A 142,868-nucleotide genomic window follows, 5' to 3' on the forward strand; every position below is an offset into this window, starting at 1 on the left:
TCAAGAGTTGTGCATTCATCGCCATGGTCAATTTTAGAACTATTTTTTTTCATTCTGTGTCCATTATTACTAGCTCTTCATTTCCCCCAACTGCCCCCTGCCATAACCCTAAAGAATGATTAATCTAGTTACTGTCTCTACAGATTAACCTAGCTTAGATTTTACATAAAGAGAAAAATCATTCAAAAATTATCCCAACAGCAAACTACAGAAAAACCTCAATCCCAAAGAAAGCAGAAATAGTGAAAACTAGATAGTTAAAAATGAGTCAAAGTGGCAAACAAGCGGTGGATGTTAAATTCTAACCTATCTGATTACTACAGATTACGATCTATACTAATCCACTTTCCAGTGCAGTCTGTCTGAGTATAAGACTGTTCACATCTTCGGTCAATGGACTGATGGAATTCAGTGGAGCTTCATCTACGTGGGGCCCTGTCAATGGATTTTGGGCTTTCACTGTTATCCACAGCCTTCTGCAAACTGAATGCTTAGATTTTTTTTTTTTTTTTTTTAGTTCAGGGATTGTTTGCTAGCCCTTAGGAGCGTTTTCCAGTCCAGTCTGTTGGGGCACCACGCCCTGGCCCCAAAGTCCACTTTCAGCATTCCCTGGGGACCTTGCCACTCCATTCCCTTGCTGTTCCGCTGCACTCCCCCAGTGCTTTGCCTCGGTGTGGTGGGATCAGGTCAGGTGCAATTCCCACACAGTGTCTCCGGTGCAGTCCCCTGTATTGCCCTTAGTCACTGAGGGGCATCATTTCTTATAGTGGGGCCAGCCATGTTGTTCTCTCTGTGGACTGGCTGCTCTACTCAGGAACATCATCCTCATGGCCTGGTGGGCCAGGCTGTGCTCCACTCTCTCCTCCTCCCCCTTCATCTGCTCCCGTGTGCTCTGATCAGATATGTCCATCTCCCGGAGCTGCAGAGTCAATGTCGTCCTTTGGAACAAATTCTTTTTTGGGGAGGGGCAGGCATCCACTTAATTTATGGTGCTGGGGCCAGCCTCCCAGACCTCTCCACTGGTTCCCTACTCCACGCCGGGATATTGGAATGCTTAGATTTTTTTAAGCTCTAAAACAACTGCTTTTGATCATGGATTTTATTATTAATTATCCTTTGATCACAGTGATCTAGTGTGCTAAGCTGACGCTGCATTTATTTATTTATTTTATTGTTGGTTAGTATTTTTTTTTCTATTTTCACTTTATTTTTTAATCAATTTATTGGGGGCTCGTACACTTCTTATCACAATCCATATAATCATCCATTGTGTCAAGAACATATGTACATTTGTTGCCATCATCATTCTCAAAACATTTGCCTTCTACTTGAGCCCTTAATATCTGCTGCTCATTTTCCCCCTCCCTACTCTCCCCTACCTCATCAACCCTTCATCATTCATATATTATTATTATTTTGTCATATATTAGACTGTCTGACATCTCCCCCTGCCCTCTTCTCTGCTGTCCCTCCCCCAGGGAGGAGGCTATATGTAGATTCCTGTAATCAGTTCCCCCTTTCTACCCCACATTCCCTCCACCCTCCAAGCATCACCACTCTCACCACTGGTCCTGAAGGAGTCATCTGCCCTGGATTCCCTGTGTTTCTAGTTGCTATCTGTACCAATGTACATCCTCTGGTCTAGCCAGATTTGCAAGGTAGAATTGGGATCATGATAGTGGTGGGGAGGAAGTATTTAAGAACTAAAGGAAAGTTATACGTTTCATCATTGCTACCCTGCACCCTGCCTAGCTGACGCTGCATTTAGATGGCTGCTTGCTTTAAGACAAGCCTTTACGACCCTAGGCACTACTCTTTCTGATAACTGGGCACCATGTGATTTCTTCAGCACACATTGTTATAGCACCCAGATCTTCCATGAGCCCTTTGTGAGAAGAAGTACTGAGCCAGGCCCAGCTTGGAGCCCAGTTCTATTTTGCACACAAGGGGCCACCATGAGGCAATTCCATGGTAACTGGTTTTGTTTTTCGGAACTATAGGACTATTGGATATTGGGTTGCTGACTGTGATGTTGGAGGGTCAAACCTACCAGTTGCTTTAAGAGAAAGATGAGGCTGTCTGCTCCTCTGAAGATTTGGTGTCTTGGAAACTCTATGCAGGGTCACTATGCATCAGAATCAACCACATGGCAGTGGGGCTGGTTTTGATTTGGGGCATATGACTGTGGCTAAACCTTCTACTTTTGCCCACTTTCCAGGGCTGTATATGATCATTGTACATGTACATAGTCACCAATAGAGACTCAAGCATTCATACACACATACCCCAAAAGATACCGGCTTGCACTGGCCAAATAATCGACCATCGGTAAAGACGGCGTGGTGTGTTGAGGACCTGGTGGGCGGGGGTTAACAAGGTGGAAGAACAGCCAGAACCGTCTGCTCCACAGCCCAACTCTGTGCTTGTTGGAGATGTAGGAAAACGATGCAAATCCATTTGCTGGCCTGCTGCAGCCAACGTGAGAACTGCTGTGTCAGTCTGTGGACTTTAGGGAAGCAAATCCACAGAAACCCATGTATAAGGGAGAGTTTTATATGAAGGTTAAGTGCACATCTAGAAAACATCCCAATCCAGTGCTACCCAAGCCCACAAGTCCAACATTAACTCATATATGTCCAACACCAATCCACAAAGTCCTCCTCCATCTCACAAGACACACACAATGATGCCGACTGGTGGAAGAAGCCGAGTCAGTGAATGTGTAAGCATCTCAATGCTGGCAGGGGTCTCCACATGGTTGCTCCAGCACCCAGGGCTGCATCAAGGTAGGTCCATGTGGCTTCTCAGGAATGTCTTGCAGGAAGTGAGCCTTGCCAGCTGAAGCAGGGAACAGGCTAAGGCAGCTGCACCCTGGTGCGACCATCAGAGAGCAAGAGACCTGAGAACTAGAAAGGCGAGGCTCACCTAGCCATTTATCCCTCCGCCCTTCAATTGACCCCACATGTGTTTATCGGCCAGGTTGGCACAATAAGCTAACTACCTCAGCTGCCCAGATCTCTGCTAGTGGCCCATGAGTCAGTTTGCCCCAACACTCTGTAAACAGGATTCAGGGTGCCCAGACCATCTGCAGCATTTTATTTCATTTTTCCTCTTCTCTTACCAAACTAGAGACCAGACCCTAGAGGTGGACACCAAGCTTGGTAGAGGGGCAGTATGAAAGAGGAAGGCCCATGACAAGATGGATGGACACAGTGGCTGCAACGATGGGCTAAAGCATAGGAACAATTGTGAGGACGACATGGAACTGGGCAGTGTCTCGTTCTGTTGTGCATAGGGTAGCTACGGGTCAGAACCAGCACCTAGCAACAACAACTTATCGAACTTGGCTTTGCCTTTTACCTTTGAATCCTCCCATGTGAGCCCAGTGTGTAAAGTGACCAGCTGCCTCCCTCGAGTGGCCCTTGGACAGTGTGTCCATTTGCAAATACACACACACAGTGCCCACGATTGACGTGTCACTCACGTGATCCGTAACATCCAGTGCACTCAGACATACGCGTACATTGCCCTGAACCACACACACACACACACACACACACACACACACACACGTGCCCACACTGTTTAAAAGTGGAACCATCAGACACAACTGCACCCTTGTGAAAACACACCAGCGGCTGGGGTGGCGGCATCAGGCTCTCCATGAGCGATGGGACCCACACCACGGTCGGGCCATGGGAGCCAAACCAGTGTCCACTGTGATGCTTGCTAAGAGCCCTTCAGCAGACCGTGGGCCCTGGCTGCCTTCTCCTTAAATGAAAAGAAAGGAAAGAGATCTCTTCCAATGTCTTTATTATTATAATAATCATAATCTTCAATTTTCAAAAATATAAATAGGTGCACGGAACCCTGATGCCTGCACGGTTCTGGGGGAGGTGGGCAGGAGGCGGGCAGGTGGTGATCCCACTGGGGAGGGGCTGTCCCCCACCCAGCCCTGCTGAGATAGACAGACACCTGCTGGGGTGGCAGACTCGTAGGAGAGGGCCGAGAGTGAACCCGGCTCCCACACTGTGAAAGACCCCTCTGGGGTCAGTCCACCCTGGCCGGAACTCCACTCCCCTGCTCCCTGCCTGGCTCCGTCTTGTCCAATACATTCCCATTCCGAGAGGCTCTCAGCCCCTCCTTGGGCCTCCGCCAGCTCCTGCCAGCCCTCCTCCCTCCTCCTTCGCTCTCCCTGGAGACGAAACCCCATGGATTGCACTGCTCAAGTGGGTCAAGTCAGGATATGAAAAATAATCTTCTTTATTTAACTTAGGCCTCCCCTGCTCCCCTGCTCCCTGCTCTGGTCCCTGGAAAGGCACAGGAGATTGAAGAAATGTCTCTAAACTCAGTCCTGGGGTTGCAGGAGTTTACTTTGGCTTTGGTATTTGGGGGGCTGGGAATAGATGCATTTCTGGAGATTTTTTTTGGGGGGTGTGCACACTCAATGTGGGATTTCATTTTTCCTTCTTTAATGGAATTCCTTAAATGACAAAAAGCGACAAGAAGAAGACACCATCTGTGGACGGCACTCTCAGTTGGGCAGGGCTGCTAGGCTCAGTGTCCTGGGCATGCTCCCAGAAGCGGCTCTCAGTGGGCGGAGCTGGGTGGGCTTCTCAGTCGATGCTTTGTGGTGGAGGCTTAGGGGAGAGAAAGGAGGATGGAGATGTATTTGTAACTGTTCTGCGCAGAACCCAGGGCCGACCCTAGTCCCCACCGCTCTCCTCCTCACAGGCTGCTTCCCTTTCTGCATAAGCCGGGGACACAGGCTCACGAAGGCCGCCTGGAGCTTTCTGGACTGTCCCTGCTCCAGGGGTTCAGGCTGGTGTGGGCAGGGAAGCAGATTCCTCATTTCCTAGCCTCTTCCAGCAGATGAAGGGGAGCCCTTCCCTGGCCCAGGCACCCATGCTTCCTTGAGACAGGACTTAGGACCCCCACTGCCCCCTGAGCTCACCGCCCCTGCTCAACTCAGCAGCTGGTGCAGATGCCGACCACCAGGTGCTCTGGGGAGGGCAGGCACCGCCACACATTGGGGCAGAGAGAATGCCATTTGGGTGGGACCCAACCCTGAGCCCAACCCTGAGCCCAGTGAGGAATAGGAGGGGCGGTTCTCACGGTCTGTGCAAGTGATCCGAGGCACCTCCCAGTGCCCGCTGGGCTGGCACCGAATGGTGGGCACATGGCGCTGCACAAAGCCCTTGCTGCATTGGTACCGCACCAGCGAGTTGATTTCATGTCGGCCCTTCTTCTGCCCCAAGGTTCTGGCATGTTCCACCACAGGGGGCTCTCCGCAGGCCACTAGGGGGCAAACACCTTTTAGAAAGGGCTCTTACCAAACGCCCTAGGGGATGAGTCACTGGGCCTGCCATACATCCTGGATGAGTAATTACCAGGGGTCATGGCCTGGGGAGCTAACAACAATGAGCGAGAGAAAGAAGGGAAAGTTCTGAAAAGGACAGTGGTGACTGACCGCTCAACTCTTCTTGATACGACTGAACGATCACACTGCATGATGTGTGAATCATTTGCCGACCATGCTATGAAAACGTTGGCGTAGCATAGACCACCAAGACAGTGTTCTACATCTTTCTTTGGTAAGTGGCCATTCGGGTCTCATACACCTCTAAGGTGTAAATGCCCCAAGGGATGGAGAGTGAAGAAAATAGAAGACACATGGAAACAATCAGCCTAATGGACCAACACATCATGAGAACATCAGTCTCTGCCCCAACCGGAGACCAGAAGAACTAGATGGTGCCCAGCTACCACCACCAACTGCTCTGTAAAAGGTCACCTTAGAAGGTCCTGGATGGAGGGGGACAAAAATGTGGAAACAGAACTCACAGTCTTAAAAGACACAAAGCTTGCTGGTCAGCTAGAGACAGGTGGACCCCAAGACTACAGCGCTTAGTGACCCTTCAGGTTTGGAACGGAACTCACCTGCAGGGCTCAATTTCAGCCAAAAAATGAGAAGAAAAGTAGAGGAGCTCCATGGTGGCCCACTCTGGGGATGAGCTGGTGCTGCCACCTCTGGCTTCCCCCACCCCCCAAAACCATTTAATTGGGAGTTAATACAGATATATCATCCCATCGTTCAATCACATCACTGAGTATTATACAATGGCCACCACAATCCGTTTCAAAACATAATTTTCCTTCCTGAACTCCTTGACATCAGCTCCCTTTTACATGCCCCCCAACAACTGTATCCCCAGAAACCCTTAGTCTACTTGCCGTCCCTATGGGTTCATCAATCCTGGGTTTTATATACTGAAAAAACAGAAAAACATGTACAACAAATTCACGAGGGTGACCCCCAATGATTTAACACATCTGAGACAAACCCCAATATGAACAACCAGAAAAACCACAGAAAATGTTGAAAACCAGATCAGGCCCAGTGTGTATCGCAGGGGGAATCAACGGACAAGGTTTTAACTGTTCAACTCTGGTTTATCATTTTGATCCCCACCCCCGTTGTAACAAAAGACATTTTATGTATTTTAATATTGATTACCTTCTTCTTAATTTTGATCTTTTATCGTCATCTCTCCAATACACTCTATTTGGTAACCACATTCCTCCCATCTCTCTATTCTGGATACAGGGAACACCCCTGGCTTTGAGGTGACAGCAGAGCAGGATTCCGGAGCTAGGAGCAGTCATTTTAAGGCTGGGGCACTGTAGGAGTGGCCCTGGACTCCCACACTCTGTGGGAAACCCTGCCTCCTGGCTGTCATCTTCCTGTAGCACCAGGAAGCGGGAGACCATTGGCTATAACCTCGGGTCCCTCTGAGCACCAGGAAGGGAATAACAAGGGGGTTCTTAACAAGTTGAAGAACCTGTTGGCTTGCATGTCGGGCAGCTGTTTCTCAGGAGGAAAATGAGGATTTCCACTCCCAAAAAGAGTCACAAAGGAGCCCTGGTAGCTTAGTGGTTATACATTGGGCTGCTAACCACAGGGTACCTCAGTTCAAAACCACCAGCACCTTCAAGGGGGAAAGATGAAGCTGTTTAGGGGCGGTTTTAATCTGTCCTGTAGAGTCTATGCGAGTCAGAATCGACTTGCTGGCAGTGAGTGAAATGCACCAAGTATGAATGCCTTGGGTGATACGCATGGTTAACATCCTCAGCTGCTGACTGAAGGTTAGAAGTTTGAGTCCACTTGGAGGTGCCTCAGAAGAACAGCCTGGTGATCTTCTGGAAAATCAGGCACGGAAAACCCTCTGGAGCACAGAGCTGCTCCGACACACCGGGGGCGCGCCCCGAGTCCGAGCCAGCTCCACCCGACTGGTGCTGGCAATATATTGTATGCATCTTCAGCACAAACCCAAACCCCAAACCCGTCCCATCGATGGCCAGGCAATTTCAACTCATGGCGACAGTGCCAGAGGGTTTTCAGTGGGATTGGTGATCTCACAGCAGTTTGCCAGGCCTTTCTACCAGGTACTGCTATCTTTGCCAGGTACTGCTGAGTGGATTCGTGCCAACCAGCTGCACTCTCTTGGGACCAGGGTACATTCATACAGTGGAGACTTGTTCAGGGAAGAAAAGGAACGAGTGAGCTATCGGCCACCAACTGATGGGGTAGGGGAGAGAGCAACCTTGAATGCCTTCAGCTAAGTGCAGAGACGCAGTCTCCAAAGGCTCTACACTGACCGTGTGGCTCTGACTGTTTGCGATTCTGCAAAAGGCAACAGTGGAAACGTCAGTGGGTTGCAGGGGTTGCAGTGGGGCTGAGGGTGGGGCCGGGGATGGGGAGGGGCGGACTGGTGAACCCATTTTGTGTGATTCTGTACTAGTGGACCCGCGACATCATGGATTTGCCAAAAGCCACAGGGCTTCCCCACACAGAGTGAACTCTCACGGGAAGGATAGACACGTCCCTTAGCAACGTGCCCATAACTGTCAATCCAGGGGAACAGATGAAATGCAGGAACGGCAGATGTTAATACCAGGGGAACGGTAAGAAGCAAGAAAGTGAATGGGGACTATACGCCCTGCAGTTTTCCTGTCAGTGGCTCTAGAGAAGAGTCTGTTAAAATTAAGTGGGAGAAAAGCGGGCTGTCCACTCCCATCCACAGTTACAATCTTGGAAAGCAGGGACATGGTTCTGCGTTGCCGTGAGTTGGCATCAACTTGATGGCAGTGAGTTGGGTATGGTTGATTACAATGAAAAGAGGGGCTCTTAAGGGGATGAAGGAGCCCTCGTGGTACAGTGGTTATACTCTGGGTTGTGATTCGCGTGGTTGGCAGTTTGAAACCACCAGCAGCTCCGAGGGAGAAGGACTGGCTTTCTATTCCCATAAACAGTTACAGTCTCGGAAATCCACAACCTTGGCTCGATAGCAGTGAGGGTGGTTTTGGGAAGGGGATGAAGTCGGTGAAAGGCAGGGGAGGAGGGTGAGGCTGGGCAGATGGTCTATAACCTCTCATGAGAACCCCCAGTGCCCTGCTTACCGGCGCCCTTTTTACACGTGAAGGGCAGGTAGTAATTACAGGGCACGTCATTCCACTCGCCCTTCTCATGCCAGATCATCACCACGCAGTCCTCCCCGCTGGCAAAGAAGTTGTCCGGCTGGTTGGGGCGCCAGTTCTCAAAGTGCTGTGGGCAGGGTTGGGAGAGAAGAGAGGGGCAAAATAGCCTGCTCACTTCCTGCCCCACGTTCTCCTGATAGCCCTTCGGCAGCGCAAAGGCTGCTGGGAGCCTGGTCAGGGCTGTCATGGGCGACGGAGAACCCAGGGCCGAGATGGAGCCGGACAGACAACCTGGCCCTGGGCCCTTCCAGGAGATCAGCCCCTCAAGCTTGCACAATCTTGTTACAGAGCTAATTGCTATGTCAGCCCCTGCACAAAGGGACGTGACGGTACCTGGTCCTGCACCATCCCTATGACTGGTTGAAGATCAAACTGCTGTGATCTATAATGGGTTCATTGCTTAAGTCTACGAAATAGGTGGCCAGGCCTTTCTTCCTGATCTCTTTTAGTCTGAAACCTGTATCGTGGCAACATATGCGCTTCCGCTGAATGACAACAATCTCACAGTGGCATACAAAGGCTCACCCAGAGGCTGTCCTGCTTAGGTTGGACAGAAGGGGAGAATCCTGGCGGCTTACACTACAGGCTCTGCCCCAGGCTTCTCCCTCCAGCCTTGTTTTGGGCAAAGACGGTCTCCTGAATCATTGAACTAATCAGTCGCACACACCTCTTCCAGGGCACTTCCCCTGAGCTCCTGTAGCATTTACCGGCTCCATAATGTTAGGAGGCCTGAGGGCACAGTGGCTACGTGTGCGGCTGCTGACCACAGGGTCGGCAGTTCAAGCCCCCCAGCAGCTCCACAGGGGAAAGGTGTGTGGGTCTGTTTCCGTACAGTCACAGCCTTGTAACCCCACAGGGGCAGTTCTCCCCTGTCCTCCAGGGCCGCCATGAGTCACGAGGGACTCGACAGCAATGGGTTTGCTTGGGGCCCGGCTGTCAACGGAAAGGTTGGCTGTTTGAAGCCACCCAGCGGCTCCTCGGGAGAAAGATGGGACTTTCTTCCTTCACAAAGAGTTACAGCCTCGGAACCCCACAGGGGCTGTTCTACCTGGTCCTACAGGGCCACTGAGAGTCGGCACCGACTCACTGGCCGTGAAGCTTTGGTTTCCAGGGTGGCATGCTTGCCTGCCTCCTTTCCTTCCTGGCTCTGGTTCCCTCAACTCCTCTGGTCCTGTGCTGGGCTCTGTAGACACAGCCCCGCACTCCAGGGCTCAGCGCCCAGCAACTGCCCCGTGAGTGTTGAGGCTCGGTTAGAGTGCTTCAATCTCTGGTGGTCTTCCACCCCAGCCCCTCGTGTCTGGGCTGCCAGCGCTGCCTAGTGCCCCTGACTCACCAAGGGGTGTCCATCTGCCCAGTGGAAGTCCCCTTCGACAGTCCTGTCATTCAGGCCGATCCACTGGTAGTCTTGAGCGTTGTCTGCAGAGGACATGAGTGGGGTGAGCAAGGGGCTGGGCTCTGATGGGGCCTGAGAGTCCAGTGCGCTGGGAGGAATGGGCCCTGCCTGTTTTCAGAAGGCTCACACACACACACATGCGTGCACGCGCGCGTCCCAACCACCTCCCTTAGTGGGGATGAGCAGGTTATGACCTTGATGGCTAGGTCTGGGACTGACAGTCCTGAGGGCAGCCAGAGCCCCTGGTCCCCAAGTCACCTGTGTCCTCTTCTGAGAGCTTGATACCCTGCCCCCCTTTCCCGCCGCCGCCACTCACTGTTGACGAAGGCCTGCTCTTCGGGCGTGAGGATGCTGGCCAGGTGCGCCTGGTGCTGCTGACAGTGGACCTCGGCCTGCGTCCAGACCTTGCGGTCGGGGAAGTGGCGGTAACAGTGGCCCTGGAACTTGGCCCAGCCTTTCTCGCACAGCTCCTGATCTGCAACACAGGTCGGGGCCATGAGGGGGCTCCAAGGTCAGCGGGGGCAGCACCGGCTGCCGGTCCGATGCCACGAACCCCTCTGTTCACACCCCGTAAATGTCGGGGCGCCAAGCTGGAGACGCCCAGCTTCAGTGGCAAGCCATGAAGCCTGGTCATGACCTCGGGTCGAGGGTCCTTGTTCTCTCTGATGTTGCCCTCTCCCTCCTGAGCGTAGGTGCTGCCTGGCAAGCCCCGTAAGGAGGCAGGAGTGGGGGGTGGGGGCAGTGGGCCGTGAAGGCAAACGAGGTGCAGAAGCTCTGAGAGAAAAGCTGCTGAGGGCACCCAGGTGAGGCAGCTGAATCTGGGGGTAGCAGGGGCTTGAGGGGCAGAAACGCTTCCACTGTGGGCCCACGGAAGCGCCCGAGCAAGGTGGCATCCACCGACCAGCGCCGGCTTCAGCTGAGCACTTGACTGGACTCAGGGAGGGGACACACCGGCCGGGGCTCATGGCAGGGGACCCTGTTTTTGTGGCACGTATGGGCTGGAGGGGAAGAGGGCAGAAGCCCGGCTCCTCCCGAGCCTGACTTCCCAATCAGTCCTCAGGTCTGGAGAGGGGGTCTGGTTTGGACAACTCGTGGGTGGAGTGGGGACACAGGCAGGGCATCCCTCCCAAACTCTGCCCTCTGTGACCTTGGGATAGGTGCTTTAGCCGGCTCTGGTGGGCACAGTTACACCTCAGAGGTTGGCAGAGGCTGTACCCCAGGGCTCCCCTCCCTCTGCCAGAGCCAGTTATTGCATCTTCAGCACCCACCCTGGGCAGAAGGCGCCCCAAGACACTTTCTTCCTTTGTGTCCAGAGGTCTCCCAGGTGAAGGGCTGCCTCAGGTCCCCGAGCCCTCAAGCTCTATGGGGGCGCTCTGAGTGGGGCCATTAACAGTCACCCATCCCAAGAGGGGAAGAGGTATTAGGTTGAAGGGGTGGATGCTTTGGGACAATGAAGAGGTGAGCCTCAGAGGGCAGCAGCCTGGGAAGAAAGCAGCAGGGGGCCAGGCAGGATACCCCCATCTCCCTTGCTTCCAAGGGATAGGGCGGAGGGCTGGGGAGAAGCCACCGCAGCAGCAGCTCAGCACAGTGAGGTCAGAACCATCGTCCCAGCCGGGTTTGGGCCACATTGGCATCTAGGTTTGAAGTGGGACAGGCAAAGCTGGGGTGCAGCTTCTCTGGGAGAGGTCAGCGCCATGCGGGACAGGCCCTGAGAAATCAAGCAGTGTTAGGGGTGGAAAAAGCAGGGGCCAGCGCGAAGGCAGGGGCCACTGTGGGAGGGGCAGGCACAGGGACGCAGCGCCCAGGAATGGACCCGGGGGTGCGGTCAGCTGGGTGGCTCCTGGCCCCGTCAGCACCCAGAGTCTGGTGAATGTGAACACCCCTCACCCCTTCCGGAAACTAAAGAGCGTCTACATCATGTCCCTGACGGACTCTGTTCCCCTGTAGCAAGCTGGGGGACAGTCCTTGTAGCTTCCCGCTTCTGCCCTCACCAAGACCTCATGCACTGGTTTCTCACGGCCTTGGGTGTGAGGAGGCAGGGTGAATGGCTGCAGGGGAAGAGGGAGTCCAGGTCTTACCCGCCCACCTGCCTCCATAGGCCTAACTTCCTCCACCAGTCTGTAACCTTGGCAGTGGCTCTGGGAGAGACCAGTGCGCAACCAATGCTCTCCTGCTCGGCTACCACCTGGAAGCTTCTGGAGGTCCAACTGGAGGATTCCTTCAGGATGCTTTATCAGCTCAGTGGTCCTCAACCTTCCTGATGCCGCGACCCTGTCATGCAGGTCCTCATGTCGTGGTGACCACCCAACCATAAACTTGTTTTCATTGCTACATCATGACTGTCATTTTGCTACTGTTATGGATCGGGCGACCCCTGGGAAAGGGTCGTTTGACCCCCAAACGGGTCGCAACCCCCAGGTTGCGAACCTCTGCTCTAGTGCCTTTGTACCCGTGCTGCATGGGCCATTGCTGCCAGCCCTGCAGCCCATTCTCCCTCTCTGCGCGGTGGAGGCCCTGGAAGCCCGGAGGGGGTGGGGAGACTGGGACACACCCTGGGTGAGAGAGCTGGGGGTGCAGGCTGGCCCCGCATGGGCTCATGGAGCCCAGCGTCCCTTGGTGGAGGGGCAGCTAGTCCGGGGGAAGAAGTGGCGGTTTGGGCAAGACCCGAGAGAGGAAACAGACCCCTTGAGTGAGGGAGGGAGAGGGGAAGCTTGGGCCCGAGTGACCCAAGGGAGGAGGGGGAGGTGACATGCGGTGGTCCCTGCTCATGCACAAATTGAGCATGCTCGTGACATGCAGGCTCTCAGGTAGACAAGGAAGGCGGGTGCATCATGGTGACACGATAGGTCTGAAGGCCACCAAGGCCCTATGGGGAAGTGAGGAGGCAGGCCCATGCCCACGACCGTACTGGAAAGATCTGTGGTTGCCATCCAGAGAGAGAAAGGATTCGTCCCATCCTACATCTTCCTTTTGGGCCAATGCATCGCATCAGCTTTTGCTCTTGGTCTGACTTACACACAGGCCTCTGCGGTTGAGCGGCAGGTCTGGGGCCCCGGAGAAGGTTAGGCTCGAAAGGCTCCCCAGAGCCCCGCCGGCCTCCCCTGCTCTCCCTTGGTCAGCCCTGGAGGAGGGCGCTCCAGGGGAACAGCGAGGAGTGGGTGTCTGGATGGGCCTGAGGGACCCAGTCCGGGCCCCGAGCCTGTGGTTAGCAGGGCAGGGTGAGGGGGGCGAGGGGCTAGCAGTTAGCCACGTTAGCTGAAGCCGAGACGGCCGTACCGAGCTCACACAGGTCCCCTCCGTAGCTGGGAAGGCATAAGCATGTGAAAGAGTCCAGGGCGTCCACGCAGGTGGCTCCGTTCAGACAAGGGCTTGGGAGACACTCATCAATGTCTGCAAGAAACCAAGGGCCGCCATTAGGACGCCTGCGGCAGGAAGCTGCAGCTCTGCAGAGCCCTGTGGCCTCCTGCCGGGTGGCCGGCCCTGCTGCTCTCCAGGTCCCGGGGAGGGGACCCACTGGGTTTCCCCAAAACTGATGCTGCTGCTGCCACCGCCGCGCCGTTGCCGCTGCCATCCTGGCACGCTGACTTAAAGATCCAAACATGGGTTTTCTTGGATACACGTTACTCTTGGTTGGCAACCTTGGGGTATCGGAGTCAGGTTTCCCCCTGGGGTTGAAGAAAGCCCACCTTCACAACGCCTTTCCTGCAAATGCTCCAAGAAGGCACTGGGTGTGAACCGGCTCGGAGCAGTGTGATGCAGGGCGCGGCTGGACTCCAGCTCTTGAAGCTTGGTGGATTTCCCCTTTCCCTCGGGGCTGTCTCTGTCCTTCGGACCCAGGCGAGAGAGTGAACAGGTGGGAGGTGCCCCGCCCAGTGTTACCCAGTGAGACAATGGCTGTGTGAGGTTTCCACACGGGGCTCATTACATCTCTCTGGTTGTCTCCAGTACCGAGTCAAGATGAAGCTGGCAGCTCTTTTTTGGTAACGGGATAAAAACTTGTCCAACATTTTCCCAAGTAACCTCCAGCAAACTTAAGGTCCCAGAAATGTGACAGATTGGAGTTCCATCCTGGGCAGACAAAGGCAGGTCTTTGACACCGGTTACGCCCTTAGTAGACAGATGCCCACCAGCACCAGCTTGAGACGATTTCCATTCGCCTCTTCGCCTCTGGCAGGTCGCTTCTCATCTTCTGATCCCAGGCTGTTCTTTCTGATCAGATGCGCTTAGGAGACATGAGGTGGTAGGTCAACCCTTGCCTCCACCTTGCACCGAGCAGCCGAGGTCAGGATGGAGTCACTGAACCTGGTCTTTTGGAGAAACTGGAAAACCTGGAAAGCTCGCGTTTGCCACCTCGGGAGCTTCTGATGGTTCTTTCTGGGGTTCCTCCCTCAGGACCACAGTAGAAGACACTGGAGGGCCTTTCTTTCCAGGGTGGCAACCGAGTGGTGTATCCGTGGCACCTTGGTACGTGGCTTGAAGATGTGATGCCTTGGTAGGTGTGGTTGCACCCACACAGCCTCTAGGGTCCGACGAGGGAGGTGTCCACAGTGCCTTCTGTGGGAGCAGCTCAGGCCTGGGCTGGGACTAGGATCCCTGAGTCCTAAATATGTCCCAGGACTTTGCTCTTGCCTCTCATGGTAAGATCTGAGGGCATTAAAGTCAATCCTCTGACGAGCTGGTCAAAGCACTTTCCTCCATATCAGCATAATAGCAGTACCTCGTAGACATCTTTGAAGCCAGAGCTGGGTTTGTCCAGTTCACAGTCTTTGCATCCTTCCCAGGACGCTCTTCAGCTCAGCCAGCGTGTATCGGATGCCACCGTTCCATGTCTACAAGGGTTACCAGCAAACCCCAAATGCATGGCAGAATGCACTGAGATTCCAGTATGCACTTGGATTCCCAGCATGCACCGGGATTCTCAGACGCAGCAGCAGCAGCAGCAGTAGCAGCAGCAGCAGCAGCAGCAGCAGCAGCAGCAGCAGCAGCAATAGGCCAGGCCAGTCACGGGGGTGGAAGCTGGCAGTGGCTGTCCTGTTTCAGGAAAGCGACCATTTTCTCTTGCTCATTAGCATCATGATTGGCAGCACTGGGCAAGGGCGGGCATATTAAGCAAATGTAGGCGCTAAAGCAGTTGTGGAGAGCAGGGGAAAGGAGTGCCCTCTGGGAAGTAGAGTCAGAGGCCAGCCCTGGAGTCTCTGGCCAGCCCGTGCCATGGGGCTGGAAAGGTGGAAGCTAGTTTCATTCGTCCACCCCTAGGCTTCTGGCCAGGCCTGTTTACGTCCATCTTTGGCCGGAGTACAGGATCCGAGAACGCTCCAAGGGACTTGGGACCCAGGGAACCGATGCCTGGGCGCAGCAGCTGAATTCCTTTGGTTTGAAGGTCTCTGAGGAAGATGAATCTGTGGGCTCTTTAACAACTGGCAGTTCATATTTCGGACACCCACAGAGAACTCAAACTACCTGCAGTCCACAGTCTGGAGCCACACTGAACGGGAGTGGCTTGGGACCCCAGGGCCACAGTCCCGGGGCGGGGTGGGGGGGTTTCTAGCAGGTTGTGTGAGGGCTGACTCACTCTTTCTCCCCGCAGAACTGGGGAAGGAGAACACCTTTTTTTCAGTAAAAGCCCCTGCCGTGTGACGATGACCTCAATCCAGTCGTAGCTCTCAGCCCCCCCGCCCTCCCCAACCGGGGAGTTTAAAAACCTCCAATACCTGCAGGGATGGGACCCCAGGCACTAGGAAGGCTTAAAGCCTAGAACCACTTCCTTTCATATGGACGCACAGAGGAGGAAAACGAGGCTTGGCTGGGGAGGGGCTGAGGTGGACCCTAAGCCCCTCTGCGTGCTGGTTCCCTTGGAAGCCCAACTTCCAGAGGGGTCCTTCCTTCAGCTAAGTGTGTGGCCCCCAGGAAGGACCACCTCCACTCTGCGGGTGTCACTTCTCTCTGTGCTGCACCTTCAAGTGGGGATGTCACCAAGCTGCTCAGAGCTGTTCAGGGACACGACGGGCGGGGGGGGTGGGGGGAGCAAGGAGACTTGTCCTCACAGCAAGGTGGTTAAGCGCCCCTTGCAGCCCACTTGCATGAATTTCAGGGCCAAAGAGGACACCAGCCCCGCAGTGGCTCCTTCGGCACTTTGGCCTCAAGTATCAGGCTGGGAGAAGGTTGCGAAGAACAGAGAAAGGTGTCAGGAGACGCTAGAGGTGGCCGTGGGACTCTGGTCCTGGCCCCTGGCTGAGCTGACCCCTAGCCCTGAGCCTCAGAACATTTCTGCCAAACCTCCCTCCCTTCTGCGGACCCACGGCAGCAGAATTCGCACATCCACGATGCCCACCAGGAGGCGCATCTCGCAGGACCACACCCCCTGCCCACGAGACTTCTCCGCCAAGGCTTGTTGGAAGAAAGCACTATATTAGGGGCTCCCCAGGTCCCTGAGTGTCGGGAAGGCTTTACCCACAATCACTGGCTTGCAGGCTGGGGGTTCCTGCCCACCAGCAGTGCGGTGGAAGAAAAGCCTGGTTATCTGCTTCTGGAAAGATCTAGAGTCGAGAAAACTCCATGATGCAGTTCTCCGGTGACACATGGGTCATTACCGGTTGGCCCTGCCTCAAGAGTAAGGGTCTCCCCTGGCTCTCTCCAGAGGCAGCCCCACCAGGGCTGGCCGATGGGCCCCCAGAGTGCAGCTGTAGCCCCTGGGCCCACTAGGGCCCACTGAGAATGTTTCCTCCTTGTCAACAAGGCCAGGGCCTTCCTACACCACTGTCTCTGGCCACGGGCAAAGGTGTGCTCAGGGCACATCCCCGCCTGTGCATGTAGTTGATCCCCGCCCCCGGGGGAACGAGGGGATAGATGCACAGGCGCCTCTGTTTATATACACACATATATATTTACTGTATAGCGCACACATACAGTATATTTATATTATATAAGCATATAATATAGAATAGTGTGTTAATTAATTTGAATATATATTCATATATATATAAACACGGACACGCCCTTCTTTTGTACAGAAAGCCGACAGGGCAGAGTTTCCTGGCACGGTTATGGGATAGTGGTGGATCTCCCCCTAGGACCCATTTCTCCCTTTTTGTAAGAGTTCCTTTTGGGATAGACCCTGATGCTTAGAGGATTGGGATAAGGGGCCAAGGCAGGGAGAAAGGTAACCCAAGGACCTGAGCTCAGAGGCCACAGAGAACATCTTCCCTCCAAGGTGGGGACATTAAGGACATGAAATGTCATCATGACCAGAGGCCTGGGATGTGTCCACAGACTGGCATGTGGCTTCTAACCGGCTCATGGTGGGGTCCCCTCCACTCCCCTTCCTTGAGCCCTCCGGGTTGACCTTCAAAATCCAACCACAGTTTGGACCCCACTCACAAACTCACCTGTGGCCCAACAGAAACAAATTACTTACTAGTTCCTTTGCTTTACGTTTCTCGTCCCAAACCATCATGTAACAGACACCAGGGCCACGGTGCTGAGTTCCTCCCTCGGCCCCACCCTGGCACCCCACTGTGCCTCTCTCCTGGCCACACCCAACATGCCCCACTCTCAGTCCCTTCTGGGGCAGAAGAGTCCACCCAGCCCCCTTCCTCATGCCCACCCAGCTGAGGAGGATCTTGTCAGTATCACAGTGCCTGCACTGTAGCCAAGGGGCACAGACACATGGCTCATTTCCTGCCTCCTGGCAGGGCTCCTGGGCACAGGGTCGGGGTACCTCAGCCCTGGGGAGAGCTGAGCGTCCAGACGCAGCCGCCCAGGCACCCGTGCAACCACGGAGCTCACAGTGGTGCGCATGGTCCCCGTGGTCCACGAGGCCAACTGGGGTTCAAATATGTACTCTGTCCCACCTGGGTACCTGTCTCAGGGCATCCGGGGGCCTCACTCTGTCTATAAAAGCCTTCTTAGCTCAGAGCGGGGCTGCAAGGTCACCCAAGAAAGACAGCTGCCACGCCTGGTGCCCGGGATTAGAGAGACCCGGTCCTTTCATTGATGCTGAGGTGAAGTCTTCATGGTAATAACATCCTACAGAGGGGTCACCCAAGACCAGGGATGGGCGGGGACCGCACCCAAACCAAACTCCTTGCCATCGAGTCGATTCCACCTCGTAGCCTCCCAGCAGGGCAAGGCAGAACCACTCTGTGGGGTTTTGAGATGGCAAAACCTTACAGGGACAGCCAACCTCATCCTATTCCACAGCCTGCTGGGTTCGAACTGCTGACCTTGTGGTTAGCAGCCCACACTTATCCGGCTGGACCACCAGGGCTGTTTCTGCCCTTCACACACCCCGGATGTATCTGGGCATCAGCATCATCGGCAGGTTCGCTCTCCCCTCTCACACTGCCTCGGGGGCAGGAGAGTTGAGCAGAATTTCCAGCATGCTCCCTGGTGGCACAGCAGGTTAAGCACTGGGCTGCTAATCAAAAGGCCGATGGTTGGAACCCACCAAATGCTCCATGAAAGAAACACGAGGCTGCTGGCTCCCGTAGAGACGGACAGTCTACTCTGCCCTATAGGGTCTAGAGATCGGATTTGATCGCACGCGAGTAGGTTAATGGGGAATCACTCACTCCCTGATATCCAATTGATTCAGATTCCCAATGACCCTCTGCAGAGAGTAGAACTGCCCCGTGGTTTTCTGAGAACTGTAACTCTTTCTGGGAGTAGAAAGCTTCGTCTCTTGGTTTTGAACTGCTGACCTCATGCATGGTAGTCCAGTGCACAACCCACGGTGCTTCCAGGGCTGTGACTGTAACTAGTCACCCGTCTCTCTCTGGGCACTGAGTGTTCCTGTGATGGGGGGCCACCATAACACTGCCAGTCACTCACCTGTGAGTAGGCACTGTGGGCAAAGCAGGGTCAAGTGCCTGTTTCACAGGGACGTAAGAACTACGGTCGACCAGGTTCCGCCTCCTGGTCATCACACATGTTTCAGAATAGAATCACACTCCACGATGGCTTCAAGGCTGCGACCTTGTGCAAAGGGACCACCAGGCCTTTCTTCCAAGGTATTTCCGGGCGGGTTTATGCTGCCAGTTTTTTTGGTTAAGTAGCTAAGTGATTAGTTGGCTGTGCCACCCAAAGAATAGCTATGATCCTTTCATGAATATTTACGATTCACTTAATCTTCTCTATGCCAGTAACCTGTGGTGCTACTAGGCGTGGACTGCTAACTGCAAGGTCAGCAGTTTGCAATTCCCAGCGGCCTCTGAGGGAGAAGACGAGGCTTTCTGCTCCGGTAAAGAGTCCGTCTCAGGAACCCTCAGGGCCAGTTTTACCCTGTGCTGTAGAGTTACTCTAAGTCAGAATTGCCTGAATGACAGAGAGAGAGAGAGAGAGAGAGAGAGAGAGAGAGAGAGAGAGAGAGAGAGAGAGAGAGAGAGAGAGAATAGATAGATAGATGATAGATAAAGAGAGAGCATCTTCTCTGGTCCATTCCCATTTTTAGATGAGGGTCAGAGAGATTAAGAAAAAAGCCTGAGATTGCACAGACAACAATGATGGAGCTGGTAGCCAGCCTGGGGGGGTGGGGGGCGCTGTGGTACGCACCACTTGCCTCTGTGCTGTGCTGCCCACAGCCAGAGCTACCCAAGCACGTTTTAAAAGTACCCCCACTTCACCTGTCTCTTCTGGGGCAGTTGGGACGCCAGCGTCTGTTGGGTAAGTGGATGTTTCAGCATCTGGGGGCTCTTCTCCTGAGTGCAGGGGACTTGAAGACTTGGTGTCTAGATGTACCTCTGAAGGGTGCTGGGTGTCCTGGGTCCACACAGCCTCTGGGGTGCTGGTGCTAATGATGACATCCAGCCCCGAGGTGTGGCCGGACATGGCTCCATCAGTTTCACTTCTGTCGCCCGAAGTTGGGAGAGTGGCCCAAGACAAGCTGGATGTGTCTGTACCCACCCCATAGGGGGCAGCTGGTTCTCCACTCCCTTCTGGGGTGGCCCACCTCTCCGTAGGGACTTCCTGGGAGGCAGAGGGACTGCCGCTGCCACTCCCACCCAGGCCTGAGGTTGTCTCAGGATCGGCTTCGTGGAAGGCCAACGTGGCTCCAGCTACGTCAGGGGATGGGGAGGCTTCTCCACTGCCCTGGGGGACAGCAGACGTCCCCACATCAGTCTCAGAGACCTCGCTGCTGGTTTCTGGGATGGATGACACTTGGCCCTCCAACTTGAAGGGTGTTGGGGCAGCTCTGCTGATGTCCCCAGAGGCAGAGGCTTCCCCACTGGACTCAAAGAATCGGGAATGTGTCACAGGAGGTCTTTGGCCGAGCTCTTGGGAGGGAGTCGGCCCAGTGACCCCCTCCACAAAATCTGATGTGATTAAGGTCACTTCTGGAAGTCCTGAGGCCTCTCCACTCGTGCTGGTGGCTGTAGAGGATTCCTCAGGGGTGCCGGAAGAGTCCCCACTAAAGTATGGGGTGCTTGGAGCCTCCCCACTTTGCGTGACTAGCCCCGATTGCATCCCGTCGAGGTCTGAAAATCCGGAGAGGTCTCCCGACGTGTCCGGGGCTCCAGCATGGGTGCCACTGAGTTCCAAAATGCTTGAGGTCCCTTCTGCCTCCTGGGCCGTTGGAGCCTGGGTTACAGATTCTACCAAAGCCCTGTCTATCAGAGAGACGGTGGGGAAACCAGAGGGAAGTCCGCTGCCTTCGTAGGCCCCCGAGGGCAGGCTGCTCCCAACCTCAACTCCAGAGGATTCGCCACTGACCTCCGGTATTCCACTTGGCAGGCCACTGAATTCTGGAGTCTGGGATGGAGACCCACTGGAATCGACTGCTCCGGAAGACTGTCCACCAACATCCACCAGGCCGGACGTGCCCGACAGATCTGCCTCTCCGGATGGAAGGCCACTGAGTTCCACCGACCCCAAGCCTTCTTCTTCTCTAAACGTGGTAGGTGTCACTTCCACAAGACTGGTGTCCACAAACGTAATGCCAGACGCTTCGCCACTGCCGCTGACAGCACCCGAAACCAGGTCCGGGATTCCAGATGTAGCCCCGCCGGACCCTGGCCACCCCGATGGCTGCCCACTGAGATCAGGGACCCCAGATGGTTCTCCACTTAGGTCGGTGATGCCAAATGGTGGGCCACTGCCGAAACCCACTCCGGACGCTTCTCCACTGGCATCGGGCTGCCCAGAGGACAGCCCGCTGAGATCAGTCACCCCAGATGTTTCCCCACTGCTGCCAGGAAACCCTGACGGCTGTTCGGTCACCTCAAAAAGCCCAGATGTTTCCCCACTGCTGAAAGGATAGCCTGATGGCCGCCCACCAACACCAAAGAGTCCAGATGTGTCCCCGCTGACGTCGGGAGACCCGGATGCCTGACCACTGAGATCGGCTCCTGAAGGTAGCCCACTAGTTCCACTGACGTCCAACTCATCCACAGACAGCCCTGACAGGTCTCCAGCACCACTGACCTCGACACTTCCTTTCCCTTCCAGCCCCCCTGTGGTGATGGCTGTGACCACTTCCACCAATGTGGTATTCACTAGGGAGACCGTCGGGAACCCAGAGGGAAGCCCACTGAAGTCAGGTAGGCCAGAGGATGGGCCACTCCCAAGCTCCACTCCGGAATAGTCAACGCTAAGGCCAGAGGGCAGCCCACTTGCTTCTGGAGCCTGCCCACTCCCTAGAGTCTCAGAAGGCAGTCCGCCAAAGTCCAAGTGTCCAGAAGCAGATCCCACCAAGTCCTCTCCAGAAGGCAAACCACTGAGTTCCTCAGCTCCAGAGGCAGAGGCCCCTATGCTTTCGACTCCAGAAGGAAGTCCACTGAGGTCCCCTGCCCCAGAAGCAGAGGCTTCTGGAACCTCTACTCCAGAAGGCAGTCCACTCAGGTCTCCTACTCCAGAGGCAGAGGCTTCTGGAACCTCTACTCCAGAAGGCAGGCCACTCAGGTCTCCTACTCCAGAGGCTGAGGCTTCTGGAACCTCTACTCCAGAAGGAAGTCCACTCAGGTCTCCTACTCCAGAGGCTGAGGCTTCTGGAACCTCTACTCCAGAAGGAAGTCCACTCAGGTCTCCTACTCCAGAGGCTGAGGCTTCTGGAACCTCTACTCCAGAAGTCAGTCCACTCAGGTCTCCTACTCCAGAGGCTGAGGCTTCTGGAACCTCTACGCCAGAAGGAAGTCCATTCAGGTCTCCTACTCCAGAAGCAGAGGCTTCTGGAACCTCTACGCCAGAAGGAAGTCCACTCAGGTCTCCTACTCCAGAAGCAGAGGCTTCTGGAACCTCTACTTCAGAAGGCAGTCCACTCAGGTCTCCTACTCCAGAGGCTGAGGCTTCTGGAACCTCTACTCCAGAAGGCAGTCCACTCAGGTCTCCTACTCCAGAGGCTGAGGCTTCTGGAACCTCTACTCCAGAAGGAAGTCCACTCAGGTCTCCTACTCCAGAGGCTGAGGCTTCTGGAACCTCTACTCCAGAAGGCAGGCCACTCAGGTCTCCTACTCCAGAGGCTGAGGCTTCTGGAACCTCTACTCCAGAAGGCAGTCCACTCAGGTCCCCTGCTCCAGAGGCAGAGGCTTCTGGAACCTCTATTCCAGAAGGCAGTCCACTCAGGTCTCCTACTCCAGAGGGAGAGGCCTCTGGACCTTCTACTCCAGAAGGAAATCCACTGAGGTCCCCTGTTCCAGAGGCAGAGGCTTCTGGAACCTCTACTCCAGAAGGCAGTCCACTGAGGTCTCCTACTCCAGAGGCTGAGGCTTCTGGAACCTCTACTCCAGGCGGCCGTCCACTCAGGTCTCCTACTCCAGAAGCAGAGGCTTCTGGAACCTCTACTCCAGAAGGCAGTCCACTCAGGTCCCCTGCTCCAGAGGCAGAGGCTTCTGGAACCTCTACTCCAGAAGGCAGTCCACTGAGGTCTTCCACTCCAGAGGCAGAGGTTTCTATGCCCTTGCCTCCAGTGGGTAGTTTGTCTACTTCAGGAGTGCTGGACCACTCAATTCTGTCTTCCTCCCCTGAGGCCAGTCCACTTCCTGTAGGCAGACCTGAGCCCACTTCGAGAGTCTGGCCAGTGGAACCAAGGTCTCCAGAGGGTAGTCCGCTGGCACTTTCTCCTGAGGGCTGCCCACTAAAGTCAAAACCTCCGGCAGCATCGCCACTGCCTGCGACATCACCACTGACTTCGGGAGCTCCTGATGCTTCCCCAGAGCCAGACAGCTCAGTCCTGCTAGGCACTGCATAGGACGGGGTAGAGGGCTCCTCTGGGGGGGATGGCTCTTCTGAGGGGGACGGCTCTTCTGAGGGGGATGGCTCCTCTGAGGGGGATGGTTCTTCTGAGGGGGATGGTCTCTCTGAGGGGGATGGTCTCTCTGAGGGGGATGGATCTTCTGAGGGGGATGGTCTCTCTGAGGGGGATGGCTCTTCTGAGGGGGATGGTCTCTCTGAGGGGGATGGTTCTTCTGAGGGAGATGGCTCTTCTGAGGGGGACGGCTCTTCTGAAGGGGATGGTTCTTCTGAGGGGGACGGTCTCTCTGAGGGGGAAGGTCCCTCCGAGGCAGAGGGTACTCCAGTTGCACCGGGGCCTCCTGTGCTCCCCTCTATGTCAGAGTCCGTGGGGGCCCATGTAGGAGGGATCCCTGGAGGAAAGGGGGGGGAGATCAAGAAGAGGGAAAGAATTATTAATGCATGTCCATTTTAAGTCTACGCACAGAAGCTAACCCTTTCTCCCGAGCTCAGAGATCTGGCCAGTCATTCTCTAGGGACCTTCCACATGTCCCAGGAGGGACAGGAGAGGGAGGAGGGCGGGCCGGCGGCCGGGCAGGGGAGGGGCACCCATTGCCCTCGCAGCAGGACACTCAGTGGCCGGGGCAGGAGCAGCACGGGCTCAGAGAGCAGCTGGACAGCCCACAGATGACCTCAGGCCACACGCACCTGGCAGGGAGGAAGCGAAGGCTGGGGAGTAGGCGGGTTCCCATTCCGTCTGGTTTTCTGGCTCCACCGTGAGGCTTGGGACCGTGGTCGCCTCTTCCCCTAAGGGGACCACAGCCACGCCGGGCACCCGCTGACTCGCGACCCAGTCCTCCAGGCCGGAGGGTGCTGTGGGTGTGCTGCCCTCCTCCTGTCCTTCAGCGGGCACCATGGGGGCACCTATGGGAGACACGAGGGTGAGTTGCCGCTGCCCACCGACCTCGGAGGCCAGCCCCTTCTGGAAAGAAACTCCGCACAGACCTGGCAGCCCTCACTGTGCCCGGCACAGTGCGAGGGCCTCTGACCTTTGCCAAGAACGTGATTTGTGGCAACTGGACAGAGCACACACATGCACACTCACACTCATGCACACACAGTCACGCAGGCGCGCACACCCCTCCAGCAGCTCTCTTCTGGGGATCTGAGGTCGGTCTGAGGTCTCTTAAAGAGGTCAAGGGCTCTGTGTATAGTAAATCGTTTCATTTCACAACAACAGAGGAGTATGTACTATGATCCCACTGGACAGGGGAAGCTGAGGCACCCAGCAGCTCGGGGACCGGGAATCCTCGGGGGCTGGTGGCGGAGGGCCCATCTGTCTTTCATTTGGGTTTTACAGGATGACCCTGGGAACCTGGGAGACATGTGGGTTTTGTTTCATGGTTTGTAACATGTTATTTTCCAAGTCATTATAGAATCATAGCATGTTGCACACAGCAGGTGGCCCAGAAGCCCCTGCCTGCTCTGGGAGTATAGTCCCAGCTGTGCCCAGTGTCTCGACTGCCCTGCCCTTTTCCCTGCCCCTTCCTTTTCCTCTCTCCACTCTCCCCACTAGGTCCCCCTCCGCCGTTCTGCCTCCACCTCCTGTGTGCCCCCAGCTCCTGGGCAGAGAACTCAGCCTGGTATGACTCTCGGATGGAGGGGGTACTGGTCAGGGCCAGGAGTGGGGAGCCTAGGGGCATTGCCTCTGGGGTCCAGGGGACCCAGAGAAGAGGTAGGGGAGCCCTAATGGCGTAGTGGTTACATGTTGGGCTGCTGACTGCAAAGTCGGCAGTTTGAAACCACCACCCGCTCCTCGGGAGAAAGAGGGGCTTTCTACTCCTGTGCGGAGTTCCCTTCTGGGAACCCCCAGGAGCCATCCTCCCCCGTCAGATCCACTTGCTGGTCCTGAGTCTGGTCCTTTTGGCGGAGTGCAGAGGCTCGTACCTCGGAAGCAGAAAGCGTGGTGGCGGGACAGCGGGTCCGGAAGGCCGGTCTGGTTGCCGTGGAGGTAGACGGTCCTCACGCCGGGCTTACTGCCCCCGCAGGCGGGCCTTGGGGTGATGATTGGGTAGCGGAGGCTGCCATCGGCTAGCCAGCCGGCATAGCACTTGTCCAAGCCGAGGCTCCAGGCGGCGTAGAGCTGGCCCGTGGAGGCCAGGGTGGCGTTGTGGGATTCACAGAACTCCAGGGCTTCCTGGAAGGTGAACTGCTCCAGCCGTGTGGCAAAGAATACCTCCCCTGGGGGAAGACACAAGTGGCCAGGTGGGACCTTTGGGACCCTTAGCCACAGCAACCCTGCTCACCCAGACCCCACCTGTGGGGCCCCACCACTCCCTTCACTCTCCCGGGATCCTGGGATTAGGTCCTGGTTTGTATGGGTTTCTTCGGTTCTAGAGCTTTTGCAGATAAAAATACGGGGAGTCTCAGTCAAATGGGGACCTGTTGGTCACTCCACGGAGAATCACCCAATCAGTCCTCTCCTTTGTAGACTCTCTAGTGACCCACAGGGAACGGTGACCTCGCCCTCCCCTGACACCCTGGTGCCACCGCACTGACTAGACGGCCCAGCCCCGCTCCCTCACTGCCTGCAGGGGCCTTTCCAACACCCCTCATTTACAACTCAGAAGCCGCTGAGGTGGGTGCAGGTCAGCCCCACTTTACAGAGTGGGGAACTGAACCCTGGGCAGATTAAGTGTCCTGCCCAAGGTGCTCGCTTGGGGAGCTGGTAGCAGTGGAAATGGCCCACCACAGCAGCACCCCCAAACTGGATTCTGTGACCTCTTCATTTGGAGGAGTTTGAATGGAGATGAAGGAAGCACACTAAAAGAGAAGGTCAAGAGTGTGGGGGACGCTGGGTTAGAGGCGTGTGTGTGCGTGTGTGTGTGTGTGTGTGTGTTACTTTTGTACTGAAAGACTCCTCAGAGTATGATTTACTCACGGGCATTAGAACTGGGCAGTGGCAGGTGTGTGTGTGTGTGTGTGTGTGTGTGTGTGTATGCAGTGTTCATTGAGCATTCACAAGGGGAGCGATTTGCTCACAGTGCTGGGGAGATTGGTAGGCTAGAGAGAAGGGGCTTGAATTGACCAGTGGGGAGGGGGTGGACTCAATTGTCTAAATGGGCCCTGGAAATCTGGGGTGGGGGAGGACACGTTTCTCCCCTTTGGGGTCACCCTTTAGCTCCCAGCCGGTACCCTCAAGCCTGTCCACGTAGCAGTAGACGTCGTAGGTTTCTGATGACGGCCGGACACCGTAGTTCCTGACGCCTGGCCGGCTGTCTGTGCCGCCCCCACATGCGGCCCGTGGACTCACAATGGGGTATCTGAAAAGGAGGGTGCGTGAGGAGGATGGGGACCTCCTCTTGGGGCCCAGGGAGAGGTTGGCAGGGCCCTGGAGAACTTGGCAGGGGGTGACTTGGACTGTCTGATGCCACTCAAACGGGGAAGTGGCCCTCATGTAATTCATGCAAGGTCCTTGTGCCCCTTGTGGAAGGGCCTGGTGGCCCCTGGGAGGGCCCCGGGCACTGGGGGCTGTGGGAGGGGGCTCCACAGCCGGCGTTCCTCCTCTGTACCTCTTGGGGAGAAATTCCCAAGGACTTAGCCTAACCCAAAGAATCCTAGTGGCACCACAGGGCAAGCAATAGGCCACCAACAGCAAGGTTGGAGGGTCAAACCCAGCAGCCACTTGAGAGAAAGATGCAGCTTTCTACTCCCATGGAGAGTTACAGTCTCAGTCTGGGCGGCTTGCTCTGTGTCCCGGACCCCGGGGTGTCGGCACTGACTCAGTGGTGGGGGCTCCCCGCCTGGCCTTCTTGGACCGGGACTAATGTGGAGAGAGATTAAGCACGTGGCCAGAGAGGCACTAGTGCGCTGCTTAACCCACCTTCTACCGGGCCTGATTTCTGTGCTGGGCACTGCATGGCCACCTCCCTGGGGCTGGGCCAGGGAGGCTCAGGTCCCCCCTTCACCTGACAGTCTGGTCTTGCAGCCAGCCAGCGTCACACTGCTCGTAGCCGGCCTCGTAGGCTGCCTGGAGCTGCTCCGGGGAGGCCATGACCGCGCCGGTTCGCAGGCAGGCCTGCTGCGCCTCCTCATAGGTCAGCGTGTAGCGAGTGGAGCCTGGACGGTAGTGGAACACGACCCCTGCAGGGGGCACAAGGAGAGAGAGGTCTGTGCAGGCACAGAGTGGCACCCTCGGGATGGCTGCTTGTGGCGTCCAGTCCTCATGGCCCCTTGGGAGAGGAGGCGCTGGTGCTTTGAGGAATGCCCTTCCCTCCTCCTGACTTTACTGCCACCTCAGCTGTTTCTCTCTGCTCCTGACATTGAGGGAGGCCCCTGAGGCCCTGGGGTCCGGTTCTCCCTTTCTGGGTTCAGCACACTGGACGCTCATTGCCCACTTATTCGCTAAAAGAAAAAGGGGCCTGACCTCCTGGTGAAATGGATAAATGGTCTCTACCGACCAGCTGGAAAACACGGAGGACAAGAGAGAAATCCAAGGATCACTGGTAATTCTTCCACCAGGCCCCCAGTCCAGGGAGACAGGAGTGGGTGGCCCTCCCCAGTGTGGCTGCCAATGTTTGGGTGGGTGGGCAGTGGGAGGGGGCCCCTCTATCAAAGGGATGACCGCCAACAGATGGGCGCTCTTGTCCAAGAGCCTTCTCGTTTGTACACACGGTTGTTCTTGGCCCCTCCCTGGGAGGCAGCTCAGTGCTACTGATCCCCACCAAACCCATTCTGCCCTGTGCACTTGTCCCCTGAACCAAATCTGATGTGCGTCTGTCCATCCTCATACGGTAGCCAGGGGGGCTCGCTGCAGCCTCGGGCCCCTAATGGCGTTGCCCCAAACTTCTCAAGAACCCCCCCTCCCCAACCTCGGGTTGGATCCAGGCAGTTCACTTGGTAGCATCGTGGGGGTGAGGGTGGGGGCCATGCTCAGCTTCCCCTCCCCCGGGAAGGGACGTCACCAACGCCTTCATCAATGGCCACCCCACAAAGTTCTCCCTTTGAGGTCTTGAGTTTGGGGAGTAGCTGAGCTTTATAGGGCACATTAATTTCTCCAGACCTGGTCCACCATCTCCCTCAAACAGGGGTGGGTGAGCCTTTTCTGGAAAGGGCCAGATTGTAAAGCTGTCTGGTGCTGTGACTTCCCTCCCTGGCTGTGTGAGAAGGCCCCCGCCCTGGCACCGTAGCACCTGGCACCTGGCACCGTAGCACTCAGCCAGTGGTAGAGAATGTGCAGCCCACGGGGGTGGCTGTGTGCCTGGGACACCTTAGTATGGACACTGAAATGTGAGTCGCACAAAACATTTAGGTGTCATGGGAATGTTGTCTCCTTTGGAATGGTCTTCAACTAATTAAAAAATGGGAAAAAACATTCTTTGCCTGGGGGCGGGGATGGGGGGCTGTAGGAAGACAGGTGCTGGGCGGGATTTGGTCTATGGGCCATACCAGGTTGCCCAGGCCTGCTGTGAAAGGCCAGAGATGGGAGAGGTGTCAGATATCACCCTACGCAGTGCTTTCCATGTGCTTCTCTTCTCTGGAGAGAGGGTGGGTGTGTGGTGGGGGGTGGGGGGTGGGGGGGTGGAGTGGGGGGGTGGTGGTGACATAGAACAAAGCTAAAGTTCTTTAAAAAGTCAATCCTAACTGAACCAGCTGAAACCAGAGGACTTTGGGAAACCATAGCTCTAAGCCAGCTCTTGGAACTTTGAGCTGAAGCTAACAGCAGAGAGACACACGGAGCACCGGCCATTACCAGAAGGACGGTGCTCTCCGGAGAAACCATCTCTGAGTGAGGACCGGCCGTGCCAGGGAGCAGGGAAGCTGGAGCCCCGGAAGCAGAGCCAGCAGAAGCCAAGGAGCGAGAACGTTGTGTCACCGAGCAATTTGAACAGGAGACATTGCCAAATGGGACACTAAATTACAATGTCCACTTTCACCAAACACACTATAAAAGATTGATTAAAAAAAAAAAGAAAGAGTTTTGGACATGCCTGGTCTGGTCTCCCCCAACCCATTTAACAGATGAGGAGAGCCAAGGTTGAGAGGACAAGGCTGGGCCAACCCCCAGGAGAAGTGGAAGGGACAGCCAGGCCATCTTCCTGACACTCTGTGAGCCCCACCTGCAGGTGGGCACTTACCCCCTGGCAGGAGTTGTTGTCCGGGGCTCTTGGGTGCACCTGGATCGATGGTCACCTGTGCGGCCAGATCCTTGCTGGCCTCGGTGAAGGGCTCCCCGGGCGGCGGGAAAGTGGGCGCGCCATCGAAGATGGGCCTCGCTGTGAGGATCACGTTGCCCCGGGCTTCCCCCTCAGTGACGTTCTGGGGCAAGGGCAGCTCCATATCAGGCCAGGTCACCGTCTGGATGGTGATATCCTCCTCGCCCACCTCCCCGAAGAAGTTGTCTGGGATGTCCATAAAGTCTTCACCTGGGGGCAGGGACAAAACATTCCAGGTCTCAGCCTCGGCCTGGCTCAGGGGCCTCGGTTCCTCCTTCTTTCCCACAGGGAACTAAAGCACCTACTACGTACCAGGCCCCTAACTCTGCTCACTGCAGGCTCCTCACTATTCAAAGTGTTCCTAACCATCACCCCTATATAAACTTGCCATAGCCAATCAGCTGGCTACTTAAAAAAATAATCATTTCTCCCACCAACATCTCTTCCTGCTTAATTAGCCCCCCCTCATCCCCCCCCCCCGACTCACCGTCTGCAATGGTAACTACCCAACAGGGCAACACAAACCAGACAGAAGGCAACAGAAAAATCACACCGAAGATGCTGGAGCTCGTGCAACTGAGGAAGGTGATGGCGGCATACGGCCTGTATCACTATCATGGACAGGTGGGGCCGCGACAGGTCAGCCCGCCAGTGCAAAGGGGAGAGCCCACGGGCCTGAGGCTGCTTCCCACAGAGTGACGGTGGGCGGGCACGCGTGTGTGATGGCTTCACCAACTTGTCTGAGTGACACATGCTGCGTCAGCAAATGTTGGGTCAGCTAGACTTCGCTCAACAACCAAAAGCAACCACCGCAAAATACAATCATTCCAGAGTCATGCCACCCACCAAGGGTTTGCAAACACTGGTCACCCCCAAATCAACCCCAGTGCCGCTGAGTCGGTGCTGACCCAGGATCCTGCAGGACGCACAGAGCTTCAAGACTACAGATCTTTATGGGGGCAGCCAGCTTCTTCCTGTTCCTGAGGAACAGCTGGTGGTTCAAATCCCCGACACTCAACCACTGTGCCATTGAGGCTCCTTACTTATCAATCAGGAGACAGAAAACTCACGCTAGACAGTAGTCAAACCCACTTTCTCCATGAGAACCTACCTTTACACCTGTTTAATGCGCCCCATCACCAGGCCCTGGCTTCCTTCCCACACCTTGCTCGACTCTTTTCCCTTATCCCACAGTACTTTTTCAATTCTGTCACACTGTGTAATCGATAGGGGCCCTGGTGGTGCAGTGGTTCTGTGCTCGGCTGTGCTCTGTGTGGTGGGCAGTTTGAAACCCCCAGCAGCTACGCGGGAGAAAGATGCAGCTTTCACTCCCATAGACAGTTCCCGTCTTGGAAACCCACAGCAAGCCCCTGAGTCAGCCAGCTGTGGCTTGACAGCAGCGAGCGATGTAATTTATGAACTGATTGTGTTTGTTATTTCTTGTCTCACCCTACGAAGGAGTGCTGGTGGGCCTGAGGGTTAGCTGTCGGGCTTATAACCACAAGATCGGCGGTTCAGATCCACCAAGTGCTCTGAGAGATTTGCAGCCTCAGAAAGCCTGGAGAGGGGCACTATGCATCGGAACCCGTCCCACGACGATGCGGCTTTTGTTTTGTTTTGTTTTAGGCTCTTAATCTACTAGAATGAACGCTCCTTGTGGGCAGGGGTCTTCAATTTCTGAAGCATCACATGGGTCTGGCGCATAATAAGCCGTCAGTAAGTATTTGTGGAGCGAAGAAAGGTAAGAACATCACGAAGTTAAGGAAGGCTCAGAAGGAAATCTGTAAAACCCTTGTTCTTTTTGCAACGGGGCGCTGATGGCACAGTGGTCGCCTATTGGGCTTCGATCGACAAGGGCAACCGTTTGAAGTTGCCGGCCGCTCCTCAGGAGGAAGAGGCGGCTCTCTGCGCCCTGAAGGGATCAGTCTCAGAAACCCCAGGGGCAGTTCCACCCTGTCCTGTGGGGTCGCCGTGAGTCGGCATGGACCCGATGGCAGTGCCCTAAGCGTCTCTCACTCCAGCCTGTGGACGTGGAAGGAAGTATGCCATGGGGCACCACCAATCCTGCAAACATGCGGGCAACCTCACGCCCAGGGTGTTTTGTGGTTGGTTAGTTTAAATGTTAAGTCCCAATCAAGACTTTTCTCTCTCTTTTCAGAACACGGTTAGCCTTTCTTTTCCACGGATACATTTTAAAGGGCTAAAGAGTGTCTTCCCATGGGAGCGTGGTCCCATGCCGTCTTCCCGTTAGCCAGGAGGAGAGCCCTGGGCTGCCCAGGGTCACGGAGCAGCCACGACAGAGCCGGGGTTCAAACTGCAGGCGATGCATGCACTAAAGTTTGTGCTTCTAACTCGGCTCTCAAGAGAGGAGACAGGGCCAGGGTCCCTGCAGTGTGCAGCCTCTCTGCCCTGTCCCCTGCTAGGGCCCAGTGAAAATGAGAGGAGGGGACTATACGAAGCATGAGGTCCCCAGGGGGTGCATGTGGTGACCGGGCTCAACGGAAAGGGGCAGGGTTGAGCCCACCCAGAGGGGTCTTGGAAGAAAGGTCTGGCAGTCTGCATCGTGAACCCACCCCCCTGCCTGAAGCCCCAGGGGATCCGCTTCTGACACGTGGGTTGACTTAGAGGCACCTGGTAACTACTATGAAGCAGACCGCTCAGGCACCCAGTGGTGCCTGGGAGGAATGAGAACCACCCCTCCCCTTTCCAAGTTCTTCTCTTCCTCGGGGACCCCTCCCTCCTCCAGCCCCAGCCACACCTGTGTAGCAGATGGCATCGTAGCGAGATGAGGGGTCCGGGTAGCCCGTCTGATTGGCGTGGAGGTAGACAGTCCTCACGCCCAGCAGGTTGCCCCCGCAGTTGGGCCGGGCCGTAGAGATGGGATAGCGCACGCTACGGTCGGCCAGCCAGCCGGCACTGCACATGTCCATGCCGCCCTGCCAGGCCAGATAGAGCTGGCCTGTGGTGGCCAGCCGGGCACCCAGCCGCCGGCACTCATTGGCTGCTTCCTGGAAGGTGAACTTCTCGGGGGATGTGGCGTAGAACACCTCTCCTGTGAGGGACACAGCAGCAGAGTGAGGGCCCCACCCGCCACTCCGCCCTGCTTCCCAGGGAGATCCAGGCGCCTGCCACCCGCTCTTGCGAGGCAATGAACATGCCAGTCTGCTAGCCAGATGGTCAGGGGTTCAAGGTTTCTTTGGGGCCCCTCAGAAGAGAGGCCTGGCAAGTACTTCGGGGAAAATCTGTTCCTGAGACTCGCACGGAGGAACACAGTTCTACTCTGACACAGGCATCCAAACTGACACCACCCCAACTTTCTCTCTTTCAAAAAATGTCCTCGAGCACCCCCCCCCCCCATCGCCCAGGAGCCACCACGTCTGCTAAGGGTGACAGTGATGTCTGGAGACCACAGTGGCAATGGTTGTGGGAAACGAACACATGTACAATTGGCAGTGGTTTGTTCTCTCTCTCTCTCTCTCTCTCTCTCTCTCTCTCTCTCTCTCTCTCTCTCTCTCTCTCTCCTCTCTCCCACAGTAGGGCCAAGGGTGGAGTCAGTCTGAGGGGCACGGAAATCCCCCTGTTCCAAGGTTTGCTGGGAAATGTTCGGCTGCTAGTGGCTCTTTCCCATGAGCTCAGTGTGGCCCGTGGGAGCAGGTCTGCTTAAAACATACAAAAACTCTGACAGAAAGGCAGGCATCAGGCTCTGACCCCCCAGAACATGGTTTCTGACCCAGAGGGCAGGGGGCAGCTCCAGGTCCGGAGAGTCCACAAGGCCACTGGGCAAGGCCTGTAAGCTTCCTCTCCGGACGAGGTCCTGCCAGGGAAGGGTCTGAGGTGGAGGGTGGACAATGTGGAAAGGGAGATGGGGGGAGGGGAGTCATTTCTGAGCTCGGGTACCCCGGGCAGCTCAGACTGTGACCCAAATTAATAGCTTCACTGGAAAAAAAAATGCCTTCGGAACTGGGGAGGGCTGGGACGGGAGGGGCAGACTCTACCCAGGGGTGGCCTGCAAGGTGATGAGGCACAGTGGTCACAGGACATGGAGGGGGTCCTGGCTGGGAGGGGCTGTTCAAGGGAGAGACCCACGACCCTGCCTTGGGGTCCCAGGTGTGACATCTAGGCGGTGGTTTACAGGTCCTGGGCAGGCAGAGCGGGCAAGAACCCCTCAGTCCCCACCCTTCCCCTGGGCACAGCAGAGAGGGCGGCTGTCGGCGGGTGCCCAGTGCCCTCACCCTCCATCTCCTCCGCAAAGCAGTACACGTCGTAGGTCTCATTGGTGTCCCGGATGCCGTAGGTCCTCACCCCAGGGAACTCATCCTTGTCTCCGTAGCAGCCTTCCCGGGGCAGGTGGATGGGGTACCTGCACAGGGCGGGAGTGACACACAGGGAGGGGGGGGCGCCATGGGGCCTGGACCTTATGCCCCTGCTCACAGGAAGGCACAGTGACCGAGTCACGGGGCCAACCCTGCCTGTCCTGCATCTGTGGGAGCCCTGGTGGGGGTGACATGTTCAAAGGTCAGTAGTTCAAAACCACGAGCTGCTCCTCGGGAGAAAGACGGGCTTTCTACTCCTGAAAACAGTTACTGTCTCAGAAACCCCACAGGGGCAGCTCTACCCTGTCCTACAGGGTTGCTATGAGTCACGTGGACTCGATGGCAGTGGGTTTGTGATTGTTTTGGGGTCTTGGCTATGTAGACCGTCTGTTTCCACATTTATTAATAAACATGGCCTCCTTCTCCTAATAGCTCTCACTACGACAGCCTCTGCCCTATCAGAAGTCAGCAGTGTAGTGTCTTTCTGATAAAGGCCAGAGAGTAAATGTTTCAGGCTGTCTAGGCCTGCAGTCTCCGATGCTACTTTCAATTCTGCCATTGGCATGTGGCAGCGGTGTGACAGCAACCCTGGACCATTTATATGTAAAAGACCAGCATGGCTACATTGCATGGAAGCCTCATTTACAGAAAGAGGGCTGGGTTGCGTTTGGCCTTGGACTGAAGTTAGCTCCATCCTGTGAGTCTCCCAAATGAAGGAAGTGGGGCCCAGAGAAGTCTGATACTCCATCTGAGGTCACACAGCTTCCAAGGATTGGGATCCAGCACTGTGCCAACCTATCATGTCATCTTGCTCTACGTGATGAGCTAAAAAAAAAAAAAACAACTGTTCTATTGGCACGTCGTTTACATAGCACACCGTCGAATCATTCGATCCTATTTTTTGCACACTCATCAGCCCAGTCCGTTTCGGAGAATTTTCTTCTCACATTCCTTGTGGTTAATTCCCCATCCCCCTACCCCCACTCCGAGCCCTTCCCCTCCAGGCTCCAGGCAATGGCTATTCCAGTTAATCTACCTAGCCTGGATTTTCACATATAGAAAATCCCACAAAACACAAACGGGAAGCAAACAAACCCTAAACCCAACAACAGTGACTGGACAAGACAACGGAGTCCTCCATCCAAAAGAAAGCAGAGAAGACTAAAAACAAACAACTTTCAAATGGGTCAAAAGGGAGATGAAAGGATTTTAACCGAATGGCACTTTCCTCTAACCACCTCTGCCGTAATCAACTCGACAAGGCTCTCTGTCTGATAGGAAGGCTCCTCACGGCCCTGGCCCACGTCAGACGCAAGTCACTGGAGACTTCATCCATGTGCGGAGCCTTCCACCGTCACCCACTGCCGACTGCAAACCATGTGCTTGAACAACCGAAGCGCTCAATTGGTTCCCTTGTGACGAACGGTTTTTATGTCCAAAGACTTATTTGCAAAGCTGTTTCCCTTCATTTTCTTGTAGAGGCTCTGTGGCTCTAACTCATTGAGAGCTATGATCCACCTTCAATTCATCATCTCGTCCTTTCTCACCGCTTATTCATAACAGATTGAGATGCTTCGAGGGCGGGCTCGCTCTCTGCTTTGCAAGCCCGGCTCTCGGCAGTTTGCACGGGGGGAATGTGCAAAGGGGCTGGATTTAGGTATGTAGTCAGCATCCATTCGGTGGCAGTGTGTTTGGGTTTTGGTTCAGTTGCCTTTTTCTTTAAAACAGAGAAGGCATAAAGGAATATGAGGTGGTTTATAAAGGATACATTTTAAAAAGCACTTTGGTTTTTGTTTTGTTGTTTTTAAAGACAAAACAAGGAACCGGTGCGAGAGGACATGGTGGCAAAGGGGGACGATGGGTAAGAATGTAGCTGCAAGGAGAAAATGTTCTAATGCTAATCAAGAGGTTGTCAGTTCAGATCCACCCAGAGGCACTTTGAGGAAAGGCCCGGTGATCTCTTCTGAGAAATTAGTCATTGAGAACCCCACGGAACACAGGTGTGCTCTGACACACATGGGGTCACTACGAGTCAGAGTTGCTGAGTTGGTGACAACTGTTTTTTTTTCTTCCTAAGGTGGCATTGTTGGCAAGATAGAATGCCAAGCGTTTGAGAGGGATCAGTGGGTCCTGACCTTGAGTTTGTTGGCCAAGACTGGATTCAGTGTCACCCAGGTACTACCCCTCTCCATCCCACACCAATCCAAGGTAGCCTCTGCACCCCAGTGGCCTGGCCCGCATGCCCACTCAGCTGGTTGGCGGGGGGTGGTGCGGGGGCTCACCTCACAGTCTGGTCGGCCAGCCAGCCAGCGTCGCACTGGTGGAAGCCATCCTCATAGGCAGCCTGCAGCTGCTCAGGGGTGGCTATGATAGCGCTGTTCTGCAGGCAGGCCCGCTGCGCGCGGTCAAAGTCCAGGGTGTATCGCGAGGAGATGGCTCTGTAGTGGAATACGATGCCTGCGAGACAGGTGGGGGCAAGAGAGCCGGTCAAGCAGCTTCCGGTCATCGCGGCCCTCCCAGGACGAGAGCAACTACCCCGAGTGACCGTGAGCATCGGGCCTGGCTGGTGGCTGCCACGTGTCTTCCTTCTGTACCTTGGTGGGATTTCTCGGCCATTGCTAGAGCACCCTCAGAGACCTATGGGCCAGCTCTGGGCGTCAAGCACGGGCCACCCATTCTCCTTGGGGCAGAGAGACAGTGGTCTCCAGCCCTCTCTTGGCTTCTGGGAACGAAGGGGCAGAGGTGGAGGAGGGAAAGACACCACATGCAGGGTCAGAAACCTTTCTGACTCACTTCTTGGGTGACTTCAGGGAAGTCACTTACTCTCGGCGGGCCCGTCTGTGAGGTGGGCATGGCCATAGGATCCACTCAATCCCAGGAAGGGGTGACACGCCATCTGTCACTGGCCATGTGTCTGTGGCCAGGAAGTAGTTAGTTCTCTTTCGTGTCCAGAATACATGTCAGGGAGTCATCTCACCGGCTCCAGTTGATAGAGGAAGTGACTGAGGTTAAATCAACTGTCAGAGGTCCACACCGGGGGGGGGGGGGGGGGGAGGGGGAGAGGTGGAGGAGCCGGGACTCGACGGGCACACCCATCAGAGGACACCTCTCTGGTTCTCCCTGCAGGTGGCACCCTGGCATCCCAGGGGAAGCTCTCACCTTTTACCACCAGCTCCAAGGTGGCCTGACTGTCGGCGATGCCGTGAATCACCTCGCAGCGGTAGACACCAGAGTCATTGGTGTGCAGGTTCTGGATCTCCAGGGTGGCATCGCTGGGGATGGCCGGGTAGTTGGGCAGCGAGACCTTGTCCCGGTAGGCACTGTTGACCTGCACGTGGCCCTCAGTGGCCACCAGGAGGACCACCTCCTTCTCCTTGGAAACGCGGCTCCACTTGATTCTCGGGGCGAGGGGGGCGGTGGAGGGCGCGGTGGTCACGGGGTGCGTGGGGTCGATGAAGTAACAGGGGATGGTCAGCGAGCTCCCGAGGAGGACTCGCAGAGGGGACGGTTCGGGGATGCTCACACTCAGCGAGGTGTCATGGTCTGTGGGGGAGACAGGACTGTTAGTGTCGCCCGAACTACAGACGTCTGAAGGCAGTGTGAGCTAAGCTAAGCACCAGGGGTGCTCCTGGGGAAGTGGTGAAACGTGTGTTTCCACAGCCACCTCCCAAAGACCCCCGGTCTCTGCACCTCAAGCCAGAAAAGGGTCCTAGAGAAGGGCAAGGGGGGCATCAGCATTGAGACCACCTTGTTTCTCAGACCCTCTGAGATGCTGAGTCGCAGAGTAAAGAGGACCTGTCTTCCTGGAGGGCCACTTTGGCGCAATGACCGGAGGGGAGGGGGATGGGGTTAGCCAGTCTCTGAGGGGTACAAATGGTCAATGTGCTCAACCAAAGGGTGCAGTTCACGCAGAGGCACCTCAGAAGAAAGACCTGGTGATCAGATCCCCCCAAAATCTGTCCCTGAAAACCAACACTGTGGGACTCAGTTCTCCCCTGGTGCCCCCGGGGTTGCCACGATTGGCCTCAACACAAGGGCAATGGGTAACCGTGATAAAAAGGTAACTACATGATACACACACGCACACACACACTTTGAAAGCGTAGACAACTGTGTCCTCCTGGGATCTGGCTTTGGGCTCTCTGCTGGCCCCTCAGGGGATAAGCTGTCCTCTTCTGCTGTTGGGGAGGCACGGGTTTATCTAGGGAACCATTGGAGAGGAGTGGACACGCTAATCTGCAGGGTCAGACAGAGGAGGAGGGGGGAGACTTCAAAAAGCCACCATGGGAATTCACAGGGAGGCTTAGTCACACACGCTCACCAAGTCCCGTAAGAAATCAAAGTCCTAGCAGAATGGAGCAGGGGAACAGGGCACCTTTCATGGCGGGCCGTCACCCTGTGACGGTCTCCTGTCCAGGAGCAGCTATGGTTGAAGGGAACAATGTTTCAGATGCTTGTGGGTGGCAGGCACACAACAGGGCAAGGGCGGGTGGGGAGTCTGAGCCGGGGACGTGGGGAGCCCAGGAATGATCTTAAAGTTTTGATCATTTTATTGACATCTAATGCACAGACCGCACTGTCCAATGGTTGAAACATATTAAAAAGAGTTGTGTGCAATCATCTCCATAATCAATTTCAGACCATTTTCTTCTTTCGTGTACTTCTGACTAACAGCTTCCCATTCCACCCCAACCTCTGCTGCCATAACGCTAGGAAACTATTAATCCAGCTGCTGTCGCTGTCGATTCACTTACCTGGATCTCACATACGGAAACACACAAAAATGCGACACAGCAACAAAACCATAAAAACGAGAACAAATTCAGAATGGGTCAACAGGGAGAATCCGTGAGAGGTGTTACCTTTTAACCTAACTATACCCGCGTCCGTCCGTCCACGTTGCAGTGCACTCTTCCTGATAGCGAGCACAGGCACATCCCTGGTCAATGGTCAGAGGGCAGTCCCGGGAGGCATAAGCCACATGGGAACCCTGCAAGCGGAATTTGGACTTTGCCTGCCACCTCCAGCCTTTTGTACACCGTGGCGCTCAGTGTGTAAGCTCTAATACGGTTCCCTCCTCTGGTCTTGGATTTCATTACGGACAGTCCTTGGATCACACAGGTTGGTGTCCATCTTCTACGTGGACTGAGCTGCCACCTCATTTAGGTAGACATCTAAATGCGTGCTTAAGCCTTTAAGACCGGAGGCACTATGTTTCCGGATAGCTGGGCACCATGTGATTTCGTCACCATACCTCCCCATAGTGTCCATATCTTCAGTGAGCTCTTTCTGAGGCTAAGTATCAAGGAGACCACATCATAAGAACTAGTTAGCTACCCTGAAACGTGTGACGACTGAGACAGTCATGATGGGCCCTTCCCCAAACGTCTCCCCTAAATACTCAGCCGTGGCACCTTCTCACACCCATGACTTGGTGGTAGTGATGGGTCCCTGGAGGGAGCTGCAGGTGACAGCCATGCCCCACTCTGCAGCCACGAAAGCTCTCAACCAGCAGCCCTCCCGTGTGTGCCTGTGAGGGTAAACCACCCCAGGGTCGAGCCAGAGTGCCATCCCAAGGGCATACATGGAGACTGCATGCTCTATGGCTAGAGAGTCGGAAGTTAGAGACCACGTCCACGTAGCAGAAAAGAAAAAGATACCCCATCTTCCTACTGGACAATTCCACCTTTCAGAGCGATGTGGGCAATCAAGTTCAGATGTAGAATTCTTTTTTAAAAACTGTGATTTGGGTGACAGTTGACAGAGCAAATGGTTTTCCATTCAGCAATGCAAACTGATTTTGTTCTGTGACCCTGACTGCAAACCCCACGGTGACCGTGCCCTTCCCACGTCCTCCCTGTGTGTCCCCTCCCCTTTCATCCGCTCTGCTGGGCTCCCTGGGCAAAAGCAACTCTTCTGGCCTCACAGGGTGAGCCTTCTAAGGAACGTGTACCTCTGTGGGGCTGCTACTTCCCCTATAGGAATGCCTGTCATTTGGCTGAAAGCTGAGCCACAGGGTTGAGTTCTGCACTGGAATGTAGGAACATGGACGGACGGGAGTGACAAGCTGAGATGCTTGTATGCCCTCTGATCCTGTCCGAACTTTGAGGGCTTTCACGCACACGCTTCTGAAGTCCCAACCTCATGTCTAAGCTCTGGCACCACCCATGCAAGCACCCCTTGCTGAGCCTCTCTGGAGAGCGAGGGTGGCCCGCATAGGGTGATGGGACCCGAAGATGGGCCATGCAGGCCTGGATGGGGCGGGCCCTCAGGACAGGGGATTCTGGGGATGCTGGGAATTCAAACCCAAACCCAAACCACGCCTACCGCCATGAGTGACTTCTTAGGCAGGGTTCTCAACCTTCCTAATGCCATGACCCTTTAATACAGTTCCTCAAGTTGTGGTGAACCCCCCCAATCATAGAATTATTTTCATTGCTACTTCATAACTGTCATTTTGCTACTGTTATGAATCGGGCGACCCCTGTGAAAGGGTCATTCGACCCTCAAAGGGGTCGGGACCCACAGGTTGAGAACCGCAGCTCTACGGGGCTCTGAGACTATACATTTTAATGGGAGTGGACAGTGGCGTCTCTCTAGCTCAGTTCCAAAGGGGGGAAGCACAGTTGTGGGTGGGCAATCTGCTAGGCCCTGCAGACCCCTCATCTCTCCAGGAGGGTGGGGCTGGAGGAGAGTCAGAAGGGGCATCTACCATTCTCGGTCCAGAGTGGAGGCTCTCTACCTGCATCCGAGGGGGGTGCTTGTTAACACCATCCCACTTTGGAGTCGAGGCCACCCTGGAGTGAGTGGAGGGCTCATTCCTTTGGTTCAGTCCTCCATGTGCCTGGATGCTCCAGCTGGTTCACCCAGAAGGACCAGCTTCTCTTTCCCTGTCTGCCTCACCCATGAGCTCAAGGTGACAGCCACGTGGAGGATCCTGGGAGGTGGGCACCTCAGCTGTCCATCTCAGGGGCAGCCAGAGTAATACCATCTGAGGAAGGGATCCCGGTGGTATTGGCATGTGCAAGAGTGCACCGGTGCATGTGCAGACATGTGCACATGCAGGTAGCATGTGTTCACATGTGTGCATGCACCGTGTTTAAGTGCACACATTTTTGTGTGCGCACGTGTGTACATATAATGTGCACACGTATGTATACATGAGTGGCCTTCCTTTTCAGTTGTACCTGCATTTGAAAGGCAAGAGGTAGGGCTGAGAAAGAGGAAATGATGACCTTGGACCTAGCAGCCCACAGGTGAGCTCCTGGCACCGGAGCTGCCTGCCGACCGAAGGCAGCCTCGGTCCAAATGTCCTCACCTGAAAATGCTGCTGAGACCGCTGCAATGATGACCCCCAGAGTCACGAACACCAGCAATGAAGTGGTCATAGTTCACCTGGAAGAGAAAAGGCAGAGGTGTGATGTGCACCGGGGAGGCATAAACATAGGGGAGGGACCCCATATCCAGGATCTGAAATCACGGCATGGTCAGGCGACGGCATGTGGCTTGTGAGCTGTCACCCCATGGCAGAGCCTTCCCCTCTCAAAGCCTTCATAGATTACGGGTGAGTCGGAGCGAGAAGTCGACCACGGAGACATGAGTCTGGTAACGCCTGTGGGAGTAGAGCCTTTGCTGGTAGAGCCTGAGCCAAGGTAGTGAGGAACAGCTGCAAACTATCTCTAAGGCCAGCGAGCTCCTTAGAGGTAAGGACGGCAAGTCTTCATCTCGCATACTTTGGATGTGGTGCCAGGAGAGGGCAGTCCCTGGAGAAGGGCATCGGGTGTGGTAAAGTGGAGGGGCTGTGCAAAAGAGGAAGAAGGCCCCTGAGAAGATGGACTGGCACAGTGGTGGCTCCAGTGGGCTCAGGCATAGAAACACTTGTGAGGATGGCGCCCGGACTGGGCAGTGTTTCGTGCTGTCCTGCAGAGTGTCGCTGTGGGTCGGAGCGGACCCCATGACACCCAACCACAACAGGTGGGCAGAAGGAACCTTGCTGACTTAGTGCGTCCCTTGTTGGGCTGTTAACTGCAAGTTCAGCACTTTGAATCCACCTGCCACCCCACGAGCGAAAGATAAGGCTCCCTGCCATAAAGATTAAAGCCTCAGGCAGTTCTAGTCCGTCCTATTGGGCCACAGGGAATTTGAGTGTCTGCGGTGGGAGAAACTCTCCCAGGGAGCCTCTCCCTTCCAGGCAGTGAAACTACAGCCTAAGGAATCTCCCAGGCTCAGAGAGGGGAGACAAAATTGCCCAGGCGCCTTGGCGACATCTGGGCCTGTCCCTCAGTTCACGTTCAATAATAAGTGCGATATGCCCCAAGCTTTCCGGAAAATGGTGGCCCAGAGAGCTCTTGAGGGGGTTTGGGAACACACACACACAGATCATAGACAAATCATCCTGCTAAGTACACAACACAGCGACAACCACGGTAGGGAGCAGACCCCTTGGGGACCAGCAGAGGTAGACCCCAAGAAGTTCGAGCTCCATCTGAGCCTGTGCTGACTCATGGTGACCCTGTGTCGGAGCAGACCTGGTGGCCAACTGGCCGGTGGTGTCAGAGGCTGAGTAACACGCAGTTGTGAAGTGCGCCACGCCTGGCTTCCCGACCTTAGCTCTGGAGGAGCCTGCTGGCCCAGCTGGAATTGCTCTCAGTTTGCTCCATCGCCTTGGGATGGGGCAGAGGGAAAGTTCTGGAGGCACTGGTGTCCCTGGAAGGACTGGCGTAGTGGCAGGGTAGGGTCCCAGACTTTGGGTCCCTCTTTCTGCCTGTCCTTTTGAATGGGACATCGTTGCACCCCCTCCCCATCACTCACTCCATTTTCCTCGGGGACTTTCTACTCAGACACTGCTGTTACGGGCCATCTATGGGGCTCCAGGTCCGGACATTGGTGGGGCCAGTGAGCTGTGGGTCTCCTCTTCAAACCAGTTGGGAAGTAGTTGCCAGCAGGGTGAAAGGGTGAGGCGCCTGCTCCCCTCTGGGGAGGGCTCTAGACTTGTGGGCTCCTGTCTTCCCAAGGCCTCCGGGATCCGGGTTGGACACAGACCCACCTGTTCTCCCTCTTCTCCCACTGCAGGGGCGGTTGTGTGTATGTTTTCAGCGTTGTGTTTATTCCTTGCTCCCTGAACAAGTCGGGCATTGTCTGGGGATGCAGTGGCTCTCTGTGGGCTCGGGGTGGCTGTGTCCCTCCCCGGCCTAGACCAGGAAATGGGGAGGAATGAAAAGGGGGGTGAGGAGCAGCTTTGAGGGGAGGCGATGGTGGGAGGGGAGTGGGCAGAAAGACTAATTTTATTGCTTCTTTTTTAAAAAGGCAAACTTTGTAGAAATATCGCAATAAATATGCTCTTGTGTTGGTGTGTGTTTTCTCTGCTGGAAAGAAAATAGGGAGAAATTCCATTCTGTCTGAGTTCCAAGCGCCCAAGGACTCACTGAGCCTTTTATGCGAGGAGGCGGACGGCACTGCCAGCTGCATCCCACCAGGGTCCTGGGAGCGGGGAGGCTGTTCTCCACCGAAAACAAACTTTGGGGGTGGCGAGGCGATCAGGTAGCTGGGTCAGGGCAAGGGGCACAGGGGAATGACGGGAGGAGTGGGGAGTGGGCCGAGGAAGGCCTGGCTCGTTCTCAAGGGGCTGACGTTCCCTGACCAGCATCATTGGGAGGTCTGCTGGGGGACGGGGTCTGAGGGGGTGCGGAGCATTCCCATGCTGGGCTGCTCAGTGAAAGGGTCGAGGTTGGCGTGTCTCCCTTGGGGGACTTTGGAAGAATGGCTTGAGAGCAGCTTTCCCAAACTAGCCGGTGAAACCAGCCCTCCACTCGGATGCGCACGGGCCTTCATGAGCTGGATCCCTGGGCCCTAAGGGACAAGGCCAGACAGGGTGGGGCCCTGTAGGGCCGGGGTTCCGCACTGGGCTGCCATCCACATGGCCGGCCCCCAGCTGCTCCCTGGGAGAAGTCTGGGCTTTCTGCTCCCGCCATCAGCTGTATCTGTTGTTACAGTCTGGGAAACCCACAGGGGGTCGCTGTGAGTGGGCACTGACTTGGTAGCAGTGAGGCTGGTTTGGTGGTGGATGGCGGTGCAAACGACAGCGGTCCCCGTGAGTTCAAGGTGACTTGTTATCCTGGTAACTGAGAGGAAAGGCTGCATGCTAGTGGTTCATGGTGTGTGTGTGTGTGTGTGTGTGTGTGTGTGTATACAAACCCCTTCACATCCTAGTCAGCAAGGCTCTGCCTCAAGACTGCCACCCCATGATTCCGTCAGTTAATGAGAGTCACCCAGCGACATATACAGTAGAGACACTTAGACCAGGCCCGGGTTCTGGCTGGGTCATATACAGTGGAGACCCTTAGACCAGGCCCTGGTCCTGGCTGGGTCACCTGCTGCTTCATTAGCAAGGCGCCTCTGCCACTGTGCTGAGAGAATGTGTCAGGCAGCAACCTCTCAGTGGGGAAGGCAGGGCCTCTGCCACCTTCTTCCTCACATCCAGGCAGGCGCCTGTGTGAGCTTCTGAGACTCTGGGTGTTGGAAGGGAGTTTCACGTTAAGAGACAGGATTCTTGTCTTGGGATGAGGGTTGGACTAAGTGACATTCCTTAAAGAATGAAAACGGTTTTCCTTACAAAATGACCTCACCATATGTCCCAAACATGTAGAAGCTAGAGGGAAAAATGTGGGAAAATCATCACAACCTACAATCCTAATCCAAACATCCTTAGTATTTCGGTAGTTCTCCGTCGAGTTAGTTTTTCCCTTAGGAAATCGACTTTTATGTTACTGTCGTCTGTCTGAAACCTACGTAAGTAGGCTTCTTCCGAATCATATATCGGACCAAAATGTCTTGTGGTTGCTTTCCTTCAGGAGCAAAGACTGTGGCTGCGCCTTTCCCTGCTTCCCCCCCTCCCCAGCTACTGCTGCACATTGGGGAGGGGGTGTACTCCCCCACAGGGGGCTCAGGCCATTGCTGGCCCTGTGTCCCAGATCTCTCAAGGTGGTGCCAACATGACGCCCGCCCTCCTTGGGGGCGGATGCTCCCCCCTCTGCTGTTCTCGCCTCAGAAGGAGACAGCCTTCCACTGGCCCCCAATCAGCATGGAACCCCACTGAGGAACATCTGTCTATAGGCTTGTTTTCTGGTTGCTTGTTGGACGACGAAGCAGAGGCTGGGAGTAGTGGGCAGAGGTGCGGACCAGTTCAGTGTGTTAATGACCCAGCGACTCTGTGGTGCAGACTTCAGCCCTAGAGGAGGGTCTCCCAAGCACGGACCCCCATTCCTTGCTCTTCCTCATGTCCTTTCTCTGCAGGGTGGCTGCCCACCAGAGTGACTGGTCCACCCTGATATGAGGTTGGGATTTCAAATCCAGCACAGGTAAAGGGTTAGGGGCCCCAACCAGGAACCCCTTTAAACAGTGACCCCAGCGGCTAACCTCCCACATACTCCAAAGCACTCAGGCCGGATGGAGTGGAAAGGGGAGTCAGGACATTGATCCCAGACCCAGCTCTGACCCGACTCACTAGGGAAGGCACCTGTGGGCTGGGGGCAGACCTGAAGGTGATTTACCTGAGTGCAGGAGGGCCTGGGAAAGCTAACAAAGCCAAGCAGCATTGGCATGAACCCTTTCTATACCACCTCCCCTTTCTTCTCTCTCCAGGGGTTGGTTGGTTGGTTGGTTCCTCTTCTCTCTCTCTCTCTCTCTCTCTCTCTCTCTCTCTCTCTCTCTCTCTCTCTCTCTCTCTCTCTCTCTCTCTCTCTCTGTGTGTCTTGCTCGCTTGCTCACTCTGGTGGTGTATCGGTTGCTGTTGGGCTGCTGACTGCAAGGTTAGCAGTTTGAAACCACCAGCCGCTCTGCGGGACAACGAGGAGCTTTCTACTCCCGTAGAGTTACGGTCTCAGGAACCCCCACGGGCAGTCCTCTGTCTTCTCACATCGCCGTGAGGCAGTGGGTTTGGTTTGGGGTGTTTGCTGGCTCAGTGGTTAATAGCTCCGCTGCTAACCAGAAGGTGGGTGGTTTTCAGGCACTCAGAGGCTGCGAGGGAGACAAGGGCACAGCCCCCAGAAAGATTCGAGCTCAGAGACCCCTGGGCATCTCTGCTACCACTGCCACCCAACCACCTCTCCCTGCCTGCTGATCGCATCGACCATCTCTCTGCCTGTCTCTCACCGTGTTTGATTTCCTTAATTCAAGTATGCTCCATCTGTACTCACTCTGTGATCCATCCCCAAAGCATTTTAAATCACATTTTGCTATTATTTCCCCAGCTTTCTGGACATGTCAGTGGGCCCATTGACAAAGGCTGATGGCGGGCTAGTGGCTGGAGGGGGTGGCACCGCAGACAAACCCTTCGAGCACCCAGTGTGGGTGACTATCAGTGTGTTAAAATACCCAACAAGCTGCTGTGGAGTAGATTCCGACTGCAAAACATCCACTGGAGCTGACAGCCTCAGATGTATCCCGAGGAGGGGGCTGATGGGTTTGAACTGCCCATCTTTCCGTTATCAGCGCAACCATAAGCCACCATGCCACCACAACTCCTGGCACTAAAATGCAGAGTCAATGAGGGGAAGGAGGCTTATCCTCTGGGTACCGGAAAGCCTAGTGGGTGGAGAGAACCCCCACTGGGAGGTGGCAGATAGGGATCAACAGACTCCAACTGGATTCTAACCTTGACCCTCAGGTTTCCCATCTCTGCAAAGGGGGTAACTAAGAAACTTAGAGGCCTTTTTTTGAGGTGCTAAACACCAGGCCGTGCTGTGCAGAAAAGAATTAACCCCCGTTAGCCTCTAAGGACAGAATGAGTTGCAGCTCAGCCCTTCCAGCCTCCCTCACCGCTAAGCAAACCTACAGAGCTGATTCCAACTCATAGTGAGTGACCGAACAGGACAGAGTAGACCTGCTGCACAGGGTTTCTGAGACTGCCAGCCTTTACAGGAGCACGTAGCCTCATCTTTACACTGTAGAGCGGCCCATGGGCTTGAACCGCCAAGGTTTGGGTGAGCAGTCCAACACTTATTCCACAGTGGTGCCAGGAACCCTCCCAGAGTTATCTCTTGTTCATTCTGCCCCAAGGCCCAGCTCTGTGGTCAGTGGTTCTCAGCTCCCCTCCTGAGGAGTACATCCTTTGGGAATGTGCAAGCCCACTTGGAAAGAGGCCCCCTGCGCCCTATGAAGAGTGAGGGGCTGGGGGGTGTGGAGGGGCCACAGAGAAAGGAGATGTGAGGCTGTGGACGGGGCTCAAGCGTGAAAGGAGTAGGGGGAGGCTGTGAGGGGGAGGAAGCAAGGATCCGGAGTTGAAAGTGGGAGAGGAAAAGGCACCAGAGCCAGCGAGAGGGTGGATGGGGAGCAAGTTCATCATCTTCCAGCAGTGTTTCGGGTTCTACCTCGGGTCTGGTCTACACTTGCCCATTTCTTCTGCTCAGGTGGTCTGGTAATTTGAGAACATTCTCTTGTCAACTCTATAGCTGACCTGATCATACCTTTTATGAGGCCCACAGGATAACCACACCTCCTAAAAACTTTCCCAAGGTACCATGAAATGACCTCCTGTGTCTGCCATTGCCCTTGTCATTTCTTGTGGTCATTACCAATTGAGGTAGTTAGTTTATTGTGCCAACCTGGCTGATAGGCACATGTGGGATCAATTGAAAGGCAGAGGGATAAATGGCTTGGTAAGCCTCACCTTTCTAGTTCTCAGGTCTCTTGCTTTCTGATGGTCGGATCAGGGTGCAGCTGCCTTAGCCACTTCCCTGCTTCAGCTGGCAAGGCTCACTTCCTGCAAGGCATGCCCAAGGAGAAGCCGCATGGACCTACCCTGATGCAGCTCTGGGTGCTGGAGCAGCCGTGTGGAGACCCCTGCCAGCGCTCAGAAGCTTACACATTCACTGACTCGGCTTTCCTCCTGCAGTCGGCATCATTGCATCTGTTTTGTGAGGTGGAGGGGGACTTTGTGGATTGGTGTCGGACATATGGGTTCATGTTGGACTTGTGGGCTTGGGCAGCACTGGGTTGGGATGTTTTCTTGATGTGCACTTACCCTTTATATAAAACTCTCTTATACATGAGTTTCTGTGGATTTGTTTCTCTAAAGTACCTAGACTAACACCCAATTTATTAGTTAACCTGGTTGAGCCTGTAACTTCTTTCCCATTGCTGTTTTAAACAACTGTTGGGGTAGGGGTTGGGGTGGATGCAAGAAGAGTGGGTTTAGAGTCAGATCTCACAGTCTTCCCTACTCTTCTCGGACCCAAGGCCCCCTTATCAAGTGTCTCCAAACCCCAAATCCACTGCCCTAGAGTCAATTCTGCTATAGGGATTCCCAGGATGTACATCTGTGGGAGCGGACAACCTCGTCTTTCTCCCTTGGGGTGGCTGGTGAGTTTGAACCGGTGACCTTGCAGGGAGTAGTGCAGTGGATCCTTACCTCCCTCTAAAAAGGAGCTCAAACAAAATTTCTCTGTTAACATGGCTGTGGGGATTGACTGAGAGACACTGCAGGGCCTTCAGTGAACGCCGTCACCTGTGGAAGAGAGAGCCCCTACCTGGCATGTTGCCATCACAGCATCTAGCCAAGTGTTGAGGAGTCGGTGGGTGGGTGTGCACACGGTCACCCCGATGGTTGGACGTTTGATTCTTCCCAGAAATACAGTGGAAGAAAGGCTCAGCAGTCTACTCCCAACAAGCCAGCCACTGCGAACCCTTTGGAGCACATTCTGACTTACAAGGACTCCCACATTCTGACACCAGCTAGTGTGGTGTCTGTGGGCACATCGGGTGGCATCTCCGAATGTGGGAGTCCCTGAACCAACACTTGCTGATAAAAAGTTACATTTGATAAGAAGTTACGCCCCAACATGATTTATGCCTTTGTCTAATCAAACAGTGCCCCAAAAGAAATGGTCATTTATCTGCAATGAGAGCCAACAGCGAGAACTTTGCCACATTTACCCAAGGCTGGTACAGAATGTGGGTCTGGGAAGTAGGCTAACATCGTGGACCAGACAAGGAAACCCTAATGCTGCAGCTGTCGCCTGTCCCCCCCCCCCACCATGACACAGGCTTGCCAGGGTTCCTCAGAGCTCTCCTATACCCCCAAGTAAGGGCAGGGCCACCCCTCTGCCCTGCGGCACCAGAGCACCTGACTGCTGGAAGGAATTTACACAGTGGTTTTGTGGACATACTAGGGGGTGCCTTAGGGAGGGTCCACTCTGTGCCAGGATCCATACTTGGAACTCTACACAGCCACTTTCCATCCCTCCACTAGACAAACTGAGACAGCTGCTCAGACAGGTGAAGTGACTTTCCCAAAGTCAAAGTTATCAGGTGACAATGTTCACCTGGGACCAGGCTTTCTGGGTACAGATCCCCTGGGTTCCTCCACCCCCCAACATTCTGGCTCCTCTATGCTCCTAAGTCACATGGATCTATTCCTTTATTCTGTCTGCATTTTTCCATCAGGGCAATATGGACTTCCAGACCCAGGGAGTTGTAGGGTGGATAGAAGGTACAGTGCATCATCCCTAATTAGTTCACAGACTTCCTAGGTAGTGTAAAGTCAGTATCTAGTCAGTGTTGGGGAGTTCGTGGGTAGTGGGTGTGCATGATTACTATGCTTGGCTGCTAATTGAAAGGGTGGAGGGTCAAGTCCACCTAGAAGCACCTCAGAAGATAGGTCTGGCAATCCACTTTGGAAAACCAGCCCTTGAAATCCTACAGCTACATTAACCTGGACTTGCCCAATCTTGTCTGAACCCCCTGTGGAGTGCTGTTCTACTCTAAGCCCCATGGGGTCATCATGGGTCAGAACTGGCTGGATAACTGCTGGCTAATTAGTTCATACCCCTCGTGGCTCTGATGGAGTCCACAGAGTGCCTGGATGTGGACAGAGTGGGGGGTGGGGTGGGCAATGATTACTGCAGGATCTGATCTGCAGGAGGTGGGCTCCCAAGAGAGAGTCCTACTCTACTCTTGGATCTTTCATTGGCAGGCAGGGGCTTTCAGGGGTTCCAAGCCCTGGCTTTCTCTGTGCTACCCACATGGCTGTCCCGCCTCAGATTCCTTCAGGCAAACTTGCCTAGGATTCGATGGAGGTGGCCACACAGCAGGGCTGCAGAGAGTCCCTGTCAACCATTGATCTGTGGTGTGTGGGGTCGTTGTGCATGGCAACCACTCGAGGCCCTTAACAACCCTCCACAGGTACTAGGGGTTGGGTCTGATTTGGTGGCAGTGGACTTTTGGGTAATCAAGCCGAGGAGTCCTGGCGGTACAGTGGGTTAGGTTTTGGGCTGCTAACTGAAAGGTTGGTGGTTCAAATCCACCAGCCAGCCTGCAGGAAGAAGATGAGGGAGCTAACGCCTGTGAAGACGTAGGGATCCTTTGGAGTTGTTCTACTCTGGTCTATACAGGAGCCTATGAGCTGAGGTCAACGTGACAGCAGGGGGTTAGTCAGGCCATGTTGGATTGAAGGGGCCATGTCTCAAAGGCAGGAGCACACTGGCTCCAGAATCTCTGGGTTCCTGTCAGGGAAATCAGGAGGGAACTGTCTTGAGCTGGGTCTCAGGGCCACTTCTGCACGTGAGGCCCCTCACTCACCCTTGGGGGCTGGCAGAGCCAGCCAGTCACTTGCTGCAGACTGTGCTGCTGGTCTCAGAGGGGCAGGGAGCAGGGAGCCAGGACAAGGAAGCCTTTTCTGAACTTTAGCTCCACAGCTCATCCCAAGACCACACTGTCACTCACTCCCCGTCTGCGATTAGCCGCAGTGTTCTGATCAGGACCATTACCCTTGGTCTGCAGGAGGCCTGCCTGGGCTTGTAAGGCAAGCCTCTCCTATGGCTGGAGGTTGGCACCAACCTTCTAAGCAGATCTAGGATAAGGACATGTGGCACAGAAAATGCTTTTAAGGCATGGTATCCACGTCTCCGTCTGCCTGGACTCTGTGCCTCCGCCCCCTGCTGGTAATGCCACGTTTGACTTGGATCTGTTGTCACAAGAACTGTGCTCTGTCATCTTCCTGTGGGTTCCACTGAGAGCCTCAGGTGTAAGCAACCTTCTCAAGGGCCTTTCTCTGGTTCTTGGGAGGCAACGTGACACGGCAGAAAGCAGGAGCACTCAGAACACAATTGGAATGAGTAGCTTGGTCCCAATCACCTGCTATTGTATCTTGGCATCTCTGGCTGGGACTTCCATGGGTGGGCTCCCTGGAAATCACTGATGCTCGATGGGAAGGGAAATGATCCCCACGGCAGACTGCTCTGAACTGCCTCCGGCTCCTTTCAGATCACCAGGCAGAAGCCCCAGCATCCTCTGAGTCCTGTTGGGCAGGATGACAGGAGGAGAGTCTCTTTCACAGCAGGAGGTGAATCAGTCAGAGTCCGGAAGGACGGCGCGGCAGCAAGGAGGAGCCTGGCCTGTGTTTCCTTGTGGAGCAGGACGGACGCCCACAAGGTGCTGAAGGACTACAAGGTGCACACACGATCTGTCCGTGCTTCTGCTCAGTCCTCGGCTCGCACCCCCACTTCCCACCCTCGGGGCTCCGGTCGCATTCCTGCCGCTCCGTGAACACACAAACAGGCTTCCTCCTGGAGAGAGCGGTTGTCCTTCCTCTCCAGGGAGCACACTAACTTCTCCAGGATCTTCTGAGGGCCAGCTGCTCTCCAGGTCCCAGCCTCAGGCCAAACGCCACTCCCCTCACTGCCCCAGCCACCTGATCACATCCCCCCATCACACTGGTTGTCACGTGAAATGACAGTCCTCTTCTGCTGGTCTGCCTATCACCCACTTCCTGAATATCCGCTCCACAGGGGAGGGACTTTTGTCTGTTTTGCGTTTTCCCATGAATGTTTGTGGAATGAATGAATGAATGGGGAGTGAGCATGGACGGAGTGTTGCATTTCAGATTGATTGTAACTCTCGAACGTCACTGGGTCTCTAAGCATGCCTGTCTTCTCAGCCTGGCAAGGACCACAGAAGCTCTCGGGCAGAGAGCAACCCTAGCAAACCAGGCAGGGGGTCGGGGTGGGCAAGAGTCACATGGATGAGCCTCACCTGTCCCATCAAAGAGGTCCCAGACTCTTCTCCTGGGACAGGGAGTAGTAGGCAATCCCAGACGTAGCACCCAGAAGTCAGGGATGGCTGTCAGGTGAATGGAGATGCATTTCCATAGGGCTGCGGTTGACTGAGGAGCTCCCAAAGGTTGGCAGTTTGAGCTCACCCAAAGGCATCTCCTCAGGAAAATGACTGAGCAGTACACTTCAAAAGGTGACAGACACAGCAAACCACACCTGTTGGGCACAGTTCTACTCAGAAATACTTGGGTCGCCATGAGTTGGATCAAACCCAACGGCCACTCCTGGCAGTAGCTGCTTGCAGAGGGTGGGGTGCCCATAGCTCCTTCTCCCCCCTCCCCCAACCCATGCCAGCATATCCCTGCAGAGGGGCAGGAACCCTGATGGATGGATTCAGTTCTAGATCACCAGCCTTCACCCACATCTCCCATTCCCACGCCCGGCCCCCTAATCAAGTACAAGTTCTCAGGCCAATCAGCATGAAGTGGTGAGACACTTAGCAAGGTCAGGGCTTCAGGTTCAGGTTCACTCACACAACGAAATTCAACTTTGGTCTGTTCTCTGTGGCACCCTCCCCTTCCGCCCCCCTGTAGCTGGTACCTTCCCCTTCCTGTTCTCAGTCTTCCGTCCCAGCCTCGGGAGCTTGGAAGTTTGCTCTGCATTAATTTCAGACTCTGGGTAAATATCAGACTCGAGCTTTGGAAAGGAGTGTCCTGCGGGTCAAACTTTCCATCAAGCACCAGCGCTTTCTGGCATGGGCCTCTTGGGCCCAGAGCCGAGTTCCCTCTGCTTGGTCCTGACTGCCAGCCTGGCAGGACAGCGAGCTCCTTCCCACAGGAGTTTGGGGGTAGGGGATGGGGACCCAAAAGGACACCTGGGAGGCCCCCGGACAGTAATGGAGTCTAGGTTTAAGAATAAAGATCGGAGAACAATTTCTAGTCCTCATGGAAATGCCAACTTGTTAGAAAGGCTGTCAGGTTTCTGGGGTGATGGCTGAATTCCTGGGCACAGTGCAAGGATGGTACCCGGGATGTAGAAGGTGGGTGCCCATTACAATAGATGGGAGAGGACAAACCAACAAACACACAAACAACAACAAAACGTACCATGGACGGACTGATCCAATCCTTAGAACTTCTGGGGCAGAGGCTCACATTGGTGGAGTTGAGCCCTGAGGTCCAATTAAAGGTAAGGAGGGAGATGGGCTATCTGCAGTCAAGTTTGATTCTTCGGACCTTGGTTTGTCACCCTGCCTGCAGGGCCGGTAGGACCTAACTTCATCTTAGCCCATCCCGGATCATGAGTTGGCCTGAGGGGTGACGGAAGCCATGGATACAGGTCTTGGACAATGCTGGGGTGTTCTGTAACCAACTTCAGGAATTCACAGAGGAGCCACTCCCTCCTTGTCCGGTTAAAATGATGACCCAGGGCAGTCCATGGAGTCATGGGCATAGGCTCCTCACCATGGACCATCACTTTCCCTTCGGGGGTGGAGTTATGAATTGAATTGACTCCCTACCTCCCCCTTAGAGAAAGAGCCCTGGTGGTGTAATGGTTATGAGTTGGGCTGTGACCTTCAAGGTCAGTAGTTCAAAACCACCAGCCGCTTGGGGCTTTCTACTCCCATTAAGATTCACAGTCTTGGAAACCCACAGGGGCAGTTCTGCTTTGTCCTACAAGGTCACTATGAGTCAGAATTGACACAGTGACAGCGTGTTGGTCCTTTCCTGAATTCACGTGGAAATCCTGAGTACCCATGAAGAAGATGCGGTGTGGGCATTCTCTGCGTTAATGTTAGTGAGGCAGCACTGGAGCAGGGCGGGCTCTAAACCTAATCACTCCAGCATTATGAAACGAACAGAGTCCACAGGGAAGGCCACGTGAAGGCAGCCACACACCGCCGGTGCATCTACAAACCCAGGACAGCCAAGGTGTGGGGCTACTCGAACCCCAGCGAGACGAGGAAGTAACTCCTCTTTGAGTGACTCCTGAATTCCAACTCGTAGTCTTCTAGATGTCAAGGACATGCATTTCTGCTCCTTAAAGTCACCACGTGTGTATTTGTTGTTGTTACAACCACCCTGTGGATTCAATGCATGGAGACCCTACGGGACACGGTCAGTGGCTCACCACCGGGCTTTCAGAGCTGCCATCTTTAGAGATGAAGTAGACTGCCAAGCTTGCTCCTGTGGAGGGACTAGTGGGCTCAAACCATCAACCTTGTGGTTCGCAGCCCAATGATCAACCTATAAAACCACCAAAGTGCCCTCAGTTACAGCAGCTCCAGGAAATTACAGGTGGGTGGGGCTGGGGAACCCGGGCCTTGTGCTCAGAGGAAGCAAGCCTTCCTCTGGGGTCTTCTTGCGGCTGGCAACCTTCCAAGATGAGCTCCAAGCACGTCTCTCCTGCCCCCTCCCTCCTTCCTCTTCTCTGTCAAATGCTACCATGCTGTCTGCAGTGGAGGCTGAAAACTTCAAGGATGGGCCAGCTGAGACTCTATCTACCCCAGGGGTAGTGAGTGAGCCCTTCGCTACAAGAGGCAGGCAGGAGAGGGCCCCAGGATCCCAGGGACGGGGTTTGTGTTTGGAGAGCGGAGGCAGCCATGCACAAGAGGTGGTGTCTGTAGACAGTGTGCGCGGGTAGCTACAGGGAATGGACAGTGATGGCTCACTGGTTAGGTGCTTTCTAGACGAGTCCTGTGATACTGAATGGGTTTCTGCAGAGCTTCCAGAGTCAGAAGAAAGGCCGGGGGATCACCTTGGTGAAAATTATAGACCTCAACAGTCCGATCCGAAATCAGTCATGGGCATGGTGCATGACTGGGCAGCAGAAAGTTCCTGGGTGCACAGGGCCACCGCAGAGGGGGGGGGGGGCATAGAACGGGAAAGGACAGTGCATATGTAGAGCAACAAGGGACAATTAGATCCAAGTAACCAAACCAAATCCAAAGTGGCCGTTGAGTCATTCAGCCTCATGGCAACCCGTGTGTCACAGAGAAGGGTTTGTTGGCTGTCATCTTCACAGCAGAAGACTACCAGCCTTTTCTTCCACAGCCCCGGTCGGAGGTGCATACCATATGCCTCGAGGCTAGCGGCTGATCCTGAGCCGCTGTGCACCCCAGACGTGAGCCTGGGTCCAGGGATCCAGATGCAAGTAAAGAGCCTTGAGCAAAGTCAGAGACAAGGTGGGGACGATGCTGCGGAGCCTCTGTGATTGGGCTGTGGGTGATGGAGCACCTCGGGTTACAGGGCATGGGCATGGAAGCCTCTGCCCTTCACCCAGCCTAATGAATTGCTGACCTTCACTGAAGGGTCCCTCTTCCACAAAGGCTCTGTGGTCCCCCTTCTATGCTAAACTGCAGCCTCTCCCATGCATGCATACATCTACCTGCAGGGCAGTGAGACACTGCAAGGGGCATGCCTAGGGGCTTCTTCATTCACCCTTGGGCTTCTATTCCGACTCTCCAAACAACTCCCTCTAAGTCCCGTGTACTGAGGCATGGTGTCTCAGCAACAGGTGCCTCCCTCCACTCAGTGGCCGCAGCAGTCCTGAGAGGGGCTTCTGACTAGCCTGGTTTCAGAACTGAGGGGGCAGAGGCTCAGAGCGCCCCCTAGCCAAGGAGTGTCAGAGTCAGAAATCAAACCCAGAGCTGTCTGCCTCCAGATGCAGGGCTCTGAACCAATGCCCTGGCCCTGGGTATGAACCAGGCACCGAGTGAGGCGCCGAGGGTGGTGCCTCTCAGGGGTCTGTCCAATTGTCCAAGAAAGGCCTCTGCCAACTCGAGGCCCCACTTGCAAACCGAAAGGGCCCAAAGGAGCCCTGGTGGTGGTGTTAGCTAAGTGCTGGATTGCTAACCACAAGGTTGGCAGATCAAACCCACCAGCTGCTCCAGGGGAGAAAGATGAGGCTGCCTGCTCCCATCCAGATGTACAGCTTCGGAAACCCCATGTAGGGTGGCTGTGAGTTGGAACTGATTCAATGGCAATGGTACAAAGGACCAAGGCACGTCGGGGCTGTAGCCGAAGGCCTAAAGCTCTACAGAGGGAAAGGTTTTACTCTCTGAGCCTCCCTCCACCCAGGCCTGTCCCAGAAGAGCCAGAGAGGTGGTACAAAGGTTGACCCTTCCCCGCATAGCCTCCCTTCCAGTTGTCCCTGCCTTGTCCCCAGCTCCCTGGCTGTAACCATGCAGGTCAGTCCGCATTAATAACAGCCTTCACTTCTAGGAACAAGAGCCCAAGGTCACTTCCTTGGTCCTCCCAGATGTGATCCGCCAATCAGTTGTAGAGGTTTAGGGTGGGAAGCCACATTCTTGTTTGGGCCACAGTCCTGGTCTGATGTGTGGGGAGCTTCCCCTGGTGTGGCCTGGAGCACTTTTTATCTCACAAGGGATGAAGGAGAGAGAAGGGGGAACTGCCCACCACTGTGAAACAAGAGCCGGGAGCGGAGTACATCCGTTGGATTTGGGGGCCCTGCGCTGTGAACCTCCTACACCCAGGGGAAGGTACCTGGAGATCTCCAAGGGATACGGAGACAAGGGCCCACACAGGGAGAGAAAGCCGGTGCCTTGAATTTGGACTTAGATTCCTAAATGGCGAGAAAACGAATCTCTGTTTGGGAAGGCCCTCCCTCCACGTGCGACATTTCTGTCAACGGCAGCACCAGCCAATAAAGAGTCCAGCTGCCAGCAGTATTTCTTCCACAGCCAGAGCAGACGATGGCTCCTCTATCGGAGCAGAGGACGGGTCCGCTGGCTTATTCCGAGAGAGCCATGTCGTGTGAGAAACACATACCGCTAAACCACCAGAAATGTGCTGGGTGACCCAAGCAGCTATGATCCAAAGATCAGGTGGCCCACGCACCCCGAGGCCCATCGGAGGAAAGGGCTGGCACCCGACTTGCTGATGTTAGGTGTGTTGCATCCGCTCCCGCCCACAGCAGCCCCACACACTCACGATGGTCACATGGGGGCCGCCACTGTGACTCAAGGTCCTTCTCTCTCTCTCCGCCCCTCTGCTTTACCAAACCGGATTTCCTCTTCCAGGGCCGGTCCTTCCTGACAGCGTGGCAGAGCCTGTGAGACGACATCCTGCCAACCTCCCTTCTAAGGAGCATTCGGGCTGCACTTCTTCCAGGACAGACCTGTTTGTCCTTCTGGCCGTCCGTCCGATTCCTCGCCAGCATCCGTTTTCTGTAGTCTTCCTTATTCATCGTCCAACTTCCACGTGGATACGGGGCGGCAGGATATACCACGGCTTTTGTCAGGCCACCTGGGTCCTCAGAGGGACCCCTGGCTCCTCGGCCCTTTAAAGAAGTCCCGTGCCGCGGATCTGTCCATTGGCCACCGTGCCTGAGAACCGTGCGGAGAGTGGTCCTTCGACTCTGAGCCGGACGCCAGGGTTGCTGGGAGCTGGGCTAACTCAAGGGCTGCCAGGGTGCCTTTGCTTTGTTTTCCCTGCTGGCCCCCTAGAACCTGACCCCACAGTGGGGGCTTAAGAAAGCTCTTGGGAAACCATTCCATTTGCTCATATCTAATTTTTGGAGCTAAGGAAAACTATTTCCTGGGTGGGGAGCATGCTCACACTCTATCGCTAAGCACAAAAAGCAAGTCTTCAAAATAAATCCATAATAAACGAACGTTAGTCACAAAGTCATAAATAGCGCACGATTCCATTGCACTTTTGTGTGTGTTTCCATGGGTGGGTGGGGTGGTTGAGACAGTTAACTCTGGTTACCTTTGGGTGGTAAGTTTATGGTAAATTTTAATCTCTCCCACCCCATTTTGCATGTTTATGTTTCGTAAGTTTTTTAATGATGCCTTTTATTATTTTTTAAAAGGAAAAGTGCTTCTAAAAATAAAATGAAATTTCATATTCCGTAAAATAAAACAAGCCTACATTCACAAGGAAAGTCACAGGAGAAAATATGAATAAGCTCCAGGTCTGGCAGGCTGTTCTGAGCAGCAGAGCTTGTCTGTCAAAGCCAGAGGAGTCCCGGGTTGGTGGTGGGGGGGGGGTGTAAATTGCAGTGGCAGCCAGTTGGGGACAGGAGAGCGTCTCAGTGGGGGAGGGAAGGGAAAGCAAGCTCTTTATGTGTTGAAACACTTGGGACTTGCCAGGGAAACAGACGTCCCTTCTGCCCCATGAGTGTTCACCAGGCTCTTCACAGCAGGCAGTTCTCTCCCAAAGGTGGCCCCGAGCCGGAGCCACTGGGATCCCCACGAAGTTCAGAGGCACAGGGCCAAGTGGCTTGACACACAATGGGCTCCAGGCTTGGTGACAGGCCCCCTTGCCTCTCTATGTTAGAGGCCAGGAAAAAAATTGTACCTTCTTTGGATTAAGAGTTGGGCTGTTAATCACAAGGCCGGTAGTACAAACCCACTAGCTGCTCCTTCAGGGAAAGATGAGCCCCTCTGTTCCCATCAAGATTGACAGCCTCAGAAAACCAGAAGGGGCAGTTCTCTGCTGCTCTATCGGGTCACTATGAATCAGAACGGGCTCAATGGCAGCGACTTTTGCTTTTTGGTTTCTTTTGTAAGCAAACCCTGATGGTGCTCTGGGTTAGCTGCTGGCCTGCTAACTGCAAGGTTGGCAGTTCAAATCCATCAGCCCCATCCACAGGAGAAAGATGAGGCTGCCTGTGCCCATAAAGATTTACCATCTCAGAAACCCTGTAGAGGGTGACGGTGCCTTGGGACCGACTCGATGGCAGTGGGTTGGGTTTGGGGACTTATAAGAACCACGCGGGAAGCAACTGAGCAACCACGGGTGTTAGCGTCCAAGTCCCCAGCACCAGCACTTGCCAGCAACGCCATGATGCCCTCATCTGTGTCGTCACTAGCGGTTGGAGAGGTGGACCCCAACCCACAGCCACCCCAAACACAATGGCACCCAATGCTGGCCGCTAGAGAGCGGCCAGCGCAGACCGAGCTGCTGTGATCCACGGAGTAGATTGTCTGGCTTTTCTTCCTAGATCATCTCAGTGCAGACACTCCACTGAAACGGTTTGGCAGTGCAAGAACACGCAGGCCTCCACTGGTGGTGGGTGTGCAGGGGGACACTGGCCACAGGGCTCCAGCCTGGATCTCCCTCGTGGGAGGTGCAAATTCTACCACGGAGCCATCACTGTCCCCATTCCATCAGCTAGATGGAGACCTACTCCACAGAGCTGTCTGCTGCTCAGGGTGCTGCGCGCACACGGGGAGCAGCTCTGTTCCCAGGTGGTCTGCCTCTTTCTCAGAGTCCACCTTCTCCAGTCACCTGACTGATACCAAAGCTCCGACCAATGGGAGAACGCGTCACTGAAGCCACCCCCTTCCTCCCCTGAGGGCCTTTCCTCTAAGTCTCTTAGAGAAACATAGGCCTAGGACCTAATTACAAGTCGACAAAGGGTGTCTTTTGGTTATCATACAACTACACATGAAAATAAAAGTCTCAAAAAAAATGAACCCGTAATCTCTTTTGGTAGTTAACCTCTGGGTTACTTAGTCACCTCAGGAGTATCTAGCCCTGGTGCTGTTATGGGTTGGCTTCTTTTGAAAAAGCTCCTATTTCATCTAACTGTCTCGGTGGATACAGAACGTTCTGTGTCTTTAGATTGCAGGTGCCGTGGGTCAGGCGCTGGGCTGCGGTGATTGTTAGGCTCTGTGCTAACTTGGCTTGGCCACGATACTTGGCGCTTTGGCAATAGCACTTAGCAATCCCGCATGGCCTGATGGAACACAATATAGCCACAGTCCCTCAGCTGTAAGAAGATTAGGGTGGGGGGCAGGGGGGAAGATTACTAGGGTAGGGAAAAAAGGTCACAGGTCACAGCCCTGATGCAGTCAATGGAAAGGAAGTTTCCTGGGGGATGTATCCTGCTTCCTGTCTAAGTGGGCATGCTTTCTTCTGGGTCTGGATCTTGCATCTGGTTCACTGACCTCTGGCTCTGGCCATATTGCCTGCCAGTCCTGGGAGTCTGTGGTGCCCTGCAGTCTGGCCTGCTAACCTTGGATTCATTTGCCTCTGCAGTCCCTCGCCTGTTGCCTTTCTGCTGATCTTGGACCGACCTCCACAGCTACATGAGTCAGAGGTGGAACCTGCCCAGACTTGGATTTTCCCACCTCCACAACCAAGTGAGCCATTTTCTTGATATAACTTTATTTCTCTACATAACAGAGACAGCTGGTTTTGCTTTGCTAAAACAGCTGCTAACTTCAAGGTTGGTGGTTTAAATCCACCATCTACTCCTTGGGGAAAAGAAGTGGCTGTTTGCTTCCACAAAGATCGACAGTCTCACAAACCCTATCTATGAGCTCAATGCATTGGCATGGGCCTGATGGCAGTGGGGTTTTGAGATTGTTCTTAATCGATCTTTGCCTTCCTTCTGCGTTGAAGCCAATCTGTGTGCCTTCCTGACTCTGGATCCCTAACTCCCATCCTGCCATCAGGCCCCTTTCCCTCCCTCTGTCATCCAGGACAAGGAGAGTACACCCCATCGACAGAAATGGAAGCCCCAGTATTGACTGAACCTAAAACCAAAAACGTATTCTTTAAAGTAAGCCCTGCCCAGCATGGTTGAGTCATAATGAACTCAGGGGAGCTGGGAAGGGGAGGAGGTGACATACGGAGGTGGCCGCTTTGCACCTCGCTGAGCAATAGTGTTCCCCATTGGTGGCAGAGGTGGCATATTGCCGGGGGGGGGCAGGGGCAGTTGGAGACAATTCCTAAATAACTCCTCAGTTCAGTAGGAGTTTGGAAAATGGGTTTGAACTCTATCTCAGTCATCATTCACTGGGAAGAACAGAGTTTTATCTTCTGATCCTGATTTTTTTGTGTGTGTCTATGCTGAGAACCCACACCATCATCATAATAAGTTTCAAACATTTGTTTTCAAGAAACAAAGCCTTTATTCCGACAAAATCTTACTTTGAAGCCCAATCCTATAAAGCATGAAGTTTGAGTGTCTCTCAAAGAATCTGTTATTGGGAGCCCCAAACCATGGGGTTCTCCCAACCTCCCTCCCCTCTGTTGTCCTTGCAGGTTGTCCTAGACTCCCTGTGCCCTCTCCAAATTCCACGTAGCATGATTTAAGAAGAACTAGACTCGATCCATTTGTATAGTCAGTTACTTGTACTGAGCACCTACTGTGTGCCAGATATTTCCTGGGTGCTGAAGATACAGGGTGACCAAGATAGATAGGGTTCCCCTCTCCCGCAACACTTGTTCTTGGTGGCACCAGGGAAAGGACAGAAGACCAAGGAAAACAACCAACAGGAAATCAACCTCACGCACCCACCTACTATCCAGCCAATTTCCCATCCAATCAACCAACCAACCAACCATCCAGTCAAACCACCATCCATCCAGTCAAGCAAGCAAGTGAGCAGCCAACCAACCAACTACAGAGCCAGCCAACCAGCCAGACACTTTTAGATAGCAATAAGCTACAAAGAAACTGCAACAAGGGAAGATGATGCTGAGGGGCAGCTGGTGTGGAGTGGAGATAGCTGCTTGTCTTCTTTAAATTAGATGGTCAAAGAAAGCCTCACGGCACAGGGGTTATTTGAACCAGCCATACAAAATCACTGGGAAGAGTGTGTGAGCAGGGGAGGTGGGCCAAAGGCCTGAGGTTAGTCCTGAAGTGGCAGTGTTCATAGCTTAGAGTCCAGTGACTGGTAGGTGAGGGGAGTAAGGGGCACCTGGAGGTCATGTGGGTCAGGTAAAGGACCATAGTAGGACCATTTCTAAGACCTTCTAGGCACCTCTACACCTCCCAGAGGGCTTTGAGGGGATACATCAATAAGCCCGAGTGGTTGGTGCCTGGGTTGAAGGGAGGATCATTGCATATGATAGGTGCAGGAGCTAAAGGAAGGTGAGTGCAGTTACCACTGCTCTGTCACGGAACCTTGCCAGCACCCAGTATGGAGTGACGCCCTAAGAGTCTTACTGACCCCCCAGTGTGGTGCCCACACTCCAGGAACGCTTGAGTCACTGAGGTGGCAGGGCAGTACCAGGAAGGGGGCAGATGGTGGGCCTTGGCGAGGCTTGGAGGCCACAGGAAGTTGAGGCTCTGACTGAGAGCCAGGACCTTCCTTGGCCAACACTGCCAGCCTCACACCCAGGCTGGCAGTGCCCAGAACTTCCCTCCCTCGGGGATAGGTGTGAAGACCCTCTAAGGCAGTGGTTCTCAACCTTCCTAAGGCCGCGACCCTTTAATACAGTTCCTCATGTTGTGGTGACCTCCAACCATAAAATTCTTTTCTTTTTTTTTTAACATAAAATTATTTTCATTGCTACTTCATCATTGCGATGTTGCGACTGTTATAAATCAGGCGACCCCTGTGAAAGGGTCGTTCGACTCCCAAAGGGGTCGAGACCCACAGGTTGAGAACCGCTGCTCTAAGGAGTCAACCCCTGCATGTTGGGGACTTCTCTCTTAAACCGTCCACCAAACACCGGTTGGGCTGGGGCGCACATGGCCTCCCAGAATGAAGCTGTGTAAGGTGACATGATAGCCTAGCTAAGGAGTGGGCCCTCGGGCGGGACGGGGCCTCTGGGCAAGGTGACAGGAAGAACTGAGGGCAGAGGTAAGCCCAGAGAGAGGAGCCCTCCAGGTTGTCCAGGGGGCACCACTCACCTTCTGGGGCGCTATTCAAGGGGACCAGTACCCCCTGGTGTTGCACCCAAAGGAAGCCAGGTCAGGATCTTGGCTCACTTTCAGGGAGGAAGGTGCAGGCAGGCTTGGAACAAGAACTTGTGCAGGTAGGCCTGAGGAGACCGCCGGGACCATCCCTGTAAGCCACACTGCGTCCTCCCCCTCTCTTCTCACAGAGCTGGATTTTTTTTTTTTAATCCAGGCGACAGGGGAAGTTGAAGGCTCATCAAGGATGGCTGGCCTTGGAGTGGGGAAAGGCAGGTGTGAGGTGACAAGGGAGGGCAGGCCTGGCCTTGTCCTGTGGTGCAGAGGCCCTGCAGGGTCAGAGGCTGCTGGGGAGATATAAGATATTAAGTCCCACCAGGCAGACGCTCCCTTCCTGGAGGCAGGCCCTGGCCGCTGGCTGACTGCCAAGATTCCCATCTTTATAGGCTCAGAGGCCCTCGAAACGCCACAGGACACAAAAGCTTCCGTTCAACTTAATTTGGGCAACTAGACCGAAATTTCCAATGGCCACCAGCTAACTGAGAAGTCCATTTGGGAAGGCACCCATTTAGCTGTGCTGGACGCTGGACTGCCCTTGGGAGAGGAACTGCTTTTCCATGTATTGCTACTAATTCTTGTGGCAGGGCCACTCTGCAGAACCCGCTTTGGGGAACCTTTTGTCGGCCCCCAGGGACAAAGGTGCCTTACGCAGGGTTCAGGAAAGCTCAGCGTGGAAGAAGAGAGGAAGGGCAGCAGGGACGCAGCCTTGACCTTCTCCCTCCCCTAAAGGGGCCAAAGGAAGGGGTGCAAACCCCTCTACTGTCCGAGGCATGGCCTGTCCTACAGGAAGACTCCAGAACCAGACACAACCAGCGGAACGATTTTGGGCTTTAAGCCTGACCGCACTGAAATCACCTGGGGCAACTTCCATCAACCTAGATTCCTGGCCCCAGTGACCTGATGAAATAGAATGGTTGGGGAGAGGGGGCAGGTTGGGGTGTCTAAGGGGCACATCAAGGCTCTGACACCTGCATTTCCCCAAGAGCCTTCAGGTGATCCTTTCAGTTCCTTGTAAAGCTGATGACCAGCAGCATCCTGAGTCATCATACTAGCCAGCTGTTCCCATGAGCCACCTGGATACACAGGTTGAAGGGGGAGTGGGGGCTTCCGTTCTTACGGAGGAAGCAAAGAGTGGTGGAAGGTGAGACCCAAGGTTGAAGCTCTGTTGGGAAAAAATGCCTTCACACATGACCGTGGATGGTGGCCTGGGACAAGGAGACCCAGATGCCTAGGGAGGAGAAGGAAGTTTGTGTCATCCTATCTCTTCAGGAGGGCTGGTCCCCAAAACCCTCCCAGGCAGAGGACAGTGCTAGAAAGTGGTCTCTTAGGGACCATGGTGGCCCTACGGTCACTCAGTCCATAGATGGATTCAGGCTGGATGGCGGTGTCTGGCTAGACTCAAACCTCCAACATGCTGGTCAGCAGCAAGTACATTAAATCAGTGGCAGCCACACTGAGAGAAGCGCCCAGATTCCTGATCTTGCCTGATCCTTTGCCAGCAGCTGGAGCATCTTCCTCTCTACCCCGCCCCCACCACCTGTGGGGTTCTGCCCTGGGGCTGTCACTGCGCAGTTGATGCATCTGCAGTGGCTTGCAGAGGGCGATGTGGCATGGTGCTGTATCCGGAGCCTGGTGCTCTGGCCAGCGTGGGATGGAGGTGCCAAGGTGGAGGCCTGCTCCTCTGGGTCTCCAGGTGCTCTCTCAGGTGCTGAAGGAATTTGAGGGTGCACTAATCTAGTCCGTTCATTCACACTCAGCTTGTGCCTTGGTGAGGGGCAGTGCTTACCCAGAGGTGTCTGCAGCAACTTCATGGCCACTTGGCAAGGCTTAGTCACCAACAGTTTCCTGCTGGGCTTGGGTCTGTGAGGGTGGGCCTTGCTAGCTCCATTTTATCGATAAAGAGAGCAAGGCCCAGAGTGGTAAAGCAATTTCCTTATGGTCACACAGCAAGGAGGTGCCTTGTTCACGTGGCTCCTCCAACTGGCCACACGATGGAGGGACGGGCTTCTGACGGAGCAAACCCTTCCTTCCTTTTTCTTTACCCTTCTCTGGGACCTATGTGAGTTCCAGGAGATGACGACACCCCTCTAGACCCCCACCCCTCACCCTGCAGAAGGCAAGCAGCACCTCAAACCACAGCTAGCAACTTTCTTTGGCCTGGGGATCACCGCTAACTGCTGCCATTTCCCACATTGGGAAACTTAAAGGCCTCCAAGAGAATAATACAGCTACTGTATGTTCCTGGGGGTGCTCCACCCCAAGCCTTCACAGCCGCCTCATCCCAACTGAGGCTCAGAGAGGGCAAGTGTTCTGCCCCAGGGGCACACAGTGGCTGAGATTTCCATCTAGACCTGGCCCTCCGAAGTCTAAGCCTTTATGCTTCCAGCATGGCCCCCTCCTCCCTGCTGCTAGTTGTCCATTCTTCACTGCCCACAGAGCTCTCCCTCTGGGCTCGCCTACCACCTGCTGGCCATGGCCCAGCCCAGGAATGGACAAACGGTCTACAGGGTTTCTCAGCCCCAGAATGACGGCCACTTTTTGCCAAGTGGTTCTGGTGGCTCTGTGAGCATATAACTGCTCTGTAGGATGTATGAAGGAAGAGCCCCTCCCCTTTGGTGATAACCAAAAGGGGTCTCCAGACATCACCCAAAGTTCCCTGGGGCTCAGGACTACTTCTCACTGGAGCCAACACACTCGTTTATGCTAATGAGGGGCGGGTCAAGTTCATCAGAGCCTGTCTCTCCACTGGAGCGGGAGCAGCCTGAAGGCATGAACAATGTTTTATTCGTGACTGCGTCTCTGCTGGTGGCATAGGGGGTTACAGGTTGGGCAGCTAACTGAAAGGCCAGCAGTCTGAAACCACCAAGGCTCTCCATGAAAGAAAGGCAGGCTGACGACTTCTATAAAGATTTACAGCCCTGGAAACCCCCAGAGGCGGCTCTACTCCGCCCCATAGGGTCACTAGAAGTCAGAATTGACGATGATAGGATGATAGTTGAGTTCGGGGCCACTAGCAAGGCGCTCTCGGGGTGCTGCGGGTTCGGCGTTAGGCTGTTAACCCACCAGGTCCTCTTTGGGAGAAAGCCAAGGTCGCCTGCATCTGCCAAGTTTCCCAGCCTGGTAACCCTGCCTCAGGAGGGTCTCCGAGTGAGCACTGACGGGAAGCCAGTGTGGTCATGTGCTAGCGCAGCGGGAAGAATGAACGAACGGTTTCTGTGGACATGATGAGAAGGGCCAGGAGCAGGACCTGCAGACCTGGGTTCCCGTCCAGCTCCTCAGGACGTTACTACGTCCCTCTCTCTCTCTCTGCCCGCAGGTCCCCTTTGCATCTGAAAAGTGAGGCTCTTTACAGACCCCAAATGTGGCCTTTGACATCACCGTGGGTGCCTGTCGTCTGAGAGCGGCGGCTGTGCCCCCACCAGGCTGGGGGAGGACATGCTCGGTCTGTGCAGGCACCAGTTAAATCAACCACGGGGAGCCAACAAGCCCTCCCCACCCTCCACCTCCAGAGAGACCCTCCTCCGTTGGAGCTCCTTTTTAGGCGTGTGTCCTGAAAGGAAGCCCAAGTAACCTCAAAGGTAACCAAACACCCAAACCGTGATGCCCGGCATGACCCACCTATTCATGAGCCGAACAAACAGCTTCTTGAGGACACACTGTAAGGCCATTGAGAGCCGGAGAAGTCACCGCATGTGCACACACTCCGGCTTACACAGGGCCGGCCAGCCCGCAGGGCCCGCCCTCCCCGCCCTCCCAGCCCGCGAGCACACACACACACACACACACACACACACACACACACACACACACACACACACACACACACACACACACACACCCTCTCGGGCCTCTCACAAGGAGGCTCTGAGTTTTCAAAAGTAAACTCCACTGTTTCCGTTCTTGCCCCGGATTCAACTTTTGAAAAAAGGAGCCGTTTTACTGTTATCCCAACCAGTCCCCTCTCTCTGGTCCCGCCCCTGCCAGCACACCCACTCCCTGGCCTCCTCGCTGTCTCCAGCAGCCCGTTCTCCGCTGTCTCCAAGTTGCTCTCCCGATTCCATGTCCAACTAGGCCCATACCGCTTCAAGTGTCCTGTTGGGGCTGAGGGAGGGGAGGCCCCCCCAGAGGCAAGTCCCCTTGGCTCAAGCAAGGACAGCCCCTCCAGTCCCCAAAAGGCTGCAGTGAGGCAGGGCAGCTGTTTCCAAGAGGCGCTCCTTACCACCACCACCCCCCTGCCCACTCCCTTTCCCCGGTGCAGCTTGGTTGCCCCAGCCTCTCCCCTGTACCCCTTGTATGGATGAAGCAGGCAACCTCTCCAAGTCTGGCTCCCTCTCTGACATCTGGTCGCCTCCCTCAAACTCACCACACTCAATTTCTAGCCCTAGCCACCTTCACTTCCCAAACACCTAAGAGTCCAGCCCAGGTGTGTCTTCAGCTCGGATGCCCTGCGCCTGTACCTGGAACCACCCAGGAGGAACTTCTCAGAGGTGGAAACAGCCCCTGGGCCTGAGTCTTTCAGCGCTCCCCAAACACAGTGGCGGGACTCAATCTGAGAATGCATGTTGCTGCCACACTCCGAATGGGGACGCCACACCAGACTGAGACGGAATGCTTGGAATTGACCAATTCTGCACTTCTAGTGTGTGACCCCAAGAGGGCCGAGGAACTGTCCAAACCCACTGCCACCAAGTCGATTCGGACTCATAGCCCCGATTGAGGTGTCTGCTGTGCACCAGACAAGGGCCTAAGTTCTTGTCTTTCCAGACTCACTAAAACCCGCCACTGGGGGGGTTTGCTGCCCCTGTGGAGTCTCTAAGACACTTTCTCAGTGCTGCGAGCTAACCTTACGTGGCTAGCTGCAAGTGGCTCTTCGGGAGAAAGGGGAGGCTGTGTGCTTCTGTGCGGCTTTAGTCGGGAAACCCCATCTAGGGTGGCCTAGGGTCGGAAGCGACTCCTTGTCTGTGGCTTTGGGTGGCATCTTTAAGTGGTTAACGAGATTGGCTGCTGATTGAAATGTTGGTGATTTGAGTCTACCTACCCACCGTGCCTCTGAAGAAAGGCCTGGTGATCTACGTCTGAGAAACCAGCCATTGGAGAATCCTAGGGTTCACAGTTCTACACACACACACACACACACACACACACACACACACACACACACACACATGCTTTAGCGAAGGAGAAGTGAGGCTAAGGAACCTGATAGAAGGCACGTGGCCAGTAAGTGGTCCAGCTGGGATTCGAGCCGGGCTGCCTGCCCTCGCTGCTCTCCCACCAGCAGAGGACTGCCCGCAAGGGCTGGGGAATGATTGAGAGAAGGCCCCAGGCTGCCTGTACTGCCCAGCAGGCCTCCGAACAGCAAACAAAGAACCTCACCTGAAGTAGGATTTTTCTTGAAAATTCCAGGAAAAGAAAAGCTGCTACCTGATATACAATGAATATAAAATAATCATAGAAGTACTAATAGTGCCAGTTACTGGGTGATCCAGTTGCCTGTGCTAAGCTCTCTATTTGAGCTATTTCACCACTACTATGGAGTCCATTCTGATTCAGTGACCCTCGATAGTGTTTCCGTCGTTGTAGAAGCAGACAGCCTCAGCTTTCTCCTAAACAGCTGCTGGTGGGTTCCTATTAACAGTCTAAAGCAGGGGTCCTCAAACTATGGCCTGCGGGCCACATGCGGCCCGCTGAGGCCATTTATCTGGCCCGCTGGGTGTTTTTGTCCCATTTTGTTTTTTTACTTCAAAATAAGATATGTGCGGTGTGCATAGGAATTTGTTCATAGTGTTTTTTAAACTATATTCCGGCCCTCCAACAGGTCTGAGGGACAGTGAACTGGCCCCCTGTTTAAAAAGTTTGACAACCCCTGGTCTAATGTCTAACCTGCTGGCCCATCAGGGCTGTCGAGTCATCTCATAGCTACCATTTCTGAGTGCCTGGTACCTTGGAGGTGATTAGTAAATTCTTGGGGGGGGCGTGTTGAATGACTATATTGGTCGATGCGCCAGACATTGAAAAGAAACACCCCAAACCAGTTGCCATTGAGCTGATTCTGACTCATGGTAACCTCATGCGTGTCTCAGCAGACGTGGCTCCACAGGGTCTGTAAATGGCTGGCTTTGGGAAGCAGGTCACCAGACCTTTCTTTGGAGGAGCCTCTGGGTGGATGGAGGGAGCCTCCACCTTTTGGCTAGCAGCTGGACATGTTAACCTTTCATCACCCAGGGACTCTGCATTAGAGGCGCGAAGAGATGCCATCCCATGCAAACACAGCTCCAAGTGAGCCAGCGGTCCGGCATTTCTCCGAGAAATGGCTTCTTCCTTTGGATAACTCCCTTACTCCAAACTTTTGTAGAAGTCGGACTTCTACAAAGTAGGAGAACTTTTGTCCTGTGTGTTGTTAAGGTTAGAACGCCCCCCCCCCCCGGCACAATTCCGATCACTCCTTGGATTTTCTCCCCATGCCCTCCTGTTCCTGGCAGTCTCTCCCAATGGGAAAAGTGCCTACGGGCCAGCGCTCCCGTGTCTGCCTTCAGCGCCCTTTCTCAAACCACCTTATCCAGCGGGCACAGGCACCCCAATGGCTTGTTGTCAAGGCAGCCCAGAAGGCTGGGGACACCCATCAAGATTAGAATCCAAACTCCAGACTCTTAAATTAGGATGAAGCCAGCCAAGCAAGCTAAAACCAGTCGTCACTGAGTGAATTCTGACTCAAGTGCACCAGAGGAGATTGGTGTGCGATGGCAAAGAAGAGCTCCTGGCCTTTGGCTGGTCTCAAACTTTTAACTTTTTGGTTAGCCGCTGAACTTGTTGACCATTTGCAATCCTCAGAGACTCCAGGGATCATACAAAGGCTCAGAAAACCTGGATTCTCGACCTAGCAGACCTCTAAACCAACATGACCATCAACTGCACGTCTCTGGGCTGGAGTTCTGTCATGATGAGATGATACAAGCACCCTAAGGTGTGGAGTTCCCCCACACTCAGACATGCACCCACAGCAATGTCAATCCTGGAACCATCATGCTAACCCAAGTCGCTTTATGTTCTCCTGTCCTGACCTCCTGGCAGCCACCCCCACAGACCTGGAATGCCTGTCAATGAACATGCAAGGTACCCGCGCTTTTGAATGACCCTAGTCGACTCCCATCAGAACCCAGCTCACAACTGCATGGTGGAGGAGGGTGTGAAGGTTTGGGTGGGAACCTGTCTCCCCACCCCATTTCCATCCTCAGAGCTGGCTTCTGTTGACATAACAGCCCCCCCACCCCACCCAAAGCGACCGTGGCCTAGACTCAGAGAGGCCCAGAGAACGAAACCTGCCCTCGGTCGGGCATCCACATCTCCCAGCTCTGTTGAGAGATGGGTGGTCCTTCTTGAATGTGGCTATGTTCAGGGGGCCACTCTTGGTGCGCCTCGTCCCCAAACCAAACCCCCGGCCAGCCAGTCAATTCTGACTCAAACTTGCTCTATGACCTTGAGGGCACAGCTGTTCCCTTCAGGGGGTTCTAGGCTGTAAACTAAGAAGTAGATCCCCTGGCCTCTGTCTCTCAGTGTTTCGGGGCAGTTTGAAACATCAACCTTCAGGGTAATGGTCAAGCACCATCCACTTTCACCATTCAGGGCCCTTAGCGCTTACCTAAGTTCTACTGATGCCCTCCAGGCTGGTCCCTACCTCCTCACGTGCCCTGTGTCACCTGGCCAGCCAAGTGTCCGAGAAAGCAAGGTTGATGCATTGTCTTATATCTGATACAGGGTCCACCTAAGGTTAATCCCACCCCCCACCATCCAAAGAAAGCCCTCAAAGGGGGCCTCACCCTGCCTATTTGAGCGGGGGCAAGCCAAGACTCGGGAGATGAAGTAACTCTTCCGACTCAAAAGAAGCACAGGGTGGGTTAGAACTTACAGTTCCCTGACTCAGACACTGCCCCTGTGCCAGGTATGGCTCCTCCTGGATCCCAGGGCTCAAAAACACACGGGAGATGGGCAGGCAGGCTCCCTAGTTCTCTGTCCCTGATGGCCAACGACCAGGAGACCAGAGACCCTCCTCACGTGTTCCTTAACCCCACGCTCTCAAGTCTGAGATAGCGTGAAAGTTTGCGAACTCCACTGCGGCGGCGGCGTGGGAGCCCGCAGAGCACACCTGGGGCAGGGGGCGACTCGGCAGCGCAGCCCGCAGCAGAACCGGAGCCTCAGCAGCGCTGCTCAGGCGCGCGGGGCGCCCTGCAGGAGCCTCTCTGGAGACAAGGCGATTGTTACCTTGAAGAGTTGAGGACTCCCTTCTCCAAGAACTTCAGTCCCGGACACCTGGCAAGGTGCTCCGGAGGTCGGGCGGCCCGGGTCTCGCTGCGCAGCCCGGGGATGCTCTGCGCACTCTTCCCGCCGGCGTCCTGTCCGCAGGTCCCCTGGGGCGGTGGCCGCAGCGGCAGCGGCTCGGTAGCGGAGTCTCGCCTGGCTCCAAGAAGAAGAGACGCGGAAGGGTGCCCAGAGCGCCTGGCACCCGTGTCAGATGCCGACTGGCGAGGGTACCGAGAGAGACCTTGAGCGTCCTGCGCGCGTCCTCAGCTCTGCAAGCCCCCTCTGGAGCGGCTGGGAGGTAGGTGGGCGGGCGGCGGGCGGGCACGGCGCGCGGTGACACATACATAGGAGCGGGCGGGGGGAGGGGAGGGCGCTCAGGGTGGGGGCGGGCGGGGGCGAGCGCGGAGGGAAACCCCACCCCCGAGAGACCCGAGGGGCGGCCGAGAGGGGGAGGGACGCGCGAGGCGCCCGAGAGCGCTGGACCCGGCCCGGCACGGGCGCGCCGCGGAGCAGGCTCTGGGCGCCCAGGGCGCGAGAGGAGCGCACCCCGCGGCGCCGCGGGCCCGCAGCCCCGGGCCGGCCGGAGCGCCAGCGTCTGCATTGCGGTCGCCACCTCCGCAGTCGGAGCGGCCCCGGCGGGCTGCAGCCACGGAGATGCCTGGAGCCGCCCGGGCCCCGCCGCCGCGCGCGCTAGGGCAGGGGCGCCTGGCAGGGGATCCGCCGCCGAGGCTGGGCTGGCAGAGACCCGGCGCGGCGCCGCCTCCAACTCCCAGTCTTGCTTTGGAAAGACCCTCTCTGAGGAGCGGGCGGAAAGTTGCTAGGACTGGGCTGGGCCCAGAGGAGAGGGGCGGGCGGGGGAGATGGAGGTGAGGGGCGGCGAGTAGGTGTGCTATGGCTGAGAGCCGGAGCGGGGAAGACTGAGGGTCTTCAAACTTGCTGCAAGACCAAGGGCACCCGCAGTGCAGAAGGGGCTCGCCAGTACCTCTGGGGCCACCTCCTTTAGGAGCTGTTTCCTGGCAAGAGACTAGTTCGGACACCTTTATGAGTCAGTTGTGAACATACATTAATATTTCACATCAGTTTCACACAGGGTCTAATGAAAATAATATCCATCTCCTCGTGCGCCCCCCCCCATTTCTCACATAAAGAAAGATGTGAAAATGGAAGCACAGAGTGATGGAGTTAACTGCTGGAGGGGTAGGTGTGCGCATCTGTGTGTTGATCTGAATTCAAGTCCAAGGTCATGTTCTCTGCCGCACCAGCTGCTGGTTAAGCCTTGGCACTTTGGGGTCACCCAGGCTGGCTGATGGCTGTCAGGGTCCTTAGGAACAAAGCTAGTGTTATTTCAGAGGTCAGGCCCTGACTTAGAAGCGGTAATGGATGTGGTAAAAGTCACTGGATGCCCTCTTTGGTCAAGGACTGAATGAGGAAGACCAAGAAGTGTGTCTTCCCATTACAGAGAGAACAGGGCAAGCTTTGAAATGGAGCTGCAGTGCCTCCGTTTCCCCTGGCCATCTCTGCTGTGGGTGGGAAGACTGGCCCTGGCCAAGCACATCCTCCTGGAGTTTCTCTCCTTTGCCCCAGCAGCACTGTGAAACCTGGGGGAGAGTGGTACCCACTTTATGCATCAGCACCGGGAGCTCTTTGACGCCACTGCTCCTCCACCTGGGACTGCTGGTCCCTCCAGCTGCAGGAACCCTTTGGGCACTGCCCAGATGCTAATGACCAAAGCCCATGCCCAGGGGAAGGGACCCTGTGCTAGAGAGGTCACTGGAGGTCATCAGAGTTTCTCTAAAACCCAATCGCCAGGGCTGACATTTTCACGCTACTATCCGTGTTTGCCTGATGCTCTGAGTGAAAGTGAACCCCGTATTGTTTGTAAACTAGGGCCATGTCTAATGGACATCCCCAGACATGTGGGGTTAATAAAAGGAAATTCAGTTCAAGGCCACATGTTAATTAGCTGATTACCCTTTGTAATGAAGGGAACAGCTGTTGATTGATCACCTGGCATTTATAACGAGGCTAAGAAATAGATAGCGAGCATCTAGTACCTAATACCTAGGCGCGACTTGTTTCGGGGGCTGGGCTGGTAGCTCTTATTCCTGCTTTACGCAGCAAGGTTCACAGGCCATCCAGGCAGTCAATGGTAGACGTGGGAGGAGTGCAGGGTGGGCGCAAGACAGTCCTGGACGATGACAGAACAATAGAGCCGGAATGGAGGGGCGCTCATAGGTCTGCAGGCTGCTGCTTCCCCATCCTGTCCCATCTCACGTGTAGTCTTTCTGATGCTGCACACCCCTCCTCTGCTGGAACATGTCGCAGCTACCTAAAGCCCCCAAGGAGATGGATTGACGCGGGGCCTGCGGCAATGAACGGGCTCAGGCATAGGAACCATTGTGAGACTGCCACAGCACCGGCAGTGCTTCCTTTTGTGTGCGTAGGGTCACTGTGGACCGGAACAGACTCGATGGCGCCTTCTTCAAGAGTTCCTGCGTGGCGCACCCTGTTTGCTCTCGGGCGTTACCAGAAAGGTTGGCTGCTCGGATTCATCCTCCACGGCACCTTGGAAGAAAGGCCTGGTGATCTGCTTCCAGACTTAGGAAACCCTCTGAGGGCAAGCGCTACTCTGCCAGGAGCTGGCATCACCTTGCGGTTGATAGACAATGCTCTCTCTGCTGTGATGAGCAAGCCCTGCCCTCTCCCCGCTCAAAGGGTGGTCCACACACCAGCAGTGATGCCACGGGCTCTCAGACTCACCCCACAGCTGCTGACTCAGTATCTGCCTGCTGACAAGATGGCCTATTTGACCTGCCTGCGGATGTCTGGCACGCTCAGCAGGCTCCTCTCCCCGGGTCACGAAGTTTCAGAGTAAGAGACCCTCAGTCCCGGACACGGCTTGTCGGCAACTCCAAGGACCCCCCTCTACATTGCATGCCAGTCCTCTCCGCGATATTTCCCCCAAACGACCGCCAGGCCCTGCTCAGACATGTCCATCAGGGTGACCCCTTCCTGAGGCCACATCCCATTTTTCCCATGGTTCTAGCACATTTGTCCAGGAACTTTTCGAAGGCCCCTCCTATGGCAGCCCCAGCCTGTGGGAGCTCCTATAGAAACCCTTGTGGAGTCAGTGGTGAACAAGACAGACTCATCACCACTTCCCCCACTGGCTCCGTTCCCTAGCCTTCCTGCCACGCGGTCCATCTTTCTGTATTTGAAATCAGGTCAGGGGTGGGGTGGGGGTGGGGTGGGGTTGGAGCCGTCTTCTTCTTTGGGGCTGGGCACCCTCCACTCCGTGTCTGTCTCACTCTGTTAACCTCTACCTGTCCCTCAGTTTATTTTGAGCAGGGTCAGGGTTCCTTGTGTCCGTGTCAACAGTGGCTTTTCAAAGAACTGAGCACACCAAGGGGCTTCAGAAAGCTTGTGGGAAAATTCCACTTTGTGGTTTTTTGCATTAAAAAATTTCCATGAGCGTTGTTTTTGCTTTTTAAAAAAATTTAATTGTGAACTGGGTAAAGGTGTATAGGGCAGAGGATTAGTTTTACACCCGACGGTTCCTACACATTTTGTATCCACTCACTGACTGCAGTTCCCTCAATGGAGCGTCCCTTGCCACCCTTCCTCCCTGTGCTTCTTGCTCCCTCCCTCCTTCTTCCCCAGCCCTTTGCACCTTTGCCCTTGCGTCCAGGTCGACCCTTTCTTCTCTAGTGGGTGATGAGGCTCAGGTGTTCCTTCTGCCCTAGCCAGTGCTCCCCTTCTAGACCTGTCTGTCGACTGTCGGGCTCAACATTGAGCTCCGGGCTGAGTTCATTTCCAGACCTGAAGGGTGACCAAGGGCTATCCTCTTGCGGGTTCCACCGTTCCCTGCCTGACCAGTCAGCTTGATCTCTCCTATGATTTTAAAGGTTTTTCCAACCCCCTGTGAGACTTTTCCTTTCTCCTACTTAAACATTGCCACAATACATTTAACCCATCCCTCCAACCTGCTGGGCCACCTCGGACCCCGATTCTGTCATTCTAGGTGCTTGTTAGCAGCAGAGCGTCTGCTGAGTTAACTGGTGTGCAGCCTCTGTGTCTCCATTTAAGTTATTCATGAAATTGCTGGTTGGGGTTGAGCCCCTGGTTGATTTCCAGAGTAATGCACTAGAGATAGTCCTCCTGGGATGGCATGGCTTCATACACCAGTTATGGCCTTGTCAAAAGTCACCACAAAACTTAGTGGCTTAAGACGACAGAAATCATTCACTGGCTCTCCCAGTTTCTATGGGCAGGGATTGGGGAGTTACTGCACTAGCTGGTTCTGGCTTGGAGTCGCTCATGAGATCGCAGTCAGCTGTCAGCTGTAGCTAGAGGCAGCTTTGGCTAGAGGATCGCTCATGGGCTTGGTGGACCAGTCCCGGCTGTTGGTCAAGGGCCTCAGTTATTCTCCAAGTGGGCCTCCGTCTCTGGAGTGACTTGTGTTTCCTCCTGACCTGGTGGTGGGTTTCTGCCACTGTGAATGATAGGAGAGTCCAAGTCGAAGCCACCAGGTTTTCTATGTCAGAGCTTGGAAGTCACACACGGTCGTGTGCTATTGGTCATACAAAGCCAGCCTGAGCTAGTGTGGCAGGGGTGTGTGTACCAAAGCCATGAGGATCATTAGAGGACACCAGGGCAGCTGGCAACTCCACCCTGTTAAACTGACCGTGAAGATGGTCTTCCCCATCTACCTTACTCATCCCCATGAAACGCAGCCGTCTCTCCTTTACACGGGGACACAGATAGGTGCCTTGCTCATGCCAAGGAGGCAAGGTACTCGCAGGACTTCTCCGAAGCCAATATCCCCTCTTGAGCAAGGAGTCAGATCTCTCTGGGATCACCTGGTCTCTCCCAGCTTCTGCACGACAGCCATCAAGTGGGTTTGTGTGTCACTGGTCCGCCTCTCTCTGCACGGCTGAGCCTCAGCCCCTAGGCCTCCAGCTGCTCCCCAAGGGCAATCGCTTCTGGACTCTTCGCTCTCTGGAAACACTTGTTTGTGGGTGTCCCTCTGGAAACATCGCTCCCAGGACTAGAGGTCCAAGTCCAGCTAGGGTCTGAGCAGGGCAGACGTAGCTAAGACAACCCTCCCACCATCAGCACGTTCGCTTTCTACTGGTACGGGCAGGGAAGATGGCCTTTCAGAGTGGTGTTCGACATAGACCCTCGTGGACAGTTCAAGCCAGCTGACCATCATGGGAACACTGCCTGTCGACCTTGAGCAACACAATACACTTAGGAGAGGAGAGATTCACGCACGTGCATGCCCAACAGCATTAGAGAGAAACCAGTCCGGGCACGGGGACATGGACACGCAGCTTCACTTCCGCCGAGTCTTGGTTTTCGCACCTGTGAACTGGTGCCGCCTTATGAAGTGGTTCTGTGACTTGAAAGGAGATACGAAATGCCAGCCCCTAGCCAGCCGTCTGGCCCACGTGGTAGCAAAGGGCTGTTTTCTCCTCTCTCCTTCCCCCCTCACTCCCCCGTGCCATTTGCTGGTCCCGCGCTTGCGCTCTCTCTTCTGGGTGCTGCTTTGTGAATTCATAAAAGCAGGTCAGCGCACCCACCTCGTCGAGCTGTGCCAATGATGACCACGGCATGTAATGTGTGTCAAGAAGCTCGTCATCTTTTTGGAAAGCAAAGGGCCATAGAAATAGGATCCAGAGGAGCCTTAGTGTTAGTGTCGTGGCCCAGGGGTGGGGTGGGGGTGGAGTCTTCCGAGAACTAGTGGAACTTTTGAAAAGCGCTGTTTTATTACCTTAACACTGGACGAGTGACACACTGGAAGGGAAATAGCTAATAATAAAATCCATGGCAGCAAGTTAACAAAACCCTTCAAGTCTCTGCCGGGCCTGCTTGGAAAGTGCTGGGTCACCTTAAACACAGGAACGGCAGGACACACACACACACACACACACACACACACAACCATTAAGCACAGAAATCTTGTGAAGTCATAACAGGATCTCAAGCTCAATAAAACCCTACGGCGTATAAAAAAGAACATGAAGGGAAGCACTTGACTCACCCTCACTCGTGTTTCTGTCATTGAGGCTACTGTGCCCCGTGAGAGATGCCGAGTTGGGTGTTAAGGTGTTAGTTTATATCATCATCATCAACATCATCATCGTCATCATCATCATCATCATCACCATCATCATCGTCAACGTGTTCCAAGCAGCTCTGGGGTACCAGGAGAGGAAAGCGAGTTTATGCTTCGAAGCCCTGAAATCATAAACTGGAGCTGTGGGGTCTCCTGGGAGCCTGCTCCGGTTCTCTCCAGAGTCCCCAGAGACTGCCTCCCACCCCAGACCCGAGCCGGCTCTTGGCTTTCCTTCATCCAACGGAAGCTTTGTCTTCGTTTTTTCCTTTCCGACCTTTGATTCAGTGCTTTACCAATGAAAACAGACGCAAACAGTATGGAAACAACGAGAAGGCTGGCACATTGTGAAAGTCCTAACCAATGTCAGGGAACAATTTATATAAAGATTACTAAGGGGGAACCTAATCGTCTGTGTCACGTTTCACTGAAAACATAACAAATTACTCTTCATAAATGAACTTACAGTGAATTTCTTCTTTTAAAAAGTAGTCATCAAATATATAAAGGTAAAGGTATATATGTAAAACCAAGAATTCTATGGGGCAGTTGTACTCTGTTACATGGGTTGCCCCGTGTGTCAGTCCGGGTAGACTAGAGAAATAAATGCATAGATACTCATGTATATAAGAAACAACTTGATATACAAGAGCAATTGTACATTAAGAAAGCAGCCCAGCCCAACCTAGGCCCATAAGTCCGATATTAGCCCATCTATCAAGTATCAGTCTATAAATTCCTCTTCAGACTCACGCAGCACCTGCAATGACGCTGAATACAGGAAGATCACAGGCCAGTGGGTGGAAAGTCTATGGATCCAGTGGTGGTGGAAGCATCTCAGTGCTGGCAGGGATCTCCACGTAGTCCCTTCAGCTCCGAGGCTCTGACTGCCATCAGCCTGTCTCCATGTGGTTTGTCAACAAGAATTTCTCTCTCATAGTGTGTGTCACGCCACCCAACAAGCTGTTTATCTCTTTAGTGCCTCCAAATGAGGTCATCAAGCTATGACCTGATTGACAGGCTAGACTCCACCTCTTCACTTTTAATCCTCTCAACTTGACACCAGACTATGTAACTGCCAAATCGTGAGTGAGTTACATCTACAACCATAACAGACAGAAGCTCAGTTCCCCTGAAGCAATAACGCTCCATTCACCCCTGCACTCAGCCCCTGAAGCCCAAACCAACACTACTGCCCTCAAGGTGATTCCACCCCACCGCAGCCGTCTTGGCTCAAGTAGAGTGGCCTCACAGGGTATCAGAGACTGCAATCTTAGAAGCCGACTACCACATCTTCCTCCCAGAACAGCTGCTGGCTTTGAACCGCTGACCTTGTGGCAAGCAGCTGAACACTTAACCACTAGTCTCTATGCATTTGTGTATTCTAAATATTTCACAAAGGAGCGGGGTAGTCATCCAACATTAACCCTTTCGCATCTGGTTGTTTTTGGAGGCCTGGCTGACACAGGGGTGGAGCGGTTGGTTGCTAGCCCAAGTGCGGGTGCTTGAACCCACCAGCGCCTCTGCGGGAGAGCACGTGAGAGGTGCTGCTGTAACGCTTTCAGCCTGGAAGCCCAGTGAGCAAGTTGTGCTGCGCCCCAGTGGGGGCGCTAGGAGCCGGCATCGACTGTTGACTCGGGCTCTTGGGTTGTGCCAGCCCTCATCACATCGGCGTGGCATCTTCACTTTCTTTCCATGATAAATATTGGATTATTCCAAAAGGCCTTTTCCCTGCCCCAGGGGTTCACACGCCCTGATTTGGGAACAAAATGCACACTTACAAAAAGCCCCTAGAGGTTATCTGAGCAACACTTGCTGAAGATGAAATTCTACCTATAGAGACAGTGACTCCACAGCATAAAAACGATCTGTTCAGATAGAGGTACGACTTCCCCCCACAGCACTGGGCACTCATTTGCCCTTACAGGACTGGGAAATAGCTACTTTGACATTTTCTTTTTATGTTTTAACTTTGTATTGTGAGTTGGGCCAAGGCTAATAGACTAGATCATCAGTTTCACTTTCAGCCATTCACACACGTTTTATTCCCCTCACATGGTGTTCCATTTGGTTTTGAACACTTCGTTAAGGCCGTGTGATGGCTAAGGTTCTGTGTAACGTGGCCCGGCCATGGTTCTCCCAGTGGTTTGATAGATATTGTGAAATCATCCTGCATTATAGATCCGATGTGAACGGTCAACTGAAGGAGCTGTGGCCAGTACCCACTACAAAGCTCACTCTCCTTCCCACGTCATCCTCACCATCCTCTGGCCCCTAGTTCTTGGGATGTGAGCCAGCATGGCCTACCACCTGACCTGCAGATTTGGGTTCATGAGACTCTGCTACCACATGGGTCAGGAGAAGCCTCCGGCCACATGGGTGTGGGACTTGCCTGCTTCTGCATGAGCCATTTCCTTGAAATAAATCTCTAAGTATTTATTTATACACTTCCCTGATTTTGCTCCTCTAGAGAATCCAGCCTAAGTCAGGGAGAGAATGTATCATATGGGGGGTACCCCCAAACTCCTGGAATTGGCTGGGCAGAGCAGTGCTTTCCCACTAGGTGAGCATTGAGCTAGCTAGTGCTGAGCTACTGCACCCAGTGGCATTGCCTGGGAAGGTTCTCTCTCTGGTCACAGTGAATTTTTTTTTTTTTGTGGTAAAAGTAGTTTTGCTTAAACCTCGCTTTTTGTGATGGCTGATTTAAGAGAACAGCGTGCAGTTGTGAAATTTTGTTTGCTTGGGGAAAATGACGCAGAAACGGTCGCGATGTTGAATACAGCTTACAAGGGCAGAGCGATGGAGTTTCTTGTTTCGAAAAAGGTGGCTGTCTCTCTAGAACCGCCGGTCCTGCTGTTTCCTCCTCAGGCTTGCTTCCCAAGACTGTGTTATATAGGCAGGCAAAATAACAATAATGAAACAAACAAAACATTGGATAGAGAGAGAGAGAGAGAGAGGAACCATCTCGGAAGCAAAGCTATGGATAGAGGTATAAACATAGGCGTGTACGTATGTAAATTTATTAATTAATAAAATAGAGGTATTGGCCTATGTACATATATTTATATGGCAATACAGTGAGGAAGTGGATGAACTTTGGGCCGCTGCTCAAGCCCTCCCTCAACACAAGAGCACTTTGTTCTAACAACCTGGCATTCCGTGATACTTACCCTCCAGACAAGATCGCCGAAGACAATATGAGTACATGAGCAAATGTGGTGAAGAAAGCTGATGGTGCCCTGCTATTAAAAGATATTATGTCTGCGGTCTTAAAGGCTTGAAGTTAAACAAACAACCATGTAGCAGAGAAGCAAAATCCCACCTGGAAGAAGCACACCAGCCTGTGCGGTCATGAGGTCTCAACGGGATTAGGTAACAGGCATCAGAAGACCCCAAACAAACAAATATTCCCCCAAAATCCATACTGTTGAGAAAGGGGGCTCAGAGCAGAGACCCCCAAACCAACCTGTAGACAATAGGACATCCCCTCACAGAAGGGTCACAAGGAAGGGATGAGTCAACCCGGGCACAGTAAAGCACTGATGAAACACACAATATTCCTCTGGTTCCTTGAGGCTTCCTCACCCCCTACTATCATGACCCCAGTTCTGGCTAAACTGGAGCATGTACACTGGTACAGGTAAGAGCTCTCAACTCATGAAGTCCAGGTCAGACAGACCCCTCAGGAACAGAAATGGGAGTAGTGATACCAGGAGGCTAAGGAGAAGGAGGGGGAAGAGAGGGGAACGGGGAACCGGTTGCAGTGACCGATGTGTAAATCCCTCTCCCCCTACAAGGGGGATGAACAACAGAAACATGGGTGAAGGGAGACAGCAGTCAGGGTAAGATATGAACACAACAATAATTCATAATTTATCAAAGGGTCATGAGGGTGGGAGTGGGGGAGGGAGGGAGAAAAAAGGAACGGATACCAAGGGCTCAAATAGAAAGTACATGTTTAGAAAATGATGATGGCACCATATGTACAAATATGCTTGATATAATTGATGTATGGATTGTTATAAGAGCTGTAAGAGCCCCCAATGAATGATCTTACAACATAAATAAAGATTAGACACAACCATTTAAAAAATGTGAACTGTCGATTCATGACAAACCTCATAATGGACATTCATCAACTTCCTGAATGAATGAAACTGTCGACTCTCAGTGCTTTGGGAGTTTATTCCCCCAGGTCAGACTGTTAACCAAGCTTTCTATTTAAGGTTCTGAAAAGATTGAGTAACAGTGTGCGATGTGGCAGACAGGGGAGTGGTTTTTGCCACCCCAACAATGTACCTGCTCACACAGTCATCTCAGGGTGCCAGTTTTGGGCAAAACCCAGCATGCCTCTCTTGCCCCACACACCTTACTCACCTGACCTCACTCCGTGAGACTTCTTTTTGTTTCCACTAATGCAGAGGGAGTTGAAAGGACAGTGATTTGAAGACTTGAAAGACATGAAGAAAAAAATGAGGGAGATGCTATCAGACATCCACTCCAATGGGTTTTTTAATTGTTTCCAAGAATGGAATCACAGATTTGATAAATGTATTAAGTGGACTGGAGAGTACTTTGAAGGTGATAAGGTTGTTCTGTTAAAAAAATTTTTTAAAGACATCGCTCTGAAAGATAATTTCCATTTTTTTGTGTACCCCCTCGTGTAAGGGAGAAAACCAGTATTTAACTGGGTAATCTTCTGTTACATTTGCTTGTTGTTCTTTCGATCTTTAAATCCAAAAACCAAATGCAATACCATGGTGTCGATTCAGATTCATAGTGACTCTACAGGACATAGCGGAACTTCTCCTGTGTGTACCTCATATGCCGGAGGACACTCTGTCTAACCTTGACATCTGAAATTCACAAAAAGAGAATGCCAGCCCCTCAGTGTGCTGGCACAGCCTCTCCATCACCGTTGTGGCATTCGCTGAGCACTTGCTATGTGCCAGACCCTGTGCTAAGCACTTCATGAAACCTCAAATGAGTCTATACGGGAGAGCCTCTCATTAGCTCCATTTCAGTGCCGAAGAAACGCAGGACAGAGATGTTTCGTATGCCGCTCAAGTTTAGAGATTTGCGAAGTAGTAGAATCACTGATCCAACCCAGGCCAACCGACTCCACAGCAGTAAGAAGAAACCAACAAAAAAAAATAATAGCACCTATTGGTTGAGTCCCTGGTGGCATAGTGGTTATGTGTTGGGCTGCTAACCTCAAGACTAGCAGTTCGAAACCACCAGCCACTCTGAGGAAAAAAAGAGCTTGCTAGAGGTCCCCCTGTGCTCATTCTAGTCGGAATCTCCTCCTGGGGACAACACTCTGCCGATCTCCGCTGTGATCTCCCACGTGTACTCCCTGGGAAGGCCGGCTTCTTGCACTCAGCCTGCAGGGCGAGTGTCTGCCCCCAGAGGAGCTGCAGTGCCCAGCCCAGCTGAATGTTGCCCATCCAGGAATGCAGACTCGGTTGCCAGGACCTGCTGCTGCTGCTGCAGCGGTGGCAGGCCCCAGAAGTCTTCCTTGAGAAGACTAGACTACAGCACCATGCTACACCGGTTGGACTTTCAGAGTCAGGGGAGGCGGTCAGCAGGCAGGGAGAAATGTGGGGCTGGCGAGCTGGGAAACTGAGATTCAACCATCTGGCTTTAACATAAGGATGGATGCACTCGGCTCGGCTCCATACATGCCGATACTCAAACTCGAACTGCAGGCCGTCACTCATGAAAGAAGCAAGCAGAAGGTAGCAGGAAAAGCGATGGACAGGAGACAGAGATGTCAGGATGCAAAGAGAAGCAGACGGAGAGCCAGGAACCCGGAGGGAGACGCCAGAGATGCTGACACACCCAAAGGAAACGGATTCCCAGGAGGAGTTGCTGGAGAAAGAGGAATATGGGCAAGTGTGAAGCGATGGGACTCCCTGGGTGTCACGCATGCTTAAGCACCTGGCTAGGGACAGAAAGGCTGGCTGTTCAGGTCCACCCAGAGGTGTCTCAGAGGAAAGGCCTGGCAGTCTGCTTTAGAGACATCAGCCCTTCCGCCACAAGGTGGGCGTCACTCGATAACTGGTCTTTGGGTTAAATCAAGTGACCGATTTTCATCCTCTACAAACCCAACCTCACTGCCACGGCGTGACTGCTGACTGACTCACAGCGACTCCCTGCGGATTTTTCTGAGGCCGTCGCTAAACTTACTTGCGCGCATGGCGAATGGGAGCAGGATCGGGCAGGGCTTTGTTTGATTGTATCTGGGGCTGCCCTGAGTGGGAGCCGGCTGGACCACCGCCACCAACAAAAACAAAGCCGTCACAAGCGAATGTGTATGTGAGAGGGTAAGTAAAAGGGCACCGCTACTCGCAAGCAGGGGTGCATTTCTTTCCTTTTTAATTTTTTTTCCTTTTGACTCATTTTAGATTTGTTCTAGCTTTTATTATTTTCTGCTTTGTTTGCTTGAACTCTTTATTTTAAATCATTATATTGAGCTCATACAACTCTTATCACAAACCATGCATACATCAATTGAGCAAAGCACCCTTATACATTCGTTGCCCTCATCATTCTCAAAATTCACCCTCCGCTTGGGTTCCTGGAATCAGCTCATTTTTCTTTTTTCCCTCCCCCTCCCTCCCCCATGGGTGCATTTCAGATAAATGCTGCTCAAACAGGTCCCTGCCGTCGGTGGATGGCCGCAGACAAGTTCTTTCAGTAACTTACTTGCTCATTAGGGTGCCCTGAAAAAGCAAAACCAGAAAAATGGCCCATTCCAAACAGGGACTGCTGAGGGGACCTGCTGGGCAGTGAAATTCAAGGAGAGAGGTCAACTCAGCAAGTGGTAACGACTATTCGGGGATCCCCAAAGGCTGCTCTCGGTAGATTTTCTCCAAGGACCCAGCACGACCGCAGGGCTTTATCATGAAGATGTTTTAAGGGACCGGGTAGCTGCAGGGGGGAGAAACAGGCCAGGAAAGATGCACGGAATCATTTATTTTTCCATCATGACCACGTCCTTGCTCATTCTTGAAGGGGACCAAGGACCGTCCTGGGATACCTTACCCCCAGCGACCTTACAGCCCTGATTTGCCCTTTCACTCCTCAATCACAAAGATTTAGAACGAACCCCAGCTGAGGCCCTAGAGGGCGCTCTAACGGCCATTCTGGCATGGTGTCTGGATAAAGGCGGGGCCCTGATGGTGCAGCGGTTCTGAGTTGGGCTCTGATCTGTAAGGACAGCAGTTCGAAACCACCAGCAGCTCCTCGGGAGACAGACTGGGCTTTCTACCCCCGCCAACAACGGCAGTCTTGGAAGCCCTCACAGAGCTCGTCAGGGGGGAATTAGAGAGATGGAAACCCTGCTTCCAGAAGAGCATAGACCCAGATGGAGGCAATGGCGAGACACAGCCACCTCACGGTTTCTCCTGGATGAGAACATGAAAGCCCATGAAAAGTCAGTGATCAAGAGGGGCCAGGGGGCACGTGCAGACTAGAGAATGGTTTGACTGGAGTGGGGTTCTCCGGGAAGACTGAGGGGGCCAGAGAAGTCCTCGTTCACCAGACTTAATTGGGAGATAGAGTTATTGTCATTATTTAATTCATTAATATACTTTTTAAGATCATTTTATTGGGCGCTCTTACAACAATCCATACAATTGTATCGAGCATATTTGCACATATGTCCCCATCATTATTTTCTAAACCTTTACTTTCTATTGGAGCCCTTGGTATCAGTTCCTCTCCCTGCCCACCTCACTCCCTTGATAAATGATTGTTTTCATATCTTACACCGACCGCTGTCGAGATAGAGTTCTTGATGGGTTTATGGGATGACTTGGGCGAGAAATCAAAAGAAGGTGACCAGAAGAGGCAGGGGGACCCCCACCAGGTCTCCGGTCTGACCACGAGCTTTCTATCCTTTGTGCCCACGTGAGCTGGGTCTCCCGGTCCATCCATGTTTTTCTCCCCATCCCCGGCCCCTCTGCAGCCCTTGGTTAGAGACACAGCTTTTCCAAAGTCAAAAGTCAGAACACAAAGCACCTATTCACCCCGCCAGGTTTGAAAGTCTCCGAAATTCCTTGCACTGCTCCGCCTTCCCGGCAGCACACCATGCACCTTTTCACAGTTCAGCCCCAAACAGTGGCGTGGCCCTGCCTGGCAGCCCCACCCCCTTCTCTCACTCTCTTGATAAAAATAGAAAGGCTGAGGTGGGGAAAGCTCTGAGCACAGTCGGGGTTTTGTGGGTCAGCTGTTTGCCTGGGTGTTCCTGACCCTCTCTGCCTATTTTGGGAGGGTGTCTCCAAGGGCGAGCTTCGGGTTGGATTCTCAGGGGATTGGTCATCCCTGGCACGTTGGGATGCTGGGCCCAAGACTCACCTCTGTGGTGCTGCGGTGGACGCTGCGTCCTGGGGAGAAACAGGTCTACCCGTGGTTATGGACTAGGGTGTCACCCTGGGCGGTGGGGGGGGGGGATAGCCCCGTGGTGGGGCTTTGTGACTCGCCCAGTGGCACTGGGTGTAGTGTCCGGAGGTTATGGAGACAGGTGCAGGGCCTCCGGAGCCAGCATAGGGCTGGGCCGGGTAGACGGCTCCTTCGGTGAGTGAGGAGCAGAGGGTGACTTGGCAAGGTGGTTGCGTGAGGGCTTTTGAGACCTAGTGTCTGGGGTGCCACTTACCAGTGAGGGGACCAGGTGCTCAGTTTTCTCCTTGGTGCAAGGGGTCTTGGAACATGCCACAAACAAAAACAACCAAGCAGTTGCTCTTGAGTTCGTTTCCAACTCATGGTGACTTGGGATAGGAAGTCTTTGGGCTTCAGGAAGTTTGTGGGAAAATTCCATCCTCTTTCCATTCTGTCTTCCCTGTGAACTTTTTGAAGTGCCCTCGTCTTGTGCCAAGCAGGGGTTCCTTGGCTGTCTTCACTTGGAACCAGCCTGTGAAGCTGTTCTTCAGTGGTACCCCTGACTAGGTTTGAACCTCCAGCCTCTCAGGTAGGGGCCAAGGACACATCATTTGTCCCACACAGGAAGCTTAGCATCTCCATAGAAAGATACAAAATGGGGCCCTGTTGCTCTTCTGCTGACAGTGGCTGCTGTGTGCATGCAGGACACACGGGCCAACAGGGCCGCCGTCAATAGCCCTGCCTCTCCATACTGTACTGTAACATCACCTCCGTGGGGCCTCCCCCACCTCCCAAATTAGAGGAAGCATCTTCTCTGCCTCCGCCGGTCTCTACCATACTGCCTCCCCTTCCTACCTTCGACCACAGTCTGCCATTGTCTGTCTTTATCTGTTTATTTGTTTAACGTCTGCGTCCCTCCCTCCCCGAACTGTGAGCTCCGTGAGGGCAGGGAGCCTATCCTTGGCACCCATCCCAGTACGTGACCCATGACCGTCCCTCAATAAATATTTGTTGGACAAGTGAATAGGCCCATTTTGTTCTCTTGAGTCCCCCTGTGATGGGCAATTCTAGTTGCTCAATAAGTGAGTCATGCGAATGCACGTGGATTGAGCGCTATGTGCTAGGCCTTCTGTTTAGTAACCCGTTTGTAGCCATAGCAACCTGATGGCATGTTCATTAGTCACAGGAATGAGTCTAGTTTGACATGCACCTCAGCATCCCACCCGACGGAAGGTGTGAGTGGCCAACTGTGCCGCACACGGTCTCCCACCCCTCCCTACTTGATGGAAAAGGTCAAATTAGAGTCTGCGAAGACAAGGTGTGCTGACACATCACAAAGTGGCACTGGGACTGGAGAGGGAGGGAGGAATTCATGGGCAACTAAGGATGTGTTCCCAAGGTCCCCTTGACTACTAGTCTCAGTCATACAGGGTGGCCATGAGTTGAAATCTCTTTGATGGTCCAGCAAGAACCTCAGTCAGGAAGCTGGTTGACAGGCTTGGCTGACAAGTCGGTGGTTTGAGTTCACCCAAAAGTGCCTTGGAAGAAAGGCCTGGCAATCTGCTTCTGAACTGTCACATCGTAAAGAGTTACAAAGTATCATGCTGCTCAGACATACAGGGATGCAATGAATTGGATCTGATTCAATGGCACCCCCACCCCACTCCTTGGTGTCAGCCAGGAAACCTTCCTGGGGTGAGTAGGAGGTGTGAACGTGATGGGAGAGAAGGGAGGCTTAGGCCATGGGCTGGGGTGTGGCAGATACATAATCTCCTGTCAACTCGAGTGAAAGGGTGGAGTCTAGCCTGTCAATTAGGTCGCAGCTTGATGACCTCATTTGGAGACATGAAGGAGATAAACAGCTCACTGGAGGCTAGGCCCAGTCTTTCTGCCCTCCCTTTCCTGCTACTGAGACACTCAGAGAGCTGGAGGAGACACAGGGAGACCAGCGCCAACACTGAGATGCTTCCACTGCCACTGGATCCACAAGACCTTGTACCCACTGGCCTGTGATCTTCCTGCATTCGGCATCATTGCATGTGCTGCGTGAATCTAAAGAGGAATTTATGGACTAGTATCAGCCATGTGGGCTAATGTTGGACTTATGGACTTGATCTAGACCGGGCTGGGATGTTTTCTCAATATACAATTGCTCTTTTATGTAAAGCTTTTACTTAGGTACATATGAGGGTCTATAAGTTTGTTTCTCTAGTCAACCCGAACTAACACATGGGGCCCGGATTGAGAAGAGATGGGGAGTGAGGGGAAGGACTACAAGCCATACCCCCCAACAGTTAGCTAGTTCGGAGAGACTATGGAAGAACGATAGGCCCTGGGGTAGATTAAACAGTTTGTACTTGGCTATTTTCCAAACGGCTGGTGAGAACTGAGGAAAAATTAAAAACCTGACATCATCTTCCATTAAGATCACAGTGAGACATCTTGCTAGAGCACCGTTCTACTCCGTCACAGAGTAGATCCCATGAGTTGGGATCAACTTGATGGCAATGATTTTTTTATGGAAGAGCTGAGTAACACTGGGACTCACCGGGACATGAAAATGAGATGGCATCTCGGTGGCATGCCCCATCAGGCCCACAGGAGAGAGCTCTCCATGGCCAAGGAGAAACCAGGGAGGGGATAAGTCTGGATGTTAGGAGCCAAACCAAATGAGAAGTCGTAGAGCATTTCAGCCTGATGTCAGATATCATTTCAGCTCCCAGTGTTTTGTTAGCAGCTCGGGATTCCCACCTGCCACAGTCCTGACCTTCCCCTTAGCCCTCCACCAGAGCCCCGTCATCAGAGAACAAGACTCAGAGAAGATGCTTGTTGACACAGACGGAGTTGGGGGGCCCAGGCCATTGTTGCCACAGTAATAGAGAAGGGCTCATCATCCGAGATGTGGGCTGGGATTCACTGACGCTTTCCTCTTTCATTGTGTTAGGGCTGAGACAGCCGGGTGGTCAGCAGAAGCGTGAGTTGGGGAAATGAGGGTGCATGGGTCCCCGAGAGGAGGGGATGCTAAATGGGTACAGCTCTGGTCCTCCTTTAACCCGTGTGTCGATCCGGAGAGGATGAGTTATGCTGAAGGAACAGTAGCTTCAAAATGCCAGTGACCTGCATAGCAGAGATGCCATCCATATCCACGTGTATGCCACTGAGGATAGCCGAGAAGCTCTGTACCAGGTCACCATCATCCTCACTCCGGGCTATGCTGATGGTGCAGCCGCCATCAGGAACACCGCTGGTTGCCCGGAAACCGGGAAAGAGGGCTCCAGAAAGGCATAGCTTAGCAATTAAATGGCGCGGTAACAGAGGTGATGGTTCTTCCATTCACTTACAACTCAGAGCCTCCCTAGGAGCATGAAACACCACCTGGCCTGTGCCATCTTCACAATTATCCTGATGTTTGAGCCCCTTGATGTAGCGATTGGCTCCATCCATCTCACCAAGGGCTGTCCTCTTTTTCTCTGCCCCTCCACTTCCCCAAGCATGATGTCCTTCCCCAGGGACTGGCCCCCTCCTGACAGCATGTCTAAAGTATGTGAGATGAAGTCTGGCCATCTGTCCCTCTGAAGAACATTCTGGCTGTACTTCCAAGACAGATTTGTTGGTTCTTTTGGCAGTTCATGGTACTTTGAATAGTCTTTGTCAACATCATAATTCATATGTGTTGATTTCCCTTGTCTTCCTTATTCAGTGTCTAACTTTCACTTGCACGCGAGGAAATTGAAAATGCCGTGGCTTGGATCAGCTTACCTTAGTCCTCAAAGTAGCCTCCTTGCTTTTCCACACTTCACGGAGGTCGTGTGCAGCAGATTGACCCAACGCAATGTGCTTATTGAAAGGAGACAGCTTCCGTGAACACTGACTGCGGATCCAAGCAAGATCAAATCCTTGACAGCGTCAACCGTTCCTCCATTTATCGTGATGGTACCTATGGGTCCAGTGGTGAGGATGTTTGCTTCCATTACATTAAGTTGTCATCGGTCACATGTCTTACTCACTCCGATGTACCCCTTCCCTTTCCGTGCAGTTCTCTTGTTCAGTCCCAACAGGAGGGGCTCTACATTCATCAATGCTATCAGCTCCCTTCTCCCCCCTTTCTCTGCCCCCTCTTGCTTCCCGTACCCTCAGGAGACCGTTCCCCCTGTCTTTGTCTCTGAGGGGTCACCTATCTTGACTTCCATGAACTGAACAATCTTAAATACACAAGTCTAACATGACCAATGGAGTATATTACATACAAATCCCAACAGTGAGGGAAGGAAATCTTCAGGAACTAGAGAATAGTCATGCCACACTGTGCCCTGGATTTACCCTCCGTTCTGTGAGGCCCTTCTCAGATGCACTGCCCAATTGTCTTGCTGGTGGACTTTGGGTCTCCACTACAACCACTTCCCTTCATATCTATTTGGATGTGCATTTTTTGAGCTTGTGATACCTATTCCCATAAGACTGCAATGTTGTTAGTCCTTTTATTGGGGCTCTTATTCCATCCATCACTTGGATCAAGCATATTTGTGTATATGTTGCCACCATCATTTCCAAAACATTTTCTACTTGAGTCTTTGGTATAAGCTCCTCTTTTTTCCCCCTTCCTCCCTTGCCCTTCCCCCACCCTCCCACCTTTGTGAATCCTTGATCAATTACATATTGTTATTATTATTTTGTTTCTTACACTGTCTGTTGGTTGGCTCTCTTTACCCACTTTTCTCTTATCTGTCCTCTTTGGGAGAGGGGCTCTATATTCAGCCTTGTGATGGGTTTCCCCTTCCCCTCCCCGACCATCCCTCTACTCTCATGATATCACTGCTCCCACTATTTATCTGTCCTGAATTCCATGTGTTGAGAGCTCTTATCTGTACCAATGTTTGTTCTCCCGTCTAGAGGGATTTGTAAGGTCGAACTGGGTCCTGGTTGTGAGGGGCAGGAGGCATTCAGGAACTAGAGGAATGATGTGTGAATTGTCAATGCTATACTACACTGTGATTGAATCATCCCTTCTCTATAACCCTCTGTGGGGGGATGTCCAATTGTCTACAGATGGGCTTTGAGTGTCCACTCCAACCCCCTCGTTTGCATCAATATAATTGCTTGTTTTGGATCTTTTGATATCTGATACCTGATCCCGTCGACACCTCGTGATCACACAGGCTGATGTGCTTCTTCCATGTAGGCTCACTTGCTTCCCTCTGGATGGCTGCTTGGTTAACCTCAAGCCTTTAAGACCCCAGACACAATATCTTTTGACAGCCGGTCACCATCCGCTCTCTCCACCACATTTCCCTATGTACCATTTTGTCTTTAGCGATTGTGTCGGGAAGGTGAGAGAGAGAGTGGGGCTGCAATTCTTGATGTTCCTCAGCAAGTGCTTCAAATCCTCCTCACTTCCAGCAAGCAAGGTCGTGTCATCTGCACATCACTGGTTGTTACCAAGTCTTCTTCCAATCCTGTTGCCACGTTCTTCTTCATATAATCCAGCTTCCCTGATTATTTGCTCAGAAGATAGAGGGAATAAACATGGTGAGAGGCTACAACGCTGTCGCACACCTTCCTGCATTTTAAGCAGTGCAGTTTGCCCCTACTCTGTTTGCACAACTGCCTCTCAATCCAGGCGTAGGTTCCACAGGAGCACAATCCAGTGTTCTGGGATTCTCATTCTTGTCGAGGCTGTCCAGAGCTTGTCATGGTCCACACAGTCGAGGGCCTTGGCCTAGGGAATAGAACACAAGGAAGTGACTTCCTGGGACATTCTGCTGTCAGCCGAGATCTGTCTGACAGCAGCGGTGATAGCCCCTGTTCCAGGTCCTCTGAACCTGGCCGGAACCACTGGAAGTTCCTGGTCCATGTCCTGCTGCAGCTATTAGCGGAGGGTCTTCAGCAAAATTGTACTTGCATGCGATATTTTCTGTAATTTGCGCATTTTGTTGGGTTGCCTTTCTTTGGAATGGGTACAAAGATGGATCTCTTCTGGTCAGTTGACCAGGTAGCTGTCTTCCAAACGTCGTGGCGTGGAGGAGTGAGTGCCCCGTGCCTCATCAGCTTGCTGCAACATTTCAGTCCGTTTTCTGTCCATTCTCGGAGTGCAGCTGGGACCGCTTCCTTCAGTACCACGTATGCTACAAGCAGGGTTGACACCTGGCTGGACCTCATTGGCCAGAAGTAGCCATGTGACTCCCAGCCTGCCTCTTTTGCCTTGTGCTGTTACAGCACAAATAACACAAGTGGATGACTTTAAAAGATGAATTTTTCAGCATATGCTTTACATATACAATTCAATTGTTCAGTCATATTAAAAATGGATATTCAATCAGCCATAATCCATTTGAGAACATTTTCTTCTCATGCTCATTGTTGGTAGCTCCCCATTTCCCCGCACGGTTCCCTGTCAGGCCCCCCGGCCATTATCAATTTAGTGAATGTCTCTTTAGGTCTACGTAGCCTGGATTGCATGCATAGGAAGTCATATAAAACACAAACAGGAAGCAAACAAACAAATAAACCCCACAATGACTGGACAAAACAGAAAACCTCAATAGGAATGAAAGCAGATAATTTACAAATTATCCTTTTTTTTATGTCTTACACTGACCGCTGTCTCATTTCACCCACTTTTCTGGGGAGGGTGGGGGGAAATGAGGAGCTGATGCCAGGGCTCAAGTAGGAAGAACATGTTCTGAAAAAGGTGGTGACAATTAAGTACAGATGTGTTTGACACCATGGATATATGTATGGATTGTGATAAGAGCCCACAATAAAATAATAATAAATGAAACTAGAAAATATTAAAAACTGGAACAACTTAAAAATAGGTCAAAGGGGAGATCAAATGATAAGGCATTACATTTTAAACCAACTCTATCTGCCATAGTCAATTTTACAATGCTGTCTGTGAATAGCCGTGCTATTCAAACACCTGGAATATTATCAGAGGTGATCCTCAATTCGGAGTCCATGTGGAGACACTGAAAATGGATTTGGGGCTTCTACTGTCATCTGTAGCCTTCTGCAGACTAAGTTTTCACAATTTAAGTTCTGGTACTATTCCCTCCTTCAGATTAGGATTTTATTATTTCCAATCCTTGGATCACACAGGCTGGTACGCTTCTACCAAGTGGACTTAACTGATGCCTCACTTAGATGGATGCTTGTTTTAAGACAACTCTTTAAGACCCTAGATGTATCCTTTTTGGTAGCAAGGCACCATCTGGTTTCTTCATGACATTTTGCTATAGCACCCATATCTTCAGCGATTTCTTCATGAGCCAGTGCACCAAGCTGCCCACCTCAGAAGAAGTAGCTTCTGAAAACTCTGTGCACAGCTGAGAAGCCGTGGAGCTACTGGAGGTCTAGTGAACAGAAGCAGAGCACTGTTGGTGGACGTGCGGAAGAATGGGACCTTTGGTTGGAGGGCACTCCCACTCTGACTGTGGAGAAGCGGCTTCCTTGGAGCGCAGTGAACCTTGGTGACCTGAGTGGACTAAAGCCTGTGGGAGTGAGGCCTTCAGGATATTCGTTTCCTGCTGGGGCACGACTCAAGGTAAGGAGAAACAGTTGCTAATGATCAGCTCTTGGGGTGTGCAAAGTATGAATCTATGAAAATTGGAAGTCATTAAAAATGAAATGGAATACCTAGAGATCGATAGCCTAGGCCTTCGTGAGCGGGTGATTTACAGTGCTGGGAATAACACCATCAAGAGGAATGATGTAGCTTTCATTGCTAGAAGGGCCATCTGAAAATCAATCTTGAAATACAATGCTGTCTGTGATACGATTACAGCTATCGGCTTTCAAGGAAGTCCAATCAATACAACTCTTATTCACACTTATGCACAACCACGCAAACTAGTGATGAAGAAATAGCCAATGTCTTCAGTCAGGAATTGATCGTACTTGCATTCAAGATGCATTGGGATAATTATTGTTGATTGGAATGGAAAACCTGGAAACAAAAAGTAACCGTAGTTGGAAAAGAATGGACTTGGTGGTAGAAATGAACCTGGAGATCGCAGGAGAGAATTTTGAGAGACCATTGACCTACTCACAGCAAATACCTTTTTTCAATGACACAAAGTGTGGCTATACCCACAGATTTCTCTAGACGGAAGGCACAGACACAAACCTGACTACATCTGTGGGGAGAGAAGATGGAGAAACTCGAATCAGCAGCTCAAACCGGGTCAGAAGCTGACTGTGGAACAGACCATCAATTGCTCATAGGAAGTTCCACGTGAAGCTGAAGAAAATCAAAGCAAGACCACGAGAACCAAAGTACGACCTGGACAGGTAAACCTCGCAGGAACAGAAATGGGAGCAGCGATACCAGCAGGGTGGAGGGGAGGTGGGCAGAGGAGGGGGGAAGAAACCGTGGGGGGAAGGGAAACAGCCATCCGTGTAGGGTATGAAAATAATAATGATTTGTAATTTATCAAGGGGTCATGGGGGTAGGGGTGGGGAAGGGTAAAAAGAGGAGCTGATACCAGGGGCTCAAACAGAATGTAAATGTTTACAAAATAACGATTGCAACATATGTGCAAATGTGCTTGATACAATTGATGTAGGGATCGTTATAAGAGCTGTAAGAGGCCCCAATAAAATGATCTTTAAAAAATCAACAAGGACCTGGTGTCTATCCCACCTGAATCTCAGGAACAGATTTGACTCATTGACCACTAAACACAGTAGACCTGATGAGCTGTGGGAGGACATCAACCTCATACATGAAGAAAGCAGGAGATTATTTAAATGATAGGAAAGAAAGAAAAGATCAAAGTGGATGTCTGAAGAGACTCTGAAACTTGCTCTTCATTGTAGATTACCTAAAGCAAATGGAAGGCAGATGAAGTCAAAGAGCTGAATAGACCATTTCAAAGGGCAGCTCAAGAAGACGAAGCACAATGTTATAACCAAATGTGCAAAGACCTAGAGTTAGAAAACCAGAAAGGAAGCGCATGCTCAGCATACCTTAAGGTGAAAGAACTGCAGGAAAAAAGTCAAGCCTCAAGTGGCAACATTGCAAGATCCTGTGGACAACATGTTGAACGATGCAGGTGGCATCAAAAGGAGATGGAAGGAATACACAGAATCACTGTATCAAGAAGAACTACTCGACATGCCACCATTTCTGGAGGTAGCTCATAAGCAAGAACCCACGGTGCTGAAGGAAGAAGTTCAAGCTGCACTGAAAGCATTAGCGACAAACAAGGGTCCAAGAGTTGACACAATATCTGCAGAAATGTTTCAACAAGCTTGTGAAGCCCCGAAAGCACTTACTGATCGAGGCCAGGAAATTTAGAAGACAACTACTTACTTGGCCAATTGATTGGAAGAGATCCATAGTTGTACCCATTCCAAAGAAAGATGACCCAACAGAATGCCCAGATTATAGAACAACATCATTGAGATTACATGCAAATTACACTTTGCTGAACATCCAACAATGGTTGCAGTAGTCTGTTGATAGAACTGCCAGAGGTTCCAGCCAGATTCAGACGAGGAACAAGGGATGTCATTGCTGATGTCATCGATCTTGACTGAAAGCAGAGAACACCAAAAAGAAGTTTACTTGTGTTTTATTGACTATGCCAAGGCATTCGACTGCGTGGATCATAACAAACTAAAGATCACTTGGAGAATAATGTGAATTTCAGAGTACTGTGTGCAGAATGTGTACATGGATCAGGAGACACTTTTGCAAAGAGAACAAAGACATCGGTGTGGTTTAAAATCAGGGAAAGTGTGGGTCAGGGTTGTAGCCTCTCATCATATGTAGTCAACTGTATGTCGGGAAACTCATCAGAGAAACTGGCTATATTAAGAAGAATTTGAGAAAGACTAATTAACAACCAGGGCTATGTAAATGACACAACCTAGAGTACTGAAAGTGAGGAGGACTTGCTGATGATGATCAAGGTTTGCAGCTATCAGTATGAATTAAAATTCCATGTGAAGAAGACCAGCATCCCCACAACAAGACCAATAGGGTAACATCATGACCACTGGAGAAATGTGACCCATCCCACGGGTCATCAACAGCGTGGGTACCTGAAAGAGGGACTGGGAATGAAGATGGGCAAGAGACGTGGAGAATGGAGACAAGACAGGAGTCTGATCAAGTCTCGTTTATTGAGCTGAGGGCAGAGGCTAAAATAGCCAGCGAGGGGCGGGCACCATTACGTCATATGGAAATAAGGTATAGCTGGGGTAGCCAATAGTCACGCACCTGCCAAATGGCTGGTGATTGTGCTCAAACCGGTCCGCATGCTAATGAGGCATACCGGGCGCCTGGTGGAAGTGCCGCCAGGTGTGTGTTGACCAATGAGCTTAGCGGCTGCTAGCAATTGAGCACCAATCCTAGCAAAGGTCAAGTAACTAATGACCACAGGGGGAACAATGGCAGGAAGACCACTAGGCACAATTTATATGACAGAAAACCGAGAGTAAATACATGAAAGTTGTATATGGCTTTTGATCCAGGGCTGAGGGACATGCAGTTCCCTACAGAAATGGTTAAAGTTAAGGATTTTTGTCTTGCTCATTGAAGCAGTAATCAAGAGATCAAAAGACAGGCTGCACTAGGTACATGTGCTGCACAAGGCCACTCTGAAGTATTGAAAAGCAAGGAGGTGGCTTTGAGGACTAAGGTGTGCCTGACCTACCCTAGGATATTTTCCGTGGCCTCATAGTCACGTGAAAGTCAGACACTGACTAAGGAAGTATAAAGAAGGATGGATGCCTTTGAATTGTAGTGCTGGAGAAGAATATTAAAAGTACCTTTTACTAGAAGGACAGACCAATATGTTTTGGAAGAAGTTCAGAATGCTCCCTGAAGGCAAGGATGGGGAGACTTAGTCTTACGCACTTCGGACGTGTTGTCAGGAGAGACCAGTCCTTAGAGAAGGACCTCGTATTTGGTAAAGTAGAGGGGCAGTGACAAAGAGGAAGTCGCTCAACGATATGGACTGACGCAATGATGGTCACAATGGGCCCAGGCATGGAAACGATTGTGAGGACAGAGCAGGACAGAGCAGCGTTTCACTCTGTTGGGCGTCAGGTTGCTAGGGTTCAGAACGGACTCAATGGCACACAACAACAACAACAACAATAAGATAAAGGTGTTTCAGGTCACATCCCAGGACAATTCCCCTTAAGTAGGATCAGGGATGTAATGGAATTGAAAGTGTTGCACCACAACGTAATCCGCTTGCAGTTGATTGATTTATCTTATCAGATCACATAATAGGGAACTTTCACCTAACTGTCAAATCACTGAGAATTATGGCCCAAAGTTGATACTGAGAATTATGGCCCAGCAAAGTCGATACATATTTTGCGGGGAATGCAATTCACTCCATGACACCGTCCAACCAAAATAGGAGGGAGATGCAATTCTCCTATGTACCAGGGTGAAGAAATGCCAAAATATTTGTGACTAGCCATGAGGACTACGTCTAGTCAGTCTACTAGTAAGATCCCTGGTGGAGTAGTGGTGAAACATTTGCAGCTAGCTGCAAGGTCAGCAGTTCGAAACTACCAGGAGAAAGAAAAGGCTTTCTATTCCCGTAAAGAGTTAGTGTCAGAAGCCCATAGGGGCAGCTCTATCCTGTCCTATAGGGTCATTATGAGTTGGCATTGACTCAGTGGCGGTGAGTTTAGCCAGTCTCCTAGTGCTGGAGTGAGTTTAAGGCTCTACGTGGTTTTGCCAGTCACTGGGGTTCCCCCTGTAGGGGTCAGAATGTGCCACAGAAGATGAGAGTGACAATGAAGCACTAGGGGTCCTGGATGATGCCACCCTCTGGTCTCTACAGCCAGGATAGTGCTTAGAGGCCTTAGTACTTGGTTGAACCCCAGTGAATGTCTTGCTTGCCTATTATCTAGGCCTGTTGTTGATAGGTTTTATCAACTCAATTCTAGTTCATAGCAACCCAATATACAATGAAACAAAACAATGCTTGGTCCTGTACCATCCTCAAAATTGCTCTTATGTTTGAGCTCGATGCAGCCACTGTGTCCATCCATCATGTTGAAGGCCTTCCTCTTCTGGTTGCCCTTCTACTTTACCAAGCACGATGTCCTTCTCTAGGAACTGGTCTCTCCTGACAACTCTCCACAGTGCGGAGACAAAGTCCTGCTATCCTTGACTCTAAAGAAGATTTTGGCTTTATTTATTCCAAGACAAATTTGTAGTTTTTTGGTTTTTTTGTTTGTCCATGGCATATTCAATATTCTTCTCCAACACACAATTCAAATGCATTGATTCTTTGGTCTTCCTTATGCAATGTCCGACTTGAGCATGCATGTGCTATGAAGCGATTGAAAATGCCATGGCTTGGGCCAGGCTCACCTTAGTTCTCAAAGGAACATCCTTGCTTTTCAACACTTTAAAGAGGTCTTGTGCAACAGATTGACCCAATGCAATGCGTCTTTTGAGCTCTTGACCGCTGTTTCCATGAGCACTGATTGTGGATGCAAGCAAGATGGAACCCTTGGCAAGTTCACTTTTTTCCTCCACTTTTCATGGCGCTCCCTGTCGGTCTAGTTGAGAGGACTTTTGTTTTCTTTACACTGAGTTGTAATCCATAAGGTGGCAATCTTTGATCTTCCTCAGCAAGCGCTTCAAGCCCTCCTCATTGTCAGCAAACAAGGCTGTCTCATCTGGATAAATCTGGTTGTCCGTCAGTCTTCTTCCAATCCTGATGCCACATTCACTTTCATACCATCCACATTCTCTGAATACTTTCTCAGAATAAGTATGATGAGAAGATGCAACACTATCACTCATCTTCCCTAATTTTAAACTATGCAGTATGCCCTTGTGTTGTTTATGCAACTGCCTCTTGATCCATCTTTAATTTCAAGGCTATCCATAGTTACCAACTAGAGTACATTAGCATAAACACAAGTCAATATTTCCCTGGTATTTTCTACTTTCAGTCAAGTACCATCTGACATCAGCCATGATATTCTCTTCTGAATCTGGTCTGAACCTCTGATAGTTCTCTGTCGATGAAACTTGATACCATCTGGTTTCTCAACAGTGTTTTCACTTCTATCCCATTGGCTAAATTAATGACACTATTCGTAGAATTACCTTATGCTCGAGGGGATGATAGCTAATGTTCTCTTACATAATATGACAATGATGTCTCTAAAGGGAGCCAGAGACATATATAAAACATGGATTTTGGGCTTGCACTTAATGCTAGCCTCAACCTAAAAACAATGAATTCTTGTGGCATGGCCCATCAGGGCCTCGATGCTCACCCTCATGAAGAGATCACTGAAGATATGGGTGCTATAGCAAAGTGTGGTGCAGAAACCAGATGGTGCCCGGCTATCAGAAAGAATAGCATCTGGGACCTTAAAGGCTTGTCTTCAAGGAGCCATCTAAGCAAGCTTCAACTAGTCCACCTGGAAGAAGCACATCAGCCTATATGATGCAAGGATTAAAAAAATAAAATCCAAATCCGAAGGAGTGAATAGTATCAGACCTTAAACTATGAACACCTGGTTTTCAGAAGGCTGTGCAGTATCCTCAGGTGGATTAAGCCACTTGTGAATCCCCTCTGACCATAGTGGATGGATGTGAATAGCATTGCTATCAGGCAGAGGACACTGTAAAGTTGATTGTGGCAGATGTAGTGAGGCTAACATATAAGATCTCATCATTTGATCTCCGTTTTGACCCATTTTAAAGTTGTTTCAGTTTTTAAAAAATGAAGGGAAATGCACTGAAATGAAGCCTCTGGTGAACCCCCTGACCGTGGGCCAGAGACGGGAGCAGGCTTTCATCACAGAGAGGGCATTGGTGCAGAGGTGGGCAGGTTAAAATCGAACACTTTCTCATTTCATCACCTTTTTATCTCCTATTTTAAATTTGTTCTAGATTTTAATATTTTCTGCTTTCGTTTGCATTGAAGCTTTTTTTTGGTTTTACTTTGTTATGGTTGTTAGTTTTATTTTCTTATTAATGATTTCTTGGGGTTATGGCAAGAGAGCTTGGGGGGATGGGGAGCTAATAGCAATGAGTACGAGAAATAAGAATGTGTTCTAAAATTAGCTGTGGTGATCATTGTTCAACTCTTACCCGTATGACTGCACTCTTGAATTGTATGACATGGGAAGTGTGTGCCAATAAAACTGTTGAAAAGTCTGTTAGTATGTCTTGCGCTCCGAATGGATCTTTTACCCAGGCATGTTCATTTGGAAACTACAGAAGGGCTTCACAACGTTTGTGGGGAGAGATCCCATTATCCTCTCCCACCCCATTGTCTTCTAATTCCATTCTCTGCCCCCACTCCCCACACAGACACTTGAAGCCCCTCCTATTGGCTTAGGGAGCACTCAGGTCTTCCAACCCTTGATATGTTCATTATCAGAAAACCTTTATTGGGGAGCCGCCAGGCACAGAGAGGCTGACACAAGTTCCCCCAAATTCTAATTTGTGTCTGAAAGCTGGGATTTTATTATTGGCAACAAAAACTGCTCATTGTTTTTCCTTGAAATGACAAACTTACCTTGTTCCTGGAAAAGAAAATTTCTGCCAAACATCCACATCTGAATAACTATAGTTTATAGTTGTGTTGTTTTTTTCTAGTCAACCTGATGCTCTCAGACCAAACAAATAGTTGGTTTGTTGACAGGTCAGGCATGTGCCCACTGACTGCTTCTCTGATGGGGCTGACATGCCTTATCAGACCTGCCTTTCAGTCATTGTACAGCATCGCTTGTAGGAGACATCTAGAATAGGTCAATGGAGGGACCAGAGTTCATTAGAGCGAGGGGGGAAAAGAAGGTGCCTGGCTTAGGGGATGCTGAGTTTTTGTTAAGAGTGGTAGGAAAACCTGGGAAGGAATGACATTAGAAATGTAATTAATGTAATTAATTAGAAATGTAATTAATGCCCCTGAGTTGTTCAAGGTTTTGCTGTGTGCCCCCTTCCTGAACTCATTGCTGCCAAGCTGATGATGACTCACAGAGACCCCACAGGACAGAGCAGGACTGTTGCATAGGGTTTTCAAGGCTGTAAACCTCAGTGGACACAGACTGCCGCATTTCCCCCCAAGGAGCAGATGGTGGCTTCAGACTGCCGACCTTGTGGTTAGCAGCTGAGTGCTTAATCACTGTGCCACCAGCTTCCCACATTCGTGGTTGGTAGGTGCCATTGAGCTGATTTTGACTCATAGTGACCCTTATGTCCAACAGAACAAAACGCTGACCAATTACCATAATAGTTAGGTGGCAAAAAGATAATAGAATTAGTTATTTGGGAAATAGGAGGATAAAGTCACATGTACACTGCTACCCAGTTGATTGTGACTCGTAGTGACCCCACTGGACAGAGTAGAACTGCCCCAAGATATTTCTGAGATTGTAAGTCTTTACAGGAGCAGAAAGCCTCGTGTTTTTCCTGAGGATCTGCTGCTGGTTTCCAACGGCCGACCTTACTGGTAGCAGCCCAGCACTCAACCAGGTCTCCTTGTGTTATAAATCAAGACTATCATATTACCACACACCTATCAAAATAGTTAAAATCAGAGAATGTGATAATACAAAATGCTTGCTAGGTTGGGAAGAAACTGGCCGGTGGGAAGGGAGGAAGTCATGTTTTTTTAAAAAGCCACATGTTGAGAATTAATAAAATTATTCTTTTTGCTTTTTATGTTCTTCTTGCTTTTTAAAACGGGAGGCACAGTGAAGAATCCAGTGACTATGAGTCATTTGTTACTGCTTTGGTTTGTCGTAAACAGGACCGGTTTCACTCATGATTGCTTTTGCACCTTAAAACCCTGATTCCGAGCAGTTCCTCACCACTCTGAGCGCTCAGCCCGCTGGTGCCTCTTGTCAGGCGACATGCGAGGTCGTCGATGCTTCTGCCAGAGAAGGACAAGCGCCGCCCGGAGACCAGCCGGTAAGGCAAAAGTACAATTCTGCCAACGTCACTCCTTGTGTTTGCAGTTACGTCATTTTAAATGTCGATTTTATGGCATCAAAATATACACACCAACGTTTGCATCTTCATCATGCTTGAGTGCCAGTTGGGTGTCGTTGGTTGCATGTGCCATGCTGTGCCACTCCCCTACTTCTTGGTACAGAGTTTAGGTACACAGTTTAGGGGGTGAGAAGTCCAAATGCAGGGTGCCAGCTGCAGGGGAAGGTCCTGGTCTCCTTTCTGTGCTCTGAGCTTGGCATTCCTTAGAGATTTCCATCTGTCAATCTTCCCCTGGCTCTAGGTGGTAACAGCATAGGAACTCTGGTTCCAAAGGACACCCTCTGCTCCCAACCTTAATATTTTGGGTAGTAAGCAAGTCTCTCTCTTTGCTTGCTGCTAACTCTGTTTATCACTTGTAAGATGAAAAGCGATACAAGCCACATCCCAGTGAAGCTGCTCTTAGGTCTGACCAGGGCTGTGAGCTAATACAGGGCACTGGATTCAACCCTACCCTAGTTCCCATACAACCAATTAGCTAATCGCATTGGAGCACATCGCGGGGATGATTACATCATTTCTTAACTACCACATCATATCATTACGTAACTGCCAAACCCCAGAGAACTGCGGCCCAGTCAAGTTGACACCATATTCTGAGGGGACTCAATTCCATCTATGACAACTGCCATCACCGTTCTCCATTTCCAAAAGTTTTACATCATCACAATCAGAGACTCAGTCCTCTTCCCGAACTTACCACGAGTTGGAGTCAGCTCAATGTCAACGGCTTGGTTAGTGAGGCTGCAGTTTATAGCAAGCATAACTGGAGCTGGTTAATAAACAATGGAAATGCCGAGAATGAGCTGCACTGATCTCTGAAATGCATGTTTTTACATCCTAGAGCTACAGAACAAGGGAGCATGGCAGGGCTTGAAGTCAGAAAAGACGTGCATCCCCATAATTGCCCAGTCTTTGTGCTGAGTGAAACCTCTGGGAAGCTGGGCTCTATGGGGAATGTGGCATCAGGGTTGGAGGAAGGCTTATGCGCAACCTGAGACGCGCAGGTGACATAGCACAGCTTTCTGTGAGTGAGGACGATTGGAAGCGCTTGCAGCCACCGCAGCCCTCGGTGTGGACGGCCACGAGGCAAGGGAAGCCCACAGCCTCCCAGCTGACTCAAGAGGCAACAGCATGCTACAGGGAGAAGAGCGAAGTTTGCAAGGATTTCATTTGGCTTCGATCCAAGCAATCAAATGGCATGTTGCATGGGGTCAATCTGCTGCACATGACCTCTTTAAAGAGTTGAAGAACAAGGAGGTCGCCTTGACAGACAGAGGGAAATGTGCGGGTCTCCACCCTCAGGGCAGTGTACTCAGTGCCTGTTTCATAAGGGAGTAGCTCCAACCTCAGATGGAGCAGAAGCTTGGGCAGGGGGGAGGGGGAGGACAAGGGGGTAGGAGGGGAGGCAGGGGACATCACCAATCACTGCATGGGTGAGGGTGGGAGCTGACAATGCTTCTAGTCAGCAGTACCAGGCAGAGGCAGGCAAAGAGGGAGGACCCCACCTTTCTCCATCACCAGCCGCCTGTGGGCCAGGTTGCTGCCACTACAGAATGCTGCTTGTAAAGCTTCAAGATGGCCATGCTTCATTAAGCTGGCCCCAAAGTCACCTTTGTGCTTTTTGTTTGGCTTCTTCTCTTAATAAGTGTCCAGCCCACTTCTCTATCCTTTGCTCCAAAGCCAAGGGCTCCAGGGTTATCCCTCATATTGGTCTCATCTAGTCTCGTGTGTCTATATTGTAAAAGGGCTGTGTGGTGTGTCTGCCTAGTCTGCCATCTTCCTGGAAGTCTTCCTGAAGTGCGTGTGTGTGTGTGTGTATATATTCCCCCCCCCCCAACCAATCAACTTATTGGGGACTCTGACAACTCTTATCACAATCCATATCTATTGTGTCAAGCACCTTTGTACATATGTTGCCATCATGATTTTCAAAACACTTTCTTTCAACTTGAGGCCTTGGTATCAGCTCCTCATTTTTTTTCCTCCTTCCTCCCCGCTCCCCCACCCCTCCCTCATGAGCCCTCGATAATTTATAAATCATTATTTTTTCCATGTCGTACACCGACCAATGTCTCCCTTCACCCACTTTTCTGTTGTCCATCCTCCTGGGAGGGGGTTATATGTCGATCATTGTAATTGGTTCCACCTATCTTCCCCCACCTTCCCCTCCCCCTCCTGGTATCACTACTCTCATTATTGGTCCTGAGGGGTTTATCTGTCCTGGATTCCCTGTGTTTCCAGTTCCTATCGTACCAGTGCACATCCTCTGGTCTAGCCAGATCTGTAAGGTAGAGTTGGGATCGTGATAGTGAGGAGGGTGGGGAAGGAAGCATTAAAGAACTAGAGAAAAGTTGTGTGTTTCCTTGGTGCTATACTGTACCCTGACTGGCTCGTCTCTTCCTTGTGACCCTTCTGAAAGGGGGTGTCCAATCAACTGGAGATGGGCTTTGGGTCTCTACTGCACCCTCCCCGTCATTCACATGGATATGATTTTTTATTTTGGGACTTTGATGTCTGATACCTGGTCCCATCGACATCTCATGATCACACAGGCTCGTGTGCTTGTTCCATGTGGGCTTTGTTGCTCCTCAGCTAGATGGCTGTGTTTATCTGAAGTATATTTCAAAATAAAGAAAATAGCATGATTAATTAGGGGTTATCCTAGGATCAGAAAAAGAAGTGTCCTTTCTTATGTTAGCGACTACAGAGAAAAAGCACACCAACGACAGGAAGACAATTCTGTTTTCAATTCCCTTCAAGACGAGTCTTGATAGCTCAGTGGTTAAACAGAAGGCTGCCAGCGGACAGGCTGGTCGATTGAAGCCACCAGCCCCTCTGTGGGAGAGTTGTGGCAGTCTGCTCTTGCACAGATGCCCGCGTTAGCAGTCACACGGGGGGTGGGGTGGGGTGGGGTGGGGGGCGGGGGGCGGTGAAGGAGAGTGGGTTGGAAAGGGGGAACAGATTACAAGGATTTACATATAACCTCCTCCCTGGGGGACGGACATCAGAAAAGTGGGTGAAGGGAGACGTCGGACAGTGCAAGATATGACAAAATAATAATGTATAAATTATCAAGGGTTCATGAGAGAGGGGTAAAATGAGGAGCTGATGCCAGGGACTTAAGTGGAGAGCAAATGTTTTGAGAATGATGAGGGCAATGAATGTATAAATGTGCTTTACACAACTGATGTATATATGGATTGTGAAAAGAGTTGTATGAGCCCCTAATAAAATGATTAAAAATAATACTAATAAAAAACAAGTCTCAAAGGACAATAATATATATATAATGTTTTTAGATTTATAGCATGTAGAAATGAAACTATTTTGAATATCTTGAATTAGCTAAAATATATTGATAAAATTAATTTTAAGTATTTCTTTTTGCATTTTTAAGATTAAAAAAATAATTCAATGATATATGCGGTTCACATCTGTGATTTCTATTGGGCAGTGGTGGACCATCATTATGGATGGGAAGACTTGAAATTGTGGTAATGCCAACTGTCCTTTAATTCCTCTATACTAATGCCCTTGAATCAAAAATCCCAGCTTTGTTTTTGGGAGGGACTCAGAGAAGCAGGCAAAGAGTTTATATAAGTGTGTTATTTACCGAAGCAGGAATGGCTAGGAATTATGGAAGCGATACTGTACCTCATTAGGAGCCCTGGTGACAGAGTGGGTAATATTTGGGCTGCTAACCACAAGGTCAGCAGTTCAAAACCACCAGCTGCTCCAGGGGAGAAAGATGCTTTTTGCTCCTGTTGAGTTAGTCTTGGAAGGCCACGGGGTGGCTTTACTCTGCCCTGTAGGGTCGCTAAGAGCTAGAAATGACTCAATGGCAGTGAGCTTGGTTTTGGAGTTCGGTGTCTCACATATGGGCAAGTAACAAGATGACATAATTTTAAAGTGCCAAATAGACCGTCGTTAGGAAGTTGGGTCCTAGCGAATGGCCGTAAGATGGACGGGTAAACCAGTAACAGTCTTTCCGGAAACCAGTCCAGCAGGACTTAGCGAAACCACGAGAGCATGTGTCTCCTGCGTGAGCAGTCTAAGTGAACCATGATGGATGCCGTCTGTCCTTCATTTGCAGGCCAGAAGACCCCAACGAGAAGAAAGCAAAGTATTGAACTAGGATAAAAACAAAAATAAAATCACTCAGAGGTTTTAAAAGATTCATCTGACCTGGACCATGTTACCATGAAGAAGCCCTACTTCCCCCCTGCACCCCAGGAGCACAGCAGGTCTGCCTGAGGCGCCTGTATGCCTGGGTAGAAAGCGCAGAACAAACTGAAGCCTCCCTTTCCTCCGAGGGGGTGGACTGCTTCTCTGGTCAGGCCTGGCGGGCAGCTTGTGAAACACAGCCGCGCCTCTGTGCAGGCCTGAGAGGACCCACCAGGAGCAAGGCCCATTCCTCCTGGGCCGTGGAGAATGGGTTCCTCTGTGTATGCTTGTTTGCTTTGGTTTCGAGCTAAAAAAAAAAAAAGATTTCACACATAATTAGGACTGTGGCAGTGAGATTGTGTTCGGGGTGCTTTTACTGGAAATATCACGAGGAGGGACAAGGGAATGCTGTGTTCTCCTCCCAGCCGGGCCTGGAAGCGGGAGGAGGAGCCCGACAGTTGGATGGATGAGACAGCAGGCTGTGTTCAGGGGCAGAGAGCAGCTTTCACGGAGGCAGGCCCAGCTGTGAGGGGCTGAGGTTGGCTGTGGAGGTGGGCTGTGTGTGTGTGTGTGTGTGTGTGTGTGTGTGTGGCTTGCATGTGTGGGATAGAGGTGTGTGTGTGTGTGTGTGTGTGTGTGTGTGGCTTGCATGTGTGGGATAGAGGTGTGTGTGTGTGTGTGTGGGATAGAGGTGTGTGTGTGTGTGATTGTGGTGGGGGTGTCGGTCTGGGTGTTGAGGGTATGAAGGGAGGCGTGGAGATGGCAAATGATGGGGCTGCTGCTCACTCCTGCTCTCCTTGCCCTTGCCCAGCTGCCCAAGTGCTCGTGGAGGACAGGAGATGCCCAGGCCGAAAAGAGGCAGAAGATGAAGAGGCAGAAGTGGGAGGCTTAGCTCACAAGAGAGGATGAAGGATGGAGACAAAGATACGAGAGGAGCGAACTCCTGGCTCTTCAGCCTTGACAGCACCATCCACATGCCCCACACTCAGCGGTCCTTGGGGAGCAGCCTGGCCCTGCAGAACCAGCCCCAAGCCAGGTGTCAGGTGACCTGAGTTCTAGTTCTCCCTGCGTGTGACCACGACGGTCCTGGGCCTCCAGTGACTTGTCCCTGTAAGTAGAGTTGGGGCATCAGCCTTTGGCAGAACAATGACCCATGAACAATAGGTGTTTTAGGGCATGTCACCTATCATATCGCACTCTTCGAGACGCACAGTGCGCATCGTATATGAAAGGCTACCCCCAGAAGCCCCTCTGGAGCCCGTCTCCTCTGGGACACACGGGGCCTCCAGGAGTTGGATCCAAGCTGACGGCCACGGTTTTGTTTGTTTGTTTTGGCGTAGCAAAATAAGAACCCATTTAACTTGCAACTTGTGTAAGCAAGTACTTTCCAAAACATTTGATTGTAGCACACACCCTCTTCCCCCCGCCCCCACCCGCCCCCCTTCCTATTACCATCTGTTGAAAGTACTGGGCTGTACAGTAAGCCATTCCCCAAAGCAGTGGCAGGAAACAACCAGTGTATTTGACTCGCAGGGTCAGTTGGTCAGAAATTTGGCTAACATATAGTAGGGATGCCTTGTCTCTACTCTACAATGCCTGGCACCTTGCTGGAAAAGACTGGAAGGGATACCTCCCTCGCTGGAGACCATCTTTACTTGGGGCTTCAAAGTTTTTTGTTTTTTTTTCCAATCATTTTATTAGGGACTCATACAACTCTTATTACAATCCATACATACATCAATTGTGTAAAGCACATTTGTACATTCATTGCCCTCATCATTCTCAAAACATTTGTTCTCCACTTAAGCCCCTGGCATCAGCTCCTCATTTTACCCCACTCTCATGAACCCTTGATAATTTATACATTATTATTTTGTCATATCTTGCACTGCCCGACATCTCCCTTCACCCACTTTTCTGATGTCCGTCCCCCAGGGAGGAGGTTATATGTAAATCCTTGTAATCTGTTCCCAATTTCCAACCCACTCTCCTTCACCCTCCTGGTATCACCACTCACACCACAGGTCCTAAAGGGATCATCCACCCTGGATTCCCTGTGTTTGCAGTTCCTGTCTGTACCAGTGTACATCCTCTGGTCTAGCCAGATTTGTAAAGTAGATTTAGGATCATGATAGTTGGAGGGGAGGAAGCATTTAGGAACTACAGGAAAGTTGTATGTTTCATCATTGCTACATCGCACCCTGACTCGTCTCCTCCCGGCCTCCTTTTATCTGTAGCATTTCATAACTTTTTTTTCGACACTTAAAAAAATAGAACATAGTCCCCTTCTCTTTTTAAAAATCAGATTGTTTGCGATTTGTGTTTGCCCGATGTTTCCTCGCAGAGTGAGGTTTATATTCTTGGTCAGAATAGGGACCAGACCTCCCCAAAGGGGCCTGTGCGCCTCACCTTCTGTGGAAGGAGAAGAGGCGATATAAGATGAGTCATTTTGTCATACCGTGAAAAAGCAGCCGGGACCTCAGTCAAGCTTTTAAGAGTTGTGTTCAATTAACGTCTCGTCATCCGAATGAGAGCGATCTCATGTATGTACACGCAGGCGCTGGTGTGGCTCTGTCTGGTGACCCGGCAATGCATTCCCTGTAAACGTCCTCTTCCTGCGCCCATCTCTGTCGTTGCCGCGGTCCATCCAGCCGACTCTGACCCGGCGCCACTGAAGACGACAGAATGAGCGCTGTCCAGTCCTGCACCAGCAAACACGGCCACAAACAATTGTCCTTGCGTTTGAGCCCATTGTTGCGGCCACCGTCTTGTCCGGGGTGGTCCTTTGTGCTGCCCTGTACCCAGCAGGAAGTCCTGTCCCAGGAACACGGCTTTCTGTCAACATGTCCAAAGCACTGGAGACGCCATGTCTCGCCACCCTTGCCTCCAAGGAGCATTCTGGCTGTACTTCCTCCAAGACAGCTTTACTTGCTATATTCTTTGCCAACATTGATCTCTAGACTCACTGAATCAACACAGACATTTAGACTCACAGACATGGGGATTAGTAGAAGCTGGATTAGAGCTGATGTATCAGGAACACTTACAGTCTCACTGGGGGCGTGGGGGGAAGTGGAAGGAGCATACGGCTGTCTCCTGTTCTCTGTTTCCCCTTGGCCAGGGTACAGGTTGGGCTGAGCGGAAGATCCCCAGAACATTGTCTTGTCCCAGTTTTTCCAATTCATCAAAGGAAGAACAACTCGACCGAAGGTTGGCTACCCTTCAGGCTCCCAAGTGGGGGTCAGGAAGCTCGCAGGACATACATAGAGGGTCTCCTAAGAAGCTAGGTTTGTAGAACAGCTTTGCTCCTTAACTTTTAACCTTAGAAATGATGCTTCCACACGTCATGGGTGATCGTGTGTCCTCAGGATGTCACTTCTGGAAGCACCTGACGCCCCTCTGTCTCTCACTGATTAAGTTCATCTTGACCATCTGGTCTAGGTGGTGTCTAATTTTTCCGTAATGTAATTTATACCTAGCAAACTAATACGTGGTCTATGGGGAATGCTGTGTCGGTGTCGCCGTGGGCCACCGAGTTAACGCTGGACTCCCGCAGCCCCAGAGAGCAGAGTGGGTCCCCCAGCAGGTCTACCACATGTTTGAGGGCCACGCAGGTGCCCCACTCCTCATCCAAATGTCCCCATTTTATTCAGCATAGGTAGACGCCTTCTTGTTCATTTTTACCTTAATGTATTGATTTTTTACTTCTTATCGTAAATTGGGTGAAGGTTTAGAGAGCAGGTCATCGATTTTACATTAAGCAATTCCACCCGCCTTCACCCCCCTTCCCATCCCTTCTGAATTGTGTTCTTGGACGAACGCTGCTCTGTGGGTCAATGGCTGATCACACTAAGGTGTGCGTACTTCAGTGTTGTTCCCCTTGTGGGACTGTGTGTTATTTGGCAGAAAAAGTTGAGCCGTGGGCACGGGTTCATTTCCAGACCTGAAGGGTGACCGAGGGCCATGGCCCTGGGAGTTCCACCGGCCTCTATCTGACCGGGAAACCTGGCCTTTTTATAAGCTTCAATTTCATGGTGCACTTTCCTCCTACTCTATTCTGGACCTCCTATTGTGGTCTCTTCAGAACAGCTGGGAGTGGTTGCTGGACCCCCTTGAGTTCTTCTGGTCTCATGGTCCCGGCTCCAGCAGACGGCTGAACAAATTGCTTCCACCTGTCCTTAGTTTTCCTCACTCTGCTTGACCTCGCACCGGGCAAGACCAGTAGTTACACCTGAGCGGGCTGCTCCCAAAGTAGAATGAGGAACACTGTCTGTGCACTACATCATGCCAATTGACCTTGGTCTTCCCTGAGACCTGGGCGCCTTCATGCCAATTGACCTTGGTCTTCCCTGAGACCTGGGCGCCTTCATGCCAATTGACCTTGGTCTTCCCTGAGACCTGGGCGCTTCATGCCAATTGACCTTGGTCTTCTCTGAGACCTGGGCGCCTTCATGCCAATTGACCTTGGTCTTCCCTGAGACCTGGGAGCCTTTTTGCCTGATTCAATGGTTGGAAATTAATGGTTGTTGTTGGTTTTTTTCCCCAAACCCAGTACTTTCTTTACATTTAACAGTTGACCCACAGAATTCTGTAACCAAGGGCCCTTCTAGTCACTAGTTATCAACTTCCCTATTACTAGCATGGACTCATAAATTCCTAACACCCCCTTCCCCCCGCAACACTTTATACTCCAGTGTTCTACCTAATTATTTTAGTTCTCAAATTGTCCCAGACTTAGTGTCCCTATGACCTCCCTCGTCATTTGTTGAGCATTTCCATACTTTCTGGCACAACATGATATTCCAGGCCCCTCTCGTATCTACCCTGCCCCGGGCTGGAACCGACCTTTCCTCTGAACATTCCTGGTTTCAGTGTCATTAAACACCACAATCTGGGCGCTGGGTGTGCACACTGCTACTGCCTTTCCCTGCGGGCTAGACCACAGCTTGGGCACTGGTATAAGAGATAAGAGCTCAGGAGACACGGAATCCAGGAACAGGAATGGGAACAGCAATACCAGAAGGGTAGGAGGAAGGGCGGAGAGGAGGGGAGGCAGGGGAAACTGATGGAAATAATCAACACATAACCACACTACCGCCTCCAGGGGGACGAACAACAGAAACCACGGGGGAAGGGAGACAGCGGTCGGTGTAAGATATGAAAATAGTAATAACTTGTAACTTATTCAGGGGTCATAAGGGTGGGGTGGGGAGGGAGAAGAAAAGGGAGCTTATACCAATGGCTCGATAGAAAGTGTCTAGAAAAGAATGATGGCAACATATGTACAAATATGCCTTTAATGTATGGATTGTAATCAGAGTTGTAAGAGCCCCCAATAAAATGATCTTTTAAGTAAAAAAAAAGGTGTCTCTTAGGTTGTGATACCAGATATTGGTTACGTGAAGAGCAAGCTCTTCCTGGTTTCCCGGCCCCCTTGCTGCCCTAGCGCGGTGATGGCAGAGAGCTTGCCCGTCTGCTTCTCAGACAGCGGACACCTCAGGTTGCTTGCGCCTGTCACCAGCAGATCTTTCTTCGGGCCCCTTGAGTTTTCCCAAAGTTCTGTCAACAGTTGTAAACCACGCAGCCCCCGTGAGCCAAGCCCCAGCAATGCCAGGGAAGAGCTCGAATTGGCTTTGGGGCTCAAGAGAACCAAGGTCTTGTGTTTAGAGGGAAAACATGCCCGTTTAATCTTATTATGATGGTAACCGGGGCCGCTTTTAAAGCTGGGACTTTACGTTCTGACCTGTAGTGCCCTGGCCTTCTGCTCTTCGGAAGGTCACCCAAGGGCAAGTGGTCCACACTGCACCCAGGAGGCCCTGCGGGCCTTGCTCTAAGCAATGAGTATTAGGCCGTGAAGAAGTAGGGCCTGGGATTTCAGAGGAAGCTACAGCCACCGTTTCTTACAGGGGCGTGGGGTGTGGGTAGGGGTGTCATCACCTCAGTCCAACCAGCTCCGGGCCTGCTGTGGAGTCCAGTGCAGGCCTCCAGGAGGATCACGTTTAGGGGGGACACAGGCTCGGCCATCTGGAGCAGGAGAGGCTGTGATTTTATGGGCGAGAACAATTGCTATGGGGCTTCAAAGACAGAGACACGCTTCTGGTTGAGAGGCAGCCTTGTGCAGCAGGGGGGCAAGGGGAGGGAGAATGCAGGGGTGAGGCTCCAGGGGGGTTCAGGCGGTGGAGGAGCCTCCTTCTCAGACCTCTCTGGGTCTAAGAGTGCCGTGCCCTAACAGTGGGTTCCCACTGGCACCCAGAGGGGGCTGGACTGTCCACCACCCAAGGCTGTGCCTCTGGGATGAGCTAAGAGCCAAAGTCAGGACCTCCAGAGAGCAGCTGGCTCCACGCACCTCTGTGGGGTCGGTGTCAGAGAGGAGGCATGGCAAGGCGGGGGTAGCAGTGGGAGCAAGTCAGAAAGGACATGCTCCGCTGGAGGAGGAGAGGGCTTGTGGTGTGGCTTCCCCTCGGTCTGGTTGAAGGGCAAGCCTGCCTTGTCACAGAGTGCGCACAAAGGTTGTTTCTTCTCAGCCCTGCCAGGCACGCCCCACCTCAGGGCCTTTGCACTTCTTGCGTCATCCTTGCTGCTAATGAGACCGACCTTGCTCACACGCTCCCTTCTCAGGGCGAAGCTTCCCTGGCCAGCCTCAGAGACTGCAGCCTATGGCCCATGCTGCCCCTGTCCCTCCACTGCACTTACTGACATGGACTTGACTTAATCTACCCTCTGCCTGTTTCACTCCTGGACTCCTGCCTGCACTAGAATGTAAGCTCCATGAGGACAGGGCCATTTTGCTGCTTTGAGCGGGGCACCCAGCCCAGTATTTGACCCACGATAACCAGTTACCCTAGTAGCATCTCCAACTCATGGTGGCAGAGTAGAGCCATGCTTCATGAGGGCTTCAATGGCTGACTTGGGGGAACTAGACCACCAGGCCTTCCTTATAAGACCATGTGACAGTTACATAATGTCCTGTCAACTTGAGTGAAGGGGTGGAGTCTAGCCTGTCAGTCAGGTCGCAGCTTGATGGCCTCATTTGAAGGTGCCATGGAGATAAATAACTCACTGGAGGCCAGACTCTCTCTGCTACACATTCCTGTTGACAAGCCACATAGAGCTACACTGATGGAGCCAGAGCCCTGGAGATGGAGGAGCCACATGGAGGCCCATGACAGTGCTGAGAGGCTTCCCCCACCACTGGATCCCCAAGACATTCCACCCGGAAGAGGAATTTATAGACTGGTATTGGACATACGGGCTAATATCAGACTTATGGACTTGATCTGGCTGGGCAGGGATGTTTTCTTAATATAGAATTACTCTTTGATATATAAAGCTCTTTCTTGTACACATGAGTGTCTCTGGGTTTGTTTCTCTGGTCGGTCAACCCTCACGAACACAGGCCCCTTTAGCTGGATTCAGTCTGTCGACCTTTGGGTTAGTAGCTGAGCATTGGATGGTTTGCATCATCCAGAGACTCCTTGGCCCATAGTAGGTCCTCAATAAATATTTTCTTGTTAGATATGGGACCTCTTTCAGCCAAAGGGACACATGGGCCTCTCGGAGCACCGCTCTCAGCACCGGCACCAGGGTGACCAGGTGATCCGAGGCGTGTGGGTGGCCACAGCCGCCTTGGCAAGGAGACTGGGGAGGAAACAAGGAAGTCTCTTTTCTGGTGGTTGAAGCTCCACAGGGAGGAAATTTCCATCTTGAGTTCAAGGTCACATGTGGAGCTGTGGTCTAATAGGGCTGTGCCCTGTGGCACTCTGGTCTCTCCTGGCTGGCCCTGGGCTTCTTGTCTGTCTCCTGAAGACTATGAATTCTCATCCTCAAATGTGAGGCAGAAGCAGCGATAACCACGGCTGTATATTAAACTGACTCGGCTAGCCCGTGGAGTCCACTGTGAGGGGTGCGTCTCGGACTGGTGCTTGGCGGTGCTAATAACGAAGCGCAGCTTTGTACACCCATCCCTGTGCACCCGTCTCTGGTGAAGCAGGACTTCCAGTGGCGTGGGCCCGGCCGCCACAGTACACACACACACACACATACACACACACACACACTTTGTTTCTGCTTTGAGCCGCTCTTGAGGTAGGGTGCTGGGGACGAGGATGGCTCTCCCAGCCCAAAGTGGGCTTCTGTAAGAGGTTGTCGACATTGACCTTGAGAGGCTGGGAATGGGACACGGAACCAAGGAGAGGGCCCCACTGTGACTCAGGGCAGGAGCTCCCAGGCAGGGCGAGTGGCTACTGTGCCTGGCTGCTCAGCAGAGGTCCATCCGGAGGTGCTTCCGAAGAAAGGCCTTGCCATTTACTTCCGACAAAGCAGCCCCTGCCAACCCGAAGGAGCATGATTCGGCAATCCAGACGATTAGTCTTCTTCCTAATTCCTGGGGTCTGGAAAGCTTGCAAGCCACCGTCCAAGATGCAAAGGTCGGTCTCCGTGCACCTGGAGCCACAGAGGAAGGGGAGTCCGGGGGAGGAGGAGGAGGAGGAGGAGGAGGAGGAGGAGGAGGACCAGGAGGAGGAGGAGGAAGTGAAACGTGTTGTTCCGTGTGTCCACAAGCAACTGCCTCCTTTGCCCTGCGTCCTGCACAAGTGGTGCCTGGGTACCAATACCGAACCTTCAACCAGAGAGTGTATAGAAGGATCTTGACTGAAAAGGGGGGAATGCCCTCCCCACCACCACTATCATGATCCCAATTCTACCTTCCAAAGCTGGCTAGACCAGAGGATGTACATAGGTACAGAGAGCAACTGAAAACATAGGGAATCCAGGACAGATGACTCCTTCAGGACCAGTGGTGAGAGTGGTGATGCCTGGAGGGTGGAGGGAAGGTCGGGTAGAAAGGGGGAACCGATTACAAGGATCTACATATACCCTCCTTCCTGGGGGATGGACATCAGAAAAGTGGATGAAGGGAGACATCAAACAGTGTAAGGCATGACAAAATAAGAATAATTTATAAATTATCAAGGGTTCATGAGGGAGAGGGAGTGGGGAGGGAGGGGAAATGAGCTGCTTAAGTGGAGAGCAAATATTTTGAGAATAATGAGGGCAACAAATGTACAAATGTGCTTGACACAGTAGATGGATGGATGAATGGATGGATGGATGGATTGTGATGAGTTGCATGAGCCCCCAATAAAATGATTTTAAACAAAAGGTGGGGGGGGCCTGAAATGCATAGAAAAGATATTCAAATTCTCCAGGTACGCAGACTTTCTGGAGCCATGGAAGCTGGGTAAAATCTTGCTGTGAGATGATCTTTGAATCTTACTGTGGCAGTTCAATTTTAGGTCAGCTTGACTGTGTGTGTGTGTGTGTGTGTGTGTGTGTGTGTGTGTAATCCAACCTGTCCATTAGGTCACTGTCTGATGATGCCACCTGGGAGGTGAGGGCTTTTTATAAAAGAGACACCTGGGACCCCTCCTCTCTCTCCCTCTCTCTCTGGCCTTTCACCTTCTGCTGGAGCTGAATTTCCCGTCTGGTCACTTGCTCGTTCTTTGGTTGCATTGCCTGCCCACCCAGAAGCTGCCAGCAGACTGCTGACATAGGAGTCACATTACCTCTGCATCTGCCAGCCTGTGCCCGTCTACGTTGCCAGCCTACTTCCTGTCCATCGGCTTCCACGAGCCAGGAGAAGCCTGACTGGAGCCATGTCTACACCTGTCTACACCCGTGTGAGCCATTTCTCGATCGAACTCTCTTTCTGTCTCCAACACATACAAGCACCACCGGATCTTCTTCTCCAGAGAACCCAACCTAACCCGCTTACACCTAAACGGCCCCTAAAGGCTTAAACGGAACCGTGTAGCTTCTTGGTAAAGAAGGAGAAAATGCCTTGAGCACAGCGTTCTCTTAAGATTGATCCATGTGGGGCCACACTGCCCAGAGCCGTGCCATGACTGAGATGGCAACCTTCGAGGGCAATGAGTTAGTTCAGGCTCACGGGGGAGGGATGACTCGGGAAAGGGGGCAGAGAATGGCCGTGTAGCTCCAAGAATGCCATCCGGTCACTGAACCGCGGGGCATGGGGGAGCTGTTGAATTAGCGTATGGTCTGCTGAACATTCCCGCAGCCGCAGCTAGAGAACGCACGTGGTGTTTATATATATATTTATAAACACCATATATATATATATTTACATGTGATGGATTCAATACCAATTCAGCAGAACAGATATCTAATTATTTGTTGAGGTCAGCGAACAACCCGTTGTTAAAATGGTACTGGTGACCAGGGCACTCTCTAGGCAGCTGCCCAAGGTGGGACTTGCAAATTGAGCCTCCTTATCGTTTTTATAGCACTCAGCTCTGCACAACAGTGTATTCTACGCGCCCATGGTAATGCTCATTCTATCAAAAGGCATACAAAATTAGACGGAACTATGCTTGTAACAGTTATGAGTTCATTTCATAAAACTCCGGATACTTTGATGGGCTCTACATTTTTATTACCCCGAGTTAACCAACGTGCCACGAAGGGAAAAAGCGCCAGCCAGAGGGCGACAGGCTGCCATTGGTGTCCAGCCCCAAATCCCCATGAGACAGGACGAGTGGGTTATACTCTTCCGGAGAGTGTTCAAAAGCCGGAAGTATCGTCAGAACAATGCTGTCTGCTCAGGAGAGCAGAAAGGCAAGGGGTTTCCAAAGACGAACAGAATGTGTTCGGAGATGAAGACCAAACACTACGACTGTGCTCTCGTTGGCCCGCCACTGAGGGACTGGGGCCCCTCTCCTGCACTGGAAAACGGTGAAGGACCAGTCCCCAGCTGACGATGCTCGGAGGAGATGAAGACTGTGAGGACGCCAGTCCAGGAACAATGTGGAAATAGCGGAAGTAACAGCTTGATTGTTTTTTATCAGGAATCATTTACTATTTTAAAACTTTCAGATAATCTTATTTAAGTATCAGCTGTACAAAATAATAAACGACCCTACTGTATATCTATTTTTATACTTAGAGTGGTGCTGAGGGCTGCGAACCAGTTGATCAGTTATTGGAGTCCCTCCACAGCATAAATAGACATATATAATAGAGATACATTTGTGTATACATATAGGAGAGCTATGCACCTTGGGGTTGCTATATGTATGTGCAGCACCTAGTTCTTCCTCTTCCCACAACCCCAGGGTCTCCATGAGTACAGGTCAAGCCAGCGACCTTTCTGCTGTCGCCGAGTGCTTAACCGGTTGGCATGACCCCTGCACTCAGATACCCGCCCGGGATGGCAGCCATCTGGGAAGATGCCCTGCTGCTGGCGGGGTTGGGCCTCCCTGCACTCTGTGCTTATCTCTAAGGCTGTCAGCAGAGAATGAAAAGTGACCACTCTCTTGGGTCCTGTAACAGGCTCTGTGGTTTGGCATGGGAAATAAAGTCCCTCCTGGGCCATAAAACGTCATGTTCACGGGTGTTTAGGTGAAGGAAGATGAAATGCTTTCAATAAGAAAGCACATTGGTCTGCTTTCCAAAAGCACCCGCCATAGACTGCCAACCGCAGCGAAGATGAGCAGAAAGAATCTGCGTTCCAGAGGCAGACAGGGTCCCGGAGATCAGTCACCTGCTCTGTTCTTTCTGCTGGGAAGAGTCCAAGGCTTGGCAGGGGAGGACGGCGACAGATTTTTTCAGGATCTCACTGTTAGTGCGCACAGCCGAATCTACAACCAGGCCATCTACTCCCCAGTTGTGACTGGGGACTCACCCAGCCACCTCGGTGCTGGCGTATCTTCCAGCAGAGGCACATCCTCTCTGGTCAAGCTCTGTCCTCTAGCTCCTCCGTTCTCCGGATAATGATGGGAAGAAGCGCCCAGGCCCATTGACCCTCTTCCCTGAGAGCCCAGGCAGGCTTTCGGCATCACTAAAGAGCTCTGGGCCAGTCCCTGAACTTCCCCCAGCAGTACTTATTTGTCGTGAGAAGATGCACGCGGCTCACTTCCCAGTGGCCTGAGAATCAGGACGCCATGGTGTATGACAAAGTGCCCAGGGAGACCTGGTGCGTGGTGAAAGGAAGCAGTTCAGGTCCTGCATCTTCTGCATGATGGGTGGTGTGTGGGAGTTCATTGTTACAGCTATTGTTTGTCGTCCTGTGCTGGCTCGAATGTTGCTGTGCTTCTGTGCTACCAATATCTCAGGACCAGCAGGGTTACCTATGATGGACTGATTTCAGCAGAGTTTTCAGTCTGAGAGCAGGAAGAAAGGCCTGGTGATCCGCTTCTGACAATTACTGGGTTGAGTTCTGTCAAGTTAGGCGTTGGTGCTGTCTGGCGAATCATGAATACGCACAGCGGGACCAAACACTGCTCACCCTACAATCCTTTCAATGTCTGAGCCCACTGCTCCACCCACTGCGTCAGTCCATCTCAGTGAGGCGCTTCCTCCCTCACCCTGACCTTCTACCAGGCCTGACGTCCTTCTCCAGGATGTGCCAAAGTACGTGACAGGAAGTCTCAGCGTGCTCGCTTCTAAGGAGCATTCTGGTTGTACTTCTTCCAGCTTCGGTTTGTTCTTCCTTCGGGCCGTTTGGGTTATAGCCAAAGTTCCCCATCAACACCATCATTGAAACCCACCAATTCTTCTGCAATCTGCCTTACGAATCACCCAGCTTTCACATGCACTGAGGCAGTTGAAAACGCCATGGCTTGGGTGAGGCACACCTCAGTCCTCAACTGACACCCTTGTTCCATGGCAGTGTCAAGAGGTCTGGTGTGGGAGACTTGCCCAATGCAACGCCATCCTTTGATTTCATGACGGCTGCTTCCCTGAGAGTTGATTGTGGATCTGAGGACAATGAAAACTTTGACAGTTTCCATCTGTCCTCTGTTTATCCTGCTGCTGTCTATTGGTCCAGGGTGAGAGCTTTGTTTTCGTTTATGTAGCCAGTGGTGTTGGATCGTCACCGGGGAAGCCAGTACAAATGTTAGCGGTCACAGCAGAATACTGTTTAGCATTGAAATGGACACGAATCATGTGTTCTCTCATTGGATGCTTTTATTCCATCATGCCGCTGAGACATTGGCAATATGTGTATCTCAGGGAGCTGTGGCCCATTATACAAAGTCTTGGTGGCATGTATCTTGGATGCCCACCCCACTAAATCAGTTCCTGTCCCTGTGGGAAGGGCGAAGGAAGGCATGAACCAAAAACCCCTCTGTGGGAGCCTCAGCCCAACAGCCCTGCCTTCTGGAGCTTTCCCGCCAGCCCTTGCTCTGATCTCAGTGCCTCTAATGCTAGAGTCCGTCTTAAATGCTGGACCCTATCCACAAGATTATGGTTTAGCCTTAAACTTTAAGCAAGAAGGATGTTGACACATAGAAGCCCGTGAGTGGTGGAAATGGGTGTGTGTGCACTGCTAAGCAAAAGGTTGGGAGTTTGGGCTCTTCCTGGCTCCCTGTTGCTGAGAGTCTATACACTGCTTTGGAATACCTTCCTCCACCTCCAGGTCCACGGGCTTGTGGTACTTCTAAAGACCCCAGGCTGCAGCCGGTATCTCTCCATCCGTTAGCTCAGGCATTCTCAAACTACGGGCCCCTGAACCACATGCGACCCACTGAGGACATTTATCTGGCCCGCCAGGTGTTATTGCCCCGTTTTTTTAACTTCAAAATAAGATATGTGCAGTGTGCATCGGAATTTGTTCATAGTTTTTTTAAAACTATAATCCAGCCCTCCAACGGGTCTGAGGGACAGTGATCTGGCCCCCTGTTTAGAAAGTTTGAGGACCCCTGCTTTAGCTGGATTTCTATTGAATTCTAACGGTTAATTTAGCCTTTGAGGCTATGAAATTAGACACTGACAATAGGTTCAATCATTGCCATAGGGGCAACATTGGGTACCCCTGAACTTCTGTGGAACAAAGAAAAACTAACTTCACCACCAGAGTCCATGCTGATGCATAATGACCCTGTGGGACCGGGTAGAACCACTGCCCTGGGGGTTCCGAGATCCTGACTCTTTCCAGAGTAGAAAGCCTCATCTTTCTCCTCAGGAGCTGCTGCTGGTTTGAACAGCAGACCTTGTAGCCCACACCACCGCCCCTATAGGGTCCCCATGAGTCCCACTCGACTTGATGAGAGTGAGTTTGGTTTTTCTGTGTCACGGGACTCAGTGTAGCAGGGAAGGACACCTGCTTGTCATGGGGGACCCATCATGGGAACAGCAACTGGTATTCTTTAAAAAAAAATGCATGAATTCTTCTGCACTTTGTCCTTTGGTCTGTGCCACTCTTTTGATCTCAAACAGTTGATTAAGTTGAAACAGCGTACTAAGGTGTGTACACTCCAGTAATGTTATTGCTTTTCTTATAGACCTGTTGTATTAGTCTGGGTACATTAGAGAAACAAATCTACAGAAACTCATATGGATACAAGAGAGTTTTATATAAAGGGTAAGTGCACATCAAGAAAACATCCCAACCCAGTGCTGCCCAAGCCCACAAGTCCAACATTAACCCATATGTCCAACACCAATCCACAAAGTCCTCCTCCATCTCACAAAACAGATGCAATGATGCCGACTGCAGGGGGAAAGCCGAGTCAGTGAATATGTAAGCATCTCAGCGCTGGCAGGGGTCTCCACACAGCTGCTCCAGCACCAGGGCTGCATCGGGGTAGGTCCATGTAGCTTCTCCTCGGGGATGTCTTGTACAGAGTGAGCCTTGCCAGTTGAAGCAGGGAACTGGCTAAGGCAATTGTACCCTGGTCCGACCATCACAAAGCAAGAGCCCTGAGAACTTGAAAGGCGAGGCTCACTGAGCCATTTATCCCTCTGCCCTTCAATTAACCCCACATGTGTTTATCGGCCAGGTTGGCACAATAAACTTTAATTATCTCACTGTCTATTGTTTGGCATAAAACTGAGCCATGGGGGTGAGTTTATTTCCATATTTGAAGGATGACTAAAGGCAAAAGGCTCTAGTACTCAGTAGTCTCTATGTGACTAGGAAGCCCGACCTTTATCGATACATAATTTTTAGTTTTGTTCCACACTCTTCTCCCATTCTCTCGGTGCTCATCAAAAGAAGCACTAAGTGAAAGGTGGCTGGGGAACAGAGCCACAGTTTCAAAGTATTACCTAAAGGGACGTTCTCATGTGATCCCTTCCAGAGCAGTTGATAATGTTCGCTGGGCACCATCTAGTTCTTCTGGTCTCAAAGTCTGGGAGACTGGTGTTTACATGGTTCATGAGTCCCTTGGGCTGATTGTTTCTGTGCGTCCTTGAAGTTTATCACTCTTCTTTCCTCCAAATAGGGTGAGACCAATAATTACATCTCAGATGGCCCCTCATGAGCTTTTTTTAAAAAAATCATTTTATTAGGGGCTCATACAACTCTTATCACAATCCATACATACATCAATCGTGTAAAGCACATCTTTACATTCATTACCCTCATCATTCTCAAAACATTTGCTCTCTACCTAACTCCTGGCATCAGCTCCTTATTTTCCCCTCCCTCCCCACCCTCTCCTCCCTCATGAACCCTTGATAATTTATAAATTATTATTTTGTCATATCTTGCACTGTCCGACATCTCCCTTCGCCCACCTTTCTGTTGTCCATCCCCCAGGGAGGAGGTTATATGTAGATCCCTGTAATCAGTTCCCCCTTTCCACTCTACCTTCCCTCCACCCTCCCAGTATTGCCACTCAAATCACTGGTCCTGAAGGGATCATCGCCCTGGATTCCCTGTTTCTTATCTGTACCAGTATACATCCTCTGGTCTAGGCAGATTTGTAAGGTAGAATTGGGATAATAGTGGGGGAGGAGGAAACATTTAGGAACGAGAGGAAAGTTGCTACATCACACCCTGACTGGCCCCTCTCCTCCCAAAGACCCTTCTGTAAGGGGATGTCCAGTGGCCTACAAATGGGCTTTGGGTCTCCACTCTACACTCCTTCATTCACAATGACATGACTTTTTGTTCTTTGGTGCCTGGTACCTGATCCCTTTGACACCTCGTGACCGCACAGCTGGTGTGCTTCTTCCATGTGGGCTTTCCCCTCATGAGCTTTTAAGATCCCAGATAGTATGCATGTTTATATGTATTTTGCACAATTTGGTTATATGCTCATAAACTAGCTCTCAGGGAAAAACAAAACAAAACTTGGTTTATAATCACTGGCTGATCTCTACATGTACCTAATTCCATAGGACTGATTTCAAATAGCCAATATTAACACCTGGCTTCCAATATTCTGGCATATTTAACAATGATCTCCTCAGAGGCAGTATGAGTTAGCTCCTGTACTCTTCTGGCTATAATTATATGACGTGTAGCCCTGAGTCTTAGTTTTGTTCATTCAGTGCACATTTGAACTTTGGTTCTGGGGTGAAGAATATTCAAAGTACTGTGGACTGTCAAAAGAACAAACAAATCAGTCTTGGAAGAAGTACAGCCGGAGTGCTCCTTAGAGTCGAGGACAGTAGACTTTGTCTCTGTACTTTGCGCACGTTGTTAGGAGAGACCCGTGCCTAGAGCAGGACATGAGGCTTGGTAAAGTTGTGGGGCCGTGAGCAAGAAGGCCGTGAGGAGGATTGGCATGGCAGCTACACGGCCAGGCTCTAACCCAGCAACAATTGTGAGGATGGCGTGGGCTGGGCAGCGGCTCGCTCTGTGGTACGTGGGCTGCTACGAGTCATGACCGACTAGATGACACCTCACCACCACAGCAAGGAGCCGTCCTTCAGGCATCAGTGTGGTCATTGGTGCAGGAAGGTTCTTCAATGGATGATGGCATGGGGGACAGATAGTCACAGCTTGAAAGTACTACCTACAGAGTCTTCCTTGGAGAGACCTGGCAGTAAGGACCAGATGCAAGGGGTCGGATAGGCGCTCCCCCGTAGTGGAGCAGCTGGGCATGTTGGGCCTCTTGAGGTGATCGACAAGGGAGACCACAACATTGCCCAGTGGAACCTTCGCCAGCAAAGCTTAACCTCCGTCTAATCGTGGAGAAATCGTCAGACCTCAATGCTGTGGGCCTTTTGCTAAAACAATAAGGAACTCTTAAACAGAAGCCAATGTCATGGGCAAAATAGCCACAAGACTGTGGTAGATCAAAAGGGACTAAAGAGATGGCTGCCCGCCGCGGTGGCTGCGACAGTGGGCGCCAAAGACCAGCTGTGAGGATGGCACAGGGCAGGTGGCGTCTCCTTCTGGTGGGCACAGTGTGCCCGCAATGTGGTTGGGGGTCATCGCAACCCTGGGAACTACATTACAGGGTCGAGGCATTAAGGAGGTTTAGACCCACTGGTCTGGGTAGATGAGAGAAACAAGTCCACAGAAACGCATATGTATATAAGAGAGAGTTTTCTATAAAGGCTAAGTGTGCATTAAGAAAGCATGGGAGACGCCGGACAGGGCAAGAGATGACAACATAATAATCTATAAATTATCAAGGGCTCAGGAGGGAGGGGGGAGCAAAGAGGGAGGGGAAAAAAAGAGGACCTGATGCCAAGGGCTTAAGTGGAGAGCAAATGCTTTGAACGTGATGAGGGCAAAGAATGTACAGATGTGCTTTATACAATTGATGTATGTATGGATTGTGATAGAGTTGTATGATTCCCTAATAAAATGTTTTTAATTAAAAAAAATAATTAAAAAGATCCTTCAGGGGATTTCTGTGGGGAAAAAAAGAAAGAAAGCATCCCAACCCAGTCCAGTCACACCATCTCATTGAGGGCCTTCCTCTCTTTCAGTGCTCCTCTACTTTTGTTTTTTAATCATCTAATTAGGGGTTCACACAAGCTCCTCTACTTTACCAAGCATGACGTCCTTCTCCAGGGACTGGTCTCTCCTGACAACATGTCCAAAGTGTGCAAGACAGTGTCTTGCCATCCTTGCCTCTGAGGAACACGCTAGTCATTTGCAAGTTCTTCCTAGAGAGATTGGCTTCTCCTTTTAGCAGTCCATGTTACTTTGAATATTTTTTGCCAGTGCCACAATTCAGATGCATCGATTCTTCTTCAGTTTTCCTTCTTTTATTCTCGATGGTGCTGTTTCATGAATGCTGACGTCACGTGTCTGATAATGACAACATGCGCCGTGTGAGATGAGCCCCGGGGTCTAGGGAGATGATATGCTTGATGTGGTGCTTAGGAATGGAGCGTCACCAGGCTCGCAGCTGACTTTCAAATGATTCTGGAAAGCAAAACCAGCACCATGACAAAGCAGGTGCTCCCACACAAAACAAAGCAAAATGGAAACAAGACCTAGTCAGAATGTAACGGGCGGAGTGAAGAGAGAAGGAGCAAGCAGGCTGCAAAGAGTTAACAGCAGGCGAAGCCAGGTATTCGGGTTCTTTTACTTTGTGAAAGGGGCGTTTTTTAACAAAGTAGCTTCCGATGGGATGAATTCTTCAAGCTATCAGCTACAGAGAGACAGATGCTTTAACTAGATGTGTGGCTCTTCATGAGATGGAAGAAAATGCCGCCCTGCCCCTCTCCACAGGGTGAAAACACTCAGCTGAGGGACCGGGGAGCACAGTGGTTTGGGTAGTGCGCTAGAGGGACTCCGGTAGCTTGGACCCAGTTCGACATCAGGGGGATGGAACTAGCATCCCCAGGGGTGTGGTTCCAGCACTGATCCTGAGAACAGCTGGTGTCCTGGCACCCTGATGGAATGGTCCAGATCTGGAGGACAGCCAGAGTGCTGTGGTAGTTACATAACTGCACGTCAACTTGAAGATATAAAAGTGTAGGGGTGGAGTCTAGCCTGTCAAGCAGGTCACAGCCTGATGGTGCCTTCTTGTGGGCGCGACCTTCCCATCAGGAGGGTCCTAAGAACCTCCCCACCCCCACCTTCACCCTTCTGTTGACAAGCCACTCCAGAGACCTCCCAGAGCCTTGGGATGCTTCCACTGCCACTGGATCCACAAGACTTTGCACCCACCAGCCTGTGATCGTCCTGCATGCCGCACTATTGCATGAGGCTGTGTGAGTCTGAAGAGGTACTCGTGGGCTAGTATCAGACTGAGGGACTCGAGTTGGTTTGGCTTGGGATGTTTTCTCAATATACAATTACTCCTTGATGGGAAGCACTCTCTTCCACATCTGTGAGTGTCACTGGACCTGTTTCTCCAGTCAACCCAGCCTCACACAGTGGTGAGAGGAAATGAATAAAGAAGAGGGGGTCTGAGGAGGGCCCTAGAAATGTAGGAAACATTAGGGAGGGGAGAAAGAGGAGAAGGAAGAAGAGAAAGATGGGTAGGAAGAAGGAGAAGAAGAAAGAAATGAGGAAATATGCTAGGAACCCTAGAGAGGGAAGTGGACGACAGAGAACCAAAACAGGGGGAAAGGAGAGAGAGAGAAAGAACAGAAGTGACTCAGAAGGGCTTGAGAAAGTGACGTTGGGTGGGAGATGCTGTAACTTTCTCCTCCTCCTCCTCACTAAGGACCTTTAATAGAAAGTACACTTGCCCTTCAATGCTTTCGTAGTTGGGTCCCCCCCACCCTCACCCCCTAGCCGGTGAGTGGGAGTTGGGATAGGGTTTGGTGTCTGGGCTCCTTGCCAGGTGAGGCTGGCTGAGGGCAAAGGAGGGGTGAAGAGGCCTCTGCACTAAGGGAGAGGTGACAGGGCGGGCAGCAACAGCATCACAGTTGTCTTGCCACCTGCCCTTTGGGGCACAGATCCGCAGGATTGGCTCAGCTGGCTCTCTCTCCTCTCTTCCTGCACAACCCGTGGGAGAGGTCATGGGATCATCATGATTCACTTGCTCTAGGATTACAGTTAGGTATGTACTCCAGCCTCGTCATCTGCCAGGACACAGCACCGTTTCCAAAGTTGTTCGCTCAGAGCACAGCAGCAAACCCTCTTGGAGAGCGTTCATTTTAATATTTTGTCTGGACCCAAACTTTTCATCTCCTTCTAAGGCGTCTTCAGAACACTTCCTTCCCCCCAACCCCCCATCTCCTCTCCTTTCTGCTCATGGCTGCGTCTTTCTTTTCACTGTGAGAGAGAAAAGCGGGCTTCTTACGCTGGCGGCAGACATGGGCATTTAAGCAGTGGTTTGTTTTGATGTTTTTATTATTTTTTAAACTTCCTTTTCATTTGGTATCTGCAGCAGGAAACCGAAGCGTGCTGCTGATTCCCTCTACGGGTCTGCTAGGAGATTTGCTGAAGCGGAGAGTCGGGGGCTCCCTAGAAGTGGGTTTGGTGGTGGTGGTGTTGCATTTCCAGGACAATCACCATCACACAAAATGGTGAACACAACTGGGGTGGAAGGTGTATCTGTTAGTTTCCTTCCGCAACAAGCTCTGGATTCTTTTAAAGAACAAAAACACAGAGATGGAAATGGATCACGACGTAAGATAGAAATTTGGCCTAAGTGAAGAGCTAATGTTTTGAGAATGATGAAGGCAATGTACAGATGTGCTTTACACATTGTGATCCGAGTTGTATGAGCTCCTAATAAAACGATTAAAAGAAAAAAGAAACAAAAAGAGCTGTAAGAACCCCCCCAAAAAAATTTGGTGGGGGGGGATGATTTCAGCTAGGGCAACTTGAAGAAACAAGATAGTGACTGATTTAGTCAACTCAGTCTTTCTTCTTTGGCTTATTCCGAGATGTGTTTTCCCGTCTTATCACCTCTTAGACAACTTATCATTTGGGAGTTGATGACAGCGAAGAGCACCTGTCCTGTAAACACACACAGCTCTTCCTGCTTTACCAAGGCAGCTTCAGTCTAAAGTCTGTGAATCTAGGTCCAACGGCGCTGCACACTCAAATGACCACAGGGACTGCAGGGAAGCCAGCTACGTAGCTGGCCATTGAACAGCGCCTTATATTCTCCTGGGCACGCTGGTGGAGTAGTGGATTTCACAACGGGCTGCTAAGCACAAGGTCTGCGAGTCGAACCCACCCTCATGCACCATTGGAGAAAGAGGAGGCCCTGTGCCCGGTAACGAGTTATGGCTTTGGAAAGCCACGGGTGCAGCTCAACTCGAGTTGGGACCGACTCCCCGGCAGTGAACGGGAGACTCTTGGAGGAGGGCCGTGATGCTTCATTGGCCAAATTCTCACCTTCCGTGCTGGAGGCCAGGTTTGAAGCGGGCTAATGCCCCTCATTACAACCACCTCTCCTGGGTTGGTGGAGGCTTGTGTGTTGCCATGATATGGCACACAGGCTTCAGCAGAGCTGCCAAAGACAGACTAGGAAGAAAGGCCTGGTGATCCAGGCTGAAATCAGCCATTGAAGCCCTAGCGACCACAACAGTGTGATCCATCCCATCCCATGAGGGGCACACAGGAAGAGGCAGTGCTTTGTTCAGCTGGGCACGGAGTCACCGTGAGTCGAGGGCCTAGTCAGTAAGTCAGTGATGCTAGACAAGGAGCCAGAAACCTGCATCTTTATGTGAAACCTGCATCTTTATGTGAAATTTTCTGATTCTTAAACGTTGGCATCTAATTCAACAGTATGTTGGCCCCAAAAAAGGGGTGGTGTGGTGGAGGGTGGTTTGTGGGTGAGATTTGGTCCTCGGATCCGACTGTGACAGTCACATCAGGCAGGAAAAGCTAAAGCTTTGGTTGAGGGAATCCCGGGGTAGATCTGGAGGGTGTGGGGCTGGCCAGGATGCGGGGGGAGATGGAGACCAAAGACCTCAGGAGGCTCAGCTCTGGGGACTGAATGCGAGTTTACGTTGATGAGAGCCAGCACTGAGAGGATCAGAGAGGCCAGAGGAAAACGAGTTCCGTCCTGGGTATCACTTACAAAAGGGACTGTTGCTGTCTCCTGGTCTCTGCTCAAACTCCCTCTTCTTTTACATCACCGAAGCAAGATACACTCCTGCCGGACTCAGTCAAACTCTGAAGGCGAGGAAGAACATCGCCTCTGATTATACCACACGGGATAGCAATTAATGGCTTCCTCTTTCCTCCTGTTCTTTCCTATGCGTGTGCACTGAATGAATTTACACATTTGGGATTATATCGTAAAAGCCACTTTGTAATCTTCCCTGTTCGTGTATATCTTCAACATCCTCACCGATCAACAAAATAATCGGCTGCATGAAGATTGTGAACCGCTCTAGGGTATATGCTGTCTGATGGAAGTATCAAGTGTATGCCTAGCAGACGACTCTTGACCAAATGCGACGTAAACATTACAGACACGTCATCCTGAAGGCTCCATCGCTGCACATATTCCAGGATGAACTCTTGGAAAATTGGGTGTGCCGAGGGAAGAAGAGGACACTATGGAAAATGTGAAGGAAAAAACGCAATCTACTTTTTGAGAAACAAGGTCAAACTATTTTGAGACACAGTTTGTCAGAACAAAGCAAAAGATTTTTTAAAATACTGAAGTTCCGGGATTCGTTAAACTCTAGCTGTGGCTGTGCTGTTATAGGAGTGTGGCTATTGCTGATTGGCTGATAAAAGCATGGCGTCATCTCTGATTGGCTGGAGTCCATAACCATAGGCATCCACTGATTGGCTGGGATTTTTTAAGCATTCATTGTGGTGTAAGGCCGGCAGTGATGGAGTGGGACAGATTTAAATCCGCAGGGGTGGTTAGTCATTACTGTGGCTAAGGACAATTAGTCTTTTCCTAAGAACATTGGAATTCTCAAGTCCTCGAGTGGTACAAAGAATTAATGCACTTGCTGCTATCCAAAAGGTTGGGTGTTCAAGTACACCAGAGGCATCTCCTAAGACCAACCTGATGCTTTCCTCCGGAAAAATCTGGGAAAAATCAAAAAGCCAAATGCCTCCAGAAAAGATTGATGCTGGTGAGAAAACTCGAACCCTGGTGAGAGGAGGAACATTTGAGAGACATGGGGTGACTGGGCTGGAACAGAGAGGACCCGGGTGGACACGACCCTGACTTCAAAGCCAGACTGCACTTTTCTCTTCACCAGGCCCAGTCTCCAGCTTTGGAATAGAAGTTCCTTCTAAAAGAAAACCAGTACCTTCGGGTCCATAGTGCCTCATGGCAAGCTCGTGTTTGTCAAAGTACAACGATACTCTGCAGCTTCAATGACCACCACCTTTTAGAAATAGATGACCAGGCCTTCCTTCAGAGGTGCCTTTGGGAGGATTTGAATGGCCAACCTTTCAGGTAGCTGTTAAGCAGGTTAGCTGTTTGCATCACTACCCCCAGACAAAATCGATTGTGGTCGAGCCGATGCATAGAAACCCCATAGAACCGCTCCTTTGCTGTAAATTTGGGGGGTTTCCATTGCTGTAAAATTTGGGGGTGGGGCTCATGTAATCAACTTTGACTTTATTGATAATAGCAACAAAAAGTGGATCAACACAAGCTTTAGGGAGTTTCAACATTTAAAATAAAAAAGTACTTTGGGTTTTTTCCCCAAAACCATTTTATTGGGGGTTAGTACAGATATCATTCCATAGTTCCATCACAGTAATCAGTATTGTACAAATGCTATCACAGCCAGTTCCAAAACCTTCTTTGCCTTCTTGAACTCCTTGACCTCAGCTCCCTTTTACCAGGCCTCTTCCACCCCCGCCCCCCACTCAACATTGTGCTCCCCAGAAATCCTTATTCTACTTGCTGTCCCTATAGGTTCATCAACGCTGGGCTTCATATATTGAAAAACATACTGGGTAACAAAAATTCAAGAGGGTGACCCCAGTAATATAACACATGAGATAAACCCCAATATGAATAAAAAGAAAAATACAGACAATGTTGAGAACCAGATCAGGCCTGATGTGCATCAGCAAGGTGCATGACAAGGTGCATGTGATAAGGTTTTCACTGTTCTACTCAGGATTATCATTTTACACTCTATTTGGTAACCACATGAGTTAGACTGGGTTGACTAGAGAGACAGATTCATTGCCACTCCTATATGTGTAAGAGAAAACTTTATATCAAGAAGGAATTGTGCATCAATAAAACATCCCAGCCAGGCCAGGTCAAGTCCATAAGTTCCATATGAGCCCATATGTCCAATATTAGTCCATAAATTCCTCTTGAGACTCATGCAGCCATGCAATGACGCTGAATGCAGGACCAATGTCAGTGGATGTATCTCCAGGGCTTTGTCTGCCATCAGCATGGCTCCGTGTGACTTGTCATCAGAAATGTTTAGCAGAGAGAGATAGAGAGAGTGGCCCACGTCTTCTGATAGCAGAATCAAGAGAGTTCGTTCCCAGAGTTCTCACGAGAAGGCCACGCCCACAAAGAGACATCGTCAGACTGCGACCTGACTGACAGGCTAAACTCCACCCTTTGTTCTTTTATCAAGTTGACATGAAATTATGTAACTACCACACCACTTTCCTCCCTGCCCTCTATGACGGATAGAGGGAAATCATCAGAGGCTTACTTCCTAAGTCGATCCCACAAATGTAGTTTGGGTTTTCGCTGTCATCCATAACCTTCTGCAAACCAGATTCTAACAATCTAGGCTCTGATACTGTTCCCTCCTTCGACTTCAGATTATATGATTTACAATGCTTTGGTCACTAATGTTGGTGTGCGTGGCAGTTAGTTAATCTCCCGTCAATTTGTGCGAAGGGGTGGAGTCTAGCCTGTCAATCAGGTCCTAGCCAATGGGGTCTCTGTGTGGGCCTGGCCTTCTCTTAAGGATTCTGGGAACTCCTGTCTTCCTCCCTGGATGTGGGACACACACTATCTCTGCTTTGTCTTCCTGCTGACACGCCACATGGAGCTATGCTGATGGAGCCAGAGCCCTGGAGCTGGAGGAGCCACGTGGAGACTCCTGCCAGTACTGGATCCACAAGACTTTCCACCCACTGGCCTGTGATCTTCCTGCACTCGGCATCATTGTACATGCTGCATGAGTCTGTAGAAGAATTTATGGACTAGTAACAGACATGAGCTAATATCAGACTTATAGGCTAATGTTGAACTTATGGAGTTGATCTGGACTGGGCCGGGATGTTTTCTTAATATATAATTACTCTTGGATATAAAACTCTCTTTTCCACATATATGAGTGTCTCTGGATTTGTTTCTCCAGTCAACCTGGACTAACACAGTGTGCTTATTCCATGTGGGACTTAACTGACATCTCAGTTACATGGCTGCTTGTTTGGAAACAAACCTTTAATACCCCAGATGCTATTTTTTTCTGATAGTCAGGTACAATCTAATTTCTTCACCAAACTTTGCTATAGCACCCATATTGGCGGGTTCCCTTCCTGACGGGGCGCATCAAGCAGGGCCATGATGTAAGAACTAATCGTTCTTAAATTGGAGTTGGGATTTAGTGGGAACCCCAAACCCACTCCTGGATCTATTTGTTTTGTTTTGTTTTGATCTGCCTTTGGCTCCCATTCAAAACCTCCTTGTTAGTTTATGGTAGAGTCTTATCGATCATCTCCCTGGGGCATAACGATCTTCCATTAATATTATCTTTAATTTGCCCCGATACAATTTTTTAAAAACCCTCTTGAGAGAGGGATATTGGGCCAGTGTATGCTAACTCCATATTACAATACCTGAATGATTCACTTGTACAGACCAAATCTTTTCTTAGCTGGACGCATTCACACAAACAATGGAGGTTGATTGTCAGGAGGAATTTACAAAAATATTCACTGAGAGTGTCTGCCACAGGTTTTCTGGAATAAAACAGATGTTGACACAGCATTGCTAGAGCAAGACTGCTGCTATAATTTTCATGGAAGCAAACTGCCACATCGTTCTCCTGTCAAGAGGCAGGTGTATTTGAACCACTGAACTGTGGTTCACAGCTGAGTGCTTACCCACTGTGCCACTAGTACAGAGAGAAGCCTTTCCACATATGAAGACATTTGAGGCTCGGGGATAGGATCACACAAGCTGGATCAGTGTGTGAGGTCCGGAGCTGGGCAGACCTGTGAATGAATCCTCACAGGGCCATTTGCCACTCTGTGATTGGGGACGGATTTCTTAAACTCTTGGAGCTCAGCTCTTTGCATTTATAAGATGGGGGAAATAGCAGTTTTGCACTTCATAATGAACCTATGTGATCCGGGCATAGCGTCAGAACGCAAATGACTCAGAGCAGGGTTTGCTCACTGCCTCCCAGTGGGTTCGGCTCTTCGCAACAGTCAGACAGAGTAGAACTGCTGCTCCCTGTGGTGTGCGACGCTGTACGTCTCTACAGAAGCAGAGACACCCTCAGCTTTCTCCATCGGAGTAGCTGGTGGCTTCGAACTACCGAACTCAGCTCAACACACACATCAGTGAACCTTATGCAAAGTCAGCAATGTGTTGCGTGCTATGCACTTCAGGGTATGACAAAGATTTTCTTTTAAATCGCAATCCCCACCCTGGAGGAACTATGGAGAGACAAGAGGAGGCTTTGTATTTGTCCCGGGAGATAGGGGATGGGAGCATTTGCCAGAAAAATAAAGAGTAGAGACTCAGCATGAATGTAAACAAACCTGTGAGAAGCGCTCAAGCATGTTTACAAATGAGTGATACAAGCGAAAGAAAGGAAAGAGGAAACAGAGGGAGGGGGAAGCAAGTCACACAGACACACTCGCCTTTGCTTGGAATGGGTTTCCTTTTATTTTCCGAATGTTATGCAATATTAATGTCGCCATGTGAAAATATTTTGTTCCTGGCTGCTGTTAATTGCGGACAAAGCGAAGGAGAGAAGAATGAGGAGGGACAAGGGGGCAGCTGGCATTTGGGCTGAATTAAATATAAAAATAACTATTTTTCAATAATATTGAGAAACCCATATTTGGTGACGAGTGGATCTTACGGGTAAATTTAGCATGCTGCAATCTACAAATAACTTTCACTCAATTGGTTTCATCAGTATTTTTGTAACCAGTAAGTGGTGCTGATTTATTTCTGCTTTTAAAGACGCCATTTAGAGAAATGTCGTCCCCCACCATTGAAAGAACAAGCTTGAGCATTTTTAGATGCACGCAAAAGCTATTTTCTGTGGGTGGTTAGATTCTAAATGTAACCCTGGCATGAAAATATAAAATACCATCCCAAGTCACAAAATAAAAGCTCATATGACCAAGACCACATTGAAATGGGGCTTTTAATAAATGTCTCGGTGAATGGAAAACTCACTTGTGTGCTCAGCAGAGACTGCGTGCAGTGCTTGGCCATGAGGAGGCCGGGGATGCAGGCTTTGAGTCCTTGCTCTGTGTGGAGACAGAGGCAGAGTCCGCCGTCACCAGGAGAGGGACGTTGTAGATGGGCCCGTGCGATCGATGAGGTCTTGATTTGAACTGGATGATGACTGAGCTCCACTTTGGTTAATACCGTGGGCCATGGCTTTTTGAATCTAGTCTATTAGAAAGAAGCATGCCTTTCTTGAGTGGGTTTGTTCTTCCTGGGGGCACACTGGAGAAGTGGAAGGCGGGCTAGAGGTGTGCCGAAGTCCAGGTCAGGCATCAGGTTTTTCAGTAGGATGGTCTAAAGCAAGAGCTATTCCACCTGCGTGCGGCCGGGTTCAGAGGACAAACAAGGATGCTATCTTTGTGCGGTCCGAGTACCCTGGCTGCTTAATTAACTGTGTCACCAGGCAGCCAGTGCGGCAAATACAAGTGATGCCAGAGAGGCGGTGTTTGGGATAAACAGGCAGGACTGTCGTTTGCTGAGTTTCTTTGACTTTTCCATCCTTCGTTTTGTATGCATAGCTGTGTTGGGTGAACCATAGTCATAATAAGGAATCCACATGTGAGGTGGGTCTACTAAATTGTTAACAGTGAGTATTCATTCTGATATAAATAAATGCAAGGACAAAGTAGCTCTTTTTACTTGTATTAACAGCATCACTTCAATGTAATCCTGGCTATTTAAGAGCTAGGGTTTTTTATAATATTCATTATAATATCATTGTTTAGCTGAAACACTTTCTTAATTGGTGGCTGCTTTTAGGCCAACTATGAATCCATCAGGATTTTAAAATTAATCTTGTGTCTATATTAAAATTAATCTTGTGTCTGTATTAAAATTAATCTTGTGGTGCCCGGCTATCAAAAGAGATAGTGACTGGGGTCTTAAAGGCTTGAAGATAAACAAGCGGCCATCTAGCTCAGAAGCAACAAAGTCCACATGGAAGAACACACCAGCCTGTGTGATTGAGTGGTCCTGAAGGGATCAGTTATTAGGCATCAAAGAACAAAAAATTATATCATTGGCTGCGCACCTCCATTATAGGATCGCTGAAGACAAATGGGTGCATAAGCAAATGTGGTGAAGAAAGCTGATGGTGCCCGGCTATCAAAAGAGATAGTGTCTGGGGTCTTAAAGGCTTGAAGGTGAATAAGCGGCCATCTAGCGCAGAAGCAAAAAAGCCCACATGGAAGAAGCACACCAGCCAATGCGATCACGAGGTGCCAAAGGGATCAGGTATAAGGCATCATGCAAAAAAAAAAAAAGATATATGTGTGTATATGTATATATATGTGTGTGTGTGTGTGTGTGTGTGTGTGTGTGTATTGAATGAAGGGGGAAGTGCAGAGTGGAGACCCAAGGCCCAAGTGTCAGCCAATGGAGATCCCCTCATAGAGGGGTTTAGGAGAGGAGATGGGTCAATCAGGGTGCGAGGTAGTACCGATGAAGAACACAGCTTTACCCCATATCCTGGATGCTTCCTCCCCCCAACTACCATGATCCGAATTCTACCTTGCAGGGCTGGATAGGGCAGAGGTTGTACACTGGTACATATGAGGGCTGGAGGCACAGGGAATCCAGGGTGGATGATACCTTCAGGATCAAGGGTGTGAGGGACGATGCTGGGAGAGTGGAGGGTGAGTGGGTTGCAAAGGGGGAACTGATTACAAGGATCCACATGTGACCTCCTCCCTGGGAGAGGGACGGCAGAGAGGGGGGGGGGGCGGAGGGAGACTCCGGATAGGGCAAGATATGACAAAATAAAAATGAATAAATTACCAAGGGCACATGAGGGAGTGGGGGGCGCAGAAGGTGGGGGGAAAAAAAGAGGACCTGATGCAAAGGGCTTAAGTGGAGAGCAAATACTTTGAGAATGATTAGGGCAGGGAATGTATGGATGTGCTTTTTACAATTGATGTATGTATATGTATGGACTGTGATAAGAGTTGTATGAGCCCCTAATAAATTGCTTAAAAATAAATAAATAAATAAATAAATAAATAAATAAAAGACATTCTGAAAAGTAAAAAAAAAATTAATCTTGTGTCTGTATTAAATTTAGATTCTAAGCCTAAAGCTTACATTAAGATTTAGGTTGAACTTATATTCTGTTACTGGACAACCAATTATCACCGTCGTCCTATGCCTGAGCCCATTGCTGCAGCCACTGTGTCGATACTTTTCCTTGGGGGCCTTCCTCTCTGTCCCTACCCCTCTACTTTCCCAAGCACGATGTCCTTCTCTAGGGACTGGTTTCTCCTGAAAACACGTCCAAAGATGAAGTCTCACCACCCAGACCTCTAAAGAGCATACTTCTTCTAGCGATAGCTAAGCATACTTCATCTAAAAATATCTATCTTCTTCTAAAGATATTTGAAGATCATACTTCTTCTAAGAGAGATTTTTTTGTCCTTGTATCAGTCCGGGGTACTTTCAATATTCTTTGCCACAATTCAAATGCATCGATTCTTCTTCAGGCTTCCTTATTCGACGTCCAACTTTTGCATGCATAGATGATGGAAACTACCACAGCTTGGGTCAGACTCACCTTGATCCTCAAAGCAACAGCCTTGATTTCAACACTCTAAAGAGGTCTTGTGCAGCAGATTAACCTAATGTGACTTGTCTTTTGATCTCTTGATTGTTGCTTCCGTGTGCTTTGACTGTGGATCCAAGCAAGAAAAACCCTGGACAATTTCCATCTTTTTTCTACTTATCATGATGCTACCTAGTGGTCCAGTTGGAAGGCTTGCTGTCTTGACATTGAGTTGCAATCCATACTGAAGGCTGGTCTTCATCAGAAGTACCGCAGGCCCTCCTCCCTCACTCTCAGCGAGCAGGGTTGTGCCACTTCATAGCAAGGGCTGTTAATCAGCCTTCTTCCAACCCTGACACCTCGTTCTCCATGTAACCCAGCTTCTCTGATGACCTGCTCAGTGAACAGATTGAACAAGTATGGTGAGAGGATACAATCCGCTCACATATCTTCTGTTTTTAACCGATTCAGGATTTCCTTGTTCTGTATGCACAACTGCTTCTTGGTCTGCGTACAAGTTCCGCATGAGCACAATGAAGCGTTCTGGAATTCCCATTCTTCTCAAGGCTCTCCATAGTTTGTTCTGATCCACATAATCGCATGCCCTTGCATGGCCCATACAACACAATCACGCATCTTTCTGGTGGTCTCTGCTTTGAGCCAAGATCCATCTGACACCAGCAATGATAACTCTGGTTCCTAGTCCCCCTCTGAATCTTGCCTTGATCTCTGGCAGCTCCCTGTCAAGGTACTGCTACAACCCTTGCTGGGGGAGCGTAAGCAAGACTTCATCTGCGTGTGCTATCAGTGACATTGTCCTGTACTTTCAATATTTGTTGGGCTTCCCTTTTCTTGGAATGGGCACACACATGGATCTCTAGGCTAGTCAGTTGGCCAAGTAGCTGTCTTCCACACTTCCTGGCATTGATGAGGAAGTGCTTCCAGTGCTTCATCAGCTTATTGAAACATTTCATTGGTTTTCCATAAATTCCTGGAGGCTTGTTTTAGCAAATGCTTTCAGTGCAGCTTGAACATCTTCCTTCAGTACCATCGGTTCTTGCTCAGATGCTGCCTCCTGAAAGGGTTAATTGTTGACCAACTGTTTTTGGTACAGTGATTCTGTTTATTCTCACCATCATTCAACATTTTGCCTATAAAGTCTTTCAATATTGCAACAGAATCTATGATGTGCATATAATTTTACCATTGTTACAGCTCTCTGGCGAATTATTTCTTTGTGACGTTTTGTGAATTGGGTGAAGGTTTACAGAATAGTCCATCAGTTTGCCGCCTTACACAGTTGGCTTGAGCTCATCCCCCACAGCCCCTCGATGTGAACACTAAGCACCTTCATCCCACTCCACTCCCACCCTGGGTTCCTCTTTCCACCCCTCCTTTAGTCGCCCTCAGTACTCGGTCCTTGGATAAATGCTGCCCTTGTGATCTTCGATCATTGATTCCTCTAAGGGAGGGGTGAGTTCATGTCCAGATCTGAAGGGTACTGTCGTCTTGGGGGTTCCACCAGTCTCTGCTTGACCCGTCAATCTGATCTCTGTGTTGGGGTTTTGTTGCACATTTACTCCCACTCTGTCTAGGCCCTTCGAGTGAATTCACTTAGTTTATAATCATGTTGCTCTTTCTATTTCCAGCAATGTGTTTTGTCTTTAAGTTTGATAGAGCCATAGCACCCCAAACCAGACTCACTGCTAGAACTTCATGCTGACTCAACGCAACGCTGTAGGACAGAGGACTACTCTGGGGTTTCTGAGGCTGTAGATCTTTATGGGGGCAGAAAGTTTCGTCCTGGGAGCGGCGAAAACGGCTGGTCTTGTGGTTAGCAGCCCAGCATGTGACTCACTCTCCACCAGGGCTGCTGCTTTAAGAGAACTACACTGGCTGTTGTTGGTGTTAGTACTTTTCTAGCCTTTATTTGTCAGTCTTTTCAATCACTCTCTTTCATGTTTTTTTTTACTATCTTGTGAGTACCACCTATGAATTTTTATGCATGTCCTAATAGGTCTATCATATTTGCTTTGGGTACACAGTTTTTAAAACCAGAACTGGAAAATATCCTTTTACATGTTGAGTTTAGACTTTTACATTTTGTACTAATTACTCATATAATTAGTTGGATTTTGCTTTCTTTTACAATGTTGTCCTCCTATCACGAGGTGTTGAAGGGATCAGGTATAAGGTATCATCAGGAAGAAAAAAAAACACCTTACCATAGTGAATGAAGGGGGAGGTGCAGAGTGGAGACCCAAAGCCCATATTTCGGCCACTGGAGATCCCCTCAGAGAGGGGTCTAGGGGAGGAGATGAGTCAGTCAGGGTGTGAGGTAGCACCGATGGAGAATTCAGCTTTCCTCCAGTTCCTAAATGCTTCCTCCCCACCAACTACCATGATTCGAATTCTACCTTGCAAGTCTTGGTAGAGCACGGGTTGTACACTGGTGCAGATAGGAGCTGGAGGCACAGGGAATCCAGGGTGGATGATGATCCCTTCAGGACCAGGGGTGTGAGTGGCGATACTGGGAGGGTAGAGGATGAGTGGGTTGGAAAGAGGGAACCGATTACAAGGATCTACATGTGACCTCCTCCCTGGGGGACGGACAACAGAAAAGGGGGTGAAGGGAGATGTCAGACAGGGCAAGATATGACAGAATAATAATTTATAAGTTATCAAGGGCTCATGAGGGAGAGGGGAGTGGGGAGGGAGGGGGGGAAAAAAAGAGGACCTGATGCCAAGGGCTTAAGTGGAGAGCAAATGCTTTGAAAATGATGAGAGCAAAGAATGTATAGATGTGCTTTATACAATTGATGTATGTATATGTGTGCATTGTGATAAGAGTTGTATGAGCCCCTAATGTTTAAAAAAATGTTGTCCCCCTTTCTAGCTCCTATTGTCTCTATGTAGTTGGTAATTGCTCTCAATAGCATCATCCCTTCGTGAATGCTAGCTAGTGTGAATCCCCTTGATCAATCAGAAAATGCCATTTGTTGCTCAGTTTCTTTGAAGATCCTGTTTTCCTTTTATTTTAACTCACAGCTTCCGCTTGCTCAGGACGCTGGCTTCCTGAAACTGAAGACATATGCTTTGTGCCTTGTGTTTTTCTCACTTAGTGTTAAATCATGACTCTCTTTCCTGTGTTCATGACTTGTAATTTCTTTGAAATCGTCTGCTGTGAGCTATTGATGAGTTTCCGGTTGTTTTGTGTTATCAATAACACTGCAGTGAACATCTTTGTGCCACTCTGTACTTCTTCCCTTCAGGTAAATTTCTTGAATTGACTAGATATCTATAGTCAAACACCGAATGCGACATCCAAGCTGAGTGCCACACACTGTCTCCTGTCTGGCACATGGCGTCTGTATGCTGGGCCACTCGGGTAGGTCTATCAGGTTCTCACCCCAAGACGGCAGGCTCAGACCACACACACCCAATGCTTCCAGAGCCCGTGGTCACAGCCACATGCCCCGCCTCTGACTATATCCCGTGGAGTAGATGTGATCTTGGGAAAGGAGAGCTGGGATGTTCTCTGGGCATCCTCTCATGGTGCTAGAGAATGCCTTAACATTGAGCCGTAAATGGCATTGATCCTCACCAGCAAGTACCTCAAGTCAGCCCACTTTCAGCGAGCAAGGTTGTGTCATCTGCATATCACAGGTTATTAATGAGCTTTCCTCCCACCCGGAAGCCCTGCTCTTTGTTGGTTCTCCGATTACTTGTCCAGGTTCTCTGATTACTTGTTCGTCGTACAAGTTGAATAACTATGTGCACCTGTCTTTGGTTTTACCCCACGTAGTCTTCCTTAGCTCTATTCATCTGACTGCCTCCTGGTGTGCTGGAGGTTCTGTGAGCACAATGAAGTGTTCTGAAATTTGTATTTCTCCCAGGGTCACCTGGGGTTTGCTATGATCTGCCCAGTTGAGGGCTTCTGTATGGTCGATAAAATGCAAGGAAACATCTTTCTGGTATTCTCTGCTTTGAGCCAAGGCCCCTCTTGACAACAACAATAGCTCTTGTTCCGTTGCTTCTTCGGAATCTGGCTGGAATTTCTGGCAGCTTCTTGTCAATGCACTGCTATCCGTGTTTAATCATCTTCAGCAAACTTTTACTTGCATGTGAGAGTAATGATATCGTTCGATCGTTCCTTCGTTCTGCTGAGTTGCCTTTCTTCGGAATAAGCGCATTCCAGATTGCTGGATCTCCTTCGGGCGGTGGGTCAAGCAAGTGTCTTCCATGTTTCTTGGCACAGATGAGTGGGTGCTTCCGTGCCTTATCAGCTTGTGGGAATATTTCCGTTGGAATGCTGTCGATCCCTGGAGCCTTGTTTGGGCCAGTGCAGCTTGGACTGTTTCCTTCAATCCCATTAGCTCTTAATCATATGCCACCTCTTGAAATGGTTGAGTAGACAAATTCTTTCTGCTACTGTGACTGAACCGTGTGGCTTCCACCTTCACCTCCAGGTCCTTACACATTTCATTTACTTTGTCTTCTGGAGCTGCCCTTTGAAGCCTACTATTTAGCTCTTTGGCTCCATTTCCTTTAGCTTCTCTATCCAGTCTCTTCTCACTTTGGTTTTTTCTTTTTAGTGACCTTTTCCTTTCTTCCTGTACGATGTTTTCGCTATGATCTCACAGCTCATTAGGTCTTCTGCTATGAGAGTTGGAGGCATCAAATCTATTCTTGAGCTGCTCTCGAAATTCAGGAGAGCCCTCCCACTAACTTAGTATTACATTTCACCAGGACCTTGTTCAACGGAACCAGCCCAACCCACTGCCAACGAGTTGGCTCTGATTCAGGGTGACGGCAAAAGCAGAGGAGCACAGCTGCTCATGGTTTGGGAGGCTAAGGATTTAGGAAGCAGTCAGCCTTATCTCTCTCGTGAGGCGTGTCTGGTGTGTGTACACTGCCAACCTCGCCCAACTTTTAACCCATGATGCCACCAGGGGCCCTTCAGAAACTTCTTAGAGCCAGTGATTTTTCACTGAGTCCTATGAGTTTTGCTTGGCACAGGTGAGTGGGGTTTCACCAAAGGCCAGGAAAGTAGAAAGCTGTGACTCTCAATGTCAGGGCTGACACTGTTGGCTGAGACCAAAGGGATCAAAGGGAGGGGTATTCTGCTTGTTCAAACACTGCCCACTGGTGACAAGGCCACCTGCTTGCTCTTCTTCCATCTGCAGACTCTCCATTATTGCCCTGTTTCCCAGTCCAGTACTGGCTTTGTCCCCTCTAACTCCTTGCTCACAAATCTTCATTGATTCCCCACGCCACTGAAATTAAATACAAACTCAAATGACTGCCTTTTGGTCCACATACAAATTCTACATAAGCCCTGGACATCCCTTCAATTCTCAGTGTTCCACAGATTCTAGTCATAAAGGCCCATTCACTGCTGCCTGAGCCACCCTCTGCATTTGCAGTAGATAAAAATGCTAACCCCCAACTTCTTAGTGTTCGGGTCCTAGGTCCTCTGCTTTCCTTATCCGAAGCTTACACGGTAAGAAGTATCCTTCCACTAAAAATAGTTCCTGATTTGTTTAAACCAGCCCATAATTGGGCATGTAAATGCAGGCCTCTCTGTCTAGAACACAACCTTGACTATTACCTAGACCTTGGGTGGGATCATGGTGCCATGTCCTGTGTAGTTTCCATGAAATGACTTCATGAAAATGTCAGAGGTTTTGGATGATGTCTTAGTGACCCGGTGTGGTGGTTCTGAGATGCCATCGAGTCCAATGAAAGCCCGTGCAGTCCTGCACCATCCTTACCATCGCGTTCATGTTTGGGCCCATTGTTGCAGCCACTGAGTCAGTCCATTTCACTGAGATCTTCCTCTTTTTCAATGGCCTTCAACTTTACCAAGCAGGATTTCCTTGACCAGGGACTGGTCTCTCCTGAGAATATATCCAAGGTGCCTAGGACAAAGTCTTGCCATCCTTCCTTCTGAGGGACTGTGTCAGTCAGGGTACTGTAGAGAAACAAATCCACAGAAACTCATGTATAAGAGAAAGTTTTATATAAAGGGTAAGTGCGCACCAAGAAAACATCCCAACCCAGTGCTGCCCAAGCCCACAAGTTCAACATTAACTCATTAACCCGTATGTCCAACACCAATCCACAAGGTCCTCCTCCATCTCACAAAACACACGCAATGATGCCGACTGCAGGAGGAAAGCCGAGTCAGTGAATGTGTAAGCATCTCAGTGCTGCCAGGGGTCTCCACATGGGTGCTCCAGCACCCAGGGCTGCATTGGGGTAGGTCCATGTGGTTTCTCCTCAGGGATGTCTTTCAGGAAATGAGCCTTGCCAACTGAAGCAGGGAACTGCTAAGGCAGCTGTACTCTGGTCCGACCATCACAAAACAAGAGACCCGAGAACTCAAAAGGCGAGGCTCACTGAGCCATTTATCCCTCCACCATTCAATTAACCCCACATGTGTTTATCGGCCAGGTTGGCACAATAAACTACCTCAGGGTACTTTTTCTAAGATAGGCCTGTTTGTTCTGGTGTGTCCATTGTCCTTTCCATTTTCTTTACCAAGCGCCGCAGTAATACACATCTTGCAAGTACCGTCTTTAAAGAACAGAAATGTATATGCTCATAGTTACAGAGGCTGTCGGTCCAAGTTAGGGGCCTGGCCCTGTCAGTCTGTCCTTCTCATTAACCCCAGGCGCCCCTTGGTTTATTGGTGTTCCTTGGTTTGTGGAGGATGCTCATGTGGAGACTGCCATTCTCAGAATGTGGGTCTCCCGCTACATCTATGCTGGTCTTTACAACGTAGAAGGGATCGGATTTTAGATTCACCCTACCCCCAAGCCTGTCCTCATCCACATGACAACGGGAAACGGTTTCCAAACAGGATGTCACCCACAGACACAAAGTCCAGAGATTCAGAACATACTTTGCAGGGACACAATTTTAATCCCCAACAGGCAAGATACCAGAACCTGGAAAAATGGAATGATTTGATCTGAATCTCTGAGGAGGGTCTAGGATCTCTTCTGTTGGTCATGTCCTCTTCACAACACTGGCTCAACACCCCCCCATCTTGCTCCACCTTGCTCCGCTCTCTCCAGCCCCTAGCTGGCTCCACGCACTGCCAGGACCGGAGACCCTGACCAGCAATGCTTTCTCCTCCCAAGCTCTTCGTTCGGCAGGAAATGGAGCCACGGTCCAGAAGGAAGGCATCCTCACACCAGTCAGTCAGTCAGTCCTTCTGTTAGAAGTGAAAATCCATGCTCGCCTGCCATGGCACAGGGAGACAGTACCGGAGTGGTGACCCAGATGCCTTGTCTACAGCAAGAAGACCCTCCTCCTGCCAATTCTAATGGAAACCAATTTATCTTCTGGTTGGAAGGAGGGCATGGGTGCAGTCTTGGGGGCTTTTCTGAGGACCCAGAAGCCCCCGGAGAGGCTTGGAGGGTGGTGGGGGGATGGGAAGGCCGAGGGCACAGACCAGGTGGACAGCTTGGCAGGCAGCTTGTTGCTCACTGAGTGCTGGGCCCAAAGGTCAAGTGAGGCAGTTGAGAAAGAATCCTCACTGTGAAGTGTCTGAGGTCCTGCTGCAGAGAGAATGGCCCTCTTTCAGCAGCCCCGCTTGGAGCCAGGACTGTATTCCCAGAGGGAGCGGCCCTTGAATGGTTATCTGTCTGCCCCATGGACGCAGGCTGGCCCTGCAAGGGAGGGGATCCGGCTCGGGTTTCTGTTTGTGAACTCGGGCTCCGGAGGGCTGCCATAAATAAACACCTATTTATTGAGTTCCTACTGTGTGCACGGTGCTGTAGGGGACACAAAGAGGCACTGATGAAAAAAAAAACCACAGGCCAGAATTTATCCATGCAAATGAGTGAGCTCCCCAGGGGAGGCGGGATACTCAGATTCCTCCAGACTCCCCTGGGGAGCAACTAACTGCCCTGGCCCCTGCTCCCAGCCATCTTGACTCTTCTCAGTGGACATGGCTGATGCTTTAAAATGAA

General features: G+C 51.6%; 1 protein-coding gene across 2 annotated transcripts; it reads right to left on the minus strand.

The window, feature by feature from the left end:
- Positions 1-3,796: 3,796 nt before the first annotated feature.
- On the minus strand, positions 3,797-70,957 carry ACAN (aggrecan). 2 transcript variants are annotated; one of them, XM_075557848.1, is made up of 18 exons: positions 70,607-70,957; positions 40,939-41,015; positions 36,780-37,163; positions 35,903-36,077; positions 33,540-33,667; positions 32,066-32,359; positions 29,230-29,517; positions 27,061-27,235; positions 26,288-26,415; positions 25,040-25,333; positions 23,801-24,016; positions 19,552-23,505; positions 13,208-13,321; positions 10,248-10,406; positions 9,872-9,954; positions 8,461-8,605; positions 5,116-5,298; positions 3,797-4,640 (listed from the first exon to the last, which is right to left on the minus strand). In XM_075557848.1, the coding sequence occupies exons 2-18, from the start codon at positions 41,006-41,008 to the stop codon at positions 4,591-4,593; spliced, it is 6,840 nt and encodes a 2,279-aa protein (XP_075413963.1). In that variant the 5' UTR covers positions 41,009-41,015; positions 70,607-70,957; the 3' UTR covers positions 3,797-4,590. The 2 variants fall into 2 exon arrangements, with proteins under 2 accessions (XP_075413963.1, XP_075413964.1); XM_075557849.1 differs by lacking the exon at positions 13,208-13,321.
- Between the last annotated feature and the right edge of the window lie 71,911 nt (positions 70,958-142,868).

Source organism: Tenrec ecaudatus, chromosome 9, assembly GCF_050624435.1.
Source record: "Tenrec ecaudatus isolate mTenEca1 chromosome 9, mTenEca1.hap1, whole genome shotgun sequence".
NCBI classification, from domain to species: Eukaryota; Metazoa; Chordata; class Mammalia; order Afrosoricida; family Tenrecidae; genus Tenrec; species Tenrec ecaudatus.

Bases quoted from the DNA above. Each gene is read 5' to 3' on its own strand.
- ACAN (XM_075557848.1), bottom strand. From the start codon at position 41,008: ATGACCACTTCATTGCTGGTGTTCGTGACTCTGGGGGTCATCATTGCA. The intron at 29,518-32,065 runs GTGTGGCTGGGG...CCCTGCCCCCAG, and splicing joins CGATGCCATCTGCTACACAG to GTGAAGACTTTATGGACATC. The intron at 5,299-8,460 runs GTAAGCAGGGCA...TTTGCCCCCTAG, and splicing joins CACGTGTAAAAAGGGCGCCG to TGGCCTGCGGAGAGCCCCCT.